At 40.5% G+C, this 144,179-nt stretch overlaps 2 long non-coding RNA genes across 2 annotated transcripts; both read left to right on the top strand.

Annotated features, from left to right (window-relative positions):
• Nucleotides 1-9,199: 9,199 nt before the first annotated feature.
• On the top strand, nucleotides 9,200-48,760 carry LOC145432434 (uncharacterized). The gene is made up of 2 exons (XR_013912729.1): nucleotides 9,200-9,290; nucleotides 46,636-48,760. It is a non-coding gene; the product is annotated as an uncharacterized LOC145432434 (long non-coding RNA).
• LOC113028949 (uncharacterized) lies at nucleotides 39,453-44,224 on the top strand. The gene is made up of 3 exons (XR_003273313.2): nucleotides 39,453-39,970; nucleotides 40,049-40,103; nucleotides 43,411-44,224. It is a non-coding gene; the product is annotated as an uncharacterized LOC113028949 (long non-coding RNA).
• Nucleotides 48,761-144,179: the final 95,419 nt, after the last annotated feature.

Below are 144,179 nucleotides of genomic sequence, written 5' to 3' on the forward strand. Positions count from 1 at the left end.
GAACTTTCAAGTGCTCTTGAGGAATCCCCGGGCTCGTGAGGGCCCTAATCAGGTGCTTAGTCTGCATATGCCTTAGCCTATTGCTGATTGAATTCCATCCATCCATCCAACCCAATTCAGCACAACCACAGTCACAGGGGGCTGGAGCCTATCCCAGTTTTCATAGGTTGAGAGGGAGAGTACACCCTGCAGGTTGTTATTTTATTGCAGGTCTAACACCAACAGACAACATACACTAAAGTTTTTTAATGACCCCTATGCATTTCTCATGGTTAAAGCAACATATCCATGATCCCTGTGTTTGCGAATACAATAACGCTTTTGTGAATATAAAAACCGATATTGTGGAGGTATGTAATAACGACAGGAGAGGTCTCTGTGTCTCACTCCAACTTTATTAACTGACTCTCAGAACTTCACATATATTGAGCGCCAAAATCTCCACCCCAACACTTCCGTTCAACTTGGGTGTGAGTGGAGCCACCTGGTGGTCTGCCACAATATCACATAAAAAACTGAAAAGAACAAAGAGAAAAGTTGCATTGATCCTGCAAGATTGGACTTTCTCTCACAGATTTTATTGTGTTCATACTTTCCTGGTTTTCTAGTCAGACAGCTCTACAAGCACAAAACAATACACACATCACCTATTAAAATTAATGTAAACCAGCTTTCCCATTTAAGCTATGTTATAAACTTTTCTCATGATGGCCGCTGTCCTGATTTTATGAGACTTTTCTGGAATTTTGGTCATACCTGTGTGCTAAATGAAAGTTTAAATTCATATAAAGCTAAAGCTGCTTATAGTAAACACATCTTTAGAGGTCTAGGCTGGTGAGGTACCTAACCTACAAGATTTGTAGAAAGTTTGTTTTCAAACTGCCAACTTTCTGTTAGGTGGAAATAATATCTTAAACAGAGATCGGATAGGTGATAAAAGGACATTCTGTAGCCATGTACAGTACAAAAATCCAGTTCCATCACTGGTGAGAAAATCTTGGATTGATCCAGAAGGAGAACTCTCAAAAATGTCCTGAGTGTCTGTAGCTCAAGTAGTAGAGCAGGATATCTACTTATTGGAAGGTTGGTGGTTTGCCAGATATCATGCCAAATATCATTGGGTAAAATACATCCATTGGAGTGTGAATGTTAGAAAACACTTAAGCATAAAAAAGCACCCACTGAGTGGGTGAATGATGCAGGTTGCATAAAGCACGTTGAGTGCTCAGTTAGAGTAAAAAAGCGCTGTATAAGAACCAGTTCATTTAAAACTTACCTCACACAAAAAACCTTCAATAGAAGTTTTTTCAATAACTCTTTTTAAATCATTTTTTTGGGGTTTCTGAGTTTTCAAGGAAATCCTTTAGTCCTGCAGCTTCTATTGCCAATCATCTCTGGTGTCTCCCTGATGGAGTTTTGATTTGTTTTTGGCCTTTATAATCATTATAGAGGTGGTGGCTGAGGGGTTAGTGCTGTTGCCTCACTGCAAAACGGTCTTGAGGTCATCACAGGTAGAAATCTCCTATCTTTGGGAGAACACTGAAGATAGTGAGCAAAACATAACCTGGGGATAGCTCAGTAGGTAAAATGGTCGCCCCATGATCGGAAGGTCGGCGGTTCGAATCCACTTAACGGCTACCCTGAGGTACCCCTGAGCAAGGTACCGTCCCTACACACTGCTCCCCGGGCGCCTGCTTAGTGGGCTGCCCACTGCTTCACTGAGTGAATGGGTCAAATGCAGAGAAAAACAAGTAATTTCCCCATGGGGATCAATAAAGTATCCATTATTATTATTATTATAACCTATTTTCAGGTACAGCAATCATTTAAAACCTTTTTTCTTAGGATCCTTCCCCATGAGCACAATGTTCATGTTGAGCAAGGTCATTCAGAGCAAAGTTATCCCACTATCCTCTGTCTCCTTCTCCACATTTGCTATTTAGGTGTACACATCAGTAGTTAGACTTATCCTCTTTTCTTCTTCATTTCCTTTCTTTCATTTTGCTCTTTCAATCAATATATATGCCTATCCTTCCTTACTTTGTCCCACATGCATACCATCCTCTTCACTCATTTTTCTTATTTCTCCCTCCTGCCCACAAAAGTAGATCTCAGAGAGCACCAATCTGAAGCCGTGATCTTTCTCCCTTAGTTTCAACAGTCTCCTTGCTAAGATGCTCTCTCTCTGTCTTCCTCCCCTCATCTTGGATGTCAGAGGAAACTAATTTAAGCTGGAGGTCTGAGCCTTCAGCTCTTTCCAGTCTGTCAAAACAGAACAATTGTTCCGAGATGAAAGGGCAGATTCAAGCCCCAGGATAATGATAAGGATGGAGGGAAGTTTATATATATATATATATATAACTTATATGTAACAGAAGACTTATGCTGTATGTGATGTAGTATCACCAGATGTAATTTTAACCTCCAAGAAAGTTCAAGTTTTATAAAAATAAGAAGCTTGATGATAGAAGACAAACAAGTTACATAAAAAGAATAGAATATATTTTTCTAAAACATCACATCTCATTCAGTTGTACTTGCAGGTGCTGGGAGGACAAAAATGCAAGAAGTATTTTAGTCTCAGCTGAATAGTTCATAAACCAGCTTCACGGAGACAGGAGGTTGATGCAATGGAAGAATACAGCCAGTGATTTCTCTGCAAAACTTTTTCAGAGTCATGTTGGCAGTGACATCAATCGGGGACTCCTTGAATTTGGGTGGCATTCCTGTGACCTTATTCAGAGCAACAAGATTTCTAATCCTCTGTTGTTTACCAGATATTGTCTACTTTTCAGGTGAAACCTCTGATGAGCCGTGATTACTCTCAAGTTGGCTCCTGTAAAAATAAAATAAGTTATTAATGGAAAAGCATGAAAATGCAGTTTATTGATCCAAAGAATCCATGTGAAGAATGATGCTTATTTTTTTTTTACCCTTAAGACGTGTCAAAAGGTGGGCTGAGAGCAAGCCATTTGTTGAAAATTATAAAAATGTATAACCACTTCACAGCTACTTCCTAATACAGGGTCTCATTCTAAAAGAAGAACCATTACTAGCCAATGTTGAATTCATTTTCAATGAGTCTAAGTAAATGGTTTTCTACAGCCACTTGTTGCTACATTGCAACAAGTAGCTATAGAAAGTCAGTGAAACTAAGGCCACATAACCTCTACATCACAAAGTTGGCAGCCATTAATTTATACTACTTTGATCCCTGATGTGATGCTGACTTACATAGGCCTTGGTGATAAATATATTGCGCATCAAGGTTACCTATCCAGCTGAGACCTTAGCATTTAACTACATGTTTCTCAGCTCAAGTTGAGTTTTGGGAGGTGGAAGTGAGGACAGCTGGCAGATGTCAAAGTGCCTTGTCTTGTTTTCTGGTTGTTGTTTTCATCTTTGTCACTGCCTGCTCCCCTGTCTGCTTTTTTCTGTGTTGTTGTTTTTGAACTTTCTCTCTGTCTGCTTTAGATTTTGCTTCTTTAGTGGCATCTTTGGTTTCCTTCCTGCCCTTCTGTTCTTTGTGTGTCTCTGTAGAGTAAACTTTCTCTCATTTCACAACTTTTCTCACCTTGACTGCTGCAAATTAGCCGGCCAATTTTTTTTACTTTCCTAATCATCTTAACCAACTTTAACTCTGCATTTCACTCAAAGAAGAGGACAAAATAAGTGAACTAAGATATCTGGCTATTTAGTGGCTGTTGGGGAAAAGCACATGGATGTCAAAATCTAAACCATTATTACCGCAGAATGTTGTTTTTTTCCCTTCTTGAAGCCAGGTTATTCATCACAAAGTAATTAAAAAGACATTAAACGTCTGCCTTAACCCTTGTGTGGTGTTCATATTTTTGTTACTCAGCCAGTGTTCATGGGTCTGGTGGACCCGCTAGAGTTTTGGCTTTCCAAATTAACACTATCAAACAATTTTATGTTAAATTACTCAACAGATGTTTACTTCATCCCAATTACAAGCCATATGAACAGCAAACATGGTTAATTTTTTTCCCTTTACCTTTGTTAGATCACATTTATGAATTAATGTGCTTCTCGTTTTTTTTTTTTTTTTTTTTTTTTATAAAATGTTATAAAAACATAAATCAGTTATAATCAAGTGGAGTGAGTGGAAAGACAACACATTTACACGTGAAGCAATATGTTTCACAACTAAATGGGATCAGCTGCTCATCAATGGTGACATTAGGCCCAGGGTTGTAAAACAGGGGTAGGTGGTGCACACACTTATCCCACACTGTCCTGATGGCAGCTAGCTTGTCTCTCTGCCGTCGAGCTGGTCTGTCGTCTCGGCTATCAAAACGGATAATCCTGGAAATTTTGTGGAAGTTTTCCAGAGACATTGATGCACGGAAAGGTTCTTGCCGGTTTCTGCATCCCACAGGATTCTGTGGATTCCCCTTTGGACCTGAAAACTCCTGCAAGGATAAGAACCCCAAAGTAGGCCTGCAGATCAATTTGGTCCATCTCCTTCCACCTCTCTCCAAAAACACACCTTCCTTCTAGATTACTGCAATCCAGAATAATTTTCTGGATGTAATCTGGGATGAAAAGCTCAAATGAAGACTTGATGTCCTGCACATGAGTAACTGTCAGCCGTGTTGGCCCTGGCTTATCACAGTAACAGCTCTGCAGGGTGGCTCATTTCTTGGGCAAGAAGACCATTCAATTTCACCAGTTATTGACATCCATATTTCTTCACTTGCTGTCTGGTGGGCTTGTTCTGGTCCTGGAGCTGGCTGCAGATGGGGTGCTCGTCTTCGTTTTGTTACTAAATGGTGCTCAACCTCATCCTCTTCTTCAAAGTCACTGTCAGACTCTAAATTTTCAGAAATGTGAAATATTCTGAAACCTCTTTGTCAACATCATCATCCGAAGCCACTCTCTCTTCCAAAATCAATTGGATGGCCCTCGCAGCAGATAATCTTTTGCCATCTTGATCAGTTGTGATAAAGAACCACACTGGCAAAGTCTTATTTATAGTATTATGCCCCTAATTTGCAGGTGGGACAGGGGATGAGAAAATTTGGATCCCTCAAGAAAGAGGGTAAAATGTGTGGGAATGTAAGAGCAGACGGTGTTGATAGTTGAATTTTCAACAATGTTGCAACTTTGTGCGGGAGCAGGAGGGGAAGAAAACACCATCAGCAGCACCAGAAAGGAGGAAGACAGAGTGTGGGAACACAGGACCTGCACTTTCAACACTTTTATTAGGCCTGGGTCCAGTGGACCCGAACACCTTGTATGTAATGTAAATGCGTGGGGGGAGGTACAGTATGAGGTCATTGAAAATTAGTTCGGATTCATGTTCTTCACAGAAAATAAGCCAAAGCCAATGAATTTCAGGTTGAAAAAATAATTAATTGTTTAATTTTTCTTTTGAGAAAAACTGAAAACGGGTCTCACAGACCCGAACACCATACAAGGGTTAAAAAGAAATTGCTTACGTGGGCTTAGCACAAGATTACAAAACACAGCTAAATCCAGATTGATAGCATTGGAAGGATATCACATAATGTGCTATTTGTTAATAACAATAAAACTGATGTTGCAATGTACTATGTGAAAAAGTAATTGCCTCCTAAACGTAATAACTGGTTGTGCCACCCTTGGCAGCAAGAACTGCAGTCAAGCGTTTGTGATAATGGGTAATGAGTCTTTCATATCCCTGTGGAGGAATTTTGGCCCACTCTTCTCTGCAGAATTGTTGCAGAATTTAGCCATGTTTTCCAGCATTAACAGTCGGATTAAGGTCATACCAAACAATACCTGTCTGATTTGAGTCTACACCTTGACCAGGCCACTCCCAAACCTTCATTTTGTTTTGCTTTTTTCTTTTAGCCATTCAGAAGTGGACTTGCTGGTGTGTTTCAGATCATTACCCTGCTGCATAACTCAAGTGTGCTTGAGCTTCAGGGAAGGAACTGTTGGCTGGACATTCTCCTTGTAGACTTTTGGTAAAGAGCAGAATTCATGGTTCCATCATTTCAATCAAGTCATCTAGGTCCTGAAGGAGCAAAGGGGCCCCAGACCATCACACTACAACCTCCATGTTTGATTCTTGGTTTGTTCTTTTTATGAAATGGTGTTAGTTTTTTGGCAAATACAAAACTAAACATTGCAGGAATGGCCAGACAGAAGGAGATTACACACACCATGAGGGCGGTTGCGATGAACAACAGAGAAAGATGCAGACATTGTATACCCATAAGGGGAATTAAAGTGAGTGGAGACACATGGAAGCACAGCTCAAGTGAATCATAACTAACGAGACAAAGGAAGTCAAACTCAAGAACATTCACATGAGACAGGGGACTATAAAAATAAAACAGGAATTAACACACACATGGGGACACAAGGGAGCCCGAAGGTAAACAAACATGGGGACACTGATTACAGGACATGGACACAAGACAGTTAGTCTAGACACAAAGGGGAACAAACACATACAACAAGAACGCTAATGAAATACTGAATTTATGATTAACTAATACAAACCTTAAACTCAAATCCAAGTGAACCAAAAGTCCCAAACAAAGTAAAAACTGTCAAACACCTAGAACCATGATAGTCTCTCATTCTTTTGGAGCATATTTTCCACTATCCACTTTCAAGGCTGACACACACTTATTTCCATAAAGCTATTAAAATAATGAGTACTGGTTCCCTGTTACAATGAAAAAGTCTTTATATTTTCCCATTTGCTGTGAGTGAAAAATGGCCAAAACATGGCTTGACACTAATCTGAGTGCACATGCATACACACACACACACACACACACACACACATGCTCGCACATGAATACACACACACACACATGCTCGCACATGAATACACATACACACTCGATGCCTTAGGGTTTATGATGCACCATAGGGTTTTTTTTTACAATAGGTGTTTGTGTAAACTGTGTCACAGTATAAAAGGCTGCAGGGGAAGCTCTTTCTTCGAAGTGGTCTGAGACTGAGGGCAGAAGGGCTGCTCTGAGATGCTTCCTGTGCTAGCATGTGAAAAACCGGTTGAGCTGTTCGTCTTGCTTCGTTAACGGGAATAAGTCTCTAAATCAGCGGGGCCCGTGGAAGCGCCGACCCAACACCAAGTGCAAAGATTTTCACTTTTATACATTTGAAAAAGCAGACACTCCTTTAAAATATAAATGCAAAATATTTCCAACTTCTTATAGAAGTAGAAAAGAAGTAGATATTCTTCAATATTAAAATAAGTAAAATAAGTCATGTCTGCCATGGTGCCTGGTGACAGTCCCCTGTCAAAAAGCGTTCTTCAGAGCTGGTGGCGGTTTCCTCGCAGTGCTGTCCTCTCACTGTTAAATGCATACTGATGATAAGATGAGCGCGTGCTTCTTTAGTTTGACAAATGCAGCTTCTGACATCCCATCAGCTTAATTGTACATCTATTTGACCTCAGGTACTTTCAGAACTTACTCTAAATTTCATCGCAATAACAGCATGTGTGTGAACTTCCAAAGCTGTTGTGGGACGCCTATCTGATAAAGTCATGTTTTCTGGTTGCATATATAGTATACACATGTGAATGTGTCTGTGTGTGTGTGAGAGTGTGTTTCTGTGAAAGGCCAGTATTTACAATGATAAGCCTTTGCTACCCATTGGGCATATTAGAGCTACATCTAGCAGGCAAAATACCTGCGCCACAGAGACAACAAAACTGTTTTGTGTCTCTAATCATCAAAACCCACATTCAGTACACCAAGTCAACAGAGCTTTTGCAGTTTTACACACACACACACACACACACACACACACACACACACACACACACACACACACACACACACACACACACACACACACACACACAGTCACGTACACACATTGCATTGAATGATTAGGGACACACAAACTCAAATAACTTTGCCTCAAACCATTGCAGACTACAGAAGTGCACACAGGGGAAAACAGCAAAACTGTCTTCTTTCTTTGATTAAAATGAGGGATGTTCCCATACATGGCTTTAGGAAAACAAAAAATGGACACATTTTTCTTGAATGACCATTAATTTGTTGTTTTGTGTTCAAGCTAAGTTTGTAGCAATTACCAAACCAGGTTTTCTTTTTTTTTTTTTTTTTTTCTTTTTTTTTTTTTGCCTGTCCCGTTTGGCTCTTTTGCCATCAGAATTGTTGTCTAAAGGCAAAGAAAGATGGGACTCTCCTCAGCTCTTTCTGGGACAGTCCCAGATGAGGGCTCACTCAGCAGCCGCGGAGCAGAAGCCAGGGGGAGTTGCAGTGACGCGCCCGTGAGCTCCGCCGGCAGCCAGCCGTGCCTGAGTGACCGAGCCCCAGGCCGAGAGGCCGGGGGCACCCCACCTCCGAAGTGGCCCGAGCAAGCCCCAGGCTCCAGGCCCCGATAAGCGGCCGCCAAGGAGTGAGCCGGTGTGTACCTGGACGCCCATCCCCGGACACAAAGAACCACCAACGCACCGACGTCTGAGGGAGTCCGCCACTGGCAGGGGAAGTGGTGGTAGGGGGAGATAGGCCTCCATACCTTGGAGGGCCTAAGATGTCCCCAGAGAGGTGGCGCCTGACACCCAACCTGACATATAGACACAGAAATACAGGCACACACATATACAAACATCCATTCCCACCCTCATGCTCTCATATACACTTACTCCACACTCAACCAACATGGAGACAGACATAAAGAGACGCTGCACACACGATCACACTCCCCAAGCGTACTCTAAGCCCCGGGTCTAGGTACCCTTGCCCCTGGAGGGGGGGGGAACTGCACCCAGACCCAGGTGGTGTTACCCTTTTCCCTGCGGTGGGGGGAGGCAGACCGCCCCGACTCCGCAGCAGCAGGGAGGCCCCACACTCCAGACCGCAGTCGGACGGCCAACTCCTCCTCCTAGCCCCCCCGCTCCAGCAGGTCGCAGAGAATGGGGGTGAGAGAAGACTCCAAACCTCCCTCCACCCGCTCATTGTAGTGTTGATGCATGTGTGTTCTAAGGTGCATTTAAAACCCAGGAGGGCATGGAGCTACCTGCCAGAGAGCAGCAGGTAAGCGCATGGTCCCTCCTGCTGGCCCTCAATGTCTACGTGTATTTAACTTTGAGAGGTGGGCAACGACGCCAGGGGTGGGGTGTACACCCTGATGGTGGTACTTTGGATTCCGTGTATCGTGCCCACCCCCAAGATCCTATATGTACAGTGGGGCAAAAAAGTATTTAGTCAGCCACCGATTGTGCAAGTTCCCCCACCTAAAATGATGACAGAGGTCAGTAATTTGCACTAGAGGTACACTTCAACTGTGAGAGACAGAATGTGAAAAAAAATCCATGAATTCACATGGTAGGATTTGTAAAGAATTTATTCGTAAATCAGGGTGGAAAATAAGTATTTGGTCACCTCAAACAAGGAAAATTTCTGGCTCTCACAGACCTGTAACGTCTTCTGTAAGACGCTTTTCTGTCCCCCACTCGTTACCTGTATGAATGGCACCTGTTTGAACTCATCATCTGTATAAAAGACACCTGTCCACAGCCTCAAACAGTCAGACTCCAAACTCCGCCATGGCCAAGACCAAAGAGCTTTCGAAGGACACCAGGAAAAGTATTGTAGACCTGCACCAGACTGGGAAGAGTGAATCTACAATAGGCAAGCAGCTTGGTGTGAAAAAATCAACTGTGGGAGCAATCATCAGAAAATGGAAGACATACAAGACCACTGATAATCTCCCTCGATCTGGGGCTCCACGCAAGATCTCATCCTGTGGGGTCAAAATGATCATGAGAACGGTGAGCAAAGATCCCAGAACCACACGGGGGGACCTGGTGAATGACCTGCAGAGAGCTGGGACCAAAGTAACAAAGGTCACCATCAGTAACACACTACAACGGCAGGGAATCAAATCCCGCAGTGCCAGACGTGTTCCGCTGCTGAAGCCAGTGCATGCTCAGGCCCGTCTGAAGTTTGCCAGAGAGCACATGGATGATACAGCAGAGGATTGGGAGAATGTCATGTGGTCAGATGAAACCAAAGTAGAACTTTTTGGTATAAACTCAACTCGTCGTGTTTGGAGGAAGAAGAATACTGAGTTGCATCCCAAGAACACCATACCTACTGTGAAGCATGGGGGTGGAAACATCATGCTATGGGGCTGTTTTTCTGCCAAGGGGACAGGACGACTGATCCGTGTTAAGGACAGAATGAATGGGGCCATGTATCGTGAGATTTTGAGCCAAAACCTCCTTCCATCAGTGAGAACTTTGAAGATGAAACGAGGCTGGGTCTTCCAACATGACAATGATCCAAAACACACCGCCCGGGCAACAAAGGAGTGGCTCCGTAAGAAGCATTTGAAAGTCCTGGAGTGGCCTAGCCAGTCTCCAGACCTCAACCCCATAGAAAATCTGTGGCGGGAGTTGAAAGTCCGTGTTGCTCGGCGACAGCCCCAAAACATCACTGCTCTCGAGAAGATCTGCATGGAGGAATGGGCCAAAATACCAGCTACTGTGTGTGCAAACCTGGTAAAGACCTATAGTAAACGTTTGACCTCTGTTATTGCCAACAAAGGTTATGTTACAAAGTATTGAGTTGTATTTTTGTTATTGACCAAATACTTATTTTCCACCCTGATTTACGAATAAATTCTTTACAAATCCTACCATGTGGATTCATGGATTTTTTTTTTCACATTCTGTCTCTCACAGTTGAAGTGTACCTCTGGTGCAAATTACTGACCTCTGTCATCATTTTAGGTGGGGGAACTTGCACAATCGGTGGCTGACTAAATACTTTTTTGCCCCACTGTATGTGTAATGAGAGTGTGAGTAATGTGAATGTCTAAGTTGTGGGATAAAATTGAGGCAGGGGCAGCCAGAAGGGGACAGGGGGGGGGGGTGGCCTCCTCTGCACCCTGGTGACATACCCCTACTCCAAGGTCCTGCATGTGTGGGTGGTTGTGATGGAGCGGGAAGAGGGAGGCAGCTGGAGATGGGGAGGGAAGGAAGGGAGGGGCAAGTGACCCCTCCCTGGGGCCAGCTCCCCCCGCTGACCCCAGTAGGCACCCCCATACTCCGCGACCCACCAGGGAAAGGGGGCCCAGGCCCATCCAGACCGGGGCCCAGCGCAGCAGCGCCTCCCGGCCCTACAGAGCCCAGGACAGTCCACCCAACCCCACCACAGAGAAAACTGCACCCACCCCACCATCCACTCTTCTTCCAGACTACATAAGACAATAAACACCCAGGCTGAGATCTTCCTCCACCTCTCCTGTATCTCCCCCTCCTGTAGAGAGAGCCCCTGAGGAGAGGAAAGCTCCTGCAAGATGTGACAATCTTCCCCACCAGTTGAAGAGCCCCCCAGGTGGCTCGATGCACCGGCGGCACCCTGCTCCAGGGCTGGGCCCCCATGCACCCACCCGCCCACAACCCCGGCAACACACCAACCAGGACCCAAGCCCCCGAGGCCTGGGCCCCAGCCCAGAGACGGAGCACCCCCAGAACCTCACGCCCATCCCGGACCCACCCAGGGGCAGCCAGGCTACCAGGTCAGTAACCCACGTCCGTCAGCACAGACCCTCCCCTAGTCCCGCTGCACGCAGCCGCGAGGAAACAGTCACCTGAGAGCCAACAGAGCCCCTAACCGGACATGACCGCTACCCCGGGTTGAGCCCCCCAAGGAATATGCCTCCGGGGAACCCCCCGACGCCCTAAGCCTGTCCCTGTCCAAACCAGGTTTTCTAACCAGGAGGTTCCAATTTAACAAAAATATTTTGGTATTGTGTGTTGAGCTAGAAAAGTTCACGTGTGAGAGATATGTAAATTCATCACACTGGAAAATGTCAGGGATATCATTTACATTAACTGCCAATTTGCATATATATATAAATAATTAAATGAAAGCTATAAAATTATATACAACAGTTGTAATGAATCACTAGCTTATTTATCAATCATTCATACCCCGTGGTAACTCTGGCCAGCTGGCAAGTTTCTACTATTGTATCTATATTTTTTTATACAAATGATATTTTAATGTATATGGATAGTATCACTTAAAACTTAACAATGAGTTGAGATTTTCAAAAAAGGCCGATGCGGGTTGAAACATTAGCATCATCAGTTCACTTTTTGTTGATGTCGACATCAGATGAGTTGTTGATTTTTTTGTCACTAGGGCTGCTGTTTTTGCATTTTAGGAAAAGTAATAAAATATGAGATTATGGGGTTTTATTTGATTGAATTGACATGATTTTTAAAATACCAAAGAGTCAAAATGATTCCCTAGGCAGTTCTAGCAGATAACTTGTAAGATGGGGATGAAACGACATTGCGCTAATTTAGAAGCTCTTCAGCCTGGAAAAATAGCTTTTTCCTTTATTAAAAAAGGAAAAAAAAACATAAAGCTAGGACATACCATCTGCCAATGATTGAGAAAAAACACCCGGTTTTCTTTTCAGCACTGTAGCCAGGCTGACCAAGAGTCAAAGCTCTGTTGAACCAACTATTCAATTCTAATTAATTCAGTTTTATTTATACAGTGCCAAATCACAACAATAGTCGCCTCAAGGTGCTTTATATTGGTATGGTAGACTCTACAATAAAAAATACGCAGAGAAACCAATCAATCATATGACCCCCTATGAACAAGCATTTTGGTGACAGTGTGAAGGAAAAACTCCCTTTTAACAGGAAGAAACCTCCGGCAGAACCAGGCTCAGGGAGGGGCCACCATCTGGCTTGAGGGGAGGGGAGGGGGACTGGCTCTCTTCCACATCATATCTTTTGTTCTGAAATTTATAACAAGTATGCAGAGACATTACATAGTAAGTAAGAAAAGTGACTGAAGAAGAAATACTCAATGTATCATGGGAATCCCCCAGCAGCCTACACCTATTGGAGCATAACTAATAGCTAACTAAACGCCAGGAACGCCTCCTACAACGCGGGTCTCGCCACTGGCGATATGAGCGCCTACAAAGCGGCCTCATACGGCGTGCAGCGCGCGGTGAGAGATGCCAAACGCTGGTACCGGGAACGTGTGGAGTCCCGCTTCCACCAGGGCGACACACGGAGTATGTGGCATGGACTACGCACCATTACGGACTACAAAGCCAGGGACACTGCGCCGATCAACGCCGACTCTGCATTCACCAACGAGCTGAATCGGTTCTACGCCCGTTTCGAGGTTAGCCAGGCGGCTAATGCTATCTACCGCCTGACTACCGAGGACAGTGACGTCATCAGCGAGAGACCGGTGACCAGCATCGCGGAGCATGACGTCCGAGCGGCACTGAGGAGAGTGAACACAAGGAAAGCGGCGGGGCCAGACGGCATCACTGGCCGTCTGCTGCGCTGCTGTGCTGACCAGCTAGCAGGTGTGTTCACTTACATCTTCAACGAGTCCCTGGCGAAGTCTGTGGTCCCCACATGCTTCAAAAGATCCACCATCATCCCTGTGCCCAAGAACAGCAAACCCTCATCCCTGAACGATTACCGGCCAGTTGCACTGACCTCGGTAGTAATGAAGGTGTTTGAGAGGCTGCTGAAGAACATCATCTCCTCCTCCATCCCAGACACCACAGATCCGCTGCAGTTCGCCTACAGATCCAACAGATCCACAGAGGATGCCATCGCCCACGTCCTACACACCACTCTCAGCCACGTGGACAAGAAACAGGGTAACTATGTGCGAATGCTGTTTGTTGATTACAGTTCAGCGTTTAACACAATAGTGCCCTGCAGACTGTTCACAAAGCTCAGGGATCTGGGACTTAACAGCCGTCTGTGTGCATGGGTGTTGGACTTCCTCACTGGCAGAACTCAGGTGGTGAGGGTGGGCAGGTGCTTCTCCAACAGCATCACCATCAACACAGGAGCACCTCAGGGATGTGTCCTCTCGCCACTGCTCTACTCCCTCTACACTTCAGACTGTGTGGCCACCCATGGCTCCAACACCATTGTGAAGTTTGCTGACGACACAGTGGTGTTGGGTGCCATCTCCAACAACGATGAGGCGGCCTACATGGATGAAGTGAAGAATCTGGCATCGTAGTGCCAGGACAACCACCTCCAGCTGAACGTCAGCAAGACCAAGGAGCTGGTGGTGGACTTCAGAAGGGGTCAGCACAGAGACTACAAGCCCATTATCATCAATGGAGCTCCAGTGGAGAGGGTGCAGTCCTTCAAGTATCTTGGTGTCCACATCTCCTCAGACCTGACATGGGCTGCCCACATTCAGGTCCAGACCAAAAAGGCTAGGCAGCGCCTGTATCACCTACGACAACTGAGGAAGTTCAGGGTCTCTCCAAAGATCCTCAGGATTTTCTATACAGGCGCTGTGGAGAGCATCCTCACACAGAACATGACATCGTGGTTCGGGAACAACTGTGTGAAGGACCAAAAAGCTCTCCAGAGAGTGATCCGTACAGCAGAACGCTGCTGCAGGATTGCTCTCCCCCCGCTTCAGGACACCTACACCAGGAGATGCCGGACTAGAGCAGCGCAGATACTGAAGGACCCGTTCCATCCTGGCAACAAACTGTTCCAACTTCTGCAATCTGGTAGAAGGTTCCGCATCTTCCGGGCAAGGACAGAGAGCGACTCAAGAGGAGCTTCTATCCCCAAGCCATCCGTGCCCTAAACACACACACCCGCCCTCTCACATCATCTATAATTGACTGAGACAGGACTCTTCCAGATACTAAACCAAGGCACAATGTACATTTCAATTCCTTTAATTTTAAATATGTTTATATTGTCTATCCTGTAAAATAGTCAGATGTCTATTCATATTAATGTACAGAATTCACCTGCTTATATATATATATTTTTTGCACATGTCGAGGAGCGTGTCAGGCTACATTTCACTGTGTGTTATACTTGTATAACACACAAATAATAAAGAACCTTGAACCTTGAACCTTGAACCTAATGGAGGATTCAGGGTCACCTGATGCAGCCTTAATTAGATGCTTTATCAAAAAGGAAAGTTTGAAACCTAATCTTAAAAATAGAGATAGCCCTAGCGGAGCCCATAGCCGCATTGCCGGCTATGCAGAACAAGCGCTTGCAACGGTTGTGTAGGGATCGAATGGCCCGTAGCAATTGGCCAGACACCCCATACTCCTGGAGCATCCCTGACAGGACACCCTGAGGAACACGGTCAAATGCTTACTCCAACTCCACAAAACACATGTAGACTAGTTGGGGAAACTCCCATGCACCCTCAAGTATCCTTGAGAGGATGAAGAGCTGGTCCAGTGTTCCAAGATGTGGACAAAAACCGCATTGTTCGTCCTGTATCCGAGGGTCGACTAACAGACGGCCTCTCCTTTCCAGCACCCTGGCGTAGACTTTTCCAGGGAGTCTGAGGAGTGCAATCCCCCTATAGGTGGAACTCACCCTCCGGTCCCCTTTCTTACAGATGGGATCCACCAGCCCGGTCTGCCAATGGTAAATGGTAAATGGACTGGTTCTTATATAGCGCTTTTCTACTCTGCCTGAGCACTCAAAGCCAATCCAGAGATACTACTCCTGATCTCCACGGCGTGTCAACAAAGACAGCCCTACAACATCCAGAGCCTTCAGGAACCTACACCTATTGCAGCATAACTAAGAGAGCTCTGCCACCAAGGAGTTGTTTAACTGCCTCAGTGACCTCCCCCCCGGAGATTGTCGGGTCATCCCCTTCGTCCCAGACCCTGCTTCCTCCACAGAAGACGTGCCAGTAGGATTAAGGAGGTCCTCAAAGTATTCCTTCCATCGCCCGACAATTTTCTCAGTTGAAGTCAGCAGTGCTCCACTCGCACTATACACAGTGCAGGTAGAACGCTGCTTTCCCCTCCTGAGTCACCTGACGATTTGCCAGAATCTCTTTGAGGCAGTCCAAAAGTCTTTTTCCATGGCCTCTCCGAACTCCTAACACCCCCGAGTTTCAGCCACTGTCTGCGCTGCGTTCCGCTTGGCCTGTTGGTACCTATCAGCTGCCTCCAAAGTCCCACAGACTAACCAAGCCCAACAGGACTCCTCCTTCAGCTTGGTGGTTCCCCTCACCTCTGGTGTCCACCATTTGGTTCAGGGGTTACCACCAGGACAGGCACCAACCACCTTGCAGCCGCAGCTCAGTGCAATGGAGATGCTGAACATGGTCCATTCTGACTCAATGTCCCCAGTCTCCCTCGGAATGCTGTTGAAGCTCTGCTGAAGGTGTGCATTGAAGATCTTGTGGACTGGGGCCTCTGCTAGATGTTCCCAGCACACCCTCACTATACGTTTGAGCACGCCAGGTCTGTCCAGCATCCTCCCCTGCCATCTGATCCAATTCACCACCAGGTGGTGATCAGTCGATAGCTCAGCCCCTTTCTTTACCCCGGTGTCCAGAACATATGGCCGCAGGTCTGGTGATACGAATACAAAATCGATCATCGACCTGCAGCCTAGAGTGTCCTGGTGCCACGTGCACTTATGGACACTCTTATGTTCGAACATGGTGTTCGTTATGGCCAAACTGTGGTTAGTACAGAAGTCCAAAAACAAAACACAGCTCGGGTTCAGATCTGGATGTCTAGATAGTTAATTGCAGATGAGAAATGTTGGTTCAGCATTTCTCATCTGCAATTATCCTGACTTCTTACTTGACAGGGAACCACTACACTTCAGGTCTTGGATATCAAAAAGAATCACCTGTCTCATATCACATCCAATAATACCCTATTATTGCTACTTTGATCTTGCTTTTGATGAATGACTGTTTGAAATATGGCACAGACAACAATCACTTTTTTGAATATTTACAATTTTAAAACTATCATTCTTGAACTCAACCCTCAACCCTCAAATTACGGATATAATAAATCGCAAATTAACAATATGTAGAAAATAATAAACCAATTTGATATTTTAATCTCATTATCCACAAAACAAGAATAATAGTAATTTTCATATGAGCGATAGATTCTAATACAAGAATTATTAATTTTGACACCGATTTCAATAGTAATTCATTCTAAATACATTAGACAACCATATTTGCACTTTTTTGCACTGCAAAGCTGTCCAAAACTTCTAGAAAAAAATCATTGCATTGTCTTCTCTACTTGACTATCACTGTGCCTTTGCCTCGCAAGAAACATTTCACAAGAAAATAACTGAAAAAAAGAATAAAACAGCTTCTCATAGCTTATAACTGTAAAGTCCTCAGTCATTATGTATAAGTTACAAAAGCATATGTTACAAATAACATCCTCTCCATTTTGCTAGTATGAAATTGCTAAAAGATGAACGCAAATAATGTATAAATATATGGTTATTCACACATGTGATAGAGACATTTGGGCCTAATCCATGCTACTTTTGACACTTACTTCTCAGTTACTCATCAGGTGGACTTGTTGCAGCAGATATTTTGTACAACTAATGAGATCCAAATGTCAGGTCATGCGGATCCCCTGCATCATATGAGATGGACCTTGACTTACATCGTTGACAGTGAGTAATTGCTGGCTATATACAACAGCTGAGGTAGGCCACATTTATTACTTATGTGTGCAGCTGTACATTACCATATAGTAGTGTGAAAAGTGTTTACCACTTCCTCATTGCCTATGTTTTTTTATATGTTTATCATACTTAAATAATAATAATAATAATAATAATAATAATAATACATTTTATTTGAGGGCGCCTTTCAGAAACCCAAGGCCACCTTACAAAAAACACAATTAATAAAAGGAACAGTAGTCATAAAATACATAAAATAAGTTAAAATTACAAAACAGAGCGTGACAACAGATAAAATCAGCATTAAAGCGAATAAGCCAGTTTAAACAGATGTGTTTTGAGCTGTGTCTTAAATACGGAGAGGGAGTCAATATCTCTTAGTGCAGGAGGAAGAGAGTTCCAGAGCCGGGGGAGCAGAGCGACTGAAAGCTCTGTTCCCCATCGTAATAAGGTGTGAGGACGGAACTGTAAAATGAATAGCAGATGATGATCTGAGAGGGCGGGAAACAGTGGTGATATGGAGCAGGTCACACAAATATGAGAAGTGGAACGAAGATCATACATGATTCCAAACATTTTTTTACAAATAAATAACTGAAAAGTGGGGTGTGCGTAATTATTCAGCCCCCTGAGTCAATATTTTGTAGAACCACCTTTTGCTGCAATTACAGCTGCCAGTCTTTTAGGGTATGTCTCTACCAGCTCTGCACATCTAGAGACTGAAATCCTTGCCCATTCTTCTTTGTAAAACAACTCCAGCTCAGTCAGATTAGATGGACAGCATTTGTGAACAGCAGTTTTCAGATCTTGCCACAGATTCTCGATTGGATTTAGATCTGGACTTTGACTGGGCCATTCTAACACATGGATATGTTTTGTTTTAAACCATTCCATTGTTGCCCTGGCTTTATGTTTAGGGTTGTTGTCCTGCTGGAATGTGAACCTCCGCCCCAATCTCAAGTCTTTTGCAGACTCCAAGAGGTTTTCTTCCAAGATTGCCCTGTATTTGGCTCCATCTATCTCCCCATCAGCTCTGACCAGCTTCCCTGTCCCTGCTGAAGAGAAGCACCCCCAGAGCATGATGCTGCCACCACCATATTCGACAGTGGGGATGGTGTGTTCAGAGTGATGTGCAGTGTTAGTTTTCCGCCACACATAGCTTTTTGCATTTTGTCCAAAAGGTTTCATTTTGGACACATGTTTGCTGTGTCCCCCACATGGCTTGTGGCAAACTGCAAACGGGACTTCTTATGGTTTTCTGTTAACAATGGCTTTCTTCTTGCCACTCTTCCATAAAGGCCAACTTTGTGCAGTGTGCGACTCATAGTTGTCCTATGCACAGATTCCCCCACCTGAGCTGTAGATCTCTGCAGCTCATCCAGAGTCACCATGGGCCTCTTTGCTACATTTCTGATCAGTGCTCTCCTTGTTCGGCATGTGAGTTTAGGTGGACGGCCTTGTCTTGGTAGGTTTACAGTTGTGCCATACTCCTTCCATTTGCAGTTATTTATTTGTAAAAAATGTTTGGAATCATGTATGATTTTCGTTCCACTTCTCAAGTGTACACCACTTTGTATTGGTCTTTCACGTGGAATTCCAATATATAAAATTGATTCATGTTTGTGGCTGTAATGTGACAAAATGTGGGAAAGTTTATGGGGGCCAAATACTTTTGCAAGCCACTATATATAAATATATATATATATATATATATATATATATATATATATATATATATATATATATATATATATATATATATATATGTATTAGGGGTGCAACGATACCCGTATCAATATTGAACCGTTCGATACAGTGCTTTCGATTCGGTACGCATATGTATCGAACGATACAAAATTTTTAATTTATTTTATCAACTTTTCTTCTGACCATGCTATCTGTGTTGAGAGCTCAGTGGATCTGCGTTCAGCTACTCCGCCTAGGCTGCACTGTCGAGCGCAGATCCACTGAGCGCAGCACAAGACAGAAGCTAAGCTCGTTGTAAACATGGCAAATTGAACCTCCCCCACCCTCATTCAGATCTGGCCTTTGGAACTATTTTGGTTTTCATGTGACGTATGACCCTGAAGGTAAGGCATCATGGACAAAAGTAAAACAGTATGTCGGATGTGCCACGCAATGCTCAATTACATGGGTGGGAACTAGTGCGTTAGCGCAGTTTGCTCGTTAACGTGTTGACGCCGTCCAGCACCACGCACGGGGCGATCCGCGGTAGCTCGTTAACGGAGATTTGCCGTGTTGTGGCGTTAACGTCATTTCAACGAGATTAACGCTGACAGCACTAGTGGGAACACAACGAATGTGACTGCACATTTACGCCGACATCATCCTAGTGCAAAGACAAGTGGAAGCAGACAAAAAACAACAAGCACGCATGCTACAAACTTTACCAGAGTCATTTAGACAGCCGTTAGCACATGATTCTCCTCATGGGGCCCTGATATGTTTAATATGCTGCTGAGAATATACCCCAGAAGAAGCGTATAGTATAGCTTTTATTTTGGAAAGAGCCATTTCTATGTAATAAACTCTCTTTTCCAAAGATGAGTGATTTCTCGATCAGATAGATTTTTTTTTATTACTTTGTTGTTTCAGCAACATTAAATGTAAAAACTGTACTTTTGAGTTAAAATATATATTTATAATTTTAATAAATGACAAATTAAAAAAGCATGAACTTTTTTTTGTATCGAAAAAATATCGAACCGAGAATTTTGTGTATCGTTGCACCCCTATATATATATATATATATATATATATATATATATATATATAATCTGTATATATATACTGTATGTACTTCTTCATTTGGTGTGGCACACTTACAACACCAGTCATTAATTTACAATGTCCTCCTAGAAGTCAGACGAACAGCAACATCTCTGTCACAATAAATAACTTGGACAGCAGAGAGAAACAAATCTCCGGAGGCCTCTCAGTGTGCTTTGGAGGCACTGAGCTAAGTCAATTTAAATTTAAATTTCTGGCAAGACAAAGGGCGGAACTTAAGTTGTCAGGAGTTGATGTAAAGTCACGGCCAGCTACTGAGGAGTGGGGGGAGAACAGCTGCACTCAGTGACATCAGCTCGAAGTGATGATATTATGTTGAAGTCTGTGCAAAGGAAAACATGCTCAGCAGAGCAGGTACATAGTAGGTGGAAACAACAAGGCAGGCGGCCCACATGAATGCATTAACAACGCCATCATCATTTCAACTATACAACCTTTACTGCAATCGTCTGAATCCTCTTCAGGTGATGGTTTCACTGTGTGGTTTCTCCTCACTCCTCACAGTGTTGGCTAATTAATCAAATTGCTGTCATTGCCAAATTGTTTTCACCTAATGGACTCTTTCAGTGATGCAGACACATGAAGAAGATATATAAATGCACTCATAAAATAGAGGCATGAGAAGACAGTTAAGATGGAGTAAAAGGGAAAAGCTACACTAAAAGATAAAAAAGAGAAAACTCAAAAGAAGTTGAGAAGAGCCAGTGAGAAAAAAAAAAGAAATAGGAAATTAACAGAAAACAAGACTGTCTTAGGAGGAGATAATTAAGTGAGATTTAATTAGGAACTACAACTACTTATCAACACCAAGATTTATGTTAGAGCTCTGCAAACCAGCTGATTACCTTTATTGGTTCACATTCAAATCAATTTAGAATTCTCTTTATTCCCAAAGGTAGGTCTGCAGTTATTGCCGCACATTTCTCACTCTCCTCACTGCTGCCCCCCCCCCCCCCCCCGCCCCAAACAAAATAAAAATGTGTGTAGTAATGGATAGGTTATAGCATCTCTAATTATGAAATTAACCACCAAGAGAAAATTGTCATACTGTCATAATGTTGTATGATACTATGACTGAGACTCTAATTAGACACGTTAATTAGGACTGAGTTTCCTAATTAATGTGATTACTCCAGTTTTCAAACTCAAAACAGCTGAGTCTTCATCCCTTATGGAAGTTTTAAGAGTTACTGTAACAGATACATGGGATATGTTTTCTGCATTTATTTAGGCTACCACCAAGCTTAGTACCAAAAACATGCGCTTGTCCTTGAGTGTGATGGATGTGCATGGCAGTGGTTCTATGATTTTGCTCTTTTGTTTCTGTGCCTGGCTGAGCCCCAAGTCTCAAGGCCCAACAACTGTTCCTTTGATTTTGCAATTTCACTTCTTTGAGATTTGGAACACTTGAGAACAAGTCAATGCGCCTCCAACTGACTTCTAAATCTGGAGTTCTGCTAGATGGGCTAGACGGATGTGAAGCTAGATTTATGGACATATGCTCATGACCATTTGTTTAGTTCCATGGCTAAAAAGAGAGAAGAACAACTCAATTGTATCTAGTTCTCTTAAAATCCATTGGCATGTTATCTGCAATTTCAGATGAAAGCTAATTTTTTGAAAAGTTGGCTTGAACCGGAATGGGAACAACTATAGCACATTTCAGAACAATTAGAAACAAGCGCAGAAAAAAATGTCTGCAAAATGTCTACAACAGTAAATCACAACACTAATCTGAGGGAATTTTAATCATTACAATTCTGGATCATATCACATTATCTTATAGATATACACAGTAACATTTATACACAAAGAGACAACTGTTAATGCTGTGTACACAAATGCATTAATGATATACTAAAAAACCTATACAAACCCTGATGATATACATTTTCGTGTTTTTAGACAGAAAATGTGGGCCGTTGTTAGTCGCAAATAAGGTTATAAATCTTCACAGACTTACCTAAGATAGATCTGTTACAAGACAAGACAAGCACATACACTCTATTAGTAGCACATTTGTCAAAGCCAGACCTAGTTCCAGACCTAGGAGCTGAGTTGCCAGAGCTTGAGATGAACTGCCAGTCATGTAAAATTTCCAAACATTCTAATTCCACATTGACAATTTCTGGAAGTTCATCTTGTGTAGTCAGAAAACTGAACTTACACAGGAAACAACATTTTACTGCTTACTGAAAGCTGTGGTACTGTTACTGCAGTTTTCAGTGTATCTGACAGTGTACAGTATTAAGTGTTGGAAAACTGGAAAATTGATCCCTCATGTCTTCTATACTACTGTCTTCCTTTCTTCATCCTTCACTTCCCCTCACCCCTTCACATCACGCCTTCCGTTAAACCCAACTTCTCATTTTTTTCAGTTACAGTTTAATTCAGTCGCTGCTCTTGTTTGCCTGCCACTCCCCTCTCTCCATGTCTCCCATTATGCTGCCATTTAATGTGACAAGCTTTTTCCTGGAATAATGAAAGTTAAAGCATGCCTCACTCCCCAATACTACACTTGTTAAACAGTGTTATCTCTCCTCTGTGATAGCGCGTGTGTGTGTGTGTGTGTGTGTGTGGTTGCAGAGGCTGACGAGTGATGTGCGGATCTGTATGCCCCCTCAGCTATTTTAAATGATAGCGTGACTCATAATCTTTGTACATGCCCTGAATATGAATTACAGGCACACATTTATCTCTAGTCCTTTACATGGGGAATTAGTTGTACTCAGTTTGAATGAAAAGTGTGCTAATGCCTGAGGATTACAGCAGCTTTTCACTCAAGCACATTTTTGTACAAGAGAGGGAAGGTTACGATCGTGGTTGGGAAGTAGTTTAGCATAGTATCTTGTATCAGTTTTTTTTTTCGAGTGTCTTTCTGCATGCAATCCCAATAAACAACATTTACTATTCACCTGTGAAATCTAAATTGAGTGAAACATCGTAACACACAACAACACGTTAAGGAAGGTGTGCCTGAAGTGGAGTACTATATAAACTCAATTCTATGATACTATATTGAGCTAGACACTTAAATTTTGCATGACAGACTGTGACCCTTTAAGGGGAAACATTGACTTGGATCATGTGCTGAAGACATTTATCTGCATAATTTAAAGTTTGAAGGATAGGAAAGTGAAATAAAACTGGGAAAAATGCACTGTCAAAATTAAAAAGAACACCTACTGATGGTGGAATTATTCCTTGCCAAATGGCAACATAATGCATCAACATATGTTGATTGTCTTTAAATGCTCAGCCCAGACCTGTCCATGATCCCCCTACCAAACGGCATCACAGCATTTTCCTGACAACCATGTTGGGTTTTCAATTTTTTTTCTTTGTAGTCATTAGTATTACACTTAGATACTAAAAGCAGACAAATACCTGTTTGATTAATGATGGGAGGGCCTTCCGAAATTAGCCTTGACACTCTAATGGCAATCAGACAGAAAGTGAACTATAAAATTCTCATCGTAGCCCACTATGTAACAATTCCAATGACTGTAATGGTGGCGTAAAGTGCAGTGGTAATAGCGATAATGGCTGAGGAAAGAAGTGGCTGAATAATATTATCCATTGTGGATCCACAACAAATGCAAAGAGTTTGCTGATTAAAATTTCATACAGTGGCAATTCAGTTTACTGACATTTTTTTACTGCATCTCTTTGATTGATGCTGACACCCCACTACACAAAAACAAACAAACAAAACAAGAAACAACACAAATAGTCACACCAGTGGATGGTAGATTAATATCCAATACTTGTTACTTTAGTTTTAAATTCTTCTGTCCAGTGTAAACCACACATCATTACCGACAGTTGTCTCTAAACAGCCTCCACTTAAACGAAGTAATGGGACTCATTACACAGAGTATTACACATGCAAATATAACAGTACACACACAAACCCACCCACAGACAAATTCTCCTTATAGTTAAAATAGTCATTTACACTCAGCACAACTGTTTACTCATTTTCATTACTTTAGACATTAGCATTCAGCAAGCTTAGGCCTTAGTCACATGGCCCTAAGATACTGGGCACTGACGATCTGGCAGTCAGTGGCTGCTAAGAAAAAATGTGCATTTCCCAACTGAGTGGTTGCTCGAGGTTGCAGGCAGTCACTAGGTAAAATCGGCTGCCCACAGAATGCTGCACCAAAAACCTTGTGATTGCTTTGCTAGAAAATTTCTGTAGCCGCTTGTACACCGACTTGACTGGAAACACTTGCCATTTACTCTCTGAACTGTTGTGGAATTTGAAAAACTGTCATGCAAACCAAAAACAGATAATGTTAACCAGAGGTGGGACCAAGTCATTGTTTTGCAAGTCTCAAGTAAGTCTCAAGTCTTTATCCTCAAGTCTCAAGTCAAGTCTCAAGTAATGTCAGGCAAGTCAGAGTCGAGTCTCAAGTCACTGGTGTAAAAGTCCGAGTCAAGTCACAAGTCTGAAACTTTGAATTTCAAGTCCTTTCGAGTCTTTAAAAAAAAAAAAGAAAAAATAATGTTGCAGTTATGCTAAATGTAAATATTAGACCATGTAATTTTAAAATCTGTGTTTTTCTCAACACATGACAAAATAGTGAACTTAGAAAATATACACAAATTGTGAAACTGCACCTCTTTAAAATGCAGCTCAATTAAACCTAGCTCCAAGAATAATTTTCACCGACAGTTCTGAGATAAGCTGCATGTTATTCTTGGATGCGGTTGTAGGACCAGCTTTAAAATCGCATGACAAAAATATCATACACATTAAAAAAAACTGTATCACCAACATAGCCTGGACAACATTTGCTAGTTAGATGAAGTCAGCTATCTCATCTTAGCATATTTATATGCATATTTATAATCATACGGTTCTTGGAGTGAGTGCATACACTCATGAAGTTTAGTAACTTCAGGTCACTGCAACAAGCCCAGGTACAGTTTACCGAGGGATGGGTGCAGGACCTTGAAATGCACCGTGTAGAACGAAAGACCATCGTACGTATCATAAGTTTACCAGTCTCACAAATCGTCGTCATAAATACACATTCGTTAACCGTTTATTAATAGGACCTTTGAGCTCAATGGTAATTAATTAGTAGTGGAAATAATTTCTGGTAGCATCACAGAAATGTAGCAGTGACAATAATACTGTATGCTGTAATCGTACTGGGCAATTAGTGATACAAAACAACTGTTTTATCCTGTGAATAAAAGTATATGTTTTTGTCAATGTACCATAATAACAGAAGCGAAACGCAATATTGTGTCAGGACAATTCACTATTTATGCACAATAAATAAAGGAGCATAGCGCGACAATTTCTGTTCAGCGCCAGACTTGCTTGTAACCTATATCACTAATTATGTTATGAAAATGACGTATTAACTACTAAAAAACACTGACCTTCGTGTAAATGCTTGGAGCAGACTAACCTGTGAGCTGGAGTGTTCTGGGACGTTATATTTGATCTTTGAATGGCTGCAATCCAGGCCATCCGTCGCGTCTTTGTTACTTTGGAAACATGGCTCGAACAATTTCTCTTCAACGACGTAATCCGATAACAACCGATCTCTTTACCCGTCAGCTTCTCGTGGCTGTCATGCGACCGGCTATTGCAGTTAATAATACAACGGCTTCTTGACATTTTTGTGTTTCTTTTTATCGCTGTATAACTGATTTCAATTGAAAGCCTGCGTGTGCTAGTACCGCTTGCCACGAGTTCCCAGAATCCTTTGCGGTTCTACCCGTGAATGACGTCACATTTTCAATCTCTATATAATATGCATGTTAAATTTTATATTTGGGGTAAAATATCAAGTCTTTTCAAGTAAACCGGTTCAAGTCCAATTCAAGTCCCAAGTCATTGGTGTAAAAGTCCAAGTCAAGTCACAAGTCTTAGAACATTTTTTCAAGTCAAGTCTAAAGTCATAAAATTAATGACTCGAGTCTGACTCGAGTCCAAGTCATGTGACTCGAGTCCACACCTCTGATGTTAACCTTCAAAGTAAAAGTTGTCTTTTTGCCTCAAACAACACATTTCAAAAGGGGCAACTTTTACTTTGAAAGCAAGCACAGACATTGTTTGGTTTCACTGCCGCTTGGCAAGTAGTTTGCAGAGAGTGTAAAACTAAAGTAATATTTAGTTAGAGACTAAGTAATGAATACTGTAGCAACCCACTAGTGAGAATTTTGAAATGTAAGAAATTTAACATGTCAACACAGAAATACTTAAGAATAACAAAGTGAAGGGGTAAAATGTACCTCAATTAAAAGAGAAACAAAAATGTCAGACTTGTATTTTAAGAGTTGCTTATTTGGCATTATTTTATTAGAATGAATAAACAGTCTAGCTATTAATAATGTAATATTGTTAATCATTAATTATTAATATTAATGTCTAGTCAGTCAGAATAGTGCCTTAACAGGCACTCACTAGCTTGAGTAAAAGCCACATAATAATAGTAATTGCGACATCAAAGTTGCTTTTAAGTCAAAAGAATACTTTTAAAAAAATTAGAAACAATGAAAAAAGAATAAAAGAAAATGTTTAAATGAAGAGAAGAGTAAATGTGTGGGTGGATGGAAGTGCCATTTGTGGAGGTGTGCCTTTGGTTGGTTAAAAACAAAGTAAATTGTAAGAGACAAGAAACAAAAAAGCCAAAATAATCTTAACCAAAAAAAAGTCATAGCATACCCCAAATGCACACGATAAACTGTTCAGTGGAGCAAACACTTAACAAGATGTAGGTTGTAGGTAGGGTTCAGATTTCTACGCGCACATTTAAGGCTTCCTCAGAGAAAGCAAGACCCTGATTATGTTGAAAGCCTTGAAGTAGTTTCAAAGAAACAGCGATGCTTGGAAAGCTTTAGCAGACTTTACGAAAACAAAGGGAGGGGGCAAAAAAAAAGTCCTTCATTGTGTGTATGTGTTTGACAAAGAGAGATTTGTGTGTGTGATTACTACTTTGTGGGGTCCAAATGGATTGCTGCCTACTTTTCTGTTCCTATTATGAAAAAAGTACTGTTCAGGAAGATCAAAAATTCTCTTTTATCCTGACACAGTGCTTCTTCAAGTTAGTGTCACGGTCTGCGGGGCAAGCCGTGTGGATTTGTAGTAAGGACCCAAAAGGCGGCAGCTCTGGTGCAGGTGAGTGTTTATTTACAGCAGTGGGTACAAACAGCAACGGGGTGTGAACATGAAACCTAAACTGGCTAAACTAACAACACAAACCAGGAATGACGGTGCAGGGAGGTCCGGGGAAATACATACAGGGAGACCGAGGGGAAACAACACAGACGAACCAGCAACTACTATGACAGAAGACACAACTTAAATACACTCAGAGAACACAGGGGGATTACATACAGGTGGGAACACAGCTGGGAGTAATTAACATGACGAGACTAGGGAGGCAAACTGAAAACACTCACATAAGACACCAACCTTCACAATAAAACAGGAACTTACACATGAAAGGACACAAACTAAGAAACGCGGACTAGATAAAAGGAACACACGGGCAGAACAGAGTAAACACTAACCAGAGGAAGAACAGAACCAAAATCGCGAAGAGAAAACACAAAACGCTGGGTCAAAAGGACCAGGATCATGACAGTAGGCTGGACCAGGCGAGGATGAAGACTCGGATGAGGCTGGACCAGGCGAGGCTGAAGGCTCTGAGGCTGGACCAGACGAGGCTGAAGGCTCTGAGGCTGGACCAGACGAGGCTGATGATGATGCTGCAGCCGGCGAGGATGATGATGAAGCTGCAGCAGGTGGCTGGACGGGCTCCTCGGGCCCTCCAGCTGAGACAGGTGGCTGAACGGGCTCCTCGGGCCCCCCAGCAGAGACTGGAGACAACGGCCGGAGCGGTCCCTCGGACTCTCCAGCGGAAACAGGAAACAAAGGCCGGAGCGGTCCCTCGGACCCTCCAGCAGAGACACGGGACGAAGGCCGGAGCGGTCCCTCGGACCCTCCAGCGGAGACACGGGACGAAGGCTGGACGGGCCCCTTGGACCCTCCAGCAGAAGCCATCACAAAGCCAGCAGGCATGGAGTCCTCTGGCAGACATGAAGGCAATGGGTGCTGTGCTGAGCACTGGCCCTGCTCAGACAGCACTGACACGGAGTTGTTCTCTGAGGGCTGCTTAATCTTCAGGGGTCCAGAATCAGCTGGGGACTGAGACCTAGCCTCTGGGGAAGCCCTGGAGTGCAGAACGGTGCCTGAAGCAGCTAAAGCGCGAGAAACTCCCTGACTGGACCTTAAATTTTCTCCCTGCATGGAGTGAATGAGTGGAACCGGTACTGCTGGAGCCAGAGCTACGGGTAGCGGGGGCACTGGAGCTACTGGGGCCTGCGCTACAGGCGGCACTGGAGCTACTGGGGCCTGCGCTACAGGCGGCACTGGAGACTGAGCTGAAGGGGACACTGGAGACTGAGCTGAAGGGGACACTGGAGACTGAGCTGAAGGGGACACTGGAGACTGAGCTGAAGGGGACACTGGAGACTGAGCTGAAGGGGACACTGGAGACTGAGCTGAAGGAGGCACAGGAGACTGAGCTGAAAATGGCTGCGGGGGAGCTAACTGAGCTGAGAGTGGCTGCGGGGGAGCTAACCGAGCTGCCGGTAGCTGCACAGGCGATAAGCAGCTCGCGTTGACATCCGCCACACAAAACGCAGCCCCTGAATGAACAGTCATGCAGTCTGAAAATGAAAAAGAGTCCTCACTCACCACAGCCGGCGATTTAGAAGCCCGAACGTCCGGCTGTGGGGTGGCGCGCTTGCGGCGCGATCGGCGTTTCCTCCCCGCAGATGGCTCCGACGGGCCGGGCAAGATCACATCCGGCGAGTCGGGCAGCGAGGCAGGAGTGGCTGAGAGAAGGTGAGGTGTGTGCCGGAGAAAAGCCTGTATGGTCGGAGGAAGTGAATTCAGTAGCCATGGCAGGCTGGAAAAGAGACGTTGTAGCCGACCTTCCATGGCGCGGTGAAGCTCGTACGGAGGATTCTCCAGCCACAGCCCGAGGAGGATCTCCACATTGTAGCCGATGTCATCCTGGAGCTCCTCGGACGGATTGACTGCCGCTGGGTCCATGGGGGCTGGTTCGTTCTGTCACCGTCTGCGGGGCAAGCCGTGTGGATTTGTAGTAAGGACCCAAAAGGCGGCAGCTCTGGTGCAGGTGAGTGTTTATTTACAGCAGTGGGTACAAACAGCAACGGGGTGTGAACATGAAACCGAAACCGAAACTGGCTAAACTAACAACACAAACCAGGAATGACGGTGCAGGGAGGTCCGGGGAAATACATACAGGGAGACCGAGGGGAAACAACACAGACGAACCAGCAACTACTATGACAGAAGACACAACTTAAATACACTCAGAGAACACAGGGGGATTACATACAGGTGGGAACACAGCTGGGAGTAATTAACATGACGAGACTAGGGAGGCAAACAGAAAACACTCACATAAGACACCGACCTTCACAATAAAACAGGAACTTACACATGAAAGGACACAAACTAAGAAACGCGGACTAGATACAGGAACACACGGGCAGAACAGAGTAAACACTAACCAGAGGAAGAACAGAACCAAAATCGCGAAGAGAAAACACAAAACGCTGGGTCAAAAGGACCCAGGATCATCACAGTTAGTTTGTGTTGTACATTACAGTTCGCAACCAAAACATTCTCTACTCTTACCTGTTTGATCCTATTTGTAAGCTCAATAACTAGAAAAAATTCTGTTACCTTTATCTCTAAAACAACGGTCCCTGACTCAGACACATCCTCAAACTGCAAAAATGTAGTTTTATGTTACACACCAAGATTTTCTGTTTGAACAGATTCAGTATTCTGTCTCAGAGGCACTGTGGTAGAGAGTCAAACAAACTATATTTACAAACCCATTCCTTCAAAACTTGAAAACATCTTCTATGAAAGGTTACCGGCCATCATGTTGATGTCATGAGGTGAATGCTTTCTAACACAAAGTAGATTTTGCTTTGTGAATAACTGTCATCTGTGAAACCCTCAACCTCTTGTGTTTGTTTTGTGGTACCCTGATTTTGTATGTTTGTGTAGGTATTTGACTAAGAATGTGTAATCACACTTCTGTACAAAGACCACATTACTGCAGCTACTGCATAAGTCTTCAATTTAATGTAGTGCTTGATTAATGGAGTGGTGTCCACCTACTATATCAAATTATATGGAAGCTTTTGAATAGTTGTAGCTCTCAACACTTCTGTGCAGGATAAGAAAGAGTATCTGAACACAGACAAACATACATTCTTCCCACAGATGCTCAATTGGATTGAGATCTGGGGAATTTGGAATTTTGATGGCACCAAAGCATATATTGGATATTGTTAGACTCTACAAAAATCCCAACAATCAGATGATCCCCATGAGCAAGCTGTTTGGCGACAGCGGGAAGGAAAAACTCCCTTTTAAAAGGAAGAAACCTCCGGCAGAACCAGGCTCAGGGAAGGGCAGCCATCTGCTACGACCAGTTGAGGTACAGGGAGTAAGACACACTGAGGATGAGAGTCAGAGATTAATAATAAGTAATGGTTAAATGCAGAGAGGTGTACAGGGAGTGCAGAATTATTAGGCAAGTTGTATTTTTGAGGAATAATTTTATTATTGAACAACAACCATGTTCTCAATGAACCCAAAAAACTCATTAATATCAAAGCTGAATGTTTTTGGAAGTAGTTTTTAGTTTGTTTTTAGTTTTAGCTATTTTAGGGGGATATCTGTGTGTGCAGGTGACTATTACTGTGCATAATTATTAGGCAACTTAACAAAAAACAAATATATACCCATTTCAATTATTTATTTTTACCAGTGAAACCAGTATAACATCTCCACATTCACAAATATACATTTCTGACATTCAAAACAAAACAAAAACAAATCAGCGACCAATATAGCCACCTTTCTTTGCAAGGACACTCAAAAGCCTGCCATCCATGGATTCTGTCAGTGTTTTGATCTGTTCACCATCAACATTGCGTGCAGCAGCAACCACAGCCTCCCAGACACTGTTCAGAGAGGTGTACTGTTTTTCCCTCCTTGTAAATCTCACATTTGATGATGGACCACAGGTTCTCAATGGGGTTCAGATCAGGTGAACAAGGAGGCCATGTCATTAGTTTTTCTTCTTTTATACCCTTTCTTGCCAGCCACGCTGTGGAGTACTTGGACGCGTGTGATGGAGCATTGTCCTGCATGGAAATCATGTTTTTCTTGAAGGATGCAGACTTCTTCCTGTACCACTGCTTGAAGAAGGTGTCTTCCAGAAACTGGCAGTAGGACTGGGAGTTGAGCTTGACTCCATCCTCGACCCGAAAAGGCCCCACAAGCTCATCTTTGATGATACCAGCCCAAACCAGTACTCCACCTCCACCTTGCTGGCGTCTGAGTCGGACTGGAGCTCTCTGCCCTTTACCAATCCAGCCACGGGCCCATCCATCTGGCCCATCAAGACTCACTCTCATTTCATCAGTCCATAAAACCTTAGAAAAACCAGTCTTGAGATATTTCTTGGCCCAGTCTTGACGTTTCAGCTTGTGTGTCTTGTTCAGTGGTGGTCGTCTTTCAGCCTTTCTTACCTTGGCCATGTCTCTGAGTATTGCACACCTTGTGCTTTTGGGCACTCCAGTGATGTTGCAGCTCTGAAATATGGCCAAACTGGTGGCAAGTGGCATCTTGGCAGCTGCACGCTTGACTTTTCTCAGTTCATGGGCAGTTATTTTGCGCCTTGGTTTTTCCACACGCTTCTTGCGACCCTGTTGACTATTTTGAATGAAACACTTGATTGTTCGATGATCACGCTTCAGAAGCTTTGCAATTTTGAGACTGCTGCATCCCTCTGCAAGATATCTCACTATTTTTGACTTTTCTGGGCCTGTCAAGTCCTTCTTTTGACCCATTTTGCCAAAGGAAAGGACGTTGCCTAATAATTATGCACACCTGATATAGGGTGTTGATGTCATTAGACCACACCCCTTCTCATTACAGAGATGCACATCACCTAATATGCTTAATTGGTAGTAGGCTTTCGAGCCTATACAGCTTGGAGTAAGAGAACATGCATGAAGAGGATGATGTGGACAAAATACTCATTTGCCTAATAATTCTGCACTCCCTGTATAAACACATAATGAGTGAGAAAGGTGACTGAAGAAGAAATAGTGCATCAATTGAAGGCTTTTCAGGGAGTCTTGAGGACTTTGTGATAATCACAAATTACAGTAGTCCAGCCTAGAATTAATAAATGCATTAACTAATTATACTAACTCTATTGTGCAAATGGAAGAAAGCAGTCCTACATATGTGTTTAATATGGAGATTGAAGTTCCCCAAGTAAGTGATGTACACATACCTGTTCATCCATGTGATGTAAAAGAAAACATGATTCATTTGACAGGGACAGCTTCTTCCATTGCACTGTGGTCTAGTTCTAATGCTCACATGCCCAGTGTTGGTGCTTTCATCAGTGGACAGGGGTCAGCATGGGCACCCTGACTAATCTGTGACTATGCTGTCCCATATGCAACATATTGCAGTGTATTCTAACATCTTTCTTTCAGATCCATCATTCAATTTGGGGGCAGTTTGAGCTACAGTAGCTCGTCTATTGGATCGAACCACACGGGGCAGCCTCCACACCAGCCTACACGCATCAGTGAGCCTCTGGCACCCACTAACAGGTGCCAAGATAGGTGGCACCTGTTAGTGGGTGCCAGATAATCCATTATTCACGTCACCTGTGACTTTTCATATTGTTATGCCTCTTATGCCTGTACAATGATGAATGATTTAGCTTAAAGTACATTTCCTAAACTGTAATATGATGTTTTCATGTAATATAACTTGCAGGTTTTAATGCATTGCATGCATCTGTTGCTGTGTGGCTGTAACACACAATAGGCAAAGAATGTAATGAATTCAGTTAAAACTTGGGATTTATGGTTTTGGCTATTCAGAAAGAAGAAATTATATCAGCTAATTGCCAAACCACCCCAGTGTTATACTCTCAGCTGTACAGTGTCACAGGTATAGTTTTTTTAATGGTGAATTATGCCACCTGATGCAGTACAGATAAGATAAACTGCGGTGACATTATTATACTTCATACATTCTAATGGCTTCCTGTCTTCCAGTGGTATTTCATTCCCTTCATCCTCATCGCCTACATCTGCTGTAGTACTAACTCCACTCTGACGCTCTCCGTTAGCAATCATTACTGGTAATCGTTAGTTGTAATTGTCTTAATTGTGATCTCATTTGTTTTAATTGTTTTCTTTGCGCAGAGAGAGTTTAGATTACTGTGATTGAAAAAGACAGGCTAAATCAATTTGCTGTTAAAATCCACTGCAGGGACACCTGCATGTATGTAAATAGATTGAGAACACTGGACACGTGTGTCCCCGTATTGAACCTGTTGTCAAAAACAACTCGGGAAGAAAGTAAACAATATTCAGTGATTACTGCTGCTGAGTAGTAATGATTGTTAGAAAGTGAGTGAGCCATCAAAAGTTTGAGAATGTCACCTGAAGTGACAGGGGTCTGCTTTGTTTCCACTCTAAATGTTAATGCTAATGATTACATTACAATTCCTGCTTTTTTTTTTTAAATAGCAGGCTGACACAAAATTTCTCTCACCATTAACATTTTGCTCCCACTTAAATTCCCAGCAGGAGGGTCTGTGACAAAAAACCTGCTAATATCAAAATGAAGAAACACATACAGACAAGGAGGGACTAGCTCTGTAACAAACTACACTATTTGCACTGCAGGAGCTTGGAATTAAAAAAAAAAAAAAACCTTGAAAGCTATGACCACTGGAAGCTGAGACAAGCCTGTAGACACTCTACAGTCTATCTCAATTTATCAAGGGAAGAATACAGCTCTCTTTTATAAATATGGAGGAAATTCAGGAAGGATTTCTGACACTCCTCTATCAACCCCTGTTTATCAAGGTGAACATGAAACACTATATGCATTGCGGCAGAGAGGTACTCTCCACCACTGAGCATCTACTGTCCACTTTTACTCTTCCTCTTAAGCAGTATAGTTCTTCACTGTAGGCTCGCTGCACTGAAATGGGAGAATCCACCTGTTAGTCCTCATTTATAAAGTGCTCTTCAAACCCCAACATTATAGCTGTGTGGAAGAGACACTTTTTGTTTCCAGTGCACTGGACAAGCTGGAATCTGACACTGTCCCCTCTGTGTTTAATTTGTCCTTGTTGGGTCGGGTGTACAACCCAATTTGCACCATTGACTTTCAGAGCAGATGTTCACAAGATGTAATCAGCACTATGTTATGCAATATTAGGTGTAAAGTAACCCCAAGATATCTCAGGGTAAAGCCTTTATTTTCCCAAGCACACCAAAACATTTAATAAGATAACAGGTTACTGATGAGGGAGAATTATTATTAGACCCACTGCTGAATTTGTTTTCTAAATTTCCAAAAAATGTCTCTAACATTTATTGCAGTTTCATTTTTGTTGAACCAGGAGAATATCAGTGAAATCAATGTCAGTGCCAGTGTTGCATACAGATAACATATACATAGATAACATAACAGGAAAATATAAAAGTGACCTAGTGAACTACAGACCAAGGGGGAGGCTCTAGTAAAATGGATTGAGTGTACAGGATAGCCAATCACTACTGTTGAAGATGAGGACTTTGGTCTTATAATGGGGACGGTAGACAGGAAGCTGAAAACTAAAATAAGCTGATAGACAAACATTCTGATGGCGAACGAGAAAAAATCAGAAAGATATTAGCTTCAGCCTGGAGAGTATCTATTAACACTGACATGTGGACCATGTCAGTGTTAATAGTGTTTAAACACAAAACCAGAACATATATTGTTGGTACTTGAACAAGTAGCTCAACCCCCACAGTGCACAGTCAATCAACCATCTGCAGATATATGTATGTAATACTGGAGGAAAGCAAATGAGAAGATCATCACAACAACAGATAATGAAAGTACTTTGGTGGCAACTTTTAAACACACCAAACCAGAAGGAGAATAAACCAACTCTGAGGTGGTGTTCAAAAGACTGCCCCATCTATGCAATCACATGACACATAGTGATTGCATAGATAAGAATGAAGTTAGGGACTGTGTCCTTCCTCCTAATCCTCTAAGATAAGGTGATAGTTTAAAAAAAAAGAAAAAATATATTGTTAATGAACTATTAATCTCACAACAGGGAAAAATTTGTAACATTACAGGAATGATTCAAAACATCAGTTCAAAAGCATCAATGTAAAACAGGATATAAACAAGATAAAATAAAAGCAATACAATCCAGAAAATGACTCAAGCAGCAATTCAAAAATTTTAAAAGGTATAAATTTATTTCTAAAATTAAGATTTTCTTACTCACGGTTATTTATCTGGGTTCATTTTTTGGGGTACCATCATATTGACATATATATTGAATGGACACCATATATGTTGGGCACCTTACAGCTCATCATCCACATGATACAGAAGGCAGGTCTTGATAGAGTCTATGACAGAGATAGGTCAGCGGTGAAGCTCTTTCAGAAGTCCTCTGGTGCAACACAATATAGCCTTGCTGTTAAAATCAACTGGCCTACAGGCTGGTCAAACACATTTTGCATAATTGCACGACACTTCAAAGTAAAACACTTAACCTCCCAAATCTCAAACAACATGGAATGGGAGAGCTTGCTCCCTAGTGAGTTTCCAGAGCTGAAGTCACTTGATTAGTTATTTATTTGTATTTGGTGAAAAGTTCTCACCACTTGTAGCAGCTGCCTTATTCGTCAACCCCGAAGCGTGTGAAACACTTGCTGATGTGTCTGATGACAGTAATCAAGAACTGCAGAAACAGACAGAAGAATGTGTGTCCAGTCGAGTCAGTCACACTTACAACAGGAAGATCAGTCTGAAGATATTGGAGAGAACAATACAAAAGAACTAGAGGAACCAGATAGCCCAAACAGAGGGCCTCTACAAGCAGCGTGACACAGCAACTCAGAAAGTATAAGGAAGAGCATTTACAGCCCATCACTTGTGACACAGGAACAGGGCTTTTGGTTGGAGTGTTTTCAGCTCCATCTACTACTCAAAAGTTTTTCTTGATATTAGTTTAAAAATGGCATTAAGTCTTTCATTTGAAATAGTGAACAGTGAATTACAGAGAATACAGTTTTTAAATTTTTATACTACATAAAAGCTTCACCAATTATGTAGCAAGAGCAGGTCTGATGGCATTAACCAGACACTTCTTATTTGAATATTTTTGAGAGTTTCAGCTTTTTAAATAATCAACAATAAATAGTTATTTATTGATAGTCCATTTGTTTTTTATTTCTGGGTTTGCTTGGACTAATGGCACAACAGCTTTCACGGTATTTAGGTTTATGAAGAATGCCACGTGCACTTTATGAACAATGTGTATCTTACATAATGAAAGCAAGTCAGTGTTATGTTATTTTTGTTTTTTGAGATGTTAATGCCTAAAAAAGAAAGACCAGATAAATAAAGATTTTTTGTTTCAAATATGAAAAAACTTTGAAAAATGTATTACCTTTTATACTTCATGTTTTAGTCAACTGAATCACCTTTAGATTTAATCCACTATGATCCTATGATATTTTGTTGACTAAAGCTAAGGGAATTTAGATGCCTAAATTTTGACTAAAACAAAATGACGTTTTAGTCAAAAGTCTATTATTAAAACTAAATCAAAGTTTGATCTTGAAAAATCCTTGAAAGAGTAGTTGTCAAACAGCTAACAGATCATCTGCAGAGGAATGGCTTATTTGAAGAGTTTCAGTCAGGTTTCAGAGCTCATCACAGCACAGAAACAGCTTTAGTGAAGGTTACAAATGATCTTCTTATGGCCTCTGACAGTGGACTCATGTGCTTGTCCTGCTAGACCTCAGTGCAGCGTTCGATACTGTCAACCATACTATTCCATTAGAGCAATTAGAACATGCTGTAGGTATTACAGGTACTGCACTGCAGTGGTTTGTATCATATCTATCTAATAGACTCCAATTTGTCCATGTAAATGGAGAGTCCTCTTCACACACTGAGGTTAATTATGGAGTTCCACAGGGTTCAGTGCTAGGACCAATTCTGTTTACATTATACATGCTTCCCTTAGGCAGCATCATCAGAAGACATAGTTTACATTTTCACTGCTATGCAGATGACACCCAGCACTATCTATCCATGAAGCCAAGTAACACAGGTAGTTCTAACTTTCTGCTTCTAAATTCAGGTGAAACTGAGGTTATTGTACTCGGCCCTCAAAATCTTAGAAATATGGTAACTAACTATATTCTTACTCTGGATGGCATTACCTTGGCCTCCAGTAACGCTGTGAGGAACCTTGAATAGGATGTCCTTCAATGCACATATTAAACAAATATGTAAGCTTTCTTCCATTTGCGCAACATCTCTAAAAATAAAAATATCCTGTCTCAGAGTGACGCTGAAAAACTAGTTCATGCATTTATTACTTCCAGGCTGGACTACTGTAATTCATTATTATCAGGAAGTCCTAAAAACTCGCTGAAAAGCCTTCAGCTAATCCAAAATGCTGCAGCAAGAGTCCTCACAGGGACTAGAAAGAGAGAGCAGATTTCTCCTGTTTTGGCTTCCCTTCATTGGCTTCCTGTTAAATCCAGAATTGAATTCAAAAACCTGCTCCTCGCATACAAGGTCTTAAATAATCAGGCCCCATCTTGTCTTAATGACCTTGTAGTACCATATCACCCTATTAGAGCACTTCGCTCTTGCACTGCAGGCCTACTTATTGTTCCTAGAGTATTTGAAAGTAGAATGGGAGGGAGAGCCTTCAGTTTTCAGGCCCCTCTTCTGTGGAACCAGCTTCCAGTTTGGATTCGGGAGACAGACGCTATCGCTACTTTTAAGATTAGGCTTAAAACTTTCCTTTTTGCTAAAACATATAGGGCTGCATCAGGTCGCCCTGAATGGATGATGCATTGAGTAGTTCTTCAGTCACCTTTCTCGTCACTATATGTTTATAGACCTCGCTGCATTGAATTACACTTGTTATTAATCCCTGTCTCTCTTCCACAGCATGTCTTTTGTCCCGTCTTCCTCCCCTCACCTCAAGCCTTCATGACAAATGGCCGCCCCTCCCCGAACCTGGTTCTGCGGGAGTTTTTCCTTCACGCTTTTGCCAAAGTGCTTGCTCATAGGGGTGTCATATGATTACTGGGTTTCTCTGTGTATGTATTATTGTAGGGTCTACTTTACTATATAAAGTGCCTTGAGGCAACTGTTGCTGTGAATTTATTTATGTGTATAAATAAAACTGAACTGAGTTGAACTGAATGTTAAAACTATCACTGTCTCCCAGTGCTCCTGTTTGCCACCCTCTTCCGTTGAATGCTTCCCTGTACTTCCTCATTCCACCACCAAGTTTCCTCATAATGCCATCAGACACTTTTAGCTGCATGTTTTAGTTTTTAATATTCTGCTTTTATCCAGAAAAGAGCAGCTGAGGGATTTATCTTATTTACTCTGTCTCACATGAAGAGAGAGCACGCACTGAATTTCTTCTTTTTAAATGCTTCATCCAAAGAGCTCACAGACATCCGACCATCCATTATACACTATATTTGCTTTCTCCCTCCCTCTTTGTTTAGCCCATAATCATAGAAAGCTTTTTTGTTTATCTTGTCCTCTTGTTTAAGCAGTCATTACAGTGAAGTAGCCAATTTTTCAACACCAAATTTAAAAGTAGTTTTAAGGTCTCCTCTCTCGACTCATATTAAAACTGCTCCCTAACGATAAGAAAGATGTTTCACATACATATTCAGGAGAACGTTATCCTTTCCCTTTTCTACTCTATATAGAATGATTGTTGTAAAATTCAAAATAGGTCATTATTAGTAGAATTACCACATTCAGCCAACTTTACAGGGAACTTCACACCATGAAGTTTTGATCTCAAACCGGTATAAAAGTACAGAGAGCATCTTTGTGCTTTTTTGTGTACATGATTCACAACAGCATGTTCTGGACTGTCTGTTTATGCTCCCATAATCCTTTAATTCAACAGCTGGTGCGGATCCCTGTTTGAGTAATCAGAAAATATTTGTGTTGCAGTTTGTGGTCAAACTACATGATATCCTTTGTGATACTCCATCATAATGTCCAATGTGTTCAGCGTGTCCAGTTTGTTTTTGTTTTTTTAGTCTTTCAAGCCACTGACTACTCAGAAATGGTGAAGTCTGCCTTTCGTTTTGTACTCTTTAAATTTAATTATTTTCTGTATTCAGGTCAGTTCAAAATCTCTTAATAAGAGAATAGGGCTAGAGGGAAGATCAAAGTTATGGATTTCTGTTACATTATAGAGATTAAAGGATTGTCAGAATGTTAACAGGCTCCCCAAAATCTGGCAGTGTGCATAAAAATAGATGTAATAGGGAAGGCTTTAGGACCCAGGGGACCCAAGGGACCCAAGGGACCCAAGGGAGGGTATAAAAGAGGAAGTAGCAGCAGGTGCTCTTCTTCTCTCATTTGGCTGTGAACAATGGTTGTGTGAGTAGGTGAAGCGCCTGAGAAGTTTTGTCTTCTACACAAACGGTTGTTTTAAACCTCTACAGCAGAGGTTTGAGGTACAGGCTGTTTTTCTTTTAGTGCTTTTGTAAATTTGTTGAAATGTATTTGATGGTTATTGTATTTTATGTTTCTAGTAGTGTTTTTTAGAAGACAAGCCATGCGTGCAGCAAACACAGTTGTCTGCTAGAGGTATGTTAACATAATATATTTGACATTATAAAAAAGTATATTTATGCACTACAATCTAATTTATATTGTATTGCCTCCTACAGGACAGGCTGCACACGTGAATTTGTCACTGTTTTTTCTCTTTTTTGTTGCTATTTTCTCCCAAGTTGGTTTTAGAGTAGTTAAAACTGTTTGTGTTTTTTTATGCTGGGTTTGTTTTTATTTCCAATGGGCTGGTGCAATATTAGTCAGACAATGTGCAATCCCTGAGCTGGGCACTTACGTTACGGGAATTAGGTCTTTTAGAGGTGCTCCGTGTGGATTTGCGGTGAATACGTTTTAAGAGTGATTTTTAGTGCCACCAATTATTGCCTGAACTTGAACACTTAGTGCATGCGATATGTGTTCTGTTGGGCTCGTATTTATTTGGGGTGGATTTGTTTCTCTTAAAGCAACGAGCATCTGGGACCGCCGAGGGAGAGCAAGCCCTCAGGTGATAGTTGCATTGCTGACAGGTTGGACCAATAAGACTATATTGTGGTCGTTAGTGACCTTTTCCATTTTGATGTTTGAGGCCTTTTGCAAGCCCTTTGTTTTCCTTTAAAATAATAAATTTTAACCTATCTGACTGATATTGACCCTCTTGTTCCGTTTATTCTGGGCTTATTCCTGTAAGAGCTTTGGGCCTGAAAGTTTGTAAGAGTAGTATAGAGGCCCTTAGCGGTTACTTGGTGGCTTTTACTCGCGACATAGAGGTAGAGAGGAGGAAGCAAAAATATTAAATTCAAAGGGAACAACTTTTATCACCTCCATACGAAGTATAAAAGATGGATGCAGCCACAGTGGCATCACCCATTGGTTAGTGAAGCCCCTTTGTCATGCCTTGGACTTTTGCTAACCTGATGTCTGCCATTAGAAACTGTATGGGAGGGAGAGTTGTGAAACAGTGTAAGCAGAGTTTGACCTAAAACTGGCAATTAGGCTGTGACCACACGTACGCGGGTATGTTTGTAAACAGATTTTCCGTTTTGTTAAAAAGAATCTCGTCCACACGTAATCGCAAAAAACAAAGTCAAACGCTGTCAAGAACATGCCAAAGCAACAGGTGGCGATGTAATCCTAACTGGGTAGAAATGTTGGCCAATCAGAAGTCTAGAAGCCTGGGCGGGAAAGGGTACACAAAGATGGTGCATAGAAGCAGTTAGTTACTGGTATGTAAATAATTTTGCTCTTAATTAGTTATTGTAAAAGATATTGCTGTTGAAAAAGGATAAAGGAGGACTGCCTCACAATCCATTACTAAGCTAGCAAAAATAACTATTTTTTTTAAAACATATGTTCAATATTAATGAGCTTGCCACTGGCAAAGTTGAGTTAATTGTCAGGTGAAGAAAAATCATTTGTTAAACTAATATTTATCAAGCCTTGACCAATTAACCCAAATGACATGTGTAATAAAGCAGAAACTTGGAAACTCAGACAATGAAGTGAGTTGTAACTGTATTAATTATGAATGGACCTGTCATAATATGCCTACATACATAACACAGGAAGGAAACCCTGGTCACTATGGTTTGCTTCAAGGAGCAGTATAAGCCAAAATGGATGGATGATAAATTAAAGGAAAAAAACCTTAACCCTTACACCAAGGAGATCTGTCTCTGTTGTACTGTGGTTGCATTTTGCTGAGATATTTTAGTTCCACTTGTCCCTTAAGAGCAAAGGGTCACCATAGATCAATACAAAGTTCTTCAGAGTCATCACCTTTTTCCTATGATGAAACCCCTGATAGGAGTCATGTCTTCCAAGATGCCATCCAAAGAGAATTCAGGCTCACTGAATAATTTGATTAAACAGCTCACCTGTCCCTGGGCTTAAATCCCTTTAATTACTGATGTGAGTCAGCTGTGTCAAAGAAAAAGGCGGTACCTCAGGCAGAAGAGATTGAAGGACACGCCCACACAGGCACCTTCAGGAGGAGGCCTTGCAAGAGCCGTAACAAATGGAAAAGAGAATTTAAATTGATTTAAAACTAGCTTGAACTGCTTGTCAATTCCCAAGTGATCTTTCGTGGAATAGTGTCCTGTCAACGGAGAAGACATGGACTGGAAGCACTAAAATGACCAAGTGTCATCAACAGAAGGAATCGGAAGGCTAGATTGAAATCACTTTTGCTCTTTGAAAAAAAAAAAAGCTAATATTGAAGTCCTGACCTTTTGTGACTGACATGTTTCCTGTCTTCTTGAATGTAAATTAACTGCCTGCTAGCAGTGCTGTTTTAATTAAACTCAATACAGCTGCCACACAGTCTGTGACATCAAAACTTGAATCTCATTAGAATACCATAGACCTTTTATACCAGGTAAGGATACTATGATAACTGTACACTACACTACAAAGTGAAAATACAGCAGATGGCATTTTAGTAATATTTAGCAATTTAAATAAGACGGATGGAGCTGAAGCGTGTTACTTGATTTCAAAAATATTGATATTATAAAAACCAGTGCTTCTGACCAAGGTTTAGTCAGGTAGTGGGAAAAAATGTTTTGAGGATTTTGTAATTCAATTGATGTGCCTTCAATAGAGGAAGAAGGGTCTGGGCATGAGAGGTGTCTTGGCCATAAACGGGGGTGAGGTCACTGAGGTAGCTGTTCAAGGCAGTGGTTCTGCTTTTTTAAGAAGGGGGGGCAGAGAGTGTGTTACAGTTTCAGAGATCACAATTCTCAGCCTCCACTGGAAGATCTGTGCCAAGGTAGAGCAGTCCAGGATTTAAGAGAACCAGTACAGTTTTTGTTCCTGACAAGGAGCACTGGACCTACTCTTTATTCTCTTTATTTTGTTCAAAGGTGCATAGGACGCTGTAGGTATTTATTAAAGTCAAAGAAAGGAATCTGTCTTACAGCAAACTGCAGACAACAGATTCAGCACAGTTTTTTTTTCTTTTTTGCTAATTCAGTGAAACCTGTTATGTCACATGCTGAAGTAACATTTCACTAGCTAGAATTACATGCTAATTCCCATCTTTAGCGTCTCTCATATAATGTGAATTCAGTGTCTGATCACCTGAGCAGACATTTCCTGAAAGCACCAACATGACCAAGCCGGCCATCAGTGGAACGATTTAAAGGGCTAGACTGCTTAAGATTTCTTTCTCTTTTTTTAGACAGAGAACATAGACAAGTGTTTTTTGACAAACCAGAAAAAAATGTATCTAAACTGTGTGACTTGACAATTTGCTTTTAATTTTTCTCTGTATTAATGTAAAAGTCAATCCCAAAACACCTTTGATTTGATCCTGAACTCTCTCATCTTTTCCTCACCACAGGGTGGCACTAGCAGTTTGAGGAGAGGAGACAGAGAGGAGCAGGAAAGAGAGGGAGAGCAGCAAAGATTGATGCAACACGGCACAAGTCATCACTGCGACAATGCAGATTAAAGCAGAGGAATGAAAAGAGGAAACAGCACGAGAAGAACCTGACAGGGCAAAAGAAGCGGAAACAAGAAAACAAGATGCTTTGTCAGGAGCTGTATTTGTATGCTGCTCACAGTCCCTGTAAATTAGAGAAGAGAGAAGTGTGAGGAGGAGAAAGGGAAATGTGTATATGTATCTGCGTTTCTGTGTTTTAGAGGTAGGATGGGGGTAGGGATACAAAGCTGGACAACACAGCTAATTCAGATAGCAACAATTCAGAGCTGGTTTTCTCATTTTAATGTCCATCATTGAACACACACAACAAATCTGTATTGGCAGACTGATTGTTGACAGTGAGCGCACACGTTTACAGGATATTCTTGATTCCACTTGAATTACTGCTGTCTCCTTCTACTGTCACTATGTAATCCCAGCAGTCTGTTGAAAGCCCTGTCAACTGAAACCTAAAGGGAGACATGAAGCCACTCCTTCTCGCCAGATGAACCTCTCTCATGTCAGTGTGCCTTGGGACAGGATACAAAGAGGAGTTCAAGAAAATCTACAAAAGCTCTATTTTCTTTCTTTCGGTATTTATAATGCAGCTTGCTTGTTTCAGCTGATCTTCACATGTCAGATAGCTTCTGTCACATGTTGTTTGTAGATGAGTTTCATCTTGAGACTTCCTGTGCCTTTTGACTATAGTAGATTTAATAAAATGGTACATGAATTCAATTCAATTTTATTTATATAGCGCCAAATCACAACCAAAGTCGCCTCAAGGTGCTTCATAGAGAAAAACCCAACAATCATATGACCCACTATGAGCAAGCACTTTGGCGACAGTGGGAAGGAAAAACTCCCTTTTAACAGGAAGAAACCTCCGGCTGAACTAGGCTCAGGGAGGGGCGGCCATCTGCTGCGACTGGTTGGGGTGAGAGAAGGAAGACAGGATAAAAGACATACTTGAAGTGTTTTTATATTACAGCTTGAAGTTCAGGCAAAGTTCATGTCCACAAATGAACATGGAAATGCTGATATTCAATACTGACTGAAGATGTGTACACTTGGGCCATGTTGGCCCAGCATTCGTAGTTTTCGTGTTTTGTATTTTGTTCTTTATTTATGCCTTCGTTCCTAGGGGGTTCTGTTAAAATGTTCCTCATTTGATTTCCCCATGTCACTTTACCCCGTGTGCCCCTCTGTGTATCGGTGAGCCCTCGTCTCCCCTACTTGTGTTTTATTCCATGTTTTCCCCAGCCCGTTATGTCTGTGCTCTCCCCGTGCTTTCGCTCTCCTCCTGTCTGCACCTCTGTGTACTTCCTGTTTTACTTTGACAGTCTCCCGTCAATATGAGTCTTGTTCTGTTTGCTGTCAGCTGTGTTCCCCATGTGCTCCCACTTCCTTCTGTGTATTTATGTCCACGTCTCCCCAGTGTTGGGACTAACGCGTTATTAAGTAATGCGTTACAGTAACTACGTTATTATTGTGGTAACTAGTTATTATGCCAAAATCAGGAACGCGTTAGTCGTTACTGGGATTTAGATAGGCTCGTTACTCGTTACTTCGTGTGGTGGCTATCGCGGAGCTTCCACAGATTCAGTAACATTAGCAAGTGGTGGACGGCAGCAGGTGGATGAAGGAAAAGGGACGCAGAAGGAAAAGAGACCCGAGGCGGCCGCTGGTCCAAGTGTGAACTGAACTTCAGGTAAGAAGTTATGACCTGCAGTCTATCTGGGTCAGATATAAACCAAGTTTAGGTGGAGTTTATTTTCGTTATTCTGACTTTTTCCGTACTGCGTGCTAGCTAGCGTGACGGAGTTTCTATACAGCTGGGTGGGTGCTATGAAGTTAATGATGTTGAACTTTATTTTGTTCATAAGTTATTAGAGTTGCCAACTGTCCCGTCTGGTATTCAGAGAAAATATTACGCGTTTATTATTGAGGTGAAAAGGAACAGTTTGCCCCGTAATTCAGCTACAATGAAAAAGACACAAAGCTGGAGTTATTCTGTGTCTTTGCTGCACAGCTGCCTCTTCTTCTTGCATTCTCTCACCCTCCCTCTCCTGTTTCTACTTCAATCATGAAAATCAGTGATCAGCTGATCGGCTTTTCTCTCTTGTTTGTTTATCGCTCACTTTGCGCCGAAAGAGGAAACCAGCGCATGTTGCGCTAAACAACAGCAGCACGTTTAAGCTTGATCACCTATTGTTAGAATTTATTTAATATTAATTTCTAGTATCAGCTGATGTTTGCTGGAGCCACAGCTGCAAAAAAGCTGCTGGTCATGATATGGTTTGGTTATCTGGTGAGAGGGAAACATGAAGATGAAACCAGGAGATGTCCTTACTGAATCACCAGAGCTGAACAGGTGATGGAGAAACAGGTTTACCTTTTAGGTGACATGAATGAGTTGAAGGGAAGCTATGAACTGTTTCTGAGAGACAAATAACACCTGGATCCTTTTTTATGTAGCTGACAGCTGGTAACTGTGCAGGGGCGGGTCTAGCAAAGTGTTGCCAGGGGGGCATGTAGGGCATTAACAGGGAGAGGGGGGCACAAAGAAATACTTTTCTTTCTTATTCTCATTTAAAATGTCTAGCTTTTAAAAAATAATTATCTGAATCTTACAACAAACGATTGATAGATTGATGCATATATACCATCAAAACAGTGTACATCACTGTCACAACAGTGTTTATTTTCATTCAAAGGCTTTATGATTTTTCCTATAATGGTGGGCCGGTCTCTAGTCAAAATGCCTGGGCCAATTTTCTGTCCCAGTCCAGCCCTGTATGCAGCTCATCTACAGTCTGGTGTTACCTACATCTTCCTATTCAGAAGGCAGAATTTCCGAGTTCTGAGTACAATCGAAAGCACCACGACTGCAGTTTTTGTGTTGGATGTAAAACGCGCACATGACGCTGTGACGTAGGCTAGAATCATGGCAGCAGTCAATGACGGTCCAGGCGTGGGATTTCTCTCGTGGAAATATGCACATTATCTTTTCCTTTCTATTGGTAGGTGGCACAGCGCACTTGTGGCAAGTAAGCAAGCTAGAAGACTGGCAAAGTTATGGAAGAAACACATTAACAAGAGAATTCTGAGTAAAACCAAAGTTACTTTCCCTAGTAACTAGAGATGGCACGATACCACTTTTTTATGTCCGATACCGATACCGATATCATAAATTTGGATATCTGCCGATACCGATATGAATCCGATATAGTGTTTTTTAATCAACAAAACTGTTTTTTAAAATATCTTGCTGCATTTTGCAAGTCTGCAAGTTCATACTCAAGTTTAAAACAACAACTACACTAAAGCTATTCTGTTATACCTGTATACAAAAAAAATATTTCATAGTTCAGCAATACTGATCAATCTAATAAACTTAGACCTACACCATCCTCCCTATTCTGGTATTTTAAAGAGTACTTAGCGTAAATATTAAGCAACCTAACTAATAGGGTTCCAACTCCCAGCAACAACAAAAATAAATAAATAAAAAATAGGGAACCACCCCTCACGCTCCACCTCATGATGCTTAATCAACGTAATCAACCTTAATTTGATGCAGTGTGAAAAAAAATGCACAGAAATCAATTATTTTTCAAGAAATATTAAATAGATTCAACATCTTTCTTCAACAAAATTGCAGACTGCACAGATGGTACCTTCCCAAAGGAAAATGTACTATAGCTTACTAGGGTATATATATTAGACTTAATAGTCACTATATACAGTAATTGACTTCTATTCATTTTACATCAAATTAAAACTTTGGGTGTCAGATAATTATTTATTAAAAGCTAGACATTTTAAATGAGAATAAGAAAGAAAAGTATGTCTTTGTGTCCCCTTTTCCCAGTTAATGCCCTATCGGCCCCCCTGGCTAAACTTTGCTAGATCCGCCCCTGCACAGTTACCAGCCGTCAGCTACGTAGAAAAAGATCCTGGTGTAGAAAGTAATATTAAATAAATTGTAACAACAGCTGATCAAGCTTAAACGTGCTGCTGTTGTTCAGCCGCTGGTTTGCTCTTTCTGGCGCAAAGTGGACCAAAAACAAACAAAAGAGACTCACAACAGAAAAGCCGATCAGCTGATCATTTAAGCAGTTTCACGATTGAAGTAGCAGCAGGAGAGCGAGAGGCAGTCGCTCGTTAAGCTTAACGTGGGAATGCTTTACAAACATTCAGAGATGGACTTACACACTTGCTTTACTTCTCTCGGGATAACTTTGTCGGAGATGAAATGCCAGGTTGCTAGCGAAGCTCCAAATGCTATCCAGACCACCGACAGGTCCCGCATGCCACAGCTGCTCTATCACGTGATGCATACTGCTCCGACGTTCTGAGGCGAGTTACGGCGTGTTGCAAGTTTTGCGAGGTGCTTTCGTGATATTTAATGGATCGGATTACATTTTTTATTTTTCTCCGATATCCGATCCAGTAATTTAGGTCAGTATCGGACCGATACCGATACGTAATATCGGATCGGTCCATCTCTACTAGTAACTAGTTACTTTGAAAGTAACGAGTAACTTGAAGTAACTGAGTTACTTTTGAGAGAAGTAACTAGTAATGTAACTACGTTACTATTTTAAAGTAACTTACCCAACACTGCATCTCCCTCAGTTCAGTCTTGCGTCGTCAATGTCTCCTCCCTGAACCTGTGCGCCTTTTTGTGTTCCCTCGGTTCTTAGTTTAGTTTTGCCAGTTTAGTTCTGTTTCTTTGTAAGGCCTGCAATAAAGCAGTGATTATGAGTTCAGCTCCTGTCTCCGTGAGTTTTGCGTTTGTGTTCTCATCTGCCTCCACACAGCCAGTTCATGACACTTACCAGTTTAGACCACAAATGTTTTCCCAAGCTGGCTCATTGAGTACAAGATCAAGAATGATATGTAAGACTACTCTTACATATTTTCTTTCGCACTGCCTGGGGCTCTATTATTTGTACATTGTTGCTTAAATTCTACTGTTTGGCTGTAGAGGAGCACAAATATTACCGGTCCTAATGCATGAATGTTTTCAGGGTTGGTAAGGTAAAGCGCCAAAACATGACTGTCTACTCATGTTTTGGCACTTTACCTTACCAACCTTAGCAAAACTGAGGCACGTGTCGGGCAAATATTCACTGCAGATGTTGGTAAAAGATAACAATACTTTTTTTTTTTTTTTACGGATTTACTTCACCAAATGGACCATCCCAGTCTTGCCGTAATGGTCTATTTGATTTACCTTTTATTGTTTATTTTATTTTATTTTCACTTGCTAAATGTGGGACAGACTTGAATGGGGAAAAGAAACGGGAGAAAGAAAAACAGCGGGGAAGAGGGACGGGTATAAAGGGCAAAAAACAAAAACCAACAAAATAAGCAGACAAAAAATACATATATCAATCACCTGGATCACCTGTTGAGAAAGAAAAAAGAGAAAACAAGCAGAAGAAAAGAGAGCAATATAATAAACAACATCATGATGATCTATGGGAATATGACAGTAAATACTAAATATTAAACATTATTGTGCAGCACGTAAGATCGACAGCGCACAGTGTGCTTTGAGGTAGGAGCCAAAAAGGGTGTCATTTGTGTGTGTGAGCACCCGTGTGTACACCTATGAGCATGAGTGCGCTTGTATTTAAAAGGTTCCTTCATGTAATGATCTGCTACAGGGAGCCACAGCCCCGTCCTCCAGGGCATGAAGCAGGCATGGAGGAGATCAAAATTCCAGACATCCAGAGGCCCTCAGAGCACAAGAGACCAGGGCAGCCGCACCACTATCCCAGAAAGAGCTGAGGAGAGTCCCAGATGAGGGGTCACGGAGCAGAAGCCGGGGGTGGGGGGTTGCAGTGACAATACATTTTTAAAAACCATAGCTTATAAAGAAAAAAAATCTAAAATTAAAATCATAATCTGTTTAACATAGCATTATTCCAAAACCAATTTAACTTCTGAGACTCTGCAAACATGGTAGCTTATGCCTGGTCTTTGCCATATTATTGTGGAGGTCATCTCATTAGAACACTGTCAAAGAATATACTGAATAATGGCAAGGTACATGGTCAAACATTCAGTCGCTGACATCTACATTTTTAATCACCGATGACTCTAATTGAAGCTGTGCCCTACGACACTCAGGTATAGGACTGGCTATTAGTAGATGCTAATCATGAGTCAAATATAATATCAGTTAATATCGTTTCTTCCATTTATGTAACCTGTTGGTGTGCTTCAGTAAACTGATTTGTAGAACATTAGCAGTACATAAATACTTCTATGCGAACCAGAGACACAGAAGACAGAAAGGATTGTTTCTCCTCAGGGGAGGGCAGGTTATGCCTTTGTCATCCGAGGGAGAAAAAGCACAATACTGAATTATAAGCATCAGAAGTGATTTGAAAATGGGACTATGCATGCTCACTGACAAACGGCAATGGTACAACACAACCATCTGAAATGAAGCTTAGACATAAGTTCAATAAGGAAGATCTGTAATCATACCTACTTTTCTGGGTCTTAGGCTGCTTTTCAGTTTACATGTCTACCACTTTCCCACGCTGTCATTCTCGATACTTGACATCATTGGTCTAGTCCAATCATCTTCTTACCCACAAGTTTTGAGCCAATCAGCTTCTGCTTTGCATGGTTTAAGTCCGTGTTTTCTGCCACTCTCCCTTTCTTCACAACCACCAGTGTCTAGACTCCAGGGGTCCTGTCCTAAAAGAGGTATATAAAAAAGAAAAGAAAGACAACAAAACAAATCACAACAATCTAAATTTTAGACAGCAATCTGTTAACCACACCTGAATCCAGTCCCTTTTGAATGAGTGCAGCAGAATGTCAGGTTGCCACATATCACTGTGGTGGCCTTTCTGTAGGTCCAGCAGCACAGCAATCCTTGTCTCCTCTCCTTCACCACTTTGTCGTGTTTTCTGACTTGCAGGTGTTGCTGTTGAAGCATTTTAATCATAATTTGACAAATGGATTATTTTCAAACAAAAATAAATACGTTTTATAAAATATAGTAAAATGTGATTCATTAGTTTATTCCGCAGTGTTTCTATTCTGAAAGATAGAAGAGAAGTAATCTCATGTGCCTGTTTGGAGCAAGCTCCTTTGGTATGTGTTGTTTATAACAGCCTTAAAGGAGCAAACATTATTTAGGCCCACAAAGTTCCACTTTCAATATTTTTATTTATTATTTTTTCAATATTTCATAAAAAGGAGCCCTTGCCTGGTTAGAGTAACACTGAAGAATTTAAGTTCATAGATTTGAACCAGAAAAACTAATTATGAGGGTTAAACTAGGTTAAAACACTGCATGTGTCGACAAACTGCCTCATGTTTGAAATTTTTGTACTGTAATACTTTTTGATGTCATAAATCATAACCCCTTTGTAGAGGTTTTGCACAGCACTTACAAAAAGCTTTTCCCTCATGAAGATCCATCACAGCAGCTGCTGTAACGCAGGTTTGAGGTTTACATTTGAGACAGTGTTCTTATAATGAAAACAAAATGTGATCCTCTGAAAGGAAAGTAATGTAGCACAGTCACGGTCACAATTCAGCAGGGGTTAAAGAGGCTCTGTAAAAAATGTGGAAATGTCTGCACAAAAGCCAACACCATAGCACACAGGCACCACGCAGACTTGTCTGGGAATGGAACCCAGTATTTCTAACACTATAGCAAGACCATTCTACTAGACCAACAAGCCCTTATGTGGTGCTAATGTCCTCCAACCTAAATTTTACTGTTAGGTTCAAATTTTAATTTCTATTATAATTCTGAGTTTAATTGGTCACGAAAACAAGATAATCAGAGTAAAACTCTGACTTGTTTTCAGTTACTTTTGGTAGAACTGGAGAAGGTTTTTTCTTTTTGGTGGTGCCAAAAGACCATAAAGGTGGTTGGCTGCCAACTCGTCATTGATTTCTGGATACTACTGAAGCCTGGGCCATTAAGAGATAACTTTATTTTTCTCCCATAAAGGGCTATTTTGCTAGTGTCCCTGACCACTAAAGATACATGTCTTTTATCCTGTCTTCCTTCTCTCACCCCAACCGGTGGCAGCAGATGGCCGCCCCTCCCTGAGCCTGGTTCTGCCAGAGGTTTCTTCCTGTTAAAAGGGAGTTTTTCCTTCCCACTGTTGCCAAAGTGCTTGCTCATAGGGGGTCATATGATTGTTGGGTTTTTCTCTGTATCTCTATGAAGCGCCTTGAGGCGACTTATGTTGTAATTTTGGTGCTATATAAATAAAATTGAATTGAATTGAATTGAATACTGAATTTTTTTGCCACTCTTCTTATATATTTCCAGTTTACTTTTTACTTGGATAAATATTACAGTCTTCACCAGAGTAGAACACTTTAGCCAGATTTATGAGCTCTACATGACTAAATAGCAAATGAAACCATGGTGCATGGTAAATCAGCATTTCAAAATTTCAATAATAAATGTTGCTGTTTCTAAGCTCTCAGCTATTATTAACTCAAGTTTTACAAACATGCTGTATAACTCAACTTACAGTGTGATCTTAGAAAAAGTGAGAAATTAGTTTAACAAATGCTCAGTTCAACTGAATATATCACCACACAGCTTGGCATTTATTTTGTCATGGCAGTTCTCTCATGTTGTTTCCTCTCATGTACTAAATTGCCAACTTATATGACACAGCTCAACATCTATTGAAGCTTGGTTTTGGATAAGATGGTGGTCAGAATTTATATCAGAACAGACACAAAACCAGTTTCAGAATGATTACACTCTTTGTAACAGTGGCATTCCTTTTCTTATATTTTTACGTATTTAATTTTTTCACTTTTTGATTATACAGTCTGTATCTCCTTTGAGAGACACACGAGTAATGATTTCCAGGAAGTAATATAGCAGGTGCCATTTAAAAATGTTCTGTTGAGTTATGGACAAATAACCTCTGACTCTTAAGAGCCACATCAGGCTCTTCCATCATTCCTGTCACTCTGCATTTTGCATGCTGTTATTAAGCATGGATGTTTCAAAAATAAAGCTTTATAAAATGATGACTATAAATGATGTATAGCCTACAGTAAGTCCAAGATGCCTTTAGAATTACTTTAGATCAATATTGCATTGATGTAACCTTTTTTTTGCATGCACATCCAGTGTTGGTGAATCTAATTGTGATTTTATTTTTCCACCATGTCAGTTCTACTGCATAGTCTGCCATACTGTCTGATATTTGCACTATTGTTCCAGCTAGACTGAACGCTGGCCCTGCAGTAATTTCAGAAGGTTGCTGCTGGGAAAGAGTCAATACTTGGAGTCAAGCTCACACCTGTAATAAATTTGAGAGTACATGGAAGCAATCGATATTTAAAATTTATTTCCTGCACGTATACTTAGAACTGCCTGACAGAGAGTGATACTTTTAAATCCAGCACGAGAACCAGCCAACAGGTAGTGTTGTGTGAGTGTGCCGATGATAGAAAATAAAATAAGTGCAGGAAAAGTTATTACTGATTTTATATGTTATTAGCTCACATTTGTGTTAGTTGGCTGACATAGACAGCACAAAGTTCATAAAGTGATTGTTTTAATTTAAAGATAAATTTTTATCAATTATTTACGTTAGAAGCTATCCTCATTATTTTTGCTGTTTTTCTAATCGTCACCATCTGCTTGTTATTTTCTAAACTGAAGGGTGACACTGTAATAAACCCACAAAAATTAAGGAAAATAGGGATGCTGGTTAAGCTCACTGGAATGAGCAGATGTGCTGCACGGCTGCGAGCGGCCGGCCGGCCAGGGTTAAAGTTTGGCCCTTTGCCGCATGTCTTCTACTCTCACTTTCCTCCACTTTCCTGTCAGTCTTCACTGTCCCTATCAAAAGTAAAGCCATAAAAAAAATTAAAGAAAATATGCAACTAAATGCATGATCCTGGATATTATGTTACTGCTATTAATGTTACATACTCAGTGTTTTGAAATAATATGGATACAGAGCTAGATCAAAGATGACAGTGACAATACTTTTTAAAAATTTTTTTTTAATGAAGATGGTACGTCTCACTGCTTCAGTGGCCATAATGTATCTTCCTGGTGGGGAAATTGTAGCAGCACTGGAAGTGCCTGACGAGAAGACAACCTTGATGGTAATCAGTTGGTTTAAATAAGGAAATGTTTTGTATTTTGAATACCAGAATATTGTGATCATACCTCTTCATCTAAATTGGGTTGCAAGAAAAGACAGTGGAGTTGTTATTGTGGCATAGTGGTGCACAAGGAAAAGGTTCTCCTGCTTTGTTGGGGCCTTTCTGTGTGGAGCTTGAATGTTCTCATTGGTTACTTTGGTTTCCTCACATAGTCCAAAGTCAAAAAAAGTTTATAGAACTAGGTTTTTGATGACTTATTTCATACCACCAGTTAATTTCTGTATCACAGTTAAGTGAAATAAATGCTATTTTTTGATTCAAGAACAGAGCTTATACTGTAGAAAGGACAGTGTGTTTTCATGTGGACAGAAGCAGCAGGGACTCTCAGGATGTTTTTTAGAGGGGTATAATTGAACAGTAGGAGTGCAACCACTGGACTTTAATCTTAACAATGTAGTCATTATCATCTCTTTGATTTCATGTGCACTCGGGGCACATTGTTGTTTTAGAATCAATGAGGGAACTACATTTCAGTGGCGTGATTTGTCCCAACAAGCAACGTTTTTAGAGGACAAAGCGTGAAATTGATTTTCATCTAACCCATCATGACTTTACACAAAGATCCATGAAGAATATGTTTTTCAACCACTCGTAATGAAAGACAATGAAAGGTTTAAGGAAAACTTCCCTTTTACTTTAACATAAAGTATATACAGATATGTAATCTTTGGACAACTGTACCCTCAAACACACAATAATAACATGGACTGAACCACCACTCACAACCACTAGCACTTTATATAGTCTCTGTAGAAATTATCCACATATCTCACTTATCTTAACTGCACTACTGTATAGTTCTCTGAAAATAATCATTCTGTACATACGATAATTTTTAACCCTACAACTGTTTACAACTTGCATAGTTCCCATTTCTGTATAGCTGTATATCTCAGATTTCTGTAAAGTTTTTTATTTCATATTCTGTATAGTTTTTCATATTTATATCCTGTTCATATCCTGTACATAGCTTGTACTCACTACAGCCTGTACATACTTATAGTTATAGAATATTCACAACATACTTCATACCGTGTACATTATAACATACCATAATAGACCCATTTCTGTAATATACTTACATATCTATATTATTGCTAATAGATATTGTAATATATCTACATACTAAAGCACTTCTGGATGGATGCAAACTGCATTTCGTTGCCCTGTACCTGTGCATGTGCAATGACAATAAAGTTGAATTCTATTCTATTCTATTCTATTCTACTGTAAATCTGACAGCACAGGTATACAAATACCGCACTCGTCGCTTTCCTATGAAAAGTCATGGTATTGTTACTTGTTCAGAGCTTATTAACATGACATTGTTATTTCAACACAACATGAGATTGATGACCTGGTACATTAACAGTTGTTATATCTCCAGTGTCATCCATCCATCCATGTTTTTCTGCTTATCCAGGGCTGGGTAGAGGGGGCAGCAGCCTAAACAGAGAAGCACAGACCTCCCACTCCACAGCTACCTCCTCCAGCTTATCCAGGGGAACCCCGAGGTGTTCCCAGGCCAGCTAAGAGATGTAATCTCTCCAACGTGTTGTGGGTCTGCCCCAGGGCCTCCTCCCGGTGGGACATGCCCGGAACACCTCTCTCAGGATCTGCCCAGAAGGCATCCTATATGCCCGAACCACCTGAAATGGCTCAAAAGGAGACAGTTGAGGTTTCCTTTCATCACAGGTTTCTGCTGAAAACCACCCAACTAATTTAATGCAAATGTTTAGTTTGTCTAATAGTTTGTTTGTTTTTATTCAGTTTGGTCTACAGTTTGACATCTATTAGAGAGTAATAGCTTTGACAAAACATTAAGAGAAACAATTTTATTTCTCTTTATTACATACTTGGAGCATCTGCCAGCTATAATGAGAGTTAATCTGTTCAGTTAATTTCCATTTTGTATTGATGGCTTCTCATCATCAACATGTAGGATGTGGCATTATTAAAGAACCTATTAAAAGATAACTAGCAAGTTATATAAAACTCTCAGAAAATCCGACCTCATTCACTGTGTCACATACGGTAGCATGAACCCTCCTAAATAATAACCTGAGAGCTTGTGTCGACTTAACAAACTGATGAATCCAGCATGTTTGGTATCCAATGTTTGAAATGGGCTTTGTGTTAATTTTCTCACATATTACTCTGATTTATTACAAAACTGTATAAATCGTTCTACACTACAAAGCACTAAGCAGTGTTTTATTAGCTTCTAGTTTATACAGCTTAGTCTCATATAATTTTAGTAAAATGATTTATGTTTATTATTATTATTATTATTATTATTATTATTATGTGTGATATTAATGTATGAAAGCAATTTAAATTTTGCCTCATTTTTGTGAGTTGTTAAGACCTTTTTTTCTCCTAAACCTCTAAATAAATTCATTTTTAAGCAATAGATCGTACAAAAAGTCTTCATGTGGCAAATATTATGAAAATTAAAAACTCATGTATGCAAATTCATAATATGTTTTTTTTATTTTAAATGTTTTCCAGAAGGTTCAATAAACACTCCAGTTTAACAAAGTTTCTAGCAATTGTTTCATGGTTGAGGATTCACAGAGATAAAATTACTAAGATACTTGGTAACTTAGTAATGCCAACACGTGGAATCTAAATGTCAGCACATGGGATCAACTGCAGATTTTTTATCTGCTTAACCTGTCATGCAATAATGAGTGAACAGGTTTTGCCAGATACGCAACGACCTGTCAGTCTATCGTCCAGTTAATTTTGAGCCTCTTAAAAATGTATAAAAATAGCTATGGTTATGGCAATTCCTATGGTTAATGTAATACTTTTTCTGAATTTAGAAAGTTTTAAACTGTAAGTCTGTACTTTAATCACATCTTGATTATTTGATTAAAATCCATGTTGGTGGTGTACAGAAAAAATACTAGAGGCAAAGTACTTAAGGACCTAGCTGTAAATCCACAGGTTGACTGCGGCAGTATGAAACACAGAACTTCAACTCAACATCTTTTAGTCTCAGGTTATTGAAAATCCAATATTTAGTTGATATTTTTACATATCTAAGCAGCTTTTTCTTGCTTTAACTTAATTTTACAACAATTTCATGCAAGCTTCTGGTCAAAATGTCCCTTTTGTTCATTAAAAACCTTTTAAAAAACCCATAAATAGCTCTTTTTGGATGCTTTTTGTTAGTTTGATGCTATTTTTATCCTGATAGCTTTCAACACTGAGATAAACATTGTCCTTTTTATAGAACTATTGGCTTTATATGAAAACAACCCAAATATATAAGCAGATAGCAAAAATAAAATAAATATTAGTCATATTAGTTAGTTAATATTTATTAAGTCTTCCTAAAGGATACAGGTACTCAGACAGACTCTTGAGTCAACACACAGCAGGGCCATCTTGGTCATTTCAGTATAGTTTAGATGATGGAGACGTGCCATTATCTGTTCTGATTGGCTGAATGTGTGATTAATGTAATGTGATTGTCAGAAGGTGAGACAGATTAGTTTTGATCAGTTGTGCAAGTGGTGTCACGATCTGTCTCGCCGTGGCTGTTTACAGCCGTTTGTCTTAATTGCTGTATCAGTTGGCATTTCATCAACTGCTTTCACCTTCTGAACTCAGTTTCTTTCTCTTCCACCATCTTCCCTCATTTCAGCTTCACTAGCCCATGGTCTTCAGTGAGTGGCATGGTTGCGTGTTGAACCGATGCAAAGCCTGCACAGATCTTTGCTTTCCTCCGTCCACATGTTTTAGCTGTGTACCATCACTGGATACACCACAAGAACAACTGTTCAAGAAGTGGATTTCACTGTACCCAAAGATGAGAGAAAAGATGATAGCACAATAAATACAGAACTAGTTTGTTTATGCTGTTCCTGGTCCTTTAGCCTGGCCCTGTGGTGAATAACAAAGCCAGAATAGAAAAAGCTTCTTTCCAGTGAAGTGAACAGGAGCGTTAAAGACAATGGAAAGTATTGACTTTGATTCTCATGCTACTTTTTTTTTGTAATATTTGATTTTTTCAGCCTTCTTCACCTTTGGGATGAGGTCCTCTGTCACTCCTTTCCTATACAAGCCCACCTTTTTAATTATTCACCATTCTACCTAAAGACAATTTTAACACTACATGTAGGAGAGTATAGAAAAACAGACTTCGATTGATTTGATTGATTTGATTTATTGATTAGAATTCAAATTCAAATCTCAGTGAAAACAGTGAAAAAAAAAACAGTGAAAACAGAACAAAAATCTACCATAAAGAAAGAAAGCATGAGACAAGGCTAATCAAAAGGTATTGGCTGAAGCATTTGCTTATTACGCCAACCCTTCTCAATGGGATGAAAATCCCCTCCAGAATTCTATAACAACTTCAATAACATAATGACGCAGGGCAGAGAAAAGCACTGAAAAGACCAAAAAGACCAAAGACCATTGCTCTTTAAACGCTGTTTGTTTCTCCATGGGTTTTATTGTTAGTAATATTTAAAAACAAATAATGTTTTTGTTTTCCTTCAGCTCCACTGTTGTCTAAAAATAGTAAAAAGTGAGAAATAAAAAGAACAATCCATGAGCCACACTGGTTGACATGTTCTTTCACTCCTATAATTGGACACTGTGTTTGGTACAACACAGGACAACAAATGTTTGTTGTTCTTTGCACAGCCACACATAGTGTGCACATAAAGTCACTGATGGCTTTATTATTTCCTGCTTGCATCAAAGATAATACTCCTCCCAGTTAGAAAGTTAGTTAGTTAGTTAGTTAGTTAGTTAGTTAGTTATATTTCAATACAACTACTTTTTATTGACATAATAAACAGAATAGTAATAGTACCGTAAGTGGTTTAAATATAAACAAATATATATATAAATTACTAAAACGAACTACCTCCCGTCTGTCCTCACTCACAAAACATACCCAAGAACAACCGTGCTCCCCTCCCTACTCCCCTCCACACATCTGCTCTCAGGCATGATTTAGACTTCTGTTTAGCAGAGGTGGTTCGACCATCTGATTAGTATGCCTTCTGGGCAAAGTTTTCCAGCGATCTCCAACCAGCAGGAGGCCTCAGGGTAGGCTCCGGAGGAATTATGTTTCTCAGATGGTTTTGGAGTGCCTAGGTGTTCCCCTGGATGTGCTGGAGGAGGTGGCTCGAAAAAGATAGGTGTGGGTTTCTCTGATTAGGCTGGTGCCCCCACAACCCAGTCCCAGATAGACGGATGGATGCAATATGAATAAATGTCACCGATACATATAGTAGCAGAATCAAGTGATGGAAATAAAGAAACACCTGTGAGCCAAAGCTCAGGACACAGGAGTGGAGCTCACTGAGGAGCTAGCCTCGGCTCACAGAGAAGAGAAGAGGGAAGGAGCAACAGCAGGAGAAGACAACAAAACGCTGATTAAATGAAGAATCATTTCCTGAAGTCTCTCAGTTATAATTCACTCAGTCTGACCTGTTGTGGTTGTTGTTTAAAATGAAAAAGCTGCTGTGTAGATAACCCAAGAATGCAGTAAAGGAGAGAGGGAAACCTGCAGCCTTAACTGTGCTGGCCCTGGATTATTTACAGTATTATCGTATGCAAATTTTACACAGATGTGATTTTTTAAAAAGTAATTTTCACATATCTTGATTATGATCAATACTGGGATATCATGACACCAGTGAATTAGTGGTGGTTACGATTTAAAAGGATGTGCTGAGAGAGAGGGCCGGTGTGTTAGCATTAGTTTCTATCAAAAGTACAGAGTGTGTGTGTGTGTGTGTGTGTGTGTGTGTGTGTGTGTGTGTGTGTGTGTGTGTGTGTGTGTGTGTGTGTGATACATACACAGACAGTAATCACATTGTTAAACAAGATCCCAAATGTAACAGGGAACTGTCACAATGCTCAAACAGGAGTACAGATACAAAAATGTGCGCACACACACACACACACACACACACACACACACACACACACACACACACACACACACACACACACACACACACACAGTGCAGATGCAAAATTAGCAGTTTCCCCGGGCTGTTTTGGGATATTCTGTGGACAAGAGCCTGCTGTCAGCTCTTTGGCTCAGTCCTTTGGTTTATCCTGATTGTTTTATCTCCCTGGGTCTCTTTATACTCCACCCTTTGTCTCTGTGTCACAGAAACTGGTAATATCTGTCTCGTTCTGCCATAGACCAAAGAAGGCTCATGTTACTGTGTTAATGTTTTTTTTCGTTTTTTTTTTCTTGGTGAATAACAAAACCAGTCACCACACACCCCTGTCTTCAGCTCAGATTAAATTTTGTCGCAGCATAGCTTCGCTGTTTTATCAACGAAGAGGTACGAATGCACGTCAAGGAGAGCTTTACAAGAGGTATTTTTGTTACCCTAGAATGAGAACAGCTGCTAAGCTGTACTTATTGAATTCAGAAGACTCTGACATCTGAGACAAGTCGAAGGAGTGGATCACATCTGCCTTTCTCTCCTCTTATGTTTCTCCGTTATGGCACTCTGATGACGGATCACAGATTTTCTTTCAAACAACTGACAAATAGTATAACAATGATACCATAGAAAGTGAGCTGTGAATGGTTACATGGTTATTAGTTCAGTTAGAATGAGCTATAGACTGGCATGTGCCTGTACCATTGTCAACAAGACTGATCCAGAAATTAAAAATAAAACAAAACAACTACAAAGCGTGAAACATGGACATAGCTACCATGACATCACCCACTCATTTGTGAAGTCCTGAAGCCTTGTGGAGAGCACTTTCACTGCCGCCATCTTGGCATTATGAAACAGATCTGTCACTGTGAAATAGTGCGTGCAGGATTCTGCAGGGTATGCTTAAAGGCTACTGTATTGACAAGGTAGTAGGAAAGGTGGATAATTCTAACACTTAGAAAGGGAAAAATCTACTAAATAAACTCAAAGCTTAAAGAGCTCCTGGAAGGCCTTTAAAAGTATATAAGTTTAAAGCACTAATATGTTGAGTATGCTCTTCAGAACCAGAGGGTACATCTAGTTATGTCTTTATATTGTCAATGGCTTTTGTCAGTGTATTTCAAGAATGTTGGTCAGATGAGCCTATGCACCAGTGCTTTTTTTCTGCTGCCATTAAGCCAGCTAATGTTCCTTGTTGGCCCAATACTCTAGCTGATGTTTACCATTTTTTTTTTAAAATAAAGAACTTCAATATTAGAAAACAAATGAACAAACAACAACAAAACCACGTTGATATAATACAGTTTTACTTGTTCCGTTGATTTAATTTACCTGAACAAGTAAAGATATCAGGTTTTTGCTCCAATTCTTGTGTGTGAAAGCTCAGCAGATCTCACAATAGTTTATTAGCATATTACTTACATTTATGGGAAACACAATGTTTTGACATGCCAGTATGCAGTCCTGTGAAAACCTAAGCATGTCCAATGACTCAGTAGCTTGTAGAACTACCTTAAGCACCAATGGGTGGAAATTATTGTTTTTGATTCAACTTTTGGTATAAGTTGGCATCGTCTGTCCAAAGTACATTGTATCAGAAGTCTTGTGGTTTGCAGCTTTGTAAAACTGAGATGTTCTGCTATATTCTTTGAAGACAAACTCAGGTTTCTTCTGGCAAGCCACACTTGTTCATTATTTTGCAATCATGAACTTTAACATATAACAAGCTACCTGAGACCCATAAAGTCTGAGATGTAGCTCTTAGTTTTAGTTTTTTTCCCGTTTTGTTACTTAGAATATTGCACAATCTGACCTTGGGGTGAATTTGCTGAGGCATCCACCGCTGGAGGGATTGTGGCATTGTGTAAAACAGAAACCTGAATGCTAAAGAGCAGCAAACTACCCAAAACGTTTGATTTTATAAAGGTGATTACACTTGCAGATGATCAATTAGCTGAATTTGATTTGATTTGAGTGCTAGTTACCCTGCTATTTTGCATTGAGAAATAATAGTGCACTTAGTTTTTGCTTCAGGGAAGAGTTGGTATAACTTTTGAGTAAAACACGACACTAAACTCAAATCTGGACGTGCGCCACTTCCTCTGTAACCCTTAATTTGTTAAGTGCTGAAGCTAATGGATCAATCACTACATTCACCAAACATTATGTTGTACTTAATTTACTTGTGCACATTCTACAAGTACTGAACTACAGTAAAGAAGTTTATACAGTTGCTTTATAAGTATACACTATGTGTCATCTGGAGGTATCACAATATTGAAAAAAGCCTTTGCCAAAGGACATGTGTTAGGTCTCTACAGACTTTGCAAACTTTAATTTTGGCAGTTTATCCCATTTTTTCCTGGAAGATCCTCAAAATCCACTTCACAGAAGTCTGTGAACTGCTCCTATCAGGTTTCTCTAAGCTAAAGTTTAGAAAGTATGTAAGACTTTAAATAAATTAAGAGCCTCTGAATGTTAAAGATGTTATAGGGCAGCACGGTGGCACGGTGGTTAGCACTGTTGCCTCACAGCAAGAAGGTCCTGAGTTCAATTCCACCATCAGGCCGGGGTCTTTCTGTGTGGAGTTTGCATGTTCTCCCCGTGTTTGCGTGGGTTCTCTCCGGGTACTCCGGCTTCCTCCCACCATCCAAAGACATGCAGCTTGTGGGGATAGGTTAATTGGATAATCCAAATTGCCACTAGGTGCGAGTGAGTGTGAATGGTTGTCTGTCCCTATGTGTTAGCCCTGCGACAGACTGGCGACCTGTCCAGGGTGCCCTATGACAGTTGGGATAGGCTCCAGCGCCCCCCACGACCCTGAAAAGGATAAGCAGAAGCGAATGGAATGGATGGAATGTTAAAGAAGAAATATGGTTTGTGTGGGTCAATGTAATGTAGGACCATTAATGTAAAGCCCAGGCTAACACAATATGAACACAGTCATTTCAGTGAGTGTGTGTTAGAGGAGAGAGACACAGGCTTTTAACTGTTTACTCACTAAATATAAAGAGATAACCCAGCAGTGTTTGAGATGGATGTTCCAGCACACAGTAAATATTGTCCCTTAGTCATATTATCCATATTAATCTGTTAATCCCTCAGCTACTTATCTACTGTCACGTGGACACTGCCCACAGTATCATCCCACAAACATCCACACTATACTTGACACTTCAAAAACAGTGTTGATGTCAGGCAGAATGAGCTTCATACCATATACAAACACCAGAGGAAACCGAGTCTTTGAGATCATAATTCATTCTGGTCATGTGATCGTCTGCACTGCCAACTGTTGGATTACCAGCGGCTGAATTTTTCTTCAAGTGTTAATTAGATATGGCTCCAGAATATTACCACATCCAAGACACACATTTCTATGTATGTCTGTTTGCTTTGAACAGCTGAAACTACAGGTTTTTGTTGTATTTTTATTCTAACAGTGTTTTTAAATAAGCACAGCACAGCTTGTTCAACACATAACAAAGAAGTGAAGCAATCAACCAAAGAGCAAATAACTGCCAGATTAGCTTTCCAGGTTAAGAGACAGTGAAAGAGTCATCTTAGAAGACATCAGATAGATAGATCCAGCACAGACTATGATCCAGATGGGATGACCTGGGAAATGACTGTATCTGATTTAGAGCCTGATCTGGTTTAAATCTGTTTCAGATCCATTGCGCCAGAAAACTCCAGTGCATGCCCAGTTTCCTGATCTGTTATAGAGCCTATGATAGCTTCAGAATCTCTGCTATCTGGTAGACCATCTCTCTGTTATCTGTAGTTACCACTGATGTCATTTAGATGATTTTCAGTGGAAAATAGCTGCAGGTTCAGAGTTTGAATTTCAAATGGTGGAGAGTCCCAGATATAAACCTCCCACTAGGTTTATATCTGGGACTCTCCACCATTTGACCTCAGAACTGAAGAAGCTTCTCGGATGAGAGGTGAAACATCTTCAAGTAACTTAAAGAAGTCCAGACGCTTTTCTTTGCAAGCTCCTTTGACATGTAAGCCTTATATGATTTACTCATGAAAGTGGCCACTTTCATGAGTAATCACATATAAGTTTTTACTATTTCTTTTCCATATGGGGATGTTTGACTAATGCCATTCTCCAGTGACATGCGGCGAGTGCTACGCTGTGGGCTCTTGCTGAATGAAGCTAGGACAGCCACTGATGTTTCTTCATTAGTGACAGTTTTCTTGCATCCACAATTTGGCAAATCCAACACTGAACCAGTTTCACTAAACTTAGCAAGCAGTTTGCTAACTGTAGCATGGGAGATGGGTGGTCTCGTAGGGTGTCTTGCATTGAAATCTGCTGCAATGACCCGGTTACTGCGTTCACCAGATATCAACACAATTTCGATCCGCTCCTCACGTGTTAACCTCTTCGAACATGTCAATGGCTGTGAACAAAGAGAAACTCATGAAAGAATAAAGTTACGTTGAAACCAAGCACACTATTGTGTTTCTTGTGACATTACCAATAAGTTTGATGTGTCACATGGCCCTCTTCCTTTTGAAAAAACAAAAGTTGTATCCAAGTTGGCTGACTTCTAAATGGCCACCATGGTCACAACCCATCTTGAGTTTGCCCCCTCACATATACTAATGCGCCACAAACAGGACTTTAATATCACCAACCATTCCCATTTTATTACGGTGTATCCATATAAATGGCCCACCCTGTACATATACATTGAAATTATGGGTGCCCCACACCAACTATGCAGGAATAAAATAGAAATAGTAAGACAGCAGGAATGAAAAAACAGGAGAAATATATACAATCAACAGAAATATATACAAACTAGAGGAATATATACAAAACAAGAGAAAGGCACATATTGGCGAACCAAGTGTTTGGAAGCAGCGCCAAAGGACTTGTTCTGAGTATAGAGTCCATATGTCAGTACTGAGACCATGGCTCAGGTTAGTGAAGAGAGTGGGCAGGGGTGGAGTGTGGGGGGATATTGTTTCACCTTTGTTGGAGGTGTGGGATCTGATTGACCTGAGGTGCTAACCAGAGGGCAGCAGGTCAAACAGGTGGCGGGCGGGGTACAAGGGATTTCCTGGTGATGGCCTCCAGGGGTGGCAGAGGGCAGTGAATGATTTTTTTGGGCAGTGTTAATTACCCTCTGTGCAGCCTTCCTGTTCTCAATAGTGGACCCTGCTTACCAAACACCCAGGCAGTATGAGAGCACCCTCTCCACTGAGGAATGGTAGAAAGCCAGCAGCACCTTCCGGTCCAGGTTTTTCTTCCTCTGGACATGGAGGAAGTGCAGCCGCCATCTTTACCAGGGTGTTTGTGTTGTGGGTCCAGGTGAGATCAGTGGAGATGTGGGTGCCCAGAAACCTGAAGGTGGAGACAAATTTCAACAGTTGTCCATTTATAATGAGAGAGGAGTGGACCTGTCTGTGCCTCCTGAAGTCCATTATGAATTCTTTTGTTTTAAGGTACAAGTTCTCTACCTCCACCCTGTATGCTTTCTTATCTCCATCAGAGATGAGCCCAACCATAGTGGTGTCATCAGCATACTTGACGATGATGTTGGTTAGGTGGGTTATTGTGGAGTCATAGGTGTACAGAGAATTACATCCCTACGGAGATCCGGTGCTGAGTGACTGTAGGGGGGGAGTTGAGGATGAGTCGAACTGATTGAGGCCGGTTGGTTAGGAAGTCTTTGATTAGGAGCAGGTGTCACTGGGGATCTGTAGGTGATCTAGTTTGTTGGTGAAGATGTGTGGGGTTATGATGTTGAATGCTGAGCTGTAGTAAACAAAGAGCATTCTCAGGTCGCTCTTCCTGCACTCTGCAAAGGGTGATGGTGATGGCATCCTACGTGGACCAATTTGCTCTATAACAAACTGGTGGGGCTCAAGAGAGTTTTGGTAGAAATTCTCTGATGTGCTGAGACACTAGCCACTTGGAAAACTTCAGGACTACAGACCTATAGCCCTCATGTCTGTTGAGGCTGCCTATACCAGTTTTGTAGGGAATGGGAATGATCCAGGAAGCCTTAGACAGAGGGTAACAGCCTACCGAGCCTGCCAGCTGGGCACAGGTGGTATGGGGGGAGGGGCGGCCTCAAACCGAGCAAAGAAGGTGTTGAGCTCCTCTGTGAGTTAAACGCTGCTATTGGGGCTTGAAGGGTTCTGCCTCTCCACACCTGGTGGGGGTTGTTGTTGGTGAGAAAGCCCTCTGATGTTACTGTACACATGGTCCAGCATCCAGAGTCTTTATTGCAGTCCTGACGGTGAAATGTCCGGCTTGGTAACTCCACTGAGGATCAGGGATGTTTGGATGGAGCCAGGATTCAGTTACAATCACTAGATAACACTCCTGGTTGTAGTAAATCCCAGATTTTAGCTCCTCTGTGTTGTTTGTGGGGGATCTGGAATTGTTGAAGAAGATGGATGTTTTCGCAATTGGACGCGATACCCAGCTCTGCATTCCCGCTTTTGCTTCCTCTCCCTGCACCGTCTGAATTGCCTACTGTTTCCGACAATAACCCATGGAAGGCCCATAGTCTCTCAGGTGGGATAGTTTCAGTCCACTCCCAAGTAAAGTCCAGGTTCAGGCCAATGTCTGTCAGTTCCTGACAAGTGAAATCGATGAACGTGTTGCATGAAGATGCAAAGAAAAGGCATAAAGAACACAAAAAGGTGCACTGAGCACTGTGCTGCTGCATACAACCGTATGCACCATCATCTTCAATTCTATTCAAGATATGAGGTAATTAAAGTACTTGTGCATAGAACAAAGTGCTGTATGAATATGTTGTTAAGGTATGACTTGTAGTTAAAACACAAAAATGTGAATATAAGATATTGCATTTGCAACCATATTCGTTTGCAATGAGCTTTTATGTTTCTCTTCTAAGTTTTTATTAATACCATTGTTTATAGAAGGTAGCTTTTACTTTTACTTTAATATATTAGATCATTCCGGGGTTTTTTGTGTTAGATAAAATAAGACCTGAGACAGTGTGAAAACAGATGTTTTTCTTCAGAACTGGGGGTTGTGAAACCTGAAATAATAAAAAAAAAAGATTCTCCCTGGTCTCTAAAATATTAAAATCCCAGATTTACTGCAGAGCAGAAAGGTGTTGGGTTAAGCAGAAGCACTGAATAAGGAGTTACAGGAACAGAGCCAAATTTTTTGACAATGCACTTACAGCTTTGAGTCATCCAGCCATGATGATTGTGCACTCTTCTGATAACATTTCCCCTGCGCATTCCAAACAAATAAACATAATTAACAGTGACTATCACACACATATCAGGTGCAAAATAAGACAGAGTTTTCAACGTTTCAGTAATTTTCCAGGTGTAAATTAAATTTATTGCAAACATTTGTTTGATTCATTTGATTGTATCTTAACTTGCAGAAACAATTGATGTAGGATATAATCATACACACACACACACACACACACACACACACACACACACACACACAGAAAATCAGTCAAATGTTTGGACACATATTTTCATTGTTAAACATTGTAGATACATACTCAAGACATCAAATATATGAAGCTAAATGGAAGATGATTATGTAGCAAAGAAAAAATTGAATAAGAAATCTAAATATATTTTATAATTTAGATTCCGCAAAGTAAACACCCTTGGCTTTGTTGACAGTGCTGCAAACCCTTGGCTTTCTCTCAGTGAGCCTCATGATGTCGTCAGTGGTTTTCCCTTGACAGGTGTGCCTTGTCAGGGTTCATTTGTGGATATTCTTGCCTTCTTAATGGGGCAAAATGTGAAAGAAGTCAGGTTGGTACACAGCAGGAGCCCTATTTGTTTAGAATTCATATTAAGGCAAAAACTATTCAGCTAAGTAAAGAGAAACCAAAACCCATCATTACTTTAAGAACTGAAGGTCAGTCAGTCCGGAAAATCACTAAAACGTTGAATGTGTTCTCAAGTGCAGTCTCAAAAACCATCAAGAGCCATAGCTGGAATGGTCATCGGGTGGGCTGCTGGCGATTTTTTGTTTTTATGGGCCGATCATTTTTAAAAAAAATTTTTTTGGAAGGCTATAAATAATGAAAGGTGTTGGATTGGCCAATTGGTCATGATCGACTCTGGGCTGGACCAATTACAGCCGAGGAGGTCGGATGCACCTTCCCCCTTGTTTAGCAATCTTATAGATGAACTAAAGAAAATGGAGAACAAAAAAAGGAAAGGAGGTGCAGAAAAATTTAGGGCCAAAAAGAAACAAGCCCTTCAGGCAGACGCTGCCAAATGTGTAAAAATAACTGAATTGTTTGGCGGTAGCTATGGCATAGCTTCCACAGATTTAGCAACATCAGCAAGTGGTGGAGGCCAGCAGGTGGATAAGGGAAAGGGGAGGCAAGAGGAGGAGAGACCCGAGGCGGCCGCCGGTCATAGTGGCAGAGGAACTGAACTTCAGGTAAGAAGTTATGACCTGCTGTCTATCTGTGTCAGATATAAACCAAGTTTAGTTGTAGTTTGTTTTCGTTGTGTTGACTTTTTACAGTCGCTTAGAATAACTGGTACTGCGTACTAGCTAGCATGACGGAGTTTATATACTGCTGGGCGGGTGCTATGAAGTTACTGATAGTAAATTTTATTTTATGCTTAAGGTTAGTTTCTCAAACTCCTCAAAATCTTAACAAATTGTGCCAATCCTTACATGTTGCACCAGGCTGATTTATCATCAAAAGTGGAGAAGTCTGTGACAGAGGAGACAGAAGAGCAGCAGAGAGAGATGAAGATGGAGAGATGACTTTATGTCATCCATGAGGGATACATTTGACATATGTTTCACATATTATAGCCCAACAAGTTACTTATAGCAATTTAAATACGAGCAATCAGTTTTTGGCAAATACCGGAAATCAGTTTTTGGCAGACAATCACTTTTTGGCACAACACCGGCTATTGCAGTTAATAATACAACAGCTTCTTGCCATTTTTTGTGTTTCTTTTTATCGCTGTGTAACTGAGTTCAATTGAAAGCCTGCATGCGCTAATACCTCTTTCCACAAGTTCCCAGAATCCTTTGCGGTTTTACCCCTGAATGACGTCACATTTTTGGTGGGCCGGTCTCTAGTCAAAATGCCCGGGCCGATTTTTTGTCCCAGTTGAGCCCTGTCAAGAGCTACGACAAAACTCTCTCACATGAGGACCACCCCAGGAAAGGAATACCAAGAGTCACCTCTGCTGCTGAAGATAAATTCATCCGAGTCACCAGCCTCAGAAATCACAAGTTAACAGCACCTCGGGTTAGAGCCCAGATTAATGCAACACAGAGTTCAAATTGCAGACACATCTCTACATCAACTGTTCAGAGGAGACTGCGTGAATCAGGCCTTTATGGTCAAATAGCTGCTAAGAAACCACGACTAAGGAAAACAACAAACAGAAGAGATTTGTTTGCGCCAAGAAACACTAGGGATGGACATTAGACCAGTGGAAATCTGTGCTTTGGTCTGATGAGTCCAACTATGAGATCTTTGGTTCCAGCCGCCGTGTCTTTGTGTGATGAAGAAAAGGTGAACGGACGGTTTCTGCATGGATGGCTCCCACCATGAAGCATGGAGGAGAAGGTGTGATGGTTTGGGGGAGCTTTGCTGGTGGGATTTATTCAAAATTGAAGGCACACTGAATCAGCATGGCTACCACAGCATCCTGCAGCGACATGTAATCTCATCCAGTTTGCTCGGTTAGTTGGCCCATCATTTATTTTTCAACAGGACAATGACCCCAAACACACCTCCAGGCTGTGTAAGGACTATTTGACCAAGACACACACACACACCCAACAATTCCTGTGTAATATTCACTACAATGTTCCCACAATGCTGTCAAATGTAGCATTACTTCATACTACAAAACACTAGCATAACTTGGTATGATATTCAATATTTCTCACACTATGACTGCCGTTATCTACCGACAAATTGAATTTCCCTTTATTCCTTTTAGTAGAACTGTATTTTACTGTATTTTATGTGTATTTTACTTTTATATTTGCTATTTTATTGTGTGGAATGAGGAGTGAAAGCATGTATGTATGCTAGTGTGCTGAAATATAAGTAAGCTGCACTCCAATTACACTGTATATTGTCCAACGGCATGCCTGGCAAAAAAAAACCTCCCAACAACTGTAGACTAGTCAGCACTAGCTAATACAGATGAGATGATGAGTACCGACTACAAATGAAGCCAATGCTAAAATGCTTTAAACTTGAATTCTTCTTGATCAGCTGGTTGACATTCCTGTGGTTATTGCATGTGTTTGCAAACAGATTGCATATGACTGCTATCAGGTTGCAATTCAAAGGGATCAAGTTGGCAGACTGACTCCGTCTAATAGCTTTTTTTATTACCATCGTTATGCACCAAATCCACTTTTAAGATGACAACTGATTGCAAGTAGCTGTAAATCTGCCTCTTTGAAGCAACAATTTTTAAAGGAAAGTAGATCACAAGTTCACTGTGCACGGTTTCAATCATTTTGGTCACGCTGTGGTCTTTAACCATAGTGTTTTCTTAGGGTGACTATGACAATGACTAAAAACCTTTTGGCTGATGCCCTACATGCTGATTTTGATTTTGCTGGTTAGAATGCAATAAGTAAACAAGAGTAAGTACAGCCATTCTCCATCATGTTAAACAGTAATTTTCTTTGGGAAAACAGAAAGGCACCCTGTAGCTTGAGTTATGTAAGCCTTTCTCTTCATAGTGTTTGCATCACAGCTCCTTTGTGCAGATATATATATATATATATATATATATATATATATATATTGCTCATTTCACAGTTCCATGCTGTTTCCAGCACCTTCCATTTTTTAATATATACACAAAGATAAGTGTAGTGGAAGAACAGTTGTGGAAAATCTGTTTTTTGGCTATTGGAATAATATAGCTGAGTGTGTTTTCACGATTCCCCCTGTTTCTTACACCAATGCTATTATTGATTTACATTACATTGCCAAGCGATGGCTTGGTTTCCTGGCACCTTATGGCATTTCGCCTCCTGGTTCCAATTTAAATCATGGGGCCTGTGTCCTTGACCCAGTGTGAAGTTGCTCAGCACCCCCTAACCACCTGCTCTCAAGTGGCACAAGGCCACAAAAACTTCATTAACCACTTCATTTTAATGAAGCAGAGGCAGGGGAAATGAACCAACGGCTTAAGAGGATAAAAAAGAAAAGTGGCTTTTTAATATTCATCTGTCAGTTTATGAATGCACACGTATATCAGCTTGAGCAGACTGACTCAATTGTGGGACTTAACATTAAGGCATCAACTCGTTTGTAGTGATCAAGTCATTTATTTTCAGCCAGATCTGAAACAATTTTTCAAACTGGAGCTGCAGAGATTGTTATCTGTCTTTCTAATCTAACCTTTAAATGCATACAGTACCTCCGGTTTTCAACAACCTAGCTAACATATTCCCTCCATTGGTGTTTTGTTGTTGTTCGTGGACAGGAAGAGATCTAAAACTTTAATTTGAAGCATTTAACTAGGCCAAAATTTCAATTTACATTTGACTAAATTTCTGATAATAACTGTACTAGGTTTACAAGAAATTGTTCATCAGTCACAATCTACAATCTATTGCCGCAGGGTCAAAACAGAAAGGATCACTAAGGGGGTAAATTTCACTGGCTGACTGCTGAGATCGCATTCCCAGGGGGGTATGTCTACACTTTCCCTTGATGGCTACACTTTCCCTTGATAGCCAAGATTTATTCTGGATGTGAATTGTTTATTTGTAGCTTATGTGTCAGGAACTACATTTTCAGGTACGGCTTTGAGAGATATTGCAGACAGGGAATTTGAAATAAAATTTAAAAAAAACCCTGGACAGTGCAAAAGTCAGTTGTTTTTAATTGGGTCATTGCTTGGATGTTTTTGGCTGAGATCTGTGGTTTTCCATGCTGCATCACATATGATTAACATAATTTTCATTGTAAATCATTACATGAACACCGTAAAGTTGGATTGGAATTGGGTCTTTGTCAGGTCGGCTAATCTCCTTCCTGTTTCCCATTGTTCCATTGTGTTTGCTTTTGGCTCTGTACCTTTGTTTCCTTCTGGTTGTCTGTTGGGATATTGTTTTCCTGCTGCCTCAGTGCACTGCTTTCTGTTCTTGCCTTAAGTTAAAAATCAAAGATTTTTGATATTTACATCTGCCTTCAGTCTCGTGGCTTCAACTCTCATCTCCTTCCTCCGGTTGTGCTCACCCCCACTCCCCCTTACTTTAGTGTTCCCAGTCAGAATTGATCGGTCAGTTTTAACAGCTCTTAAATTAACATAAGAAACATTTTTCACCACCAAATTCAGTTCAGTGGGTGGGTCAATGGGTCGTTCCGTGGCCATTCAGTGGGTTGTTCAGTAGGTCATAAAAGTTGTTCTTTCATTTTGTCATACAGTGGCCAAATCAGGGGGTCAGAGGCCAAAGGGAGAGTGGGGGGTGGATTCCCATTCATTTTCTATGGCACTTTTGACCGAGAACACCACAGATGTAACAAAGTTGATTAAAACACTCAAAATTCAACGAAGGAAGTGCTCATCACAAAAGGTTTTTGTTTTTATTTTTTTATTTTTTTAATTTCTCCAATTCTTAAAGACCAAATGCCTGCAAACAAATTACAGGTCCATCAGTCTCAGTTCTACTGCCACATTCATTGAATGAAGATGAAATCAGAAGCACCAAAAACTTAGCAGTGGAGAGTGGCGTTAAGAGGTTGCTGAATTTTAATGACCATTTACTCCTTTGAGGTTGAGGTATCCTTAGTTCAAACCCTAACCCCAATTAATAATCTCTAATTCTATGCCTATATGTGAGAAATTCAACATTTTGCATTTCTCAATTATTGCTGGATTACAATTGCAATACAAAGTGCCCTGAGGGGACTGTTTTGGGATTCTGTGCTATGTAAATAAAATAAAATTGACTCGAATTAAAGTAATCAAAAGCCTTTTTTTTTTTTTCAGATATAGCACTAATCCTGTCTTGGGTTAGACCTTAAGAGGATTCAGACTGACTAATATTGATAGTGTAAAATCATATGATGGCAATGGTATTCGCCTTCACAGTCAGTTCATTTCAGCCACACAATGAATCAACCATGCATCAGTTTGTAGTAGCTTACCTTACAAGCAGCTTGAGCATAGTAACAATGATTTCACTCATCTTGATTGGCATCAACCCCCCCCCACCCTCCCTCCACATACACACAAAAAAAATCAATTACACTGTGACATTTACAATTTGATGTGGTTACTGATTTCTCTCAGTATGTGGCATGCAGCACTCAGTGCTGTTGGGTTTTCTTGCTGAGATCATATGTTCATCTGAAAGCAACATATGTGTTCATGTGTAAATATAACGTGCTGTATTCACCGGACACTCAAATTGTTCTTTCCCAGTACTCCACAAATATAGCCAGACTAGTGTGTTTGTGTGTGTGTGGGAGTGTGTGCTTGAAACAGCCAAGCTCATCCAGCGGCGATGGGAGTTCTATTCAATAAATGTTATTACCTTCTCTCCTGCACTCTCCTGTTTATTATGCAGTGGAAAATGATACTTTCCCTTCGAGGGGGTTAGGAAATGGTGTATAAATTGCACTTTCCTTTGGGATAGGTGAGACTGGTGTGTGTACGAGACAGCTGTCAGCTTCCTCTTATAAACCTTTCTCCCTCTTCAATTTTTTGAAGTCTCTCGTGCTGTCTGGTGTTTATGTGTGTGTCTGTGTTAACGTGTCTCAGGGGTTAGGATGTGCTTGTCAGTTCTTAGAGCAGCATCTGGCTGCACTACAGTAACTTCTATCCAACACACACACACGCATGCGCATGCACACACACGGAGTAAAACCATCAGAGCAGGACAAAACATTCTGCTCTGTGGGGGATTGTGTGTGTTCAGGAGTTTGTGTGCATGTATGTGTGTGTGCTTCACATCTATGAAAAAAACAAAACAAAACCAAAAAAAACCCCAGCATCTAAATGACCCAGAGTTGTGGTCATCTGACTGATACCAAGCTTCAGTGCATTGTGTGTGTGTCTCCATGCTGCAGTTCAGAATGCTCTTGTGTGGTTGTTGCCTCAAATGTGTGTTTTCTTTAAAAAGTGAAGTACTTTTGCTGAACAATAATGCTTTGTTGTACCCAACATAATAGGCTTTGAACTGAGACACAGTTTTTTTTTTTTTTTTTTACAGGAAAACATCTCTCAGTTTCCTGAGAGTCAAATGCAAAGAAGAAGATGTGTGTAGCTCCAGTCCAAAAATCATTCAATAAACTACGATGAATGCTTGGCAGACATTTAAATGATGCCTTATTAACATTAGGTTAATAGGTGATCACTTGGCTCTGTCTGAAACTACAAGCTCATAGTCTGTGCTGCAGTTGCACACCCCTCTTTCACAAGGGCTGTAGCTGCAGACAGGACTTTATTTAAATAAATTATTCTTTGAATTGCATGCTGTTCCTTTGTACCATTGATTTCTCTCACTGAGACACAAAAGAATTAATTGGATTGGTTTGGAAAGATTGCTTTGTACACTCCAAGGTGAGCCAGACACTGGTGGTTCTAACTGGAAAATGCAAGCAATACACAGAAGGTCACAGTGAATTGTGCTGCATTCATGTGTTCTTCACAAAAGCAAAAAAAGAATAGATTCCATTGTACATTTCTAGTCCAAATGTTAACATCATGGCATGCCATCTGTGACTCTTTTTATCATTGTGAATGTAGTCCTAAAAATAAAAAATGATTTAAATTTTACCACCACCTCGTACATATGGATAGCTTCTAACATGACACCCCCCCCCCCCCCCCCCCCACACACACACAAAAAATAATCTGTAAAACTGTAATTGTTCTTGGGGACTGCAAAAATCAAGTCAGTCCCTAGGTACCTTGTTAAAATGTCCAACTTTATAGCATTAAAAAAGAGTATTTGAAAACTTTTTAATGAAAAAAAAAAGTCAAAATTCAACATTTTCACAGTTATGAGAAAAACAGATTTCTCTCATTAATGTCAGGCTACAACTTGCTAAACCAAGCTAGCTAGCATTAGCTTTTAACTTAGTACTCCCAGCTCTGATGGTGAAACATGGTGGATGCCATGTGAAATGGTAAATAGACTGGTTCTTATATAGTACTTTTAGTTTTTCCTCACTTTTAATGCCATCCGAGTTCCAAGGTGTCTGGAATGCAGCACTAGAGTTATCATTTGCTCCCACTGGTGACTCTTGTCAGATTGAGGGACTATTTCTTATTAAGTGACACTGTGATTTTGTGTGTTCCTTCTAACACAAGCAGCTGCCTTTAGCTTTACAATATTGTGTAACAAACTAGTTACACAAACCAGTGATTAGGAAAAATCTAAAACTATATTTCTAACACCACTCTCTCTATTTTGGTACTCTGTTGTCACAAGGATCATCACAGAAGTTATATATAATATTGTCATCAAAGTCACACAGCAGCCCCACCCAGCCGTTAGGGATACCCAATAAGAAGAAAGATGGAGAAGAAGGGTAGATAGAGGAGCTAAAACTGCTTTTTACAGACACCAGTTCAAACGAAATTTGATATATGGTAAAGACAGATGAAGTTGAATTTTGAATACCGGTAACTCAAAAATACTTCTGATAGAGTCCAAGAATAGAAATATAGAGTTTAAAATAGGCAGAAAGGTACTTTTTAAAGAGGTATTCCAATATCCTTCTAATATCCAAAAACTTTACAAAGGCTCATAGGGCCATAACAACATTACAAAAGTAAGGAGAAATCCTTCCAGTGTAAAGAAATAAATCGAAAATGAAATCCCTGCATACATTTGTCACAAAGCTTGTGACTATCAAATACATTATATGTATGAAAAAGTGAGACATATCCACAGTCATGTTTATTTCCATCCATCAGTTAAACTAAGCAGTCAAATGTCAATCAATGAATCCCCCTAGTTAATGTTTGAGGCAGTCAATCAGGCAGCCAGCTGTCATTCAGGAGCAAATGAAATCTAAAACGTCAGTCAAGCCAGTCAGGGAGGAAGGAAGCCACTCATCCGCATCATACCATTTTACCTGATGCATCTGTTTGACTTCAGAATATTGTACTGTCAACACAGTGTAGATAGAGGTAGGTATAACAACAACGCCACACTAATTGTGATGGAACTGAATATAATATAATAACTATTTTAAACAGGAAAAGAGCAACAATCTGTCCCAAATGAAAGGCCTTCTCACATGCAGCATGGAGCTCCTTCTGTGAGTCTTTAAGGCAGTAATTCATTGATGTGGCCAATTTATTTGACTAGTCATCTTTCCAAGCACTCAGCAGCAAAGTTGTACGAGACACAATTCTGCTTTGTGAAGCAAAACAGAATTGTGTAATGCTATGCAGCTGGCTGATTTACAAGCATGCAGACCAAGTTGCCACACTGCAGAACAAATTTACATGAACTAGAATTGGAACTGTAAAATGAAAAAAAAAAATGGCATAAAAGAATAAAATGCACGAAATAGGCACGGGGGAAAAAACAACCTCTATGCTGTAGACTGCCATTATTTTGTAAATATAATCACAGCCTAATCACCAACCCTAACCCTGACCTTAATCACCCCGTGTTTTTGGAGTTTTTCCTGAGTGGACATCAGCAGGTTTTTTTCCAAAGCTATGACATCAAAACAATATGATTGGTCAGATACACTGTTGATCCTGGACAAATGTTATTATGTTGATCCAGGAACAACAACAACATGAGGATATCAGATAGATATCTATTGGTTTGTTTTTCTTTAGGCTGTTGTGAGCTCTCTCTCTCCTCAGCCAGAGGTTTCTGCACCTGCTGGCCCTGCCTCTCTTCCACGCTTCCACAAGGCCAGCCTCCGGACCTGCTAAGTGGCCGCCACCGTCTTCCTCATGGCCGGCCTCCAGACCTGCTAAGTGGCCACTACTGGCCACCTGGCTGCCGACCAGATTGACTCCAGCACCACCGCTGGCCACGTGGCCGCCCACCAGAACTGATTCGTCTCAGCCGCTGGCCATGCAGGGGGCGGCTGCATGGCCTTGGGGGCCAGATCACACTTATCTGTAAGTGTGATCTCTCTGTCTATTCCTGTTTGGTTTGTTTGATTCTGGTTTCCTCTGTCATCTCGACGTACCAGCTCACCTGAATAAAGGTGGTTTTACGGCTGCTGTGAATACTCAGAATAAGATCTCTGACTGCAGACTGGATACATCTCAGAAGGGCTAGCCCGGAATAACATCTCTGGGCAGAAATTGGGTGACATCTCGGGGAAGCACACTACCGTGAGTTCTCGATATATTGTTCGTTGTTGATCTGCACAGAGCTGTTGTCACGAACGTCGCATTTGCTTACGTCACTGTCATGAGACATTCTCGCAAAAAATCACGGTTTTAGTAACGCAGTAAAGCAGCGTTCCTACAGGAAAGTAACGGTAATCTAATTACCGTTTTTGCAATAGTAATCCCTTACTTTGCTCATTACCTGAAAAAAATAATCAGATTACAGTAACACGTTACAAGTAACGCATTACTGCCCATCTCCGCTCATCTCTCATCTCATCTCATTTTAGTGTATGTATTTGTTTCAGAGTCTGGGTTTTGGATCCAAACTCCACACACATCATGACACGTGAATATTTCAAAAAAACATGAAAATGATCAAAAACAGACTAAAGCAATCACACAATAATACTTTCTCTTCTAAAAAAAAAGTGTACCATGGCTTCAGTCCATTGAAAGATGTTTTAAAATTGAAAACTTTCTATAATGAGCAGCTGAAAACAATCATGTCTGAAGAATGGCAGAACATCTCTCCACAGATCCATGACAGAGGGGCATAATACGTGCCCAGGAGGATCCAATCTGTCATCACAAGTAAAGGGAGGATTGCAAAACATTAAGAAACAAAAGAACAGATGTGCCTATGGAATTGTTTTCGTAGGGACGGACAGATGGGGTCACAGAAAATAAAATGAAATTAGCTATAACTAAACTTCAGGAATTCTTTTATCATTCAGTGGCGTTTAGGTAATGGAAAATATGTAATTATAAGACAGATTGCCAGCAACCTTTTTCTGAGTTATGTATAATTAGTGTTTTGTGGTGAATGAAAATTAGATTCTTCTCTTCAGTAAAAGTAGTTTTTGCAAAATATGAAAATATTTCACTAAAACTGCATACTCCTCAAAACTGTTCCCATCAGTATTACATGGATTATTCCTGCTACAAATATTTAACAGTTTTAGTTCCACAGCAATCCTGTATGTACTTATTAGAATCCTCTTTATTTTAATTAAGCCTACAAAGTGTAGAAGGTTAAAATGTCTAAAAAAAGTATGTCAGTAACTGGTAATAAAGACAAAACATTTTTGTAATTAAATTTCGAGTTAAGTCATCAACCTGTGCTTACAGACATAACAACTGCCAACTGCACCTGTGTGAGTGAGTAGGCAGGTTTGTGTGTGTCACATGACCCTCCTGTTAACTGAGAGCCAGCCAATCACATGAACGGAATCACATGACAAGCAAATGAAATACATGTTGTATTTAAGTTCACAGATCTTCTACTTAACTAGAAGAGTGTTTTTGACTTCCCCATGCTGGCCATTAGATGATGCAGATTTAGGGCACTTCTCCATTAGCCTCACTGTTCAGACCAAGAACAAACATTCGTCTTATAGAGTCACACTTTGACCTCTTGGTAGTTGGAGTAGTTGTCAGTGAGTGCAGTGCTGCAATGACTGAACTTGTGTTGGTAGTGAGCAATTAACCAATGGGATTTCAGGGGTAGCCATTACTACAAACAATGGAACGTCAGAGAGGCTGGACTCACGTATCTTTACGAGGTTGTACTGTGGGACCTGCATCTTCAGTGTAGCCAATGTGATCATACATGTAACCACATGTGATTACACATAAGATTAAATACCCAATTCTTTGGCTTAAAAATACAGTTTCTGGAATATTTAACATTTTAGCGATGTTGCAAAGGGGTGTATTCGGTTTAGTTGTATACAGAATAATCTTTCATGCTGATACTGCTGTCCTTAATTTGCTTTCAGTTCCTCTCTTGGTGATGAAACTGCACAATAGGTGCCGCATCACTACAAGGCCATTGGAAAAAGCTTAAGAAAACAATGAGCGTACTCAGGAGCTGTGAAAAGAATATTATTGAGTGGAGCACTGAGGCTTGAACAGCAATCATTGCTTAAGCTCTTCTCTGCAACTCCTGACATATCAATCCCAGTGCCAGCTTGTCAGGAGGACAACAAGGCTATTAGGTGCAGGAAAAGATGCATTCTGAATAAGATTTGTGTGGGAGAAGGACCTAGACCTATTATTTTTCCACTTTTATCTCTTAAGTGTTACTTGTTTTTTGTTTCCTAACTTGTGGAGCACTTTGTAACTTTGTTTTTTTTTAATGTTGGCATATAAATTGAATTTAGTATTATTAAATTCCCACTTCATTATAATGATTATTATATATTATAGAGAAATTAATTTTTTTATCTAGTGTAAAAAAAAATCACAGAATGAAAATTTTAACATTTAATGGACCAATGATTTTATTCATGTATTATTAATTTAAAGTTGTCACGGGGAGAGTTGATTTAGATCATGCTTTAACACTAGAATGGCAAAGGAATTAATTTGAACTCTTGACAAATCATGTAACCCCATCATCTCATATTTCATGACTTTTCCTAAATTGGGTTATTTCAACATATAGTGAATTTTTGCCTGTGCAGGATAAAAAGAAACCAGTATAAATGCTGTACTCAACATTTACAGTATGAGGGGTTGCCTAGAAACACACATTGTTTACGCAAACTTTGATATGATGGCTACTGTAACACGAGGCCGACCAGGCTACTTGTGATTGTTAAATAAATAAACAGGGGACTGTAAAAAGATAAAAGTGAATAATTATTGCAGGGATGAGCAGGTCACGGGGGAGAGTGTGTTTGACTCCAAGGAGTACCAGGTGTGGAGAGCAGTGGGGAAACTGTAGCTGAACTGAGCAGTCCAAAGTGGGAAGTGTTATTACTAAGAAATAAACTTGGGAAAGACGAGCAAAATCAGACAAGCCTCTGGAGTGAGGAGAAGAGGTGCGCATGTCTTATTTTGTTGGAGCCAAGAATGACGTTGGTTTTAAAATGGGGGCAATGACCTGTTCAGTCTCTTTCAGAGTGAGTTTTGTGTTTATTTTAGCATAACTAAAACCACAAATTATCCAAAATTAATTTTCAACTTTTCCTGTGATAATAAAATAGAATACAATACAACAGCCCAGTATTGTCATTATACATGTACAATGAAATTATAGGTGCTCCACGCCAACGGTACATGAGTAAAACAGATATAAATAGTAAAGACATCAAGGAATAAATATCAAACAGAAGAGACATATACAGTCTAGAGGAAGAAATACAAACTAGAGGAATATATATAAAACAAGAGAAAGACACACGATGGAGAGCGAAGTGCTTGGAAACAGTGCAAAGTGAGTTGTTCTGAGTATAGAGTGAGGTGAGTGGGCAGGAGTGGAGTGTGAGGGGATAGTGTTTGTTAACAGTCCGAATAGCCCGGGGGAAGAAGCTCGTAGTGCATCCTGAGGTGTGGGATCTGATTGACCTGAGGCAGTAGGAGAGCGCGGACTCTACCGAGGAATGGTAGAATGCCAGCAGCACCTTCCTGGTTATTCTTCCTCAGGACACAGAGGAAGTCAAGCCACTGCTCAGCCTTCTGTACCAGGGCGTTTGTGTTGTGGGTCCAGGTGAGATCAGCAGAGATGTGAGTGCCCAGAAACCTGAAGGTGAAGACAAATTCCACCTGTTGCCCATTTATAATGAGAAGGGAGCCTCCTGAAGTCCATTATGCGTTCTTTTGTTTTAAGGATGTTCAGCTTCAGGTTATTTTCTGAACATCAGCCGGACAAGTTCTCTACCACCACCCTGTATGCTTTCTCATCTCTATCAGAGATGAGCCCAACCGTAGTTTGTTTGTTCTTACCAAACATTGCAATGTTAATTCTGTAACAGGTGTTAAATACTTTTTTTTCCTTTGGCACACTCATACCTTTGGCATCCAGCTTCTAGAACACTTGCCAGACAAAGTGAGATTTGTCTTCAGATTATTTGTGGATCCTTGCTTTGCTGTCAACAGTGTACTTCAAGTCAATACAATTAAAATTGACCAATGTTGTCACTTCCAGCAGGGCCTATAAAATCCAAAGACAGGTACTTATTGTTTGTGATCAACCATGAGCCAGATGGCCATGATTCTGTTAAAAGGTCCCAGATGTTGATGAAACAAGTCTGGTGGATAAACAGCACAAACACAGTCTGATGACCTGACCACCTGAAATACTAATGAGACACAACAGAGAGGTCTTGTTTGCTATTTGGACTTGGTACTCTGATGACAAGGGAAAACATGGCACACCATATTGAACAGATTGTTTTGTTTGTGTGTGGTGCATTGTTAATGCACTGCTGAGGGAAAATGACTAAAAAAAAGAGAAAGAGAAATCAACATAAGCATTACAGTGTGTGGTAAATTACCTTCTATTAACGATAAGAAAAATTGCTGTGACTTGGTCAGCCGACAGGTAATTAATTATGTCATCAGAGTTTTTTGCTTTATATTGTAAAAGGATGTTTCCAGGGTTGAATGCAGTCTTGATATTCTGCTTTCTAAGTCTTGCATTGACAAATATGTTGACATGAAGACTCCAGCGACACTTATAGGAAACAACCTTATTAAGTGACCAAACATGTTTCGGCTTGTGGCCTTCATCAGGGTCATTGCAAAATAACAAACAGTTTAACATTCAGATCTTTGTCTTCTCCATGCACCTTGGAAGTGAAGTTGTGCCAGAAATATTTGTTGTCATCAGTGACAAATATGTTACAATGGTTGAGTAACAGCTAAAATCTTTCCTTTTCACCATTTTCTTTGATGTAGAACAACAACGAAAACATCAAAACTAAAGCGGGAGAATCAGACTAGGAACTTTTCATCAGTTTTATGTTTTCACACATAGCACACACAACCCAATATCATGTCAAAGCGTGTAACAGACACCCCAGTCTACCGTGTCCCTTTTATGCTTTGCCTCTCCAAAACGTGAAATAGACACACATTCAGAAGTTGCAGTACGCTGCAGTAACTCCTCCCTAGTTCTGCTGCAATAAGCCTAGGCTTCTGGGGGATTTTCATGATGCAGCGAGGCTTTCTTCTTCACTCAGCTCTTTTCACTCTCCATTTGTTTATACACCACTCTTTAAGTTAATCATGAGTTATTATTAATTTCTAGCTCTCTTCCACAGTGGGCCTTTGTCTTTTCTTCTCTCTTCTCTCATTTCCAACCAGTCACACCAGCTGCCCCTCCTCCCTGAGCCTAGTTCTACTGGAGGTTTTTCCTAATAAAAGGATGTTTTCCTTTCCTACTGTTGCCAAATGCTTGCTCATAGGGGGTCACCTGATTGTTGGAATTCTCTCTGTATTATTGTAAGGTCTTTACCTTATCCCCTTCAGAACCACCCTATTCATTTATGCCCTCTATAATGGACATTTGTTTTTGGTCTATATCTTTTGACTTGTACTGATATAATAAATAGAGGACATAATGGGCTTTCCATTAATATCTCATGTGTCCTTTTTGGGTGGCCTCCAAAAAGGAAGGAAATCACAAAAAGTTCAATATAAAGATTCTTTTTTTTTTGTCGGTTCTCAGGACATTCTAATATAAAGTGCCTCATTGTTGTGATTCAGTGCTATGTAAATAAAATATAATTGAATTGAAATTTACATACAACCTGTGGTATGTCTATCTAAGCTTTGGAATAATCTTCCTCTTCACATTAGGCAATCGACATCAGTGATGGTTTTTAAATCCAGATTGAAAACGCATTTTTATTCACTGGCTTTTGATTCAGTGGTTGACTGACTTGTATTTTATTGTTTTCGCTATGTTTATTATTTTATCGTATTTATTATTCTCATGGTATCTATTATGTTTCTGTTGTTCAGCACTTTGGTCAGCCTTGTGTGTTTTTAAAGTGCTATATAAATAAACGATGATGATGATGATATGTACACAGTTCTTAACATTTTATTTCATATCTAATAAAGTGCATAATACATGTCACATTATCTACTTTCTTGCCTTTCGTTAAATCTAAGAAGTCAACAGCCCTAATATGTTTACACTAACAAAGCTATAGTGGGTAATCTCCTTACCTGTGTAATCCAGTGTCACTTTTCTTCAGGTGTTATAACATTTGCTCTCATAGATGGCTGCTATAAGAGCAAATGAGTCCTATAGAGGACCCAAGATTTGCTTAGAACTAAAAGTAACCTTCCAGTACGACCTGCTCTGGTCCTATAACCTTCAGAACAGAAGAAGCTCAATGATTCTGTCTCCCTGTGAAAATGTGTGGTGTAGAATGTAAATAAAACAATGCAATAATTTGAAAATGTCAAATAAAACATATTTTATTCACAGTAGAACATAGAAAATATCTCAAATGATTAAAGGGAAAGGTAAGAAAATTTAAAAGGAAAAAAAAAGTAATGTAATCTGATAGCAGTGACACATCTAAAAAAGTTGTATGGGGCCATGTTTAAAATTCTGTAGCATCCCGTCTTCTTTTTCCAACTATTTGTCAATCTCTGTAGGACTCTAGCTGCTCATAGGTCCAGGATCTTCTATGAAATGTATTTTGTTTTATAATGTGTCAGATATTTGCAGATGGTGAAAAGTGTGGACTGCAGGCAATCAATTCCTGTACCTGGACTCTTCTATTGTAAGCCATGCTATTTTAATAGTTGCAATATGCGACTTAAAATTGTCTTGCTAAAATATGCAGAGCCTTCCATAGAAAAAAAGGCAAAACATTGTCTGGATGGGGGCATATGTTTCTCTAAAACCTGGATACACCTTTCAGCACTGTTGGCGCCTTTACTGTTGTGCAGGCTGCCAATTCCATATGCTCTAACGAACCCCATACAATAAAGGAGATGCAAGCTTTTGAGCTGAGCTGGATGGTCTCTCCTCCTTTGTTTGAATAATACGGGGTTCATGTTTTCCAAAAAAGAATTTCAAATTTCAATTCGTCTGAACTCAGAATAGTTTTCCATCTAAGTTTTCAATGAATTTTGGCCCAGATAAGATGGTTGAGTTTTTTTGGATTGAGGCATATCACTTTTCATTGCATGATAGAGCTTTAACCTTTATTTTTTCGATGGCCCAGTGAACTTTGTTAACAGACAGTGATCTCTGGATGTGCTCCTGAGCCCATGCAGTGAGGCAGCACTGCATTGAAAACAGGGATTATTCTCTAAGGGTTGGGAGATCACTGGCATCCACTATCGATTTTTGTCCTTGTCACTTGCACAAAAAGATTTCTTTAGATATATTATACATTGTTGTAAGAAATTGGCCCTTTTGTTTTTCTTTCTTTTATTGTCACATGACTTTGTTTGATGATCTGAAATATGTAAATATGACAATTTTTTATATTACACAAAGACAACTCACGCAAATGCAAAATACATGTACAATTTTATTTATATAGCGCCAAATCACAACAAAAGTCACCTCAAGGCGCTTCATAGATACAGAGAAAAACCCAACAATCATACGACCCCCTATGAGCAAGCACTTTGGCAACAGTGGGAAGGAAAAACTCCCTTTTAACAGGAAGAAACCTCCGGCAGAACCAGGCTCAGGGAGGGGCGGCCATCTTCTGTGACCGGTTGGGGTGAGAGAAGGAAGACAGGATAAAAGACATGCTGTGGAAGAGAGACAGAGGTTAATGACTGATATGATTCAATAGAGAGAGGTCTATTAACACATAGTGAGTGAGAAAGGTGACTGCAGGAAAAATTCAATGCATCATGGGAATCCCCGGCAGCCTCTGTCTATTGCAGCATAACTAATGGATTCTGGGTCACCTGGTCCAGCCCTAACTATATGTTTTAGATGGCTAAAGCTAACTAACAAAACTTTAGCCATAGTTCAGTTTCACTAACCACACCCAGGACTGATTACTGCCAGAAATGACGTAAATACAAAGTGAACTAGTTTATAAGATATGGAGATATCAACCAGAAAATCCTGAAAGAGAATGTCCATTAATGTCCGTCAGTTTGTGCCCTTAAGCTACCGAAGCAAATTTCCTCAACAGTGATGTAAGAGACTCAATGCCAGCAAATGCCTGACTGCAGTTCTTGCAGGTAAGCGTGGCACAAGCAATTAACAAAATAATTAGTAGATTTTGGGACTTTTATTTTTTTTCACAATAGCCAGGTAGGTTTAGATAGCTTTTTCCCCTTAATAAATGTATTAAATCCTTATTTAATGTGTTTTACAGCACTGTACATTAAGTTGCCAGTTGCAAAATGCTCTTACATATAATATTCTTAATAAAATATTAAAATGTCTCAGTTTAAACATTTGATAAGTTGATGATGTTTTCCATATTCTGCTGTGGAAAAAAATAATTTTATATATATATTCTGCAGTGTGCTAACTTTTAAACATTTGGCTTTGTATGTTTCTGTAGTCCCTCGATTTTTGTTTTCATACAGTATGTGAGTGTGTTTACCATCATCATTTATCATCATTATTCATGTTTGTGTTCGCTATGCTTGATTTGTTAATTCAAATAAAAAAGTAAAAGTATGCTTTCTTGTCCTAGTCTTCCACAGAGAGACATTGTTTTTCCCCTCTACTTACAGTGATTGAAAACCTCACTTTCATTAAAACACTACATTAACTTTAATAAACACTACAATTTGACTATTAGTACCTAAAGTGAAAGCATCTACTTAATTGTGAAACTCAAACCAATTATTTCCACATATTTAAGATTGACTGCATCATTTTGGCTAAGGGCAGTCAGTAGATGGGAATTTGAGGTAAGGCATGGTTTACCCAACTAGTCTAAGTCTAGTTTGTGTTAAAGACAGAGAAAATGCTAAATACAATCACTTTTGTTTTTACCATTTTAAACATCTCATCTGTAAATAATGTATGGAAGAAACTTAACCCCAAGCAAGATTCAAAATGGGTTGTGACAGTCAGAAACCTGAAGCAGCAAAGTAGCACAATTATGCACCCAATATGCCAGAATCAGTCAATCAATCATAATTTCAGATATCCATCACTAATTTGAAGTTATTCGCAAATTTTATTCCCATCGTGCCTGAAGCAGAAGTCCTTCTGTCACATTATGCTTCACATGTTGCAGCATGATTGATGGCAGGGGACCTTGAAAACATTTAACCAATCACCACAAGGAAACGTCTGACATTATAAACACCTAAAAAAAATTAAAGGAAAACTTTGAAAGCAAATCGTATCTTAAGTTGAAAAACACAATGCTGTTTTTCTATACTCATATTGACTCATATGAAACAAAATGATTCCAGATTATTTAACAGAAACTAAAATGATCAAAGACACCCTGATAATCAACTTAAAAAAAATATGTGGCAGACTATTCGATTTTGCTGAAATTCCATTGCAGCAACTGAATATGGTACACAGCAGTTTTTTCTTGTATGCATACCAGACAGCATTGGAGCATGCTCCTAATTAGATGACAATTGGTGTCCTGAGGAATTTCCAGGACTTTTCAATGAAAAATCCCTCCACATATATGAGGCTGTAGCAGATATTTGACTATTTATTATTTGTCCAACCCTTAGAGATGGAGGTCCTTAGATGCTTTGCTTGATAATTCCCATTTAGCCCTTATATAATTTGTTGAATGAACTTTTGTGTAATTTGTGTAATATCCGATATACTTGATATAACTCCTTTGACATTTTTGTCAAAGTAATGTCTAAGTTGAAGATAGTGAAAGAAATATTGATGGGTTAGTCCATATCTATCAGAAAATATTTTTTTTAAACCATGAATTCTTGATTTTACAATAACAGACAGTGCATTGCCTTGCCCACTGGATAACTTGTCACGTTCCTGGGTCTGTTGACCCAGCGTTTCAAGTTTTAGTTTATTTGGATGTTGTTTATGTTTAAGTTCATTAGATTAGTGAAGTTCATTTGGTTATTAGACTCCTTGTGTTTTCTTCCCCTGTATTTTAGTTTCCCTCACCCTATGTGTTTCATGCTTATGTTGTGTCAAGGTTATATTGTCTTGTCTGTGTCTCATGTTTCCTGTTTTATTTTGAAGGTCTGTGTCCTATGTCAGTGTAGTCAACTTTGCTTCCTTTGTCTCGTTATGTCAGATTAGTGTCAGCTGTTCCTCCATGTGTTTCCACTTCCCCTAATCACCTCCTGTGTATTTAAGTCCTCTCTTTTCAGTAGTGATGGGCAGATGAAGCTTCATGAAGCACTGAAGTGGTTCATCCAATTGGTTCACCCCAGCGCAAAGCTTCTTGAAGCTTCATTTGCTCTAGTAGGACACCTACTGGACGTAAAAATATTAGTTGGCAAGAATTTGAAGTGTGGCCTTTTGCACACAGCCTGTAAATGTCAACAACAAAAGGAGTGTGTAAAACATGTATATTGTAGTGATGGCAGTATACTGTGTATATACTGGCAGTATGGAAAATGATTATTTGGAAATGCTTAAAATGGAAATGATCATTTACTGTGAGGTGAGGTGTGGTTGGGGTGTGGATAGTAGTTGTGCTTTTGTAACGTTGAGGTATGGACAGCTACATACTGAGGCTTTGAGCCTCAGTCCTGCCTGTTCACATTTTATTCTGTAAAAACTACATTTTCACTGCTTTTATGACCTTTTTAGTGGGGGGAACATAGCTAGGATTTAATGATTTAACAAATCTTTTAAATCCTTTGTCCTCCACAATGCTAAATGGCTGGGAGTCCTCAATCACCATGCTAACCAGGTCTTCATCTATTTGAGATTGTTCTCCTGAGGAAAGACAATAAAGACAAAGCACAGATATAAATATCACACACGTAACTTATTACAGTTGTATAATATTGTTATATCATTTAGTAACATTACTGCATGCTATATTATCATGGCATTTGATGGCTCACCTGGTCTTGCTCCACAATCGGTGTTCCCTTTATTCTCATGCAAAGCTCTGTAGTGCCTAAGCATGGATGAGGCGTTGTTGTTATATCCCAGCTCCCTAGCACATAGCAAACACTTCACCTTGTACAAAAGTAACGACAGCTTAACATAAATTGTATTGCACCATCAGTATTATGAAAATACATCTTCTGTAGAAATTTACATACCTTGTTGGGAGGAATAAGATCAAAATGTTCCCACACAGGGGAGGACATCCTCCTCTTCTTAGCTGGCTCCATTCTCTCCTGACTTTCTCTCCTCACTCTCATAAACCTCCAAACTGTCTCCAAACTCTCACTAACCGCAACTCTCCATCAAACACCTACATTTTGAATGAAGTCTGAGGGGTTTATATCGCTGTCATATCTCGCGGCAAAGTTCGAACCACTTCATGAACCAGTCACGTGGTACAGCCGGGCAGCGAGGCTTCGGACGTCATCATTTTCAGCTGCTCCCATAAATGAAGCAAGCCTCGATACGCGCATCGCGGAAACGCCCCTTCCATTACTTGACACAAGCTTCGAAGCCTCGATACAGAACGTCACATCACTAGTTTTCAGTGTGTCATTGTCAGGTTGTCTGTTGTCCACGCCATGTTTCCCATGCTATGCCATGCGTCCAAGTTCCTTGTCTAGGTTTTTCTTATTGTTTGTTTAGATTTCCCAGTTTAGGTTTGTGTTAATTTTGCTTCAGTTTGCCTTGCACTTTGTTTGTACCTTTTTTAACAGCCATATTAAATGGCTCGCTTTTTGTTAACATTCAAGTTTTGTTCCCTGTTCCTTGGAGTCTGCATTTTGGGTCCTTTTTTCAATTCATACAGTCTGCCCTCGCCAGACTGTGTCATAAATCAATAATAGCAGGTTTAAAATGTGAATCATAACTAGTTTAAAATTATTAGTTCTATTTAAAGGTGTAGTTGTTTCACTAATCCAAGGCAAATATCTTTAGAAAACCCAGCCCACTGGCTTTGGATATCGCATTGTCCGGCATCCTGTAAGCATTGCAACAAACTCTGCAGTGGCCTGTCTAAGACAGACAACTGTGGCTTTCAACGTTGCTTCATAATTCTGATTACAAATACTTGTGCTGTTAAATAATAATCTTTGGGGCTGGGTAAACCCACCCCTTCATCGACTCTTGATAACTGCAGTTTTATTATGATCTCTGTTTCTAATTGTTTGGTCACACCAGTGGCCTGCTTGGTCGCTTTGAAGAGCTTTGGCAGTGCTCATCCTGACCTGTCATACAGATCCTGGTGACGGTTAAGGAACTTCTACAGCCCTGTTACTCTTGACTGCCTGTCTCCTAAAATCTCCTCTGTGCTCTTGAGACTGCGTTGAGAGACCCTCAGCAAACCTTCTGATATCATGAATGGCACATTCCTCCAGGATGACACATATTGATGTGGCATCATTTCCAAGCAAGATTACCTGTGCAACCTCTGTAAGGTCCAGCTATCGGATCATGCTACCAGTAGTGACACCTTTCCAAACCAAATGGAAAACTAGTGGAACAAACAAACAAACAAAATAAAACTTCTTCTACTTAAATGTATAGGATGAGGTCAATTCAACTTCTGGCATATTGATCAGCTCATTTAAGATGTACGTTTTAAATTCTTTGAGTGTGACTCTTTGCGTTTTGCATGATAAGCTACTACAACAATGGATATTAAAAATAACTTAAAAATAACTTCACTATTAGATTCATATATCACGTTTGTATAAATGGTATCTGCAGTTGATTAAAGGGTCTCTGGTCTTCTGTCTCAGTTGTCATGTGCCATAGTTAAACTTTCTAAAGCATGCCTTAGGCTTGAATCTCTTTGCTCTTTTACAAAATTGGAATGCAGCCTGAATACGCACCATATGGCTGCCAATGTGCTACAGCTTAACACAGTTGTTATCCCCCTTCAGATATTTGAACAAAATGAAGCTGTTTGTTTTGGCAAAGGTGCGTCTGCATCCAAGATGCCTTCCATGAAGAATCTAGCTAATGTGGTAACAGATGACTGTTTTAATCTAGTGCATTTACTCTTCCTCTGTCACTCTTCCTGTGACTTAATGCAGACATATTATTAAAATCTGGGCTATGATTGTTGTATTGATGTATAGCAACTTGAAATGCTCCCAAAAATGGCACCACACCATGTAAAAATATAATATAAGCTCTGGCGGACTTGGTTCTATGGTAGGTCTTAAAGGGTTAAGACTCAACTGTACACTGTGTTCATGTTTTCCTCTGAAACAATAAGTTCTGGTGGAGCAGCCTTTCAACGCCTTCCTCTGTCTCTCGCTAGCAAACTTGACCCAGACAACAAAGTAAAGCTAGTTTTTGGCTACGAGCCCCGGACCTTCAGTAATAGTAATAAATCACATTCATGTAGTTGTAAACAGCATGATAATAGTAATAGTAATCCAAAGTATTCAGAATACATTACTCTCATTGAGTAACGTAACGGAATACATTACAAAATACATTTTGGGGCATATATTCTGTAATCTGTAGTGGAATACATTTTAAAAGTAACCTTCCCAACACTGTGTGTGTATATATATATGTGTGTGTATGTATATATATATATATATATATATATATATATATATATATATATATATATATGTGTATGTGTGTGTGTGTGTGTATATATATATATATATATATATATATACATATATATATATATGTGTATATATATATATATGTATATGTATATGTGTATAATTACACACAGACTAACTAGACAAATGTTGTCTTAACTGATCTCAAAGCAGTGAAAGATGAGCCATTGACCAGAAAGTTTATCTACAATGCTCATGTGCAAAAAAACAAAGCCGACGGCCTCCAGGCTTCATTGTTAGAATGCAGAATGCAGACATTGTCATGGTCCTGGGTCGTTGACCCAGCGTTTTGTGTTTATTCTGATTTTGTATTAGTTTAGGGTTGAACCTGAAGTTTGGTGTATATTCAGCCCTACCTGTGTCTGTCCTTGGTGCTCTGTTCATGTCCCCGTGTTGTGTTGTAAATCAGTCTGTGTGTTACCTGCTTTACTTTGAAGGCTCGTGTTCTGGATTTCCTGTTCTATTCTGACTGTCTGTGTCTGTTGTCATTGTGTTCAGCTTGTGTCCTCCAGTCATCATGTGTATTCAGATCAGCTGTTCTTCCCTCCTGTGTGCGATTACCCGATTACCTTGTGTATGTGTGTATGTGTATATATAGTGGGTGTCGGTCTGTGTTCGTTGTCGGCTCGTCTGCGTTCTATGGTGTTTCGTTCCTGTCTCTGCGTCTCTCTGCCCCGCACCCCTTTTGTATGGTCTCAGGTTTGTCATTTAGTTCTCCCAGTTTAGGTTTCTTCAGTTGTTTTGTCATGCTTCATTGCCTGTTTTTGCCACTGCCACCTTGTAAATAATCGTCACTCGAATCATCAGTCACTGCCGCATTTTGGGTCCTCCTTTTCCTCCAACACCACACGGCTCACCCCGCCAGCTGTGACAAACACGACCATTAAAATGAAAGAAACTGTACAATCGAATGACTGCAGTCACAAGATGGAATTTACAACAGCTATTTACAGGATGGATACAAACAGTGTTGTGTTCCATTAAGGTGCCCATTGCTACCACTGGGTACTGGTCATATTTCAAACTTACAAAATTAATTTAGCCAGTTATCAGCCCAGGTACCTCCTATTTGTAGCATTGTTAAGTAAAATTTACAAGCTAAGCTAATTTAGTTACTCTGTTTATTTCAAGCAGCTCATATCCTAACACTAAACTAAATGACTAACAGTAAATGTATTTCATCGTTTTTTAATGTCTTTTTAATGATTTAATATCGAGCACAGCAGACCTGGCTTTGACAAGCTCATTCTTGAAACAATACCTCATTAGACTTGACTGCTACACATCTCTCTTGGGCTGTCTCATTTTCAGGCTTTATTTACGCACAAACATGTCTTGTATCAGCCTGATTGTGCTTGGTTCTTTTATCCATTCTGCTTACCAGTTTGTCAGCTTAATTTTTTTTCTGTAGCCTCAATTCTTTCCTTTTTTCCACCTTCCTAATTCTGTCTGTATTTCTATTATTTTCTCATCTCTGTCTGCTCTGTTTCTATTGCCTGCAGCGGTACAGAGAATAACAGCAGTGGTAGAAAAGGTGAATAATAAAAAAGGGATTTACACATTTCATACCTTTATATTTTCTCCAGATGCTTTTCCATATGTGACAGTTATGTGGGAGATTACATCTTAATTGATAGACCTACTACATCTCATTCCTTCAATCAGAATTACAGTTGCTATTTATCTAAATGAAACATGAAAGCACATAAGAGGAAAGTTAAAGGACATTCCTTGAGGACTGGAGTGTGGAATAGTAAATATGTATGCATGCATACAGGGTGTACCCCGCCTCTCACCCTATGACAGCTGGGATAGGCTCCAGCGCCCCCCGCGACCCTGAAAAAGATAAGTGGAAGCGAATGGATGGTAGTGTCAGTTTTTCCCTCAGTATTGCCATTGTACAGGAGTTCTCAAGTTAGCTTGGTGAAAGTTACCAATGAAAATTCTTTTTCATTCATTCTAAAAAAATGTTCCTAATATATGGATGCAGCCATCTGACGGTAGTAGTACTGTTTTTGTAAAGGAGTGGACATGGTTGTTGACAATACTCAGGTAGGCTGTAGAATTTAAACTATGCTTGTTTGGTCTGGGGAATATTTCCTGGATACACTTTCATCCAGTGTTGCAGCAGAAATTAACTATATGCTGATATTAGGAAATAGTGAAGTCCTTTGGGGAAAGTTTGATTGTGTTTCTTATTTTTCATACCATGTGGGAGCTCATGAAAACTTAGCTATGCTAAAAGATCTTTTGTTAAAAGGATTGGCGTAATAAGCATATGCTTCAGCCTAGGGCTGCACGATTTTGCATAAAATGAGAATCACGATTTGTTTTTGCTTAGAATTGAGATCACGATTCTCTCACGATTTTCTTTTCCAGTATAAATATTTATTGCGCTTATTAACCGCACATCAACTTTGTAACAGTTGAGACTGAACAGAAAAACAATAAATAAACATAAAAACAACAAATGTCTCACATTTTGTCATTGCCGCAAAATGTTGTACTGCTTGAAATTCCGTCTCCACCATTGCACGACACTGCGTAAAGAGCAGAAAAATAGTTGCGGGACGGCACTGCGTAGCGTTTGTCTAGGGTGTTGATCATTTTCCTAAATCCCTCGTTTTGCACAGTGTTGATGGGAGCCATATCTTTGGTCAGGTGATAAGTAATGGCCTCCGTAATTTCTTTGTGCCTGCGGGAGTTCGACGGGTATAGGGAAGCGCTGTATAATGTTCCCGTTATTGATGTTTGGGTGGTTGACCGGGACGGATTTTCTCCAGTCACTTTCTCGTCATCCCTGACGTGCCAATTTTAGCAGCCAGCTTCTGTACCACGTGGTATAAGGCTCCGCCCTTGTCATTTGTTGAGCAGGAAGAGTGAGCGCTTGTTTTCATGCAGATTACGTCCCGGATCAAAATGCGGTACAATCGTCGTCTTTTTTCTTTTTTTTTCTTTTTTTAAATCGTTGTCATTTGGAAATGAGATCGCACATGAATTGAGATCGCGATTTTCTAATGATTAATCGTGCAGCCCTACTTCAGCAAATACCTTTTGATTAGCCTTGTCTCCTGCTTTCTTGCTTTGTGTTAATCTTTATTCCGTATTCACTGAGACATTTGCTAATCAATAAATCATCAATAAATGAAAAATAAATGTGTGGGAGCTGATGAAAAATATTTAGCCAGGCACTCATGAACAAGTATGAACATTATATTCTTTACTGACACCCCTAAAAAACAGAACTTAATTTTTCACAGAGATTCTGGTCGTGTCCAAATTCATGGGCTGCATTCTCCTGAGGCCGCATTTGTAGACCGATTACGTCACAGCGACGTGCCGAAGGCTGTCTAAATTCGTAGACTGCTCCGAATGCAGCCGACAAATGCGTCCTCCTTTTCTCCGAATTTGAAGGATGGGTCGGGTGTGTCCTTCGTGGCCTACCATATCCCAGAATTCATAGCGCGGCCCAGCCAAACTCCAGTTTCCAACAATGGCGGCTGCTACTAAGTTTTAAAATTACTCATACTAATCTTTCTGGGTCACAAAATAAACTTTTAACATATTTTCAGGCGAGAAAGTAGCTGTGTAAACATCAAATATCTGCTCGGTTTATCAAGCTATTGCATATTTGCAAAAGTGCTTCGACGTTTTCGGAGGCGTCTGCTACCCACCAGCTCGATAGCTAGCCGGGAGCTCGAGGGTTACTGATGCGGCCGAGAACGGCACGACTCCCGGCACATCATTTTCAGATCACCGCAGACTTTCGCTGCTCGGGTTAAACGTAATATATAAGTCACTTAGACAACCTAAAAATGTTATTGTTGGGCTTTTTTCAGTGTTTTGTTTGTTCGTGAGTAAATCGGTTTGGCTGAGATTAAAGTTATTAGATTAGATTAGATAAAATAAAACTTTATTAATCCCCTGAGTGGGTTCCTCCTTGGTTTTTACACAGCTGACTAAACGTCAAACAGAAAACTGATTAAACAGAAGTATGAGACAGTCGAGAATTTACGCCAGTGTCCTGTTATATTTTAGATAGCAAGGAGCACACGGCTGAGTTTATTAAACTCCACCGAGACAGCGGTGACGCTAATCTGAAGGCTAGACCGTCCAATTTCACGGCCGTTTACTTCCGGCCTACCCGACCTTCTGAGGACCCGGCCCACGTAGACCACGAAGGCCGGGTCCTCAGGAGGATGCAGCCCATGAATTTGGACACAACCTCTGTGATCTCTGTGCTGTTACAGTCATTCAAACTGCTAATGTATTTGAATGCAGAGTTCATAAGAGTTGTACAATAAGCTGTCTTACCAGAATTCAGGACTGTGATTTGAACATTAATGGCACATCAAAGGTCAGTTTTCTGTATGACTCGCATGAAATCTGACTAATGGTGTATTTTATAATCTTCCGATATTTACTGTAGCTGTTTTTCTTCTGGTTGCCAGATTGTCTTTGCATTCTTAAGCCTTGGTTACAGTTCCCGTTACACATCATTGAAATCTGCTTGAAGTCCGTTGTCTGGTTTAATAGTGTAGTTGATTGATTGCAATATAAATTGTCAGCAGATGACTGAGAATTTGAGAACATGTTCTGTGTGGATTCCCGGGAATATCTGTTACTTTCTGTTACTTTTTACTGTAAGTTTCTTCAGGGGTAAGTGTGATGATGTACTGGGTTATGAGTGTTGGAGTGGTTACTCAAAAAAAGGTATTACATACTATTCTTTAATTTTACATTACTTTAATTAGTTTCCAGGTAGCATAAATAAGTAGATTACATTACATTACCAATGTTTTACTACATCACCTGTGTAATCGCTAGTTCATATCTTTACACTAAACTTTTCATTTTCCCATTTGATTTTCCCATTCTTTTAGTAGCCTTTTTAAGTATTACCACGAAGCAAAGCACTTCAAGGAAAAGTGATGCTGCTGTAGTTAGAAATATTTGTTTATCTCTGCTTATGTTACCTGTTAAACATCAATCCGTCTATGCTTAGTTGGGTCTGCATGCTCTTGAACATCAGTTTGAGTCTGGAAGCATCTCTCACTATTAGTTTTGTGTTAGCATTAAAGCTCATGTATAAGTGTTTAGCATATGACTTTTGTAGAGGTCTGTAGGGGTTTATATGTTGTGTTTGCATTGATGAAATGCTGTTTCTGGCCGAATTTGCTCAGTTCGCTCTTTACATGACATTTTCATCCCCCTGTGCAATGAATTAAAAGTAAATGTCACTCCTCAAAAGTTGTTGATCGCTCTCACATTTTAGTCTTTTTTACATCAAATGAGGTTAAGTGATGGTTGCATAAGAGTGCATACAAAGGCAGGCTTCATAATGTTTTTTCTGTTCAAGCATCACGCATATAATTGAAGAACTAGTACAAGTAAAGGCATAATCATATTATATTTATTCTTCAAAAATCAAGTCATTTAAAAACATGCATTTGCACTGGCACTGAGCAGTACTGTTGCTGTGCAGTAACACAGAGCAGTATAGCACAGCCTTGCACCTGACACTAGATGAGTCTGGCTTGTCACGTATGGATGCTTATGAGTCAGCCATTTCTCATTGAAACAAAGTATTTAAAGTTCCCATAGGAAAAATGAACTGTGGAAAAAATGTAATGTGGCTTTATGCCCATTAAAAGATGTGTGTTTTTTCATGTCAGCACCTATTGCGCCAGAGGGAAGCAGAAGACATATGGAAATCTTGTGCACCCAGGTGCAAAACCTATAAGCTACAAGGTAAGTGTGATAACTGTGCGACAGACACACATGCAGTGGCTTACGTTTGCTGCACTCAGTAATTTACCATACATACGTGAATTTAGTTGGACAAGGTTCATTTAAAGGTTTGTGGCCTTAAATGTTTACCTGCTATAATTAATGACTAAAACAACAGGACCTCCAACTTCAAATAAAAAATACAGAGGAATTCAAATTTCAAGAGAAAAAAGAGATTATCTGTCTAACTTTAAAGAGCTTTAATTAATTGCGACTTATCAAGACTTTCCCATTTTTCAGTGTTGTGTTGTTTACTGTGTGTTATCACAATTAATTACTTGAATGATAGAGACCATTAATCTCTAATAAGGAAATTAAAAGCACCACTAGCACTGCATCCTGCATCAGGCAGTGCATAGACACTAAATCAGTTTGCAAAAGTAATGCGCAAGCAGTTTTAAAACCCACACCCTCAGTAATTGTGAAGTTAGAAGGCTTAGGAATTCTCGGTTTTTATTTGGCGTTATACTGATGGGCTTTACAATCCTGTCTTGACTTAACTCAGTCTCATCAATCAGTACCGTTTAAAGGCAGCACTTGGCTATAGAAAAGAAAATTTAAGACAATCAAAACAGAGCCGTGGTTAGACTACTTGCTGAGGGCACACCGTGTATACGCTCACTACAGTAACAATAATGCACGATGCATTGATCAAAGTCAGGTGGATATTGTGGGAGAATAGACAAATGCTTCACATCTGCAAATACTAACACATCACATTTGTCAGACTTGTTTACGTTTTTGCACATTTTCTTTTTTGATTTATTTTGATGATCCACCAGCTGACTGAGGCTTTTCTATATAGAGCTCATTTAGGCTCAGCAAGCATGCTTTTACACAAACATGTGCGTACACACATACAGCAGTGCTTCTTTATCTCATGCCTTATTTAGTTTCTGCATTCAGTAAGCAAAACCCAACAAGCCCAGCATGTCATAGATTCACTTATAATGAAATGAATGGGGAGGAAAAGTCCTGCACATTCAAGAGCAGATAACTCCAAACACAGTCATGTACACCAAAAACATACCTCCACACTTCATTACCTGCACTTCTGCAGTTTTATCTGACATTTCAGTTTGTAATCTCTTAAAAAAATAATTTCTCTTTGACAGGTTGTAATTAATCTGCAGCTTCTATGACGAAGTCAAAAAACAGCAGGGCATGATGAAATAAAACACTAATGCAAAAAGAGAAAGCATTCGGAAAGGAACAGTTTAAACCTTAATTTAATCAGGAAGTAAATCTCTTTTGCAAAGGTGTACCGGCTCAAGATAATTAGCTGGGCCTTCTTGATGTTTTCAAACCAAATGTGACAAGCAAGGGATGGATCTATGAAGCTGGACTATTTACGATCACAAGTAGTTAGTCGATGAGCATACCCAGATAACCCACACCGCCCCTTAACAGATTTAGGAAAGTTCCTGTTAAAGTTTCAACACTGGCTCCCATAAGTTTCCTGACAATAGAAATACGTCTGAGCTCTATTGGGTTACGAGCATGATCATGAAGTGGATCAGCCCAGAACTATACAGGAGGAACTTGTTAATGTTCAGAAGGAAGTAGGAAACACAGTCTCCAAAAACACTACACACTACACCATGATGGATTGGAATCTTGCAGTACCTGCAAGATCGCCCTGGTCAGGTATGTCTTAAGTTTTCCAGTGAACAGTAAATGATTCGGATAAAGCTTGGGACAAAGTGCTGTGGTCAGATAGAACCAAACTTGAGCTCTTTAGGTCACATTCAGCATTTTCTTCATTCAAACACGAGTTGATGCCAAAGGACACATTTCCCACTGTGAAGCACAGACATGGAAAGACACTGAGGCTGTGTTTCTCCTAAGGGTACAGCATGACATCACCAAATTGAGGGGCTAATGGAATGGCCGATGTACCATAACCATAACCTCCTTCCCTCACACAAAGCACTGAAGATGGGTTGTTGATAGGTGACCCAAAACATATTGCCAAGGCAACAAAGAAGGGCTAAATAAGAAAGATATTAAGTTCCGGGAGTTGCCTAGACAGTCTCCAGACATCAATCCTATAGAAATTCTGTGGAGGGAGCTGAAGATTTTAGCTGCCAAGTGGCAGCCTAGAAACCTGAAAGATTTAGAGTTTCTGTAAAGAGGAATGGGTCAAACACTCTGAGATGTGGTCACTAGCTGACCAACTGCAAGAAGGGTCTTACCGGAGTGCTTGCCAACAAGGGTTTCTCCGCCAATTGCTAAGTCATGTTTTCCTTGGGCATCTGATATTTATTCCATCCATCCATCCATCCATCCATCCATTCGCTTCCGCTTATCCTTTTCAGGGTCGCGGGGGGCGCTGGAGCCTATCCCAGCTGTCATAGGGCGAAAGGCGGGGTACACCCTGGACAGGTCGCCAGTCTGTCGCAGGGCTAACACACATATTTATTCCACTCAATGAAAATACATTTGTAACTTTTATCTACTGTGGTTTTCTAGACTTTTGGTTTTTATTCTGTCTCAATCCATTAAAATAAGATAAGATAAGATAACCTTTATTAGTCCCACACGTGGGAAATTTGTTTTGTCACAGCAGGAAGTGGACAGTGCAAAAGTTATGAGGCAAAAATTAGAATACAATAAGAATAAATACAGTACACAACTGTACAGAATAGAATAAAATAAAATACTATATACAGTAGAATAAAATAAAATAAATATACAATAAGATAAAAATAGAATACAAATACAAATACTATATACAACTGAGTAAAAATACAACGATGACAGAAAGGATTATTGCACTTAGTATTATTGCATATGTATGGATGTGTGTGCTTGATCAGTTAAAGTCTTTATTATGGAGTCTGACAGCAGTGGGGAGGAAAGACCTGCGAAATCTCTCCGTCCCACACCGTGGGTGCCGCAGTCTCCCACTGAAGGAGCTGCTCAGTGCTGTCACAGTCTGCTGCATGGGGTGGGAGATGTTGTCCATCAGGGATGACAGCTTAGCCGCCGTTCTCCTGTCACTCACCACCTCCACTGGGTCCAGAGGGCATCCTAGAACAGAGCTGGCCCTTCGGATCACCCTGTTCAGTCTCTTCCTGTCCCCAGCAGAGATGCTGCCGCCCCAGCAGACCACACCATAAAAGATAGCAGAAGCCACAACAGAGTCATAGAATTTCTTCAGGAGTGGGCCCTCCACTCCAAACGACCTGAGTCTCCGCAGCAGGTACAGCCTGCTCTGCCCTTTCCTGTAGAGGGCGTCTGAGTTATGAGTCCAGTCCAGTCTATTGTTCAGATGAACACCAAGGTACCTGTAGCTGTCCACAGCCTCAATGTCCATACCTTGGATGTTCAGTGGTTGCAGTGGAGAATGCTTGTGCCTGCGAAAGTCTACCACCAGTTCCTTGGTTTTACTGGCGTTGATCTGGAGGTAGTTCAGCTGGCACCAGTCCACAAAGTCTTGGGTCATGAAATGAAACGAGATTTAGCCTTATTCCAACATTGATTAAATGAGTTATTTACCTCAAAATTTGACACAAGACCCAATAATGACAAAACAAAAAAGTTGATGACATCATAGGAAGTTGTGAAACTGAATTTAATCCATTTTGAAATGAAGTTAAAACATGAAAAAATGTGGAACAAGTGAAGTGCCCAAATGCACTTGGACAGCAGTCTTTTCACAACCACAAGTAGTATGGTCCCTTGCTGGCCTTTAAAAGATGGCAAGTTTTAAGCACTGCTGCATTGATTTTCCACTTCAGAACCTGAAGGTATGTCTATTTTTTATACTTTTTTTAATACTAGACAAAAAAAAATATTTGGTGAACTGCTATGAGAACAAACATTTTAAAACCTAAATCAAGTATGCCTTGGTTCAAACTCAGGATCTGCAGAAATATCAGTTGAGAGCAGTAAGTTAAGAATCTTTAATTTAGAATATTTTTGTATCACCCTAATGAGTGAATCGTGACTACTTTGAGCAATGGAAAATAGAAAACAAATTGTTTAAGGATATTCGATTTGCTACGTCAATTTAACCTGTTTAATTTTTTTTAGCTGTAATAGCTTTATTTTTGTTTTACAATGCATAAAATAGAGGAAGAAAATCCAAACTTTTGATGGGTACTGTCGATGGAATATAAAACAGCACGTTTTTTTTCTCACACTTATATTGATGATTAAAATACCCATTACAGATTTGAACAGAGTATTACTGTAAATGGAACATAGTGTAACAGTATCAAAGTCCACAAAATTATTAAGTAATTTCCTCCATGTGCATTTAGAGATATGCAGAAACAGAAAATTAAAAATCTGACAGCAGTGAAGGCTTAAATGTAAAAAATGTACCAAGGGACACTTCCCTCCATGACACAGATGGATAATCCAATGTGGAGAAGCAGGATTACATCTTAGGCTGCTTTGCATACTGCAACACATGATGACTCAGGGAACTTTGAAAGAAACGTTAAAGTGAGTCTCGTGCTAGCAATTTGTCACAGATGACTGAGTAGATGGATTAATTTTAATTAATATTTTAATGGGAAATTTACCTTTTGTATGCTTTGACTTCCAAGATTGACGAGTTCCACAATCTAATTGTTCAGCTAAAGTGGAGGTGGGAAATTTTATATAAATGTTAGGCTCCTGCCTGCATTTTCTCATAGTTTGTCTATGAGAAAAATATGTTTTTTACAGCTCATAGCTGTCAATAGTGAGCCTGCACGTTCCACTAAATGTGGTTCCCATTAGAAAAACATCATTGACAGGTATTTTATCCCTACAGTGAGGGAATACTGTGGCTTTGTTATGCTGAAACTTTGGATGCACTCCTCCACTTAGATGGAAGGGTTAGTGCAAATCACTACAAAGTTGTTCTGAGTGACCTTTATCCTAGCATGAAATATTTCTATCCTGACTACAGTGGTCTGTTACTAGATGTGTCCCATTCCATATGGCTTAATGAACACATGTTGAAGATCCCTCTTTACCACCATCATCAAAACACCATCGATGGAATATTTTTGTATGTATCTCTCTAGTCAACCTGTTCTACATCTAACTGCAGGTTAGTACTGACAAGCAACAGTACTAACAAGAAAATGTTATAAAAGATGGTTGCAGATGGGTGGAATTTCCTATTTGTTTAAAACAGCAAGGGTTTTATTTTAGCCCACACTAAAAGTACCCCCTCCACCTAACTACATAGTCTTACTGCCAAGAACTTTTAGTGCTTTAAACTAATGGCATAATTTCATATATAAACCAAACAAGAAAGCAACAGAGAACCTAAAGTTAGAGATGAAAAGTAAACCCAAAGCATTAAAAAACAACAAAAAAAAAAAAAACCCTCAAACAGTCCCTCACAGGAAGCCAATGCCTGCCTTTTGGTATGAAATTGTATGGTTGCGCTATCAACAACTTAATGTGCCTGTTAATGTGGACTTCTATAAGGTTTTCTGCATGTTTTGTTTGTACTCACATGGAAAATTGACTCTACAGGGAGTGCAGAATTATTAGGCAAGTTGTATTTTTGAGGAATAATTTTATTATTGAACAACAACCATGTTCTCAATCAACCCAAAAAACTCATCAATAAAGCTGAATGTTTTTGGAAGTAGTTTTTAGTTTGTTTTTAGTTTGAGCTATTTTAGGGGGTTATCTGTGTGTGCAGGTGACTATTACTGTGCATAATTATTAGGCAACTTAACAAAAAACAAATATATAGCCATTTCAATTATTTATTTTTACCAGTGAAACCAATATAACATCTCCACATTCACAAATATACATTTCTGACATTCAAAAACAAAACAAAAACAAATCAGGGACCAATATAGCCACCTTTCTTTGCAAGGACACTCAAAAGCCTGCCATCCATGGATTCTGTCAGTGTTTGGATCTGTTCACCATCAACATTGCGTGCAGCAGCAACCACAGCCTCCCAGACACTGTTCAGAGAGGTGTACTGTTTTCCCTCCTTGTAAATCTCACATTTGATGATGGACCACAGGTTCTCAATGGGGTTCAGATCAGGTGAACAAGGTGGCCATGTCATTAGTTTTTCTTCTTTTATACCCTTTCTTGCCAGCCACGCTGTGGAGTACTTGGATGCGTGTGATGGAGCATTGTCCTGCATGAAAATCATGTTTTCTTGAAGGATGCAGACTTCTTCCTGTACCACTGCTTGAAGAAGGTGTCTTCCAGAAACTGGCAGTAGGACTGGGAGTTGAACTTGACTCCATCCTCAACCCGAAAAGGCCCCACAAGCTCATCTTTGATGATACCAGCCCAAACCAGTACTCCACCTCCACCTTGCTGGCGTCTGAGTCGGACTGGAGCTCTCTGCCCTTTACCAATCCAGCCACGGGCCCATCCATGTGGCCCATCAAGACTCACTCTCATTTCATCAGTCCATAAAACCTTAGAAAAACCAGTCTTGAGATATTTCTTGGCCCAGTCTTGAAGTTTCAGCTTGTGTGTCTTGTTCAGTGGTGGTCGTCTTTCAGCCTTTCTTACCTTGGCCATGTCTCTGAGTATTGCACACCTTGTGCTTTTGGGCACTCCAGTGATGTTGCAGCTCTGAAATATGGCCAAACTGGTGGCAAGTGGCATCTTGGCAGCTGCACGCTTGACTTTTCTCAGTTCATGGGCAGTTATTTGGCGCCTTGGTTGTTCCCCACGCTTCTTGCGACCCTGTTGACTATTTTGAATGAAACGCTTGATTGTTCGATGATCACGCTTCAGAAGCTTTGCGTCGGAGCAGTATGCATCACGTGATAGAGCGGCTGTGGCATGCGGGACCTGTTGGTGGTCTGGATACCATTTGGAGCTTCGCTACCAACCCGGCATGTCATCTCCGACAAAGTTATCCCCGAGAGAAGTAAAAAAAGTGTGTAAGTCCATCTCTGAATGTTTGTAAAGCATTCCTGCGTTAAGCTTAACAAGCGACTGCCTCTTCTTGCTGCTACTTCAATCATGAAACTGCTTAATGATCAGCTGATCGGCTTTTCTGTCGCGAGTGAGTCCGTCTCTCTGGTTTGTTTTTGGCCCACTTTGCACCAGAAAGAGGAAACCAGTGGCTGAACAACAGCAGCACGTTTAAGCTTGATAAGCTGTTGTTAGAATTTATTTAATATTACTTTCTACTCGAGGATCTTTTTCTACGTAGCTGACGCTGGTAACTGTGCAGGGGCGGATCTAGCAAAGTTTAGCCAGGGGGGCCGATAGGGCATTAACAGGGAAAAGGGGGCACAAAGACATACTTTTCTTTCTTATTCTCATTTAAAATGTCTAGCTTTTAATAAATAATTATCCGAATCTTACACCCAAAGTTTTAATTTGATGTAAAATGAATAGAAGTCAATTACTGTATATAGTATATAGTGACTATTAAGTCTAATATATATACCCTAGTAAGCTATAGTACTTTTTACTTTGGGAAGGTACCATCTGTGCAGTCTGCAATTTTGTTGAAGAAAGATGTTGAATCTATTTAATATTTCTTGAAAAATAATTGATTTCTGTGCATTTTTTTTCACACTGAATCAAATTAAGGTTGATTACGTCGATTAAGCATCATGAGGTGGAGTGTGAGGGGTGGTTCCCTATTTTTTATTTATTTATTTTTGTTGTTGCTGGGAGTTGGAACCCTATTAGTTAGGTTGCTAAATATTTATGCTAAGTACTCTTTAAAATACCAGAATAGGGAGGATGGTGTAGGTTTAAGTTTATTAGATTGATCAGTATTGCTGAACTATGAAATTATTTTTTTTTGCATACAGGTATAACAGAATAGCTTTAGTGTAGTTGTTGTTTTAAACTTGAGTATGAACTTATACAAAATGCAGCAAGATATTTAAAAAAACAGTTTTGTTGATTAAAAAACACTATATCGGATTCATATCGGTATCGGCAGATAACCAAATTTATGATATCGGTATCGGTATCGGACATAAAAAAGTGGTATCGTGCCATCTCTACACCTGATATAGGGTGTTGATGTCATTAGACCACACCCCTTCTCATTGCAGAGATGCACATCACCTAATATGCTTAATTGGTAGTAGGCTTTTGAGCCTATACAGCTTGGAGTAAGACAACATGCATGAAGAGGATGAAGTGGACAAAATACACATTTGCCTAATAATTCTGCACTCCCTGTAAAGCAGAATCCCTTTGATTCATGAAGTGAGGAAAATTATTTACCACTTCTGTTAAAATACGATGAGAAGAGGCTCTTGACCAAGCGTCAGTAAGCTGGGGGTAAGAATGTGTCACTCCAGTAGAGTTCTAGGACCTTATTACTACCAAAGCACAATGAAGTTGTTTCTAGTGGTCTAGTGGACTGTGGTGGCTCTACACTATATTGACATTTGGATTTGTCCCAGTTTCTCATCTCTGCCTTTGCAGAATGTGCTCAATGAACCTTGTTTCTGAAAATGCAGCGTTTGAGAACATTATTGGAACCTGGACCTTCTATTGGACACTCTTTAACATCTCATTTCCTCCAACTTTTTGAAAGGCAACCAGGGAGAGAGACGGACGGCATCATTTGCGTTGTGAGAACACAGGCAACAGAGCAAGAGTTTGTCTGAGAGCAGACAAACCAATTTTCCCCCAGCAAATGACAGTTACAAAGTACCTAATAAAGCACACAGGATGTCTGCAGTTGTGACAACTGTATCAAGTCATTTATTTATCCACTTTAAGACACTTTACAATCTGACGCATGCACTTCAGATTTATATTGGTCCCTGCTGATTTCTGTCGCACCTCTTTTTTGACAGATTGCTCTTCTTTTATTCCAAGTCATGGTGACGCAGGTAGTTTGTGTACATGTGCTCATTTGTGTGTGTGTCTGTTGGAAGAAAATTAAGTCCGACTAGCAATAGCAAGTCATCTGTCACGGATGATGGAGTAAACGGGATAGTCTTAATGAATATTTTAATTGAAGCATTGCCTTTTTGAACTTTTGGCTTCTGACTTTTCTCCCAGCTGTCTCCAATGGTTTCAGCATCATTTCTAATTAATAGGCCAGTCATTTGCGATCCTGACAAATAGTCTGTTATGTACACATGCACACAAGCAGACATGCAAGAATAAGTGGGTGCACGGATATGAACTGATGCATATGTAGTGTGCACTCCTGAACACATGGCTTATGTATGCACACATATCCTTATTTGAGTATCACTGCCTGAACTCTATTAATTCTTCATATTATGTGATGACAGTAAGTAACATCACGGTATGTCTCTTACTAAATCAAGCTCTTTTTCATACTTTCAGCTCAAATCTATGCATAGTTGCAAGGATACATGCACAAACATACATCTCATTAGATTTTTAAATGACACTACCATACCATACAACATGGACAACTGCAATTGCTGGTATTGGTATTGCAATTTTGGTCTCTGTTTCAGAACTGTAACACCATTACAGCTAACAGTGCAGAACTAAGGTATGCAGAGCGGGTTCAATATATCCTGCTGGTAATATGCAAGATTATTATCTGACAAATGGGATCTGCCAGATTGAGAGCTAAAATGACACTAAACTACTAAGCCACTCAGTATTACCCTGGTAGTGAGGTAAGATGTGAGCACAGGAAAATGTGTAAATGAGCTCTTGGCCCCACCTTTAGTATCCAAATATAAGCTGCCATACTGACTGTAGAACTAAGGGACACTGCACACTCATACCATAGCGTGCAGTGATGCTGAAATATCAATTGTCAAAACATACCCTACGCTATGAAACAAAAAACCCCAAACAAGCCTTTTTTAAGTCTTTTTTTTTTTTGAGAATTGAAACCGTGTCCATAGACTTTAGATTAGGAAAGGATGTTGCTGTGGTTAAAGACACAGACTTACAACCAGACTTGTGAGTGAAACCAGAAGATTTAAGGCACGGTAACACTGGCTTGACTTTTCAGGCCCAGAAGACATGCCCATGTTTTGTATAAACTCTTTGGCCTGGTTTCATGTACATATACAGGATCATACTTTATACTGAATTGTACGTACCTCAGAGATAACACTGCCGCATGACTGGATACTTCAATGAATAAAGAGGTTTGGTGAGTGTATATGACAGAAATTATTATTTACAGATTCTCTCTAATGAATCCTTCAACAAATATTATTTTCAAATGTTATCTTTAGCTGACACATGGGGCTGTCTGAGCACACACCAACAGTTTTTTTTTCTTCATTGTGTCACCAGTTGCTCACGTCATCAACTGACACAAGTTGCTTTAAAACCTACAAAGAAAGTGACACCAAATTAACCATCTTTTTTTTCTACTTTATGTCTTTCCATCCTCTCTACAAAGTTTGACTGGCACAACAACACACACACACACAGTACCTTCTGTTATCTCTGAGGCACCGGCTGTATTTCCATATTTGGACCGGTGAATAGTAATATGACTGGGGGCCTTGAGGAGTAGAATGGGGTTATTATTGTGTCAATGCTCCTGAGTCTATACTGACAGGGTTATGGCAACACACACACACACACACACACACACACACACACACACACACACACACACACACACACACACACACACACACACACACACACACACACACAGTTCTCCATGTTCCATGTTTTTATCCTCTGGCTAATGCACAAATCAATGTCAGTGAGATTCAGTGTTTATATAATTATTTTTATATTATTTACTCATAAAAGGTGCAACTGATCCATAGTGTAGTGATTTAGTGCATTTGCGTTAATAGGAAAAGCTTGATGCAGCAGGGGACACAAATCCTCTTTGGTGTTGTGTCAGGCAGGGCAGTCCTTTAAAACTCAGCCAAATCAAACATGTAGTGCTACCTTCTGTGACAAGGGAGGATCAGAAAGCTTTTCATTACCAAAAGCCACAGAAACTATAACCATCAAACAAAGTTAATTTCAGTTTGTGTGTTTGTTCAGTTTCATTTTCTGCAAGTGCACTCTGTGAACAAAATCCCTGAGTCTACATGATCCCTGAAATCTGAGTAAGAAAAAACAAAATGGAATGCTTATTTCATGTACCGTATGGTTTTGAGACAGTTTATATATTATTATCTGCATCCTTAGTCTTACTCGTTTGTTTTTTGCCCAACTAAACATGATGAAACAAAAATTTGCTTCTTGCTAACAAGAGGACGCAATCCTATTTTCTAGCGTGCACACGTGACTAATTTCCATGTGTATGCACATCTGGCACGTGATCCAGATCTATACACTGTACAGAACAGTACATATTACAGTGCACATTATTAGGCAAGTATAATTCCAGCAGTGAGTCCAATAGTGTTTTTCCTTTTTAATCATTACATCTTTTAAGTTGCTTTCAGCATTCCTTTGGACACAAAGTACTGGCAAAGATGTCATTTCTTGAAGTAGTTGTTAATTTTCAACAAACCATAAAAAAGTATTTAAGGATAATTTTTTACAATTATTTTCAATTAGTTTTATAAATGATTTTGATCATTTCATTATATAATTTCATGTCATAAAATTACAATAATGGGCATTAAAAATAACCCAATGGCATAACAAACAGTGTGGCAAATCTGTCTTCTGCTTTGTATCATATTAAGGTGTGCTTATCCTGCCTATTAACTCTATTTTAATTCATACTGACATGGCAATTTCTGAAGTCTTTCCCACTGATAAATCTGTCAGAACCTTTCACTTGAGTTTTGCAAAGATCAAAAAAGAGGTTAAGAGAGTATTTTTCAAATCATTGAAAAACACTGAAAGTGCCACTGCAGAAAAAAACAAAAAACAAAACAAAGATGGGCTACAGCAGAAGAAGGTGAAGAAGGCACACCAACTACCATCCCAGCCCGCTAAGAACAGGAAACTGGAACCCCTTTGCATGGGCTCAGCAAAACTGAAGAATAGAACATTGGAAAAACATTGCCTGGTCAGATGAGTCTCAATTTCTGCTGTAACAATTAGATGGCAGGGTCAGAATTTGGTATGCTAAAGCCTATTGTTGCTGATTATGCTCATTAATTTATGACCACAATGTACCCATCTTCTGATAGCTGCTTCCAGCAGGATAAAAAAAGAAAAAAACTTATCCAAAGGTCAGAACATCTCAAACTCATTTCTTAAATGTTACAATGAGTTTGCTATATTCAAATGGCCACCATATCTTAATTTGATCCAGCAGCCCTGGGATTTGGTAGAACAGGAGATTTGCCCCATGAATGTGCAGCTAACAAATTTGCAGTAACTGTATGATGCTATGATGTTAATATGGCACAACATATATTTCATTTCCATATTAATCTGTATTTGATCATATTTAATCACTCCTGCCTGGGGGTGAGTGAGAATAGGCCGTGGTTGGGGTGTGGGGTGTCACTAAGACATTAAAATCACATGTATAAAACCACCAGTCAAATCTAATGAAAGCTTGTTCAAAAGTTTTAATTTTCCCAAAAGAAGGTTTAAAAAAACAGTTACAATACTCTAGTGTACCTGAGTCAGGACAACAATAAGATTGGGTAATGACTGGCTAATGTTTTTTATGTCGACTTTTGATCAGCTCAACTGTCACATACCGTAGATCTCCATCTCCACTCTTCTTTGAGTTGCCATCTCTCAGTTGCGTTGAGTTTACACACTACCGGTCATAAAACCCCAATTTTTCCAGGTTTTTATTGAAAATTAATGACTGATTGCGCTCTGAAATGAAAGCATAGTACATATGAGCAACTGGAGTTAAAAAAGAAATTATGGAACTTTTGACTAATCAAAGTAGCCAACTACCCAAGCCAGCTCGATGTGGTTTAAGTCTGGAAACTGTGCTGGCCACTCCATGTTTTTGAGCTTACCATCTTGTTAAATTTCCCTGAGGTAGTTCTGGCATAGCTTGGACTTATGTTTTGGGTCATTATCTTGTGGTAGAATGAACCCCTGACCAACTAGGCGCATACCAGAGGGTTTTGCATGGCACTGCAGAATGCTGTGGTAGCTGTTTTGGTTCAGGGTGCCTCTCACTCTTTACAAGTCACTAGGGCTGCTCAATTAATCGAATTTTAATCATGATTACGATCTGGGCTTTCAACGATCATTAAAAATGACTGAGCCGATTATTAGCCCCTCCCTTGTGCTTTACTCTCGCGCTGCTCCGTGTGGCAAATCGAGCGCACCTCTCTGCATTTTGAACACGCATCACAACAATTAAGAGGACCCGAGGAAAGCTCGGAAAGCTAAGCAGAAGTTATTTGGAGAGGAGAGTGACTGCCGTTGGTTGAAAAGAGAGGTAAAAAAAAAACTTCAGTGGTGTGGAAACATTATGGGTTCGCGGAGTCAGACGTGGATCAAGTAGACATAGTGTGTAAACTTTGCTACGGTGTCATAGCTGCACCACAGAGCAACACTGCAAAGTTCACTAAACATAGATGTTTACATTTTTCATTTATTTTTTATATTGCAAACATTTGCACTGTTATCAGTATTTGCACACTATTTTATATTATTTTTTAAAGTCATTATTCAATACATTGTTATTGTTAACCCTTTTAATCCCTGTAGAACCGGAACCGCGTAAGCTAGCGCAATAATTTTTTTTGCATATGAAACCGGAGGAGTTGTACTTACATCTTATGCCATCAGCTTGTCCTCGGCCATGGTTTCCTTCCACATAAAGCTTTGCAAAAATTGCATAAAAAGCACTTGCAGCAACTAAAACATAATATTCCAGAAACAGGCTTTGCCGATCCGATCAGCTGTTCGTAACACTTCCCACATTGAAAAAGACGTCAACACAAACTATCGCATGTCCGCCATTTCCTGACAGACACCGGAAGTGACGTCATTTTTCGCGGAAAATGTAGTTTTTTACTTGTAGGCCTTAAAAGCCTATACTGGTGTTTTTATAAGTCATGTTTGACTTTTCTGAATAGTTTCTGGGATGCTTAGAACTCGAATTGCACTGCTGGAAATAGTTTATTTTGATGCACCTGCTGTTTTCTTTGCAAATTTGCATCATAGGATTGTTTTTTTGTTTTTCCTGCAGTATATAAAAAATGCTGTATCTCCAAAATAAAACTATGAAGACACTCAAAATAAATTTCCTGTTGTTGTAAACTATTTTTTGCAACTTTTTTGTATTTAACGTTTTGAGGAATAAGCCTCTTAAATTTCCCCAATATATGTAAAAAAAACAATTTTCAATTTTTTTGTAGTTTATTGCACTTTTTTTGCAATTAATTTTTTTTTCTTTATTATTTGTCACATGCATAGTTATACAAGTATAACACACAGTGAAATGTAGCCTGACACGCTCCTCGACATGTGCAAAAATTGGGGGGGGGGGGGTGTAGAGGAAGAACATTATATATATATATATATATATATATATATATACACATATAGTATATACACTGGGTGAATGTGCAGTAGTAGCAGCAAGCAGGTGAATACTAATGTAATTAATGTAATTAATTACTGACGTAATGCATAAATATTATTAAAATATGGGCTATAACAGTTGTATTGATGTATAGCAACTTGAAATGCTCCCACAAATGGCACTACAGCATGTAAAAATATAATATAAGCTCTGGCGGACTTGGTTCAGACGTAGTGCAGAAGCTGCAGGCGCTTTCTCCTGATGCACCAAACTTTATAATGGGGGACTTTAACCATGTCTCCCTTAAATCAACTTGGGCAATCTGTATCAATATGTATCCTGTCCTACCAGACGGGATAAAATGTTGGACCTCTGTGTGCATCTTCTGCCCATCTATAAAACTGTCTTAAAACGAGAGAAGACAAAGACTAAGGATGTTGACATATGGTCAGAAGAATCTGTGCTTATCTTGGAGGAATGTTTTAAGTGTACAGATTGGGAAGTTTTTATTCAGTCTTGTGGAGATGATCTCGACGCTTTGGTGGATGTTACTAGCTCTTATGCAGTATTTTGTACAGACATGATTATACCCCGTAAGCGCGTTAAAGTCTACGCTAACAATAAGCCATGGGTCACTAAAAGCGTCAAATCCTGTTTAAGGAAAAAGAGACGGGCCTTTAAAGAGGGGGCTGTTACCGATTTTCAGACAGCCACCAAGGAAATGAAAATCGAGATCTTGAAAGCAAAAAAGAGCTACAAAAACCTTCTTAAAAGCAAATTTGCTGCAAAAAAATTTGGGTCTGCCTGGACTTGTATGAAAACCATAGCAGGGTTTCAAAATCCCCAGAGCAGTAGTCAGGTCATTTTAGATGGTTTTAATTCAGACAGAGATTTTGCAAATGCTTTAAACATGTTTTATGCTCGTTTTAGTTCTTCTGATTTTAGCGAGGATATTTTGGAACTGAAACTGAAACTGAGAGATACTCAGCACTTTATCATTGAACTCAGCGATGTTAAAAAGGCCTTTCATACAGTCAATGTGAACAAGAGCCAGGGTCCTGATAATATTAGTGGCCGCCTCATGAATTTTTTTTCACATTCTGTCTCTCACAGTTGAAGTGTACCTCTGGTGCAAATTACTGACCTCTGTCATCATTTTAAGTGGGGGAACTTGCACAATCGGTGGCTGACTAAATACTTTTTTGCCCCACTGTATGTGCCACAGTGAGCTTTATATATTTACTAGATATGTGTGTTTTGGTTTTTTTGGTTTTTTAAAGGGATGCCAAATGCTGTCATTTTTCTGTAAAGCAAATTTACCTTGTCTTTGGGTATAAATAAAGTTACCTTGACCTTGAGGTCTTAAAGGGTTAAATAAATATCGTCAAATAATCGAGATCTCAATTTCAGTGAAAATAATCGTGATTATCATTTTTGCCATAATCGAGCAGCCCTACAAGTCACCAACCATTCATCCAGCAAAACAGCCTCAGAATATCAGAGCACTTCCTTCTCCACTTTTGACAGTTGATGCCACAAACCATGGACCCATCCTTTTGCCTACTTGACGGCATACAAAGATCCTGTGTAATGAACCAAAGTTTTCAAATTTTGTTTCATTAATCCATAATACCAGTCCTCAGTAAACTAATGGTGGTGTTTTATGGCCCTGGCAAACCTCTTTGTCTCATTCTGAGATCTTAGCAATGGCTTTCTTGCTGCAACTCACTTATCACACAAGCTGTTAGCCCTTAGAAACTTGTCCTCTGATTCAGTTGTGGCTTTGGGTCTGCCAGACCTCTTCCTGTCAGAGTTTGCCCCACTTTCTGAGTGGTTTTTCATGGTTGTGCCCACTGTTGTTCTGCATAGGCCTGAAGCCCCTCAGTGAGATCATTCACAAGACTGACTGCGGATACAGACTGTGGAACGGCCCAAGTGTCAGCCACCTTGTCTACATGGATGACATAAATCTGTACATGAAGAGTGAACTGATCCAGCAAGATTTACAGCAACGACATTGGAATGTCATTCAGATTGGAGAAGTGTAGTCGGACGGTAACGAAAAGAGGGAAAGTAGTCACAACTGAGGGGACTGGACTACCAGGAGGTAACACTGAAGACACTGAGGACAGCTACAAGTACCTGGGAATACCACAGGCAAATGGGAACCACAAAGAGGCTGCTAGGAACGCTGCAATCACCAAGTACCTTCAGAGGGTCAGGCAAGTCCTGAGGATTCAGCTGAACAGTCAGATGAGGAAGTTCCTGACCATGCATGGAGGGTCCAACACCCTGAGATTGTACACTAAGTGGAAGGAAGGAGCGCAGGGACTAGTGAGTGTCAGTAACACAGTCAAGGATGAGACAACAAACATCCAGAAGTACATCAGAAAAGATGGAAAGACTTGCTCAGTGAATACCTCAGGCAGTAGAAACCCAAGATAGAGGAGCAAGAGGAGGAACCATCATGGAAGGACAGGCCCCTCCATGATATGTACCACCGGCAGATATAGGAAGTGGCTGACATTCAGAAATCTTACCAGTGGCTGGACAAAGCTGGACTGAAAGACAGCACAGAGGCACTAATCATGGCAGCACAAGAACAAGCTCTAAGTACAAGATCCATAGATATCTATCACACCAGGCAAGACCCCAGGTGCAGGCTGTGTAAAGATGTCCCTGTGACAATCCAGCACATAACAGCAAGGGGCAAGATGCTAGCAGGCAGGGCATACATAACCAAGTGGCTGGCATAGTATACAGAAACATCTCTGCCGAGTATAGCCTGGGAGTCCCGAGGTCAAAGTGGGAGACGCCCCCTAGGGTGGTCGAGAATGATTGGGCTAAGATCGTGTGGGACTGCCAGATACAGACAGACAAAATGGTGATTGATAACCAACTGGACATAGTAGTTGTAGACAAGCAGAAGAAGACAGCTGTAGTGATAGACGTAGCGATACCAAATGACATTAACATCAGGAGGAAGAAACACGAGAAGCTGGAGAAGTACCAAGGGCTCAGAGAAGAGCTCGAGAAGATGTGAAGGTAACAGTACCCAGGGGTAATTGGAGCGCTTGGTGCAGTGACCAAGCTAGACAAGTGTCTCCAGCAGATCAACATCTGCCATCTCTGTTCAGAAGAGTGCATTCCTAGGAACAACAAAGATACTGCGCAGGACCCTCAAGCTCCCAGGCCTCTGGTAGAGGACCCGAGCTTGAAGGATAAAGACCGCCTGCAGGGCTGAGAGGGGAATTAAAAAATATATATATTCTGGATGCCAATACATCATAGGCATCCAGTTTATAAGCATGAATCAATATGAATTCATCAGTTGCTTAACAAAGATAAATGTTTCCTTTCCTCCACTGTGCAAGATTAAAGGAAGGTGATGCAAAATGATGATGGTATGATATTTGATAGCCAGCACATCACAAAGGAACAAATGAAATCACTAACTCTCGTACTTGTAATCTCTGGGCCAATCAGTGCACCCACTAACGCTTTCTCTCTCTCTTCAGTGCGCCTGTGAGCACCACACCACCAGTCGCCCCTTATGTAATGTACTGTACCTCAGGCCGCTATTCTAAGAATTCCCTATCAAGTATTATATTGTGTATGAAGCCACGCCAAGTGTTTAGGTTTTGTTTTGCCATATCAGTGCAATCCTGAGTTATTGTAAATGAAGCTTCTTTTAAGTTAAACTGTTCTTTTAAGTTAAACTTCTTTTAAGTTAAACTGTTTTGCCTCCGCACTTCAATCCTGCACTTGAGTCCAGTTCTGGTACAGACCTCTCGCCTTCTTTGACAGAATGAATCTTTCAAATCTCTGCAGTCACTCTGTTTTATAATTCAAACAAAAAAGTTTATCTGCACATGGTGAATTAAGCATCATGTTATTAATCGTTGATTTTATTTTTATTTAAGTTTATGTTTATCACATCAGTCATCTACATATACCCTGACTGACAGCAGGTAAATCCCCACTTGATTATTATTATTTTTTTGATAAACCCTGGAACCCTGGAAGGAAAACCATTTTCTCACATTTATATTGTGTCATTATGAGTAAACTGTGGCTGTAGAAACTGGAGTCAAGTAATTTTGTGGTATCAAAATTGCATTCCATGCTTGGGATCTGTGGATCTTATAACATACCATAAACTCTAAGAGAGAGGTCTGCTATTCTGGCTTGTATGCACTGGTGAGTCAATTAGCTGGATTTTTGCATGCACCTACAAATGTGATGCGCTCCAGAGACAGCACATAAGAGACCAGCAACTGGCCTGAACTCTATACTCTTCCGCTTCAATCTTCCCATCCTCCTTTGCTCCTCTGATCCACCGACGGATGGAAAAATTAAAGGGCAGGAGGAGGAAGAAGAGTGAGATGAAAGACATGGCAATCTAAAAAGAGAGGAAGAAATCCAATTAAGGACAGAAGAAGAAGGAAATTTATGCAATCAGATGATTTTCCCACCAAAGGCAACTCTGTAACAGGCTGTAAGACTCGTTGTTTATGCATCACAGGAAAGAAGTAAAAGTCAGAGGAGAAATACTCAGTATACAGCAGGAAGGGAGAGATAGTAATTAGGTTCTGAAGTAACCTAATGTTATTTTTACAGTTTAGTGCAATAAAGCAGACAGTTTTGTACATTTTAATGACTGCTTTTCTTGCACATGTCAGAGAAATCAGAGATTTAAAGTTAAAAGAAACATTTTTAATCCATTATCCTTCTGAGAAGTATTTGAGGTTATTTAATTTTAATACAGTTAAGCTAAAACAGTGGTTCCCAAACTTTTTTTGCTGGGCCCCCCTTTATTTTACATGAAAAATGTTCACGCCCCCCCACCCCCCGCGCCTGCACGCGCGCATGCACACGCACTAACACATCCTCCAACCACACACACCCATATTTTGCTCCATTGCGGTTTATTTCACACCTCAATCATTTAGTAAACAATTAAGCAAATACAAGTAATCTGCAATAAATGACAGGTAGTAATAAAATAAACTACTAACTCTTTTATGCTACGTCCGCACCTACACGGGTATTCCACATGTAAACGGCGTTTTGAATCACCGAAAACGGAGATTTTTTAAAACCCTTTTTTTGCGTTTACATGTGGACCATTGACTGTAGAAAAGATGGACGATGCGACAACGCCTCTTACCATTGTGCAAAAATGAAGCCAAAATATCCCACTTGTGGAGGGTTCCATCTTGCAAATTTGAAGCCAGAGTCTGCGCAGTAGTGACTTGAGGTGGAGCGACTGTGTAACGCTCCCGCCCACACACCCGCTGGACGTGACCGCAAACACACCCCCCTACACTTTTTACATAGCCCGGCTGCTCGAGTTTTTTTGCTGGTTTACCGCGACTGATGACTCGTTTAATTAAGGTAAATACAATGTGATGGCCAAACCCGTGGCCACACTCTAAAGTCGGTAACTTTTGTATTTTCATTCTTCATTTTGAACATAGTAATACATTTTAGTTTCCAATAACTTTATTGATTGGTTTGGATACATTTGTTCTATTTGTAAGCGCGCACATTTAGTTTACTTATGTATTCATACTACTTCATTTCTTTGCTTTCTGACTAACCTTTGTCTTTTTATTTTCTTACCTGCCATCATCACTGGGAGTTGCTGGACAAAAGATGGTAGCCAGGGTTTGAAACCATTAAATACAAGGAAAGATAATTGGACCACACCACCACTTCCTGCTGAAGGGGGGGAATGTGTGTTTTCTTTACTTTAAAAACAAAGTATTTGTATTTAATTAAATATTTGAGTTTAGGGTTTAATGGGGTTTTTGATTTTCTTCTTTAGTGTTTAGTTTATTAACAAACTAGATTGTACTGCATCGTTTGTGATTTATGATGGTGTTTTGTTTGTTACCCCTCATGTGTCACAATGGTCTGATCAGCCATTATATATACCCTTGTATGTCATTTCATGTTTAGGTCAATTATGTACGTTTGGGCAGTCATTTGGTTTGTTAAGGTTGCAGTCTTTGCCTGAGTTCAGTTTTGTTTCTTTGACCTCTTTTATGAGCTCAACATTTATTAGTCTTGTAAATATAATTTTTGGGGGTTAAATAAATGGAAATTATATTTTTCTAATAATTCCTGGGCTCCTCCTGTTTTTCAACTCGGTCCATCACATGTGGTGTCAGAAGTGGGACCCTTCAGTCGAGGAGACAGGATTTTTTTTTGCATTTTTCTGCCCTTTTTCCTCCCCTGACAAACTTTTTGAGCCATGCAGAATGCTGTGCGCCCAAAGAGAGGAAATAAAATGGAGGCCAGAGAGGCCTTGCAGCAGCCAGAGAGGGAGAAGGAGATGGAAGAAGGAATTTCAGTTGTGGCTGGAGACACTGAAGGAGAGGATACCAGGGAGCCAACTCTCCTTGATATTGCTGGGATTCTTCAGGCTTTCATGGGACAACAGGAAGTTCGAGATAAAAAGCAGAGAGAGGATGCTATACTGCAAGAACAGCGTTTTAAGAGTTTGCAACACCAGTTTCGGCTTTTGCAAATGGAAGTGCAGGCCAGAACCACCCCACTTCCAGAGCCCACATCAACTGATCCAGAGTCTGTTGAAACTCCAGCTGATTATCAGACACAAGCAACATCTCAGCATGAGGGTTCTGGCTCAGCCTCCATATTAACAGGTCAGTCTGTGCATATTCATCATCCTAAACTGGAGAAACTAGCTGTTGAAGATGATGTTGAACATTTTCTGACCACTTTTGAGAGAATTGCAGCTGCTTGTCGTTGGCCAGAGTCAGACTGGATTTTTCACCTCATTCCTCTTCTCACTGGTAAGGCTCGAAGTGCCTATGTTAATATGGATGTGGACGATTCACTGCAATATGAGAAGGTAAAAGCTGCCATTTTGCAAAAATACGATATAAACCCAGAAACATACAGGCAAAGATTTCGCTGTCTTGAAGTTTTTGATGAGAGTCCCAAGGAACTGTATGCGAGACTGAAAGAACTTTATGAAAAATGGATTCAGCCGAAAAACAGAACTGTAAAAGAAGTTGGTGAAATTATCATCTTGGAGCAGTTTTTAAGAATGCTGTGTCCTGAGCTTCAGGTCTGGATTAAGGAGCATAATCCAAAGTCTGCTGCAGAGGCCGCCACCCTGGCTGATGTGTTTGTAGCTGCCCGAAGTAAGAGTCAGCCATGGAGCAACAGTGCATGGAAGGCTGCCAGAGATTCACGTCGGTCGCAACCCCCTCAGCATCCTCAGAGGTCAGCGACGGGTGTGGGTAAGCCCTTTACAAGGGAAACGCAGCCTTTGAATACCTCGAAGCCAGGTAAAAGGCCACCAGTGTGCTACCTTTGTGGACAGGAAGGTCACACTAAGCCCATGTGTCCTAATAATCAAAGCAAATTATCTCAGATGTGTTTTGTGCCTCACCGGAATGTGGATATTAAATCTGAGAGAAAGCAGTCAAATAAAATCACCACAGTTAAGATTAATGGACAAGAAATTAATGCTTTAATAGACACTGGCAGCACACAGACTCTGGTACACAGGAAATATGTGTCAAAAGACTACACATGCCCCTCTGAAACCATATCAGTTTGCTGTATACATGGTGATGAAAGACCATACCCTACTGCTGATCTGTTTATTGAAGTGCAGGGGACACCCTATCTGTTAAAGGTTGGTGTAGCTGATAATCTGCCCTATCCTGTAGTTCTTGGGGAGGATCTGCCAGTCATCTATGATTTGTTGAGAGAAGTGCAAGAGTGCAATGTTGCTATAACAAGGGCTCAAACTAAAAATCAGGATGAGCATCATGCAACCCTCAGTGCTTTACCCTTCTTTGAGGCTGAACTAGAGACAGATCCCGGGAAGTCTCGGAAGCCACGCAGTCAAAGAAGACGTGAAAAATTTCAACACACTGTTGGAAAGACATCAGTTCAGGCTGCTCCAGATATGCCTTTAGGTTTTTCAGTACCTACGAACATCAGACAAATGCAGCAGGCTGATCCAACTTTGTCTGCCATGTTGCTGAGGGCTAAGGAAAAGGACTCTGTTGAATCTGACACAAATAAAGAGCTGTACATTCTGCAAGATGGCATTTTATACCACCAGCACGGCCAGGTTAAACAGTTAGTGGTCCCTAAAGTAGCCCGTGAAACAGTGCTTACTTTGGGGCACTCCATTCCCTGGGCTGGCCACCTGGGGAAGCATAAGACCACCGCTCGCATCAAGCGATACTTTTTCTGGCCTGGTTTACGCTCAGATGTTGCTATGTTTTGCAGGAGTTGTCCTCAATGTCAGAAGACTTCAATTAGAGTCCCCACCAAAGCACCACTCCAACCTCTCCCAATCATTGGTATACCATTTCAGCGTCTTGGCATGGACGTAGTTGGTCCTGTAGAAAAAAGTAAATCTGGAAATCGCTTTATGCTAGTCATTACAGACTATGCTACGAGGTATCCTGAAGTCTTTCCATTAAAAACTGTTAAAGCAAAAACTGTAGCTTCCTCATTGATTCAACTGTTCTCAAGGGTTGGATTCCCACAGGAGATTTTAACTGACCAGGGCACTAATTTTATGTCCACACTGTTGAAAGAGGTCTATAAGCTGTTAGGTATCAGGAGTATGTGGACAACCCCTTATCACCCACAGACAGATGGACTGACGGAGCGCTTCAACCAAACTCTCAAACAAATGCTCCGAAGGTTTGTCAATGATACAGGGTCTGATTGGGACCAGTGGCTGCCATACCTCCTTTTTGCCTACAGGGAAGTTCCTCAAGCCTCCACTGGCTTCTCCCCGTTTGAGCTTCTTTATGGCCATGAGGTGAGAGGCCCATTGACCCTGCTAAAGGACTCATGGGAGGGAGAGCAAGGTAAAGAGGAATCGGTCAATGTTATTTCATATGTCATTCATATGAGAGAAAAGCTTCAGCAGATGAGTGAACTGGCTCAGAGTCATATGGAAGCTGCTCAGAGGCAACAAAAGACTTTGTTTGATAAAAAACCTCGCCACAGGAGTTTTGTCCCTGGCCAGAAGGTTTTGGTAATGTTGCCAACTTCTGACAGCAAGTTGCTGGCAAAGTGGCAGGGACCCTTTGAAGTACAGAAGAAACTTGGACCTACTACCTACAAAGTTTCTACACCAGGTCTTCAGCGAGGGAATAGAGTGCTCCATGTTAACCTTCTTAAGGAATGGATTCCACGCACTGAGAATAAAACAGAGGGTTTGCTTATTCACAGCGTGGATGAGGAGGAAGAAGTTAATGACTACTTGCCTTCAGTAACAGTCTCTGTCCTGGACCTGAGCCATCTCACCAGTGAGCAACAGTCTCAGGTAACACCTCTGATTAATTCAGACATATTTCAAAAGTACCCAGGTCGCACGAGTCTGGTGGAGCATGACATTGTTTTAAAACCTGATGCAGCTGTGAAGCGTATGAGTTACAGGATACCGGAACGCTTCCTGGTGGAGTTAAAGGAGGAGGTGGACCTCATGCTGTCTCTGGGAATCATCCAACCTTCAACAAGTGAGTGGTGCAACCCTGTTGTGTTGGCTCCGAAAAAGGATAGCTCGATACGTTTTTGCATCGACTTCAGGTATCTCAATTCCATATCAAAATTTGACTCTTACCCGATGCCACGCATTGACGATCTCATTGAGCGTTTGGGGAAGGCAAAATATCTAACGACCATTGATCTCTCCAAGGGATACTGGCAAGTACCTCTCACTAAACGGTCTCAAGAGTTGACAGCATTCCGTACTCCGTGGGGATTGTTCGAGTTCACAGTCTTACCATTTGGTCTGCATGGGGCCCCAGCAACATTTCAAAGGCTAATGGATAAGGTACTCTGTGGGCTCTCAGCATTCACTTGTGCGTACCTTGATGATGTTGTTGTTTTCAGTGGAACTTGGGAAGAGCATGTGGATCACCTAAGGATCGTGCTGGATCGGCTGTGTTCCGCAGGCCTTACCATCAATCCAGCAAAGTGTGCTCTTGCTAGGACTGAAGTCCAGTACCTCGGGTTTACTGTTGGAGGTGGGACAATTAAACCACAGGTTGACAAAATTAATGCAATTGCATCATGTCCTCTTCCACAAACCAGGAAACAGCTGCGATCCTTCCTCGGCATGGCTGCGTTCTACAACAGATTCATTCCCAACTTCTCAGCTAGAGCAGCCCCACTGACGGACAGGATTGGCTCAAGATGTCCCAATAAGATTCGGTGGACAGCTGAAGCTGTTGCAGCTTTCAAAGACCTTCGCCAGTCCCTGAGTAAGGACCCCGTTCTGCACTCACCAGATTTCACAAAAGACTTTACATTGCAGACTGATGCTTCTGAAAGGGGTTTGGGAGCAGTGCTTCTGCAGGGACCACCAGAGGATCGACATCCTGTCGCCTACATCAGCCGTAAGCTGCTACCAAGGGAGAGCCGCTACGCAACGGTTGAGAAGGAAACCTTGGCCATTAAATGGGCACTTGACTCTTTCAAGTATTATTTGCTGGGAAGAGAATTCATCCTTCAAACTGACCACAAAGCCCTGCAGTGGCTGGAGAGAATGAAAGACACTAATGGGAGAATCACCAGGTGGTATCTGGCTATGCAGCCATACCGGTTTAAGATTCACTATATCCCTGGTAAAGACAACACCATTGCTGATTACCTCTCTCGCTGCCTGATGGAAGATCCAGAAGTGGGGGGGTGTGTGATGGCCAAACCCGTGGCCACACTCTAAAGTCGGTAACTTTTGTATTTTCATTCTTCATTTTGAACATAGTAATACATTTTAGTTTCCAATAACTTTATTGATTGGTTTGGATACATTTGTTCTATTTGTAAGCGCGCACATTTAGTTTACTTATGTATTCATACTACTTCATTTCTTTGCTTTCTGACTAACCTTTGTCTTTTTATTTTCTTACCTGCCATCATCACTGGGAGTTGCTGGACAAAAGATGGTAGCCAGGGTTTGAAACCATTAAATACAAGGAAAGATAATTGGACCACACCACCACTTCCTGCTGAAGGGGGGGAATGTGTGTTTTCTTTACTTTAAAAACAAAGTATTTGTATTTAATTAAATATTTGAGTTTAGGGTTTAATGGGGTTTTTGATTTTCTTCTTTAGTGTTTAGTTTATTAACAAACTAGATTGTACTGCATCGTTTGTGATTTATGATGGTGTTTTGTTTGTTACCCCTCATGTGTCACAATGGTCTGATCAGCCATTATATATACCCTTGTATGTCATTTCATGTTTAGGTCAATTATGTACGTTTGGGCAGTCATTTGGTTTGTTAAGGTTGCAGTCTTTGCCTGAGTTCAGTTTTGTTTCTTTGACCTCTTTTATGAGCTCAACATTTATTAGTCTTGTAAATATAATTTTTGGGGGTTAAATAAATGGAAATTATATTTTTCTAATAATTCCTGGGCTCCTCCTGTTTTTCAACTCGGTCCATCACATACAACCATGTCACTGTTATTAAAAAAATAAACACAGCTTATCAGCTTATAGTTCTAAAATCACTCTGTTGTTAATCCTTTGCTAGATTAGCCGCTAGCATACACACTGTGTTGGAGGCTTGTTGCTAGCTAGTTAGCGATGCTACACACCTGTTTTTAGACAGCGATGAGATCAGCTGCACACTCCACAGAAGCCCAGAGTTACTATTAATATCAAAAATATAATGCTGTCCTTTGAGATTTTAACATAAGACATAAGACTGTGAGTGTAATGGATCTAAAACTGTTTAAATCTTCAGAGCCCTCTACAGCCTGGTAACATGGAAACTTTAAAAACAGCAGCAGAACGTTTCAGTAGTGTAGTCTAATTTGTTCTTTTCATTTAATAATAGAGTCCATATTATATCAACAGCTACATTCACCCTGGAGAGAAACTAGTGAGGGAGACCATCAGGACCAAGCTGGGTTTCCTGGGTCCAGAGGTTTGGAGAAACTTCTTTCCTTTCTTTCATCACAGCTGTCCTGTGCCAGAAGTTCTGTTGACCCTCTGAGAGAGGCTTCATTTAAGAAACACCAGGAACACTGAAGCTCATCGCATTGATCAAGCGGGACTCATCATCTTCACCAGCAGCTCCCTCACAGGGAAATCTTCAGCACTCCTCTGTAGACCCGCCCCAGAAGATGGATAAGCCCAGCATTTCATGAACACTGTGATGGAGACCTTTGGTTTGTGTAATGTTATAAATACTCAGATACTCCCCAGAGGCTCTGGACTTTTACATAAACATATTATATTCAGTCCTGTAGAAAGTTCTATATTTAAAAATATATGATCCTCTCTGGTTACTCTGGTATGAATAACTCTGAATTACTTTATGGTAAATAACACACTATCTGCAAAAAACTGTGAAAGAATTCCAGATGACAAGTTTGTACTTCAACATACAAGTGACGACCTTTGAAATTCATCAGGTTTTATTTAATTGTGTTAGAGAAAATCTCATGTGCTCTTCATGCAGCTGAGTACATCAAATGTTTAAAATGGAAGCTGTGCAGGTCTGAGATCAGCAGCTTTGTGAAACACCAAACTGAGGTCCTGTTAATGCTGATGTATAGTGACACAGTTACATGAGTGATTAATCCTTTTGTTTTTTTGTCTTTAACTTTATCAATAAAACAGCTGCAGCTTTAACTACAGCACATGTGGTACTTTAACCTTTGTACTGTTTTCATCAGTTCATTTTGCAGTTAACATGTGACATGTTGGATGATTTGTCTGCTGTCACTGGGTGGTGCTGAGGTCTGAATCTGAGGGCAGCTCCTGTAATCACAAGGACAACAGAACCATCAAACTCAGATATAAATTTTATCCCTCAAAATTGAAATAAAGCTGATTCTTCTGTCCTCACACACTCAGGATCTGAAGTTCTTCTCTTACATTTTTTTCAGTATTACAGTACACTACAGTACTTTAATCCATACTTCCTGATTAATGAGGAGTTACTGAAGTACAAGCTGTCAGGTTAAAACACTCGGTCGTGTTTTCGTAGCGTAAACGCTGGCCCTCCTCTCAGAGCCTATGCTCTATCTGCTATTCCCGAACAGAGATACGCAAGTTTCTCTGTGACTGCAGCTGCCAGTCAAAGCTGTTATGATGACGTTTCACCCCAATTTAACACCACCGCGGTAGGAATTAGAATCAAACTTATGGGAGAGGAGACCCCTTGGACATCAATCAGAGAACTATTGATAACAAAAGAAAGAATCTTATCTTATTTAAAAAAATTATCTAAGGAGAATTAATAAATTTTAGTCTGACCCCAGTCCCATCCACTAACATGGAGGAGGCGGGGTTTATGACCTGCAGCCTGACACCAGGGGGCGATAGAGACATTTTGGTTTCATTATTGGGGAGCTGTCGCGTCGTCCACGTTTTCTACAGTCAATGGTGTAGATGAGGAATGCAGAGTTCGTCACGCAACATCAAAGGTATGTGCCTTTTTTCACCTCATGCTATGTGCCACATTATTGTTTACATGAGATGAATTGCAGAATGGCAGATAGAGAGAAAATACTGTTACTGTTAATCTGACTATCTGCAGTTTTTACACGCTTACATATACACATGCAGTTACTGTCCCTCCATTTAGAAAGTCAGAGGCGTCACGGTGTAATTATTTTACTGTAGTTGTTTTTTTTCTGTGTAATAATATTCAACGTTGCTATCAATACATTTTTCAAAAAATGCCTCTCTGTGCAAAATGGGTTTAAAAAAATAAACAGCTGTGGGATACTGTTTGTCTGTGACTTGAACCGGGGGAACAAATCGTGGTAGGATCAGCCTGATATTATCCCGTTGTAACTTTACTGTATAAAGAGCTAACATCTCCAAAACGTCAGGAGTAGTTAGTCATTACAACAAGTGTTTGTGAACTAAAAATCAAGAATGTGGAATACTGTTTGTCCGTGATTTAAATAGCCCAGCGCTGCTCCCAACGAAGGGAAAACCAATCCTGCAGGGGAGACCTACCTCGGCACTTGTGCAGGTGAAGCCAAAGGGAAGATATGCGTCACCATATTTTCTAGTCTTTGGCTTAGAATGAAGTTGGTTTTGGAAACATATTCAGCAATGCTTCATCTCCTGCTTTGCATTTCTGTGGGCGCCCCGTGACAGCAGTGTCCAAGCGTTTTGTTTTTTTTCTGTGGCGACCGTGGCTCAAGAGTTGGGAATTCGCCTTGTAATCAGAAGGTTGCTGGTTTGAGCCCCGGCTTGGACAGTCTCGGTCGTTGTGTCCTTGGGCAAGACACTTCACCTACTGCCTACTGGTGTTGGCCAGAAGGGCCTTGCTTTTGTCAGTCTGCCCCAGGGCAGCTGTGGCTACAACTGCAGCTTGCCTCCACCAGTGTGTGAATGGGTGGATGACTGGGTGTGTAAAGCGCTTTGGGGTCCCTAGGTGGGACTAGTAAAAGCGCTATACAAATACAGGCCATTTACCATTTCCTTTTCATACCCCCCCCCCCCCCCCCCCTCCCGCCATGGCTCCCACACTTTGGGAAGGTCTGAGCTAAAGGAAGCATTTCTGACATGATACTCATTTGAGATTAACATGAATATTTAAACACTATGCGGCTTCATCTTTGAAACACTTGATGGCTGGTACCTGTAAGGCTGCTACAGCTGGTAATCTTATTAAGCATGGGCTGTATCAGTGCATCTCAGCTGCCTCTTTGTGGTTAGTTACAGGAAAGCCTTTAATTCTGCTCCTGAATATCAGGTTAAGGGCCAGACCCTAAATGGAAGCTAAGCATCTCACTTAAAACAAAAGTCAAAAGTCTATTGTATCTGTCTATTAAAATAGGCGTCAGAATGCTTCAATGCATTTATCTGTTTGTTTTTAACAAGTTATTTACCTTTTTAAAGAGACTGTGGCTTTGCATGATTAACAGATTGTCAAATTGAGTTAGCAGAGCAGAACTGGGAAAAGACTCGATTTGATTTCATATTTCATTTGTGATTCATGATCATCATTCATTAGCTGAGCTGCACACAGCTGCTTTGACTGTCTACACGTTGTTCCAATGCTTTCTTATACTATGGAACTGGATTCTGCCATTCAGTGAGATGCCACACATGCACAGGGTGTCCTTTGATGTCACTCTTTTATGTCGCTCTTTCATACAGCGCATGGCAATATTAGACACTGAAAGAAGCTCTTTTTTTAGTGATTAATTATCATAAAAACACACTGCATTACACTCTGATGCAGGTTTTTGTGAAAGCAGATGGAGTAGTATCATGCAAATAAGCAGATTTCTTTGTGATTTATCAACTTAACACATGTATTTTCTCATTAACCAGCTTGTCTGATGAGATATAGATGAGTGTAGTGTGGAAAAAACTGTTAATAACTTGTTTAATGTGTAAGTCAAATCCTTCACATAGAAGTGTCAAATCATAAATAAGGAACATTACCTCCCACCATGTCTAGTCTGGCAAAATGGTAAAGTTCAACTGGTGCTGCTCCATCAGGCATTTTCAGAGTAGTACAAAAGTGAAACCACTTGTTTTTTTTGTCAATACCTACAGAGTGATTAAAAACATTAATGGAAAATTCAAGGTGGTGTATTCAACAGTACAGCAGGTTAAATTTACCACATCCCAGTTAATTATGTCATATTTGTCATATTATGTCATATATTCAGCCGCGATTCTTTCACTATTATATTAATATATTTTAATATGATTTTAAAATGAAGGTGTAGGCCTGTTTTTAAGCTCTGTTAAAACAGTTTTTTGTATGTAGCCCTCAAAAGACAGGCAGCTACAAACATGATCATATAGAAAAGGTGTTCCTGGAGAGTAAACAGAATGTAAAGTATTTAAACTGAGCTCCAACTTAAACACTGTGGCAGTAATATGGATCCATATGATGCTGAAACATTTTTCTGCAGTATGAGCACTTTTCCTGATTCTCTAAAGCATAGAATGTCCACTTTAGTGTTGCTGTCTCCTTCCCAGCATTATTATATTGTTTAGAATATACTAAAACCTAGTGCTTGGTGTCCTCAGAAAAAACGGCATGGATGCTGAAGATTATTTTCTGAGATGTGTATTGTACAATTTATGTTCATGATGTTTTGAAGGCCAAATATTAGAATTTTATTTGTGTTTTTTTTGTTTGTTTTGTTTGTGTTGTTGTTGTTTTTTAACTATTGGGGAAAACTAAAGCAGTTGCATTAAAGCCCAACGATGTCAGCTAGATGATTACTACTAGGTGTCAGGCAGTTTACCTTTCCATAGAACAATGTTTTATTTGCCTTATCACAGATGTCTACAAGCTGTGACTGCACTCCATCTTTGCCGAATAGAATATGCCGGCACAATGCATGGCCAGAGGTACCCCTGTGTACTTAAAGTCATGCCTTGGCTTTTTGCAAATAGTAAGAGGTGGTGACACATAAATGCATAAATAGCTGTTAACTAGCTTTTCTACATAAACAGCTGGGTGCCTAACAGCAGAAAGTGAGATGAGAACATCAGATTTGATGATATCCAGTTTGTGTGTCTCATTTCAGGGGACAAAAATGGCTGAAAGCAAGAGCACAGGAAAGAGAGAAGGAACAGAGGGAGGAAGAACTCTCAGGAGAGGTGGAAGATTCATTTAGAGCTGCACTGCCCCACAGTGTCATTAGTCTGCTAGCCTCTCAGTGCCACCACCCTGGAGATTTATATGGAGGGCTTGAGGCATATGTGAACAATAAAGAAAGACCATATGTATATTTAATCAAAAGTGAATCCTGTTACTACTTGTCTTTCAGTGAATGTTTGATAGGGCAACTGGCAACTTACTGTTATCACCTGCTGGGTGGTAAATGCAGCCGCTCAGCTGTGCAGCATCTAACCACAATCAGATAACAGGGAGGATATGGAAGATTCATAAAATCATCCTCCACACACACGCAAACTTTAATATTTTAACTTTTAAACGGGAGTGTAAAAATCTTCACTGTGGATGTTCTTATACATCAGTACTATGAATGCAATAAATTTAATGTCAGCCATGCAAGGATAAATGAAGTGTGGTTCACTAGTCAACCAATTGGCCAACTGAGAAAAATAAAAGATTCAAGATTCAAGCTCTTTATTGTCAATACAACAATATACACATTATACAGTGTATCGAACCCCAAGCCCATTTATAAGACTATCAAAAATATATCGGCAAGACATATTAAACTGGAAATTACAAATAAATAACAACACTAAATTTGAGTAAAATTAAAAAGATAAAAAGATACTACTACTAACCATATGTATGTGCCATAAACAAATACAGGAAAAGAGACAATACAAAGTGATCGTGTGCAATTACAGTACAGTGAGATGTGCAGTTGGTATTGAATACCAGGTTCAAGTTATGATCAGGATATTGTAGACAAGACATGTAACCATTAGGGGTGCAAGGATACTCGTATCGATATTGAACCGTTCGATACAGTGCTTTCGGTTCGGTACACATATGTATCGAACAATACAAAATTTTTAATTTATTTTATCAACTTTCCTTCCGACGATGCTGTCTGTGTTGAGCGCTCAGTGGATCTGCGCTCGACAGTGCATGGTTTTCATGTGACGTATGACCCTGAAGGTAAGCGCGTCATGGACTAAAGTAAAACAGTATGGTGGATGTGCCACGCAATGCTCAATTACATGGGTGGGAACTAGTGTGTTAGCGCAGTTAGCTCGTTAAGGTGTTGGCTGTCCAGCCCCACGCACGGGGCGATCCGCAGTAGCTCGTTAACGGAGATTTGCCGTGTTGTGGCGTTAACGTCATTTCAACGAGATTAACGCTGACAGCAATAGTGGGAACACAACGAATATGACTGCACATTTACTCCGACAGCATCCTAGTGCAAAGACAAGTGGAAGCAGACAAAAACAACAAGCACGCATGCTGCAAACTTTACCCGAGTCATTTAGACAGCCGTTGGCACATGATTCTCCTTATGGGGACCTGATATGTTTAATATGCTGCTGAGAATATAGCCCAGAAGAAGCGTATAGTATAGCTTTTATTTTGGAAAGAGCCATTTCTCTGTAATAAACTCTCTTTTCCAAAGATGAGTGATTCCTCAATCAGATACAGCAAAATCGCTAGCCCGATGTCCTAGCGATTTTTCCAGTCGGGCTACCAAAATCTATCTCTGCCCTGCCCGTCGGCCTATCGTAAGAAGGAAAAATATATGTCAATGCTTTTGCATTCTTTCGGAAATGTAGCTGCGTAATTATGTCATTGGCATCGGTGAGCCACTGTCAATATGTGACATATTGAAATCGCGTTTGAATTTGCGCTTGTTTTTTGCTTTCACTTTGCAATCGCGCGAACTGTGTATAGAGAGCGACAGCACTGATCTGTGAGTGATGATAATTTGTGCACCAATTCCTCTGACATAGTCTTATCAATCGTTAGCTTACTATGCAAACATGACAAGTGAAATCTCCCGCAGCTTAAACATGTGAGAGGTTGATCGTGCAGAGAATCGCTGAGCTTATGTGAGTGCGAGTGTAAAAGCAGCAGGATTTATATTTTAGTTCTGCTGAGCCAAATAAGACAGGTCAGGGTGAAGAAGTGACAGCCAAAGAAAAGCTTACCACAAAACGGAAAAGTTATGACAAATCAGACTATAAGGCAAAAAGAAAGTGCAGCTTTATGGTTTCATGGACAAAAGAATTTCTGTGGCTGCAATATGACGAGCTAAATAACCAGGGGTGCACATAAGTGGTCCGCAGGTGCGCATTCGCTGTCAAAATAAAAAACGCGCACAAGATAAGAAGTTGCAACGCGTGTTTGCGTACATAACATTTTCAGGAGGAGGACAGACATTTTTTTAGAACTCTTAAAGATGTCGAAGAAGCTCCTTTAAGCAATTACTTTTGTTTCCCTCCACCTCCAAACAAATGTCAGAAGGAGTCCGAACCACAAAAGAAGCACGTATTCTCGGAAAAGTGGTTGCAGCAGGTGAGCTGGCTTCAAACAAATGATGAACGCACAGAGATGTGGTGCGGAATGTGCCGTGAAAATCCCACTCTAGCGGACAAAAACAGTGCCTTTTATATGGACGCAAACGCGCGTTGCAACTTCTTATCTGGTGCGCAACATTAAATTTAAAAACTGTACTTTTGAGTTAAAATATATATTTATAATTTTAATAAATGACAAATTAAAAAGGCATGAACATTTTTTTTGTATCGAAAAAATATCGAACCGTGACACCAAAGTATCGAACCGAACTGAACCGTGAATTTTGTGTATCATTGCACCCCTAGTAACCACGTAACGTTCTCACCCGACGAACAAAGTATGTTCATAAAGGGAAAAACAATTAAAACTCTTGTGAATTTTAATGTTGTGAAATATTTTTGTTTTCTTGTTTTTTCATTTGCAGACAGAGTGGCTGTAATCGATTGGATAACTAAGTGGCATTTTGATTCCGAAGCTCCTACAAAGAGCTTTTAAACCCATCAGAAGACCAGTGATACCACAAGAGTTAAAAGACTGGGTTTAACAACTTTTATGTTTCATCATACACATGGCTCACAAACTAAACAATGAACATATACATACATATAGTATATATGGTATACAAACACACTGAGATCACAGGTTATGTGAACAAAGGGGTTCAATCAGTGATATTCCAACAATGATTTAAATATTTGAAGTCTGGTATTTTGACAATAACACTGATGGTGGATCTGGCAGATGTTTTAACTTTCATAATATTAAACGGTATTGTAGAATCCTCCGCTATTTCTCAATGATGGGAGTGTTTTTAGGATCAACAAGTCCCATATTCAGAGACTGATTATATTAATGTTCTTGCTGAAACAAAGCTAGTAATTTTGGAGTCCAGTGTCACAGCAGAGGGAGGATTCCACCTTCAGAATAATATCAAATTGCATATGATCCAGCGGTTCGAGAAATGTAAAGCAATTAAATCTCTTCTTTCTAATCGTTTTAACAATAAAAAGTAACATTAAAGTCACATGATGAATGACCCTGTCCATCAAAATGACAGAACACAAAACCCAGTGCAAACTCTAACTGGGATGGTTACACAAGTGTTTCTGTAAAAAGAAGAAAGAAATTGAGATAAAAATGTAAAGTTAATGAAGTCGACACAACAGCTTGATCAGAATACTCTGCATAAGTACAGAGCGCGCGCGAGAGAGCTCTACAGAACTACAGACACTAAACTGTCAAAGCTACTTCACTATCAAGCATTGTGAGTTCATTAAAACAGGCTTGTTAAAAACTTTAATGAAAGGCATCAAATGATGAAACAGACAAAAATAAAGCTTATGTCTCATGTCTACAGCGTTACTGAAAGTGATGAAAAGTTCTCTTTCCAGATGTATTTAGGTTGGCCTTGCAGAGAGGTGTAAAGTCTAATAGGGATTAAGAGCTTGAGCCTCAATGACAGATGTTCTGTGATGAAAAGATTCTCATTATAAAAGGTTTGTTGTTAGTTGGGAATAAGGATATGATGAAAACATTCCAAAATATTTAGAAATAGTATAACCAAAAAATGATACCAGGCAGGTGTAATGACTACAATATGGTAGGAGTCCAGCTGTGGTGTGAGTAGAGTGTTGGAGATGTAAAATTTAAATTGTGTTTAAGCAAATTATTTAAAACCTTCATCTAATTTTATACAACAATAGCTATGATTTTTATTGAAGAAGTGGCAATAAGAAATAAAGAACTAACGTAAATGTTAATTCAGCATCATAAATGTAGCAGTTCTGCAACATTCTGAGCACAAGCAGGTTAACCTGATGAAAATGTCGGTTTTGCAGGTCATTATAAACCAAAACACAGGAACAACGCAAATTATGAATGATGCCACTAAACAAGGAACAATACTGCAAGAGACATGCTTTCTTATACTATACTATACTATACTTATACTATACCTATAACAATACTATAACAATGAAAACCTAGTCCCAGAGCTAAGCCTCTGAAAGCCAGTTGGTTATACTGGTGTAATGTGCTCATTTGTTCTGGTGTCTTGGTTTACATTTGATACCAAAATATCTGGGCAAATAATGCAAATTTTTTTTTTTTCAGCAGTGATCTTGACTTTTTTCAGGAGTAATGATGCATTCCATACTGGGCATATAAACGTGGTTAAAATAAGTAATTGTAGCTATCCAAAGAAAGATTATTATTATTATTATTATTATTAATGAAATATGTTTTATTAACAAATATATTGTACTTTTGTAAATGATATATTGACAGATCTGTAGATCCATTTTGGGTTTATTTCTGCATAAATCTTTATTTTATAGATTTATCTCAATACTGAAAAAATGTGTAATATGTTATTTATGCAAATCTAAAAGCAAAATTGTAAAAAACAAACAAACAGTGGAACCACATTGCAAGGTGGTTAAATTTCACTTTTGAATTTAGTAATTAACTGTGAGCCATGCTACTTTGTGAACAAATTAAGGAAACAAGTCCAAGGTTATAGTCCATTCCATTTCATTTCAGTAAATTTAATTCCAGTGTAACAGATAAACCAAACCAATACTCATATCCTTTATTTATCTAGTCATAGTCATTTATTTATTGATTATTTATCTAATCTCTTCTCATACATATCATGGCCTATATAGGAAAATCTCACAAACAAAACAACACAACAGCCACATCCATCCACAACTGTTAAAAATAAATTATTTTAATAACAAGGAAAAACAAGTAGCAGATTCTATGACTCCTGGGCCACATCTGGCCTTTGGTTGATAAAAGATGTCAACTTATATTAAAAAAAGATTAATAAAAAAGTTTGAAGTTCATGTCTTGATTAAAAAAAAAAATCAAAGTGCATTTACTGAAGTCAGAAGTACCGCAATGTGTTTTACTTAGTTTATGGAAAACAAATTGCTCTAGTAATTGAATTGCCAAAAGGATGCTGAACGCACAGAAAAACAAGAACTTGATGCAGAGTGATAACCCAAAGCTAGCAAAGCTGCAAAAGCAAAACAGACTTTTTACAAGCTTTACGTGGAGTAGTCAAGACCAGTGATTTCCTACAAAATTGCAACAAAACACAAAACCATTCTGGTTGACTCTAAAGATGCTAATAGACCATGAGAAAAAAATGTATTTGAGAATGTGTCCCTCTCTAGGCAAAACGTAAGAAGTTAGACTGAGGATATTGCACAAAATCTGGAACTTCAGTTGAAAAAAAAGATGCATGCTTGAATGACTATCTAACCGATGGCTATTGAAGGGAAAAATATTGGATTTCTGAATCAGATGCAATATAAGGTGAAATTAACCCTGAACTGGAATTCGTATTTTGTATTGTATTATACGCCAGGAACTTTTGGTTAAGTCAGTCCTAACATATTGCTGTATTGTTGATGTTGTAAGTAAATAGTTAACTTCAACAAAACACTGTTTGTTGTACTTTTAAAGGAGCATGGTGACATAGGCAAACAGCTGTCAGGTGGCTCAACTTGGGAAAAGTGCTAAAAAGAGTATGGGACTTGAGAGCATGAATTTGAGAGTTTGGTGAGAAATGACAATGACATTCCAGAGCTCTCAGATGCAAACTGGAAGAACAATCTTTTTGTAACTGCAAGGCCTACTTACACATGAAACGTACAGCCTGGGAAAGGATTTCATGAGAAAGTTGCAGTTTCTTTCAAGGCGATAGGAGAGGAAAATTCTTACTCAAATGCCAACATCAGCTGAACGTCTCAGCTAAACTATAACTGAAATAGCAATTGCATTTTGTATAAAGTATTTGTGTGAAAATGTGTGCATTTTGTTTACAAATATTTGGGAGAATGTTGATTAAACGGTAATAAAATGTTGTGATTTTACTATGGCTGTTTCACATATGATATGATAATTAATTGTAATATCTACTTTTACCAACAGAGCTTTAGAAAATACAAATATTTTATAAAAGTTATAAAATAGAGTTTATAAAAAATAACATTGAGCATAATTGACTTCAGCATATTGGAGGAACAGAGGGAATGCAAAGCTCAAAATGAAATCACTCTATTTTCGTCTGAAGGAAATAGGATTCCTGTCAAACTTTTTACACTCAAATGCTTCATCTTCAAAACCCAGAACTCTCTAAAGCAGAGGACAACATCAACTACATGTTAAAAATGGGTTTTACAATGTTTTAAAGTAGCTGGGTTTACAAGAGCTTCGACAAAGCGAGTCATGAAACTGTTCTTAATTTTCCTCATTGGATAAAGCTGGTATTACAATTATGTATTCAAATATAATTATTCACTTGCATTAGTCAAACCACTAAGACTGATTTTGGTGATTTGCAGTGACGACATATAAAAAGATTTGAATTATATATATACAGTGGGGCAAAAAAGTATTTAGTCAGCCACCGATTGTGCAAGTTCCCCCACCTAAAATGATGACAGAGGTCAGTAATTTGCACCAGAGGTACACGTCAACTGTGAGAGACAGAATGTGAAAAAAAAATCCATGAATTCACATGGTAGGATTTGTAAAGAATTTATTCGTAAATCAGGGTAGAAAATAAGTATTTGGTCAATAACAAAAATACAACTCAATACTTTGTAACATAACCTTTGTTGGCAATAACAGAGGTCAAACGTTTACTATAGGTCTTTACCAGGTTTGCACACACAGCAGCTGGTATTTTGGCCCATTCCTCCATGCAGATCTTCTCGAGAGCAGTGATGTTTTGGGGTTGTTGCCGAGCAACACGGACTTTCAACTCCCGCCACAGATTTTCTATGGGGTTGAGGTCTGGAGACTGGCTAGGCCACTCCAGGACTTTCAAATGCTTCTTACGGAGCCACTCCTTTGTTGCCCGGGCGGTGTGTTTTGGATCATTGTCATGTTGGAAGACCCAGCCTCGTTTCATCTTCAAAGTTCTCACTGATGGAAGGAGGTTTTGGCTCAAAATCTCACGATACATGGCCCCATTCATTCTGTCCTTAACACGGATCAGTCGTCCTGTCCCCTTGGCAGAAAAACAGCCCCATAGCATGATGTTTCCACCCCCATGCTTCACAGTAGGTATGGTGTTCTTGGGATGCAACTCAGTATTCTTCTTCCTCCAAACACGACGAGTTGAGTTTATACCGAAAAGTTCTACTTTGGTTTCATCTGACCACATGACATTCTCCCAATCCTCTGCTGTATCATCCATGTGCTCTCCGGCAAACTTCAGACGGGCCTGGACATGCACTGGCTTCAGCAGCGGAACACGTCTGGCACTGCGGGATTTGATTCCCTGCCGTTGTAGTGTGTTACTGATGGTGACCTTTGTTACTTTGGTCCCAGCTCTCTGCAGGTCATTCACCAGGTCCCCCCGTGTGGTTCTGGGATCTTTGCTCGCCGTTCTCATGATCATTTTGACCCCACGGGATGAGATCTTGCGTGGAGCCCCAGATCGTGGGAGATTATCAGTGGTCTTGTATGTCTTCCATTTTCTGATGATTTCTCCCACAGTTGATTTTTTCACACCAAGCTGCTTGCCTATTGTAGATTCACTCTTCCCAGTCTGGTGCAGGTCTACAATACTTTTCCTGGTGTCCTTCGAAAGCTCTTTGGTCTTGGCCATGGCGGAGTTTGGAGTCTGACTGTTTGAGGCTGTGGACAGGTGTCTTTTATACAGATGATGAGTTCAAACAGGTGCCATTCATACAGGTAACGAGTGGGGGACAGAAAAGCTTCTTACAGAAGAAGTTACAGGTCTGTGAGAGCCAGAGATTTTCCATGTTTGAAGTGACCAAATACTTATTTTCCACCCTGATTTACGAATAAATTCTTTACAAATCCTACCATGTGAATTCATGGATTTTTTTTTCACATTCTGTCTCTCACAGTTGAAGTGTACCTCTGGTGCAAATTACTGACCTCTGTCATCATTTTAAGTGGGGGAACCCCACTGTATATATATATGTATGTATATATATATATATATATATAAAAAAAAACAAAACACCCAGCACGATATATATATATATATATACATATATACATATATACATATATATATATATATATATATATATATATATATATATATATATATATATAAAAACACCCAGCACGCCCCTGCGGGCGGTTTATCCTTCAAGCTCGGGTCCTCTACCAGAGGCCTGGGAGCTTGAGGGTCCTGCGCAGTATCTTAGCTGTTCCCAGGACTGCGCTCTTCTGGACAGAGATCTCCGATGTTATTCCCGGGATCTGCTGGAGCCACTCGCCTAGCTTGGGAGTCACCGCACCTAGTGCTCCGATTACCACGGGGACCACCGTTACCTTCACCCTCCACATCCTCTCGAGCTCTTCTCTGAGCCCTTGGTATTTCTCCAGCTTCTCGTGTTCCTTCTTCCTGATATTGCTGTCATTCGGAACCGCTACATCGATCACTACGGCCGTCTTCTTCTGTTTGTCTACCACCACTATGTCCGGTTGGTTAGCCACCACCATTTTGTCCGTCTGTATCTGGAAGTCCCACAGGATCTTAGCTCGGTCATTCTCCACCACCCTTGGGGGCATCTCCCATTTTGACCTCGGGACTTCCAGATTATACTCGGCACAGATGTTCCTGTACACTATGCCGGCCACTTGGTTATGGCGTTCCATGTATGCCTTGCCTGCTAGCATCTTGCACCCTGCTGTTATGTGCTGGATTGTCTCTGGGGCATCTTTACACAGCCTGCACCTGGGGTCTTGCCTGGTGTGATAGACCCTAGCCTCTATGGATCTTGTACTAAGAGCTTGTTCTTGTGCTGCCATGATTAGTGCCTCTGTGCTGTCTTTCAGTCCAGCTTTGTCCAGCCACTGGTAGGATTTCTGGATATCAGCCACCTCCTCTATCTGCCGGTGGTACATACCGTGCAGGGGCCTGTCCTTCCATGATGGTTCCTCGTCTCCCTCCTCTTTCTTGGGTTTCTGCTGTGTGAGGTATTCACTGAGCACTCGGTCAGTTGGGGCCATCTTCCCAATGTATTCTTGGATGTTCGTTGTCTCATCCTGGACTGTGGTGCTGACACTCACCAGTCCCCGGCCCCCTTCCTTCCGCTTAGCGTACAGCCTCAGGGTGCTGGACTTGGGGTGAAACCCTCCATGCATGGTAAGGAGCTTTCTTGTCTTTATGTCAGTGGCTTCTATCTCCTCCTTTGGCCAGCCTATTACCCCAGCAGGGTACCTGATCACGGGCAGGGCGTACGTGTTGATGGCCCGGATCTTGTTCTTACCATTCAGCTGACTCCTCAGGACTTGCCTGACCCTCTGCAGGTACATGGTGGTTGCAGCTTTTCTATCGGCCTCTTCATGGTTCCCATTCGCCTGCGGGATCCCCAGGTACTTGTAACTGTCCTCTATGTCTGCAATGTTGCCTTCTGGTAGTTCAATCCCCTCTGTTCTGACTACCTTCCCTCTCTTTGTTACCATCCGACTACACTTCTCTAGTCCGAACGACATTCCAATGTCATTGCTGTATAGCCTGGTAGTGTGGATCAGTGAATCAATGTCTCGTTCACTCTTGGCATACAGCTTGATGTCATCCATGTACAGGAGGTGGCTGACAACTGCTCCGTTCCGTAGTCGGTATCCGTAGCCAGTCTTGTTAATGATCTCACTGAGGGGGTTCAGGCCTATGCAGAACAGCAGTGGGGACAGAGCATCTCCTTGGTAGATCCCGCACTTGATGGTGACTTGTGCTATGGGCTTGGAGTTGGCCTCTAGTGTTGTACGCCACATCCCCATTGAGTTCCTGATGAAGGCTCTTAGGGTCCCATTGATCTTGTACAATTCTAGGCATTCCAGTATCCAGCTGTGGGGCATTGAGTCATAGGCCTTCTTGTAATCAATCCAGGCAGTGCACAGGTTGGTCAGTCTGGTCTTGCAGTCTCGGCTGATTGTTCTGTCTACCAGTAGCTGGTGTTTTGCGCCTCTGGTATTCTTGCCAATTCCTTTCTGTGTCCCGCTCATGTATTGACCCATGTGCCTGTTCATCTTAGCCGATATGATGCCTGACAGGAGCTTCCATGTAGTACTGAGGCAGGTTATTGGTCGGTAGTTGGAGGGGACCGGTCCCTTCTTGGGGTCCTTGGGGATCAGGACCGTCCGGCCTTCGGTTAGCCATTCCGGGTGTCTCTCGTTAACTAGCAGCTGGTTCATTTGTGCTGCCAGATGCTCGTGGAGTGCAGTCAGCTTCTTTAGCCAGTAGGCGTGAACCATGTCGGGCCCTGTTGCTGTCCAACTCTTCATACTGGAGACCCTTTCTTGGATATCTGCCACTGTGATGGTTACTGGACCCTGTTCAGGGAGGTCGCTGTGGTCTGCCCTCAGATCCACTAGCCACTGAGCATTGCCGTTATGGGTTGCGTCCTTCTCCCATATGCTCTTCCAGTATTGCTCCATCTCCAGCCTTGGTGGTGCTGTTCTCTTATTATTATTGTTCCCTTGCCACTGAGAGTACACCTTTGCTGGTTCTGTGGAGAACAGCTGGTTTATTCTCCTGCCTTCTATCTCTCTGGTGTACCTCCTCAAGCGGCTGGCCAACAGAAAAAAATCAGAGTTTATCTCATACAGAAGAATTGAAGAAGTAATGGATAGAAGGTAAGGCATGAGTGTGGTGGTTAAATGTAGAGAGTATGGCTGATGAACTGAAAGAGCGAGAGGATATGATGGAGATAAGGAACGTGTGTGCAGGCAACTTCGTGGTGGGGAAGCAAGGCCAAGAGCATTGGAGTAGATTCAAACTGTTCTACTTAAGTGTAAATGGGATTAGAAATGAAACAGACATCATCCTAAAGGAAAAGTATGTGTATAGGGGAGGTGAGAAGCATATCAGACAGAATCATGAGTTTGAAGCTGGAAATCGAAGGGGTGATGTTGAATGTTTTCAGGCGTAGGCCCTACAGGTTGGATGTCAGAAGAGAAAGAGGAACTCTGGAGTAAATTGAATAAAGTGATACAGAGTGTTCCCAGGGAAGAGACAGTAGTGATTGGACAGACTTCAGTAGATATGTAGGTGAAGGAAACAGAGGTGATTAGCAAGTATTGGTCATGTATATTGTTAAAAAGACAAATGCAAAAAGACAAATGGTAGCGTATTTTATGAGAACGATGGGAATGATTGTGGTGAACGCATATTTCAATAGACGGTAAAGGAAGGTGCACACGGGTGGACTACATCTTATCCAGAAGGAGATAGGAGAGTACATGTCAGGGGAGAATGCAGCGAGGCAGCATTGGATAGTAGTCTGCAGAATGACTCTGAGTGAAGGCATAGCCAATGATTCAATGGTGGAAGCTGAAGAGGGAAGACTTTTGAACAGAGTTCAGGGAGGAGTTGAGATAGGCTCTGGATGAGAGGGAAGGATTACCAAATCACTGGAAAGGTAGTACTGAGGGAAACTGCCAAGAAGTTGTTTGGTGGATCCTCTGGACAGAGGAGAGAGTGCAAGCAGACTTGGTTTTAGAATGGTAAATGGCCTGTATTTATATAGCGCTTTACTAGTCCCTAAGGACCCCAAAGCGCTTTACATATCCAGTCATCCACCCATTCACACACTGGTGATGGCAAGCTACATTGTAACCACAGTCACCCTGGGGCGCACTGACAGAGGCGAGGCTGCCGGACACTGGCGCCACCAGGCCCTCAGACCACCACCAGTAGGCAACGGGTGAAGTGTCTTGCCCAAGGACACAAAGACTGAGAATGTCCTAGCCGGGGCTCGAACCAGCAACCTTCCAATTACAAGGCGAACTCCCAACTCTTGAGCCACGATCGCCCCAGATAGAATGAAGGAAAGTATTTAAAGCAAAGAAAAATTGGGATAGTCAGGGAGATCAAGAAAGTAAATAAGAGTAATGAGAGGTTGGTTGTATAGCAAAGGGAGAGGTGGCATAAGCAAAGGGTTATGGTGAGTTGTATGTGAGACTGGAGGGACTTTAGAGTCGTGGATCAGATTTCAAGTTTAGGGGATAATCTTCACATTCAAGTTTTTGATGATTGTTTTCTCTTTGTGATTACAAGCGCGACCCTCAGATTCAGTCATCAGTCACAATAACCATCAGCACAGACTGTTAAAACTGGAGCAGCCAGGCTACATATAAAGTCTGAAAGTCCAATATGATGTGTTTGCAGTCATATTCAGTGGGTAGGTTGGGGGATCACAGCTCCTAGAAATTTGGCTTGACTTTTGTAAAGTGGGATGAAGTGGAGTCACATGGCTCATGTTCTCAATAGTTATTGTATACAGTCAGTGGCATGTGTCCTTGCCAGTTTTGTAGAAGTTATGCAGAGTTCCTTTAATAATAAGAAAAATAAATACAGCTGGCTGGAATCCCAGTCTGCAACACATGAAAAATGAAATCACTTGACATTATTGTGTATGAAACTGCCACGTGTTTATTAACCAAAGGTGTCTGCCACATTGACCTGTTTTAATCTATCTGTAAGCACTAATTGATCCTGTCACTAGGAATGATTATATGATTTGAATAAGCACAGGCAAAATTAAGCACAAGGATAACCCATACAATCAGAGAATCTGCTGTAGTTTTAGAAGACATCAGATGATGGTATGCTATAGTTGAGAAAAATATTAGTGACAGAAAAATTGTTTACAGTTACTAAGAAATTATGAGAGGGAAATCTTCATGGAGTCTTGCATGAAGCAAAAAGTTCTTTAACCTGTCTGAATTTTAGATTCAATGGCAGATCAAAAACATGAAAAAAGCATCATTTATTTAAAAAAAAAAGGAAATGGCTAATGCATAATTGGAATGTGATGAATAAATCTGGATTTGATAAAACATGTAGGCTCAAGGACAGTAATATAATGATACAAAGGAAAGAGGATGGGAGGAAGATATGAGAAAAAATGCCTGAGGTCTGATTGGAGTGCATGTCTTTGATTATGCTGGATCATTGTCATTCACTTTCCCTCTCTTGTTGGCAGCTGCTGTACTTTGAATTTGAAAGCACTGTCTGTCTGCTTGATCTGTGCAGAGTGAGAGATTGGATGAGAGATTGTTATGTTAATATTCATAGCACTGTCATTGTGTACTGCCCAAGTATTTGTATGAATATAATTTGATGCTTTGGTAATATTGTTTCGGAACCATTTGTGCCTTTAGAACACCTTCAAATATGAATTGGTGAGGAATCTCTCACCAGGGCATTTTAAGTGTGTGCATTTTCTTTTTTTCCTTTTTGTAAGTAATTAATAAAATCAATGATTTTAAGAGTTTGGCATAGTTTTTTGGGGAAAATATCTAAAGGGTATGACTCTTCATTTGTTCCCAGTGTTGTGTCTATGTTTTACTCGCAGTGTCAAAAGCAAAACTGGCTAACAGCTGCTTATCAACAAAAGAAACGTATGCCTGCACTACAAAGACTCAAAAACAAACTTAAAATAAATATAGAAAAAGAAAAAGATGTGTCTTGGATAGGATCTTGCAAATCTCAAAGTTAGCAAAAAAGCAAGATAAGGTTAACTAGCTATCAGCTATTGCTATCAATGTTAGCTCATTAGCTAAATGTTACCTAATGTTAGCCAGTTTTATCTGATCAAGCCTATGTGGCACAAATTTAGAAAAACTATTGTCAAAATCAGCAGGGTATTGGTGGGATTCCTTTAGTTAGTTTTTTGTAGCTTTAGATAGAGATACAAACACATAACAGATACAAAATAACCTTGCATAACAATAATTTTGTGAGGTTTCCCTGAGTTCCTTCAGGGTCCTTTTTTTCCATTTTCCAGCTGAGATTGGTAGATTTAACAGCTTCTGATTTATTCTGCTGAGCATACCACCAGATGGATTAGTGTTTTAGACACAGTACAGGTCAGTGACTTTGTCATACCCTTGACGCTACTCTCATTACAGCATGTTACATACACACTCAGTGAAGCACGGCCATTTACACAGACACAGACACAAATACACACACATACCATGACACAAATGGGCCACTCATTCCCTGTCCCTAACAAACATGTACACTCAAACACCCACATGTGACACCATCTATTAGAGGCAGACAGGTTACAGAAGGAAATGGTGGCATACTGTGACAAGAATGGCACCATCTTTAATCACCAAACACAGACATACAATACTGTGTACAGGTTTGTGTGTAATTGTGTAAGTGGTAGGGGAAAGAAGGGATAGAGTACAGAGGGGAAGACAGCACATTACCGTGGCACAGAGGGACGAGGCTCAAATGAGATGCTGCAAGACAAGACTGAACAGAGGGACCATCCTCCTGCAGAAGGCAGCAGGAAAAGACGAGTGGGACACAGTCCAGGGAAGAAGATGGCCACATGAGTCACCTTTTTTTGCGATGAAATGTACCAGATGTTCAGTTGTCAGGTTTGATCAACCTGGCTGCTCCTACTGTGTGCTCTGTCATATGCTGCTAAGGAGAAGGAGAGCAGCCTGCACACAACTTCACTCTTGCCTTTTCCTCTTTTCCATTTTCTGCTCTTTTGAATACAACATCCTTACAACTGACATTCATAAACAATATTCCAAATACATTATTGTTTTAGCGGTGCAAATAACCAACAAATAGGTTTCAAACTTGGTACCAAATGTAACATGACCTTCATAGGTACCAAAGCAAATTGTGTCGTCACCAAGCCCGCATCTGTAGAAAGCATCTCCCACATTGGGTTACACATCTGTGAACTCTGGCTCCTGAGCTTGTAAATGATTCTTGTAAATGTAAATGAGGGACTTGTAAATGATTCTTATATAGTGCTTTTCTACTGTACATGAGCACTTAAAGTGCTTTATATAGCATGCTTCAATCCCACAACCACTTTCTTCTGTGCTTAAGTGCTTTCTATCTGACATTCACACACATTCACTATCCAGTGGATGCATCGTAGAGCAACTTGGGGTTAAAGTTTCTGTGCCAGGGATATTTGGCATACAGACTGGTCAGCCAGGGATAGAAACAAAAGCTACAGCCACCACTGTACTGAACTCTGTTGAAATAATGTAAAGAGATACCCAATCCATCACAATGTGACATATGCAGGTGCTGCCATTATTGTGCTATGACTTTGACTTGATAGGAGGTTTGCATAAAGACTTCGAAGAGTTTGAAAACTTTAGCCATTTCCTGTTTTTTTCCACACGACTTGCATTTGGTTTGCTCTTTTTATGTTCTTATTGTGTAGCAAAAGCACTCCATGATGTTTATCATGAAAGGTGCTATTTTATAATAAAATTTTACTTTGACTTCTGCTTTAGTTCCATTAGTTTAGCAGAGGTTTCTTTTCGTCTTCTTGGCTCAGAAACATTCTGCTTATGTATGAATTTTTCTAGCAAACCACAGTCCAGTCCTTCAGTGTTGCAGTACAGCATATTTAATGCTCCTGCGGTGGAATGTTAAATCTTCATTCCTGTGTGGTATAGAATGGCAATGATGTTGCTGGCTGTTGTTTTAAAGTCCTTCAAAGCTTTAATAACAATCTTTTGTTTAAGGTTAACTAGCAGCTTGTCCTCTGTTTATCATAAAGTCACACAATCGTTTACTTCCCAAGCTGCTGCACTTCTTATATCTAGTTCATATGACTTTTTCGTTTGAGCTGTTTTTCTGTCAGTAAGTTCTTTGATCTGCATGTTGCTTTTTCAGTCTAATGGCAATCTTAGCTGAGATCTTAACGAGACATAAAAATGATGGCTGGACACCCACCTGCCTTTGACACGTGGGAAACAAGCTACACTTGCTGATCGTTAACAGGCTTTGGCACACATGAAAGAAGGCTGAAGCCACCCAGACAGTCACAAAAATAGTAAAAAACATAAATTTCGTAGGCTTTCAGTTAATGTAAAAAAGCCAAAAACAAATTTACTGCGATTAGCATATGTTTGGAGGGTTCTGTAATTGTCAGGGTGTCAAAAAAGAAGTATTGCCGTGTTAATCATGTCAGTGACACAAACCCACTATATACTTTGTGAAAAGGGTTAACTTTAAGCAGAACAAATTGTGACTGACTCTGCACTCACTACTAAGACCACTCAGTACTAAGACTCTGTGTACTTTATTTCATGCAGTTACTGTCATGAACCGAAGTTCCACGCACAAGCTGGACCCAGGAGCAGAACACACACACACAGTATGAGAGAACAAAAAATAAACTTTATTATAACTGAGGGTGTCCCGGGAGGGTAGAAGGGAAAAAACGCACGGAACCAGAAAAACCGAGGGACCGGGAGGTGAATCGCGCAGGAACGCCGAGAGCGGGACTGTGGGAGGCTGAAACAGAAAAAGGAAAAAAGGATTATTGGGGTTTGGGAAAACGGCAGCATACGAAGGGAAGTAGAGTACGCGTCTTACGATGATAGCGGGGCCGAGGGAACCGGAGGGAGGGGTGAGGGTCCGTGAGGAGAAGCTTCAGAAAGGTCGAGGTGGCTGGGGCTGATTTTGATCCAAATTCCGGACAGGCAGGTGGACAGGCTGGTGGCTCAAACACGCCGAGCTGTGATCGCAGAAGGATGACTACGGACTGGCGTGGAGCAGCAGGCTGGGCAGGATTAAATAGTCCACCTGGTGATCACCCGGGATGGGATGCAGGTGTGGAGTTAGCAGCCACGCCCACGGGAGTGGGCATCCCATCAGCACCTCGGACGCCGGGCCGCGGACCATGAC

This window comes from Astatotilapia calliptera, chromosome 2, assembly GCF_964374335.1.
Source record: "Astatotilapia calliptera chromosome 2, fAstCal68.1, whole genome shotgun sequence".
In the NCBI taxonomy this organism is placed as follows: domain Eukaryota; kingdom Metazoa; phylum Chordata; class Actinopteri; order Cichliformes; family Cichlidae; genus Astatotilapia; species Astatotilapia calliptera.